The sequence below is a fragment of the Aphelocoma coerulescens genome, chromosome 3 (genome assembly GCF_041296385.1).
Source record: "Aphelocoma coerulescens isolate FSJ_1873_10779 chromosome 3, UR_Acoe_1.0, whole genome shotgun sequence".
Classification (NCBI taxonomy): Eukaryota; Metazoa; Chordata; class Aves; order Passeriformes; family Corvidae; genus Aphelocoma; species Aphelocoma coerulescens.
Genome location: NC_091016.1, coordinates 3796800 through 3918695, shown reverse-complemented (window position 1 = coordinate 3918695; position 121896 = coordinate 3796800). Strand labels below are relative to the sequence as shown.

General features: G+C 40.0%; 2 protein-coding genes and 1 long non-coding RNA gene across 9 annotated transcripts; 2 read left to right on the top strand and 1 right to left on the bottom strand.

Moving 5' to 3' along the window:
* Window positions 1–21596: 21596 nt before the first annotated feature.
* Window positions 21597–24573, top strand: LOC138107552 (uncharacterized). 2 transcript variants are annotated; one of them, XR_011149583.1, is made up of 3 exons: window positions 21616–21673; window positions 22550–22669; window positions 23839–24573. It is a non-coding gene; the product is annotated as an uncharacterized lncRNA (long non-coding RNA). The 2 variants fall into 2 exon arrangements; XR_011149582.1 differs by lacking the exon at window positions 22550–22669 and having other exon boundaries at window positions 21597–21673.
* A 7325-nt stretch (window positions 24574–31898) lies between these two features.
* Window positions 31899–52911, top strand: FANCL (FA complementation group L). Its single transcript, XM_069008893.1, has 14 exons — window positions 31899–32033; window positions 33788–33846; window positions 34841–34901; window positions 35661–35717; window positions 37307–37404; window positions 40839–40935; window positions 43546–43614; window positions 49048–49198; window positions 50930–51013; window positions 51130–51175; window positions 51265–51346; window positions 52126–52242; window positions 52536–52607; window positions 52826–52911. Exons 1-14 carry the CDS (start codon window positions 31941–31943, stop codon window positions 52859–52861), a joined length of 1122 nt encoding a protein of 373 aa, XP_068864994.1. The 5' UTR covers window positions 31899–31940; the 3' UTR covers window positions 52862–52911.
* VRK2 (VRK serine/threonine kinase 2) lies at window positions 52654–92941 on the bottom strand. 6 transcript variants are annotated; one of them, XM_069008885.1, is made up of 15 exons: window positions 92777–92941; window positions 92235–92359; window positions 89616–89756; window positions 80500–80555; window positions 79927–79996; window positions 79474–79561; window positions 79228–79336; window positions 77921–78013; window positions 71212–71344; window positions 61796–61916; window positions 59931–59989; window positions 58567–58751; window positions 55459–55632; window positions 54977–55153; window positions 52654–53161 (listed from the first exon to the last, which is right to left on the bottom strand). In XM_069008885.1, exons 3-15 carry the CDS (start codon window positions 89749–89751, stop codon window positions 52922–52924), a joined length of 1641 nt encoding a protein of 546 aa, XP_068864986.1. In that variant the 5' UTR covers window positions 89752–89756; window positions 92235–92359; window positions 92777–92941; the 3' UTR covers window positions 52654–52921. The 6 variants fall into 6 exon arrangements, with proteins under 6 accessions (XP_068864986.1, XP_068864987.1, XP_068864988.1 ...); XM_069008889.1 differs by lacking the exons at window positions 92235–92359; window positions 92777–92941 and adding exons at window positions 54208–54302; window positions 89894–90067 and having other exon boundaries at window positions 53073–53161; XM_069008890.1 differs by lacking the exons at window positions 92235–92359; window positions 92777–92941 and adding exons at window positions 54208–54299; window positions 89894–90066 and having other exon boundaries at window positions 53073–53161.
* Between the last annotated feature and the right edge of the window lie 28955 nt (window positions 92942–121896).

Sequence of the window (121896 nt, the reverse complement as noted above, 5' to 3'; positions counted from 1 at the left end):
TTAGAAAAGTATATCCAGGGAGACCAGCTGGACTGAGTTAACAAATACTTTACAAGAAACTTTCTAAGTCTCTGGGTTGAATTCAGCTGTAGTTAGCAGTGACCAAAAGGAGTTACTATCCAACAACTCTGTCTGTGGCCCAGATTAAGTGAGTTTTCTGGGTTTGATCCAATTCCTATCTCCCCAGTGTTCACACAGCAGGAATTACCACTGGAGTGGTCCTGGTTAGCATCCTTGCTGGAAGTCTCACACACGTATGGACTCACTGGGCACAGGGAATGAGCAGTGTTGGCAGCCCCATGTGGGCTCCTCTGGCTTGTGCTGGAGGCTCTGCAGAAGTGAGCAAACGGAGTTCCTGCCTATGCTTTACACTTACAGATAAATGGAGGTCATCAGCCTCCAGGATGCCAATCAGTGCCTTTTCTCAGCCTAGATTTCCCATTTATAGCTGGGATTCCTGGCTCCTAAAAGCCATGGACTGTTGGAGGGCTTCAGGTATTCATAGGAGCAAAGTTCCAGAGAAATACAGGCAGTACGGAATGAGAAAACACTTAATATCTGTTTCCTTGAAAAAGGCTTTGTGACACTGTTGAACAGCCTTTGCTGCAATTGCTGAAGTCAATACAGCCCGCATAGGGGTTTCTGCTGTGAAAGCCTCAGATCTCTGCCTGTTATGGGGCACAAATGATGCTGTATTGAAACTGTTTTTACAGCAAGGATGTAAAGTAAGTGAAGGTCGCTTTAGTATAGTTTCAGAACAGTGTTTTTAAAACTTCATCCTTCAAATGAGTCTTCAGAGAAGTTCAGGCCCTTCTTTAATACACACTCGCACCAGTCCAAGCTACTGATTCTGTGGCATTGGCAAAGATTTTTCTTGGAAGATGTTCCACCCCCTGATCACCCCTTATGCAGGCCTGAGAGCTCTCCTGTGACAGCTGAGGATCAAGGCCATTGTGTGGTGCTGGGTTTTACATTCTTCCCCAAAAAGTACAATTAAATGTATTAGAATAGATATAGAAAGAAAATCTCATATAAAGGACCTGAAAATGCACTGTATAAGATTCTATTTAAAAAGTAGTCACATAAAGACTCATTGCTACAGCATATTTTCTTCATTATTTCTGCCTCATTGTATGTGAAACTATATTAGTATAATGAAGTGAGAAATAGTAGACTATTGGATATTATATTTCCTGCCAAGCAGTTTTAGAGAATTTAGCTCAAGGCAAGAGAAAATGCAGCCTTTCTGCCCTGAAGAATAAACAAAAACCTGTTACAGAAATAAAAGTGTCAGTAAGAAATCAGGTGGTCTCTCCACATGCATCAGCACATTTCTTACCATGGCTTTAGAGAGACCTGCTTAGGGTTGGATTTGGTTTGGTTTGGTTTGGTTTGGTTTGGTTTGGTTTGGTTAGTTTAGACACACTCAGGTCTGTTACACACTTATGTGTATCTTTCTCTTCATAAAGAATGGGGACATTTAGGGTGGAATAATCAAGCTGCCATTTATCAAACTTGAATGTCAGAGTAATGTTGCAAAGCTCCCTGCTTTAGGACTTCAGATCTCCTAGATCCCAATTAAGAAAAAAATTATTTCTTTTCCTCTCTTTTAGCCCCCATTCTTTTTCTTTTTATCTACGTAAGATATCTGATATTTCAAAAATTGCTGTTTCTTTGGTGTGCCATTAGTCAGTCTTCAAACACAGAGTTCTTCCTCCACATAAATAGTAAATCCATCACAGTTTCATTTGTCAGCTATTTCATTTGCTTAAGTACACAAAGAAATCTTATGCGATCAGGGAGTGGAAGACCCCAAAACCACAGGTACCAACATTTGCATTTAACAGTAGAAAAATACAGCTATCCAAAATACACGAACCAAATCATCAAATTACTGATAATTGCATAATTCTAGAAAATTACATACAAAAAAACAAAGTTACAAAATAGCAGAGGATCAATGCTGCTGGATGAATATTAGTGGATAAAAGTCCTGCTTCTAGGAAAGATACCTTGCACTCTTTTACATAAGCTATTTTTAATGTATAGCACTGGTAGACTCTCTCTTCAGCAGACTTATTCACTTAATAGGTTTAGGTCAGAGAGTTTCAACAGCTGGTGTTCAGAGATTACATAACTTGGGAAACTTATTAATTTACCAGGTATTTGTTTAAAATGTCTCTTTTCCCTTTACCAGGCCTTAACAATAAAACAAAAATGTATTCTCAAAGCAGTGGATCTTCTACATTCCATTTCTACAGTGGACCTTTCTACATTATTAAAAAAAAGTAAAATGTCCAAAAAATGATACTCTTAAATTCTGATATTCTTAAATGTTAAATGCACTGACTTTCTGCTGAATCTTGGGCTTGGCCAAGTAAAGGCAGTGCACCTAGAAGAACACACAGACCTAAGTAGCCCTTTGGCTTGAAATCTCACAGTTTATATAAATAAGTATATGAAACAATTTATAGTATTCAGAAACCAGCAAGGCAAGTAGCCCATGTCAGAGGTTGAAGTGAGGTGATTTTATTCCACTTCCATGGTTATGTCTTTGGACCATGATGTCCACCCGAGCTGCTCTGAGAACCTGGACTCCCTTGAAATTGCTTGCTGATCTCTGGAAGCTCATCGTCTTTCCAGCCCTTTTTGCCTTTCAAAGAGAGATCCAAGAGTTACTGGACCTGGATCTCCTCTACTCTACTCTCCTACTGCTGGATATTTGCCCCCCTTACTCCAGTTCAGACTGCTGCAGTAAGACAGAAGGCCAACAAGAGCTCCCTTTGCATGAAACTGCAATCACTGGCATAGCTTTGGGCAACTTAAAATATAAAAAAATGGCTGTTCCTGCAGATGGAAACCACAAAGAATAAGGAGTGCTCTTGTGACCTTGTTTTTTTTCCCCTGCCATTTATTCTAGTGAAGCAACACCAAGATACCCTCATCCAAGGACTTTCCACTTATTGCTGCTTGAGGACATGTTTGGAGAAAAGGAAAATTACCCTAATGAAAGGCAGCTTCCAGCTCTGCCCATCAAACTTCATTAACTGACATTTAAACATTTGCCTCTTTACTACAAACTGCCATTTATTTTCATCCTGTTACAGTTTGCTCTGTATTACAGCACAGTTAGCAGTTACTTCACTGCTTGGATCTGTCACTTGCAGTTTCTTGGTGAATTCACAACACATGTTGTACCAAAATTCCTTTGTTTTACCTTACAGCCCAAACGAAACCACTTTTAACAATATTTCCCAGTACAGATGCCAGTCTATTCTATTTCTCAATTGTGACCAAAGAATAGTACTTCAGCAGTTGCCTCCAAACTCCATGCTTTGCATATATCCCAGAGAGCAAACTTATCCTAGGAGTCAGATGATTAGTTTTGCAGGAAAAACCGTTTCAGCCTTCAGCTAAGGCTTCCTTTCTATCAAGAGCTCTGCTGTGAACTGAGTTTTCTTTCTGGTAACTTTTCAAATTGTTCTATATGACATTTCTGTATTTTCTCCTAACTCAATCATCCTATCTTTGTTGCAGGGATAAGAGCTGTAATATATTCTCATATTTGCCACAGAGCAAGCACAGATTCATCTAAGATGTGACAACCAGCAGGTTTTCTTATCTATAGAGAGGGTCATCTGTTGTGGTTAAGAATATGGTGCAAATGATTGTACCAGTATATTGCTAATGCTTAAATCTACATTTCTATGTAAAATTAATTTTCTCTTTTGTCTGTAGTTGCAACTTGGAACGCCTTCCTTATATGCACTATAAAATGTTAATAGTAAAATTTAGTGTGACTTTATGACTGTGGTGTCATTTTTCTCAGCTTGATCAGCTCTTTCAAATGGCATCATTATGATCAAAGTTGTTTACAGTAATAAAACAAGAATAGTTCCAATAAAATAGTAGGTGCCTTTACAGTTAAAGAGTAGCTGGCATTTAAGAACACAGCAGCTCCTCATTCTGTGGGTGCAGAATCATACAAGTTCACAATATAGTAGAGTTAATGCATGTAATTACGAGATTGCCCCCCTCAGGATTTGAGGGCATTGAAAGAGACAACAGGAAATACATTATGAATCTGAAAGAGGGAAAAGTACCAAAATTACATATATATATTGACTGTGGAAGGAGAAACAACTGCATTGAAGCTCTGAAATCTCCAAAATTGTGGATTACTCTAATACAACATTATTGTTCACCAGTAATTTGTCACCAGTTATTGACTTCTGAGAATAAAGTGGTGACACTTAAAGGTCCATTTATAAATATTTCACTAATGTTACAAGATTAACAGAATACTTCAAAACGAAGTTATTGTAGGCATGTTTTAATGTGTGGGAACACATATGAGTGATGTTTCAAAAGATGTTTGAGGAATGATGGTGTAACTACCAGCTGTAAACATTAATGCTCTGGGACATAGGAAGTAATTTATAAAGCATGGATCTCTATAAAATCTTTAAAGAAACTTTGTAGTGGTAAGAACATAATCAGTGATGGTGCTTTACACCACTTTCCTCCTTGTCCAGAGTCAGCTTGGGTATGGTGCAGCTCTGTAATCTGCTGGAAAAAGAGCTCAGCTGGGAGAAAAAAGCAACAAGAGACCTCACAGGGGGGTTGAAAGCTGCTCAGGACAGTAATAGTGATATTTTCTTGGTTAACAGTGATAAGTGGTGAAGTTGGAATCAAGGTTAAACAAGTGAAACCTCTCTTGGAGCGTTCATATCCTTGGCAGTAATTTATTAGCAAAGGTTTTACCTGGGACAGTAACAAGTAAATCCCAGACTGATGGTTGCTCTTCTACAATTAAATCTAGTAGCAGTACTGATTCCATTTGAAGGCTGTACTTCAAGATTGCACTTCCCTGACAGAGACCTGAGGATGTGATTGATTTACATGACAGTGTTTTAACTGAGAACACCATAAAATAATTCAAAACCAGTTTGACATCTTGGAAGACAACCTTATATTAAGAAACGTCAAGATTGTAGAGCACTGAAAGAGAAGCCCATGATGTATTTTTTCAATGAATACCAGAAGTGGTAGGGATGCCTACCTATAAAACTCCTGAACAATGTGTTGCAGCACATTGTATCCTTGGAAAGGCCAATCAAGTAGCACATTATATGGTACTTGTGAAATGTTGGAAGTCTTGGAATGAGGAACAGAAATTTGAAACAGGCATATAAATCTGAGTCACGCTGTTAGGGCTGAAGAATTTTCTTTTATCTGGATTACCCTGCTGCTCTTATTTGATGTTGAAAGGTGTTTATAACTGTTAAACTGGGAATGAAAAATATAAGCCGAGAGAATGTGATGTCACATTCACCCAGGAAGAAGGCTCATTGAGGAAATCAAAGTTATCTTTGACTCACAGGATAAGAGAAGGAGATCTATGCCTGGAGAGGAGCAGATTCACATGTTTTAACCGGAAGAACAGCCTTGCTAAAATGATTGCCTCATGTTTTCTGGTGGTAAACTACATCCTTATTACATAATTGATTTTTGAAAATGTACAGTGCTGCCTTCTCTTTTAATCTTACAGATGTTGAGTGACTTTCCCTGCCTTTTAAAGCACTTTTAATCACTAGAGACTCATGTCTACAGGGTACGTAACACTGTGGTTACAACACACGGTGCCAGACAAACAGAATTATTCCTGTGCAAAGAGAGAACAAGTTCAGTTCTGAGCCTTTAGATGCTCATTATCAGATAGACTTAAACATATTATTGTCTGTACACATGGCTGGCAGTTCCACCAAAATCAAGAGAGCTGCAATGCAGGGAGGTGAATATTTGCATAAATCTTTGCAAGATTTGGGTCATAATAGCAAACTCACATTTAAGTATTGTTTTGAACAAAACAGCCTCATTTCATACAGAAGAGTTTTCTTCACATAAAAAAACCCATCCAGTCTGGTGGACTTCCCAGGTGGGACCTGATGTAGTTACACAGAGCAGTGAGAAACACGCAACTCCAAGAGCCAGTTTTCCTTCTCCTTTGCCCTGCTGTATTCTCCCTCTTTTTTTCCTTCATCCCCCTTCCCCTTCTTCTGGCTTGTGCAAGGGTGGGACAAAGGAACTTAAACTGATTAATCCTTTTCAGACTGGAAGGCTTTGCAGTTTTATTACAGGACAAAATTATTATGAACAGCTGAAACTGGAAATACTCTTTGATAGGGGGAAAAGTATTTAAAAGTTTGCCTGCCATGCCTGGTAAGGCCAGAGCTGGACTATTTAAATAAGGTCTTTGAAGCTTGCAGTTGCCTGAGTTCATTGTCATCCACAGCTACAGTCCAAGATGACTGGAGCTGCTCCAGGCTTTGCAAACTTATTACGAGCATAGGTGAGTTGCTGTCATCAAATTGGAGTGTCCATTAAAACTTCAAAGGAGAAGCTTGATCTAAGTTTTCCTTCCCATAATGTGTAATACTTATTACAGAGAGATTTATTAAGCTGCTCTCATTTTCTATGTTGAATCTAGTGTAGGGCCATGGAACATATTAAGGTTTTGACCAACAGTAAAGAGATGAAATTTTCATATTTTACTACTCATGACCTTGGGACTACCTAAAATGGCAGCCACCTTTAATTCAATGCAATCGTGCCTAAGCACATCCGTACTTTTCCTCTATTGATGTTTCAAGAGACAAAAAAACCATAAAAAGATGAATGTTGAGTGGGTTTAGAAGGCATTTTAAAAGCCAGGCACTATGCTAGGCCAAAAATGAGAGACCCTACCATGTAAAATAGTCTTACACTCATCTGGTAATGCTATAAATTGAGGAGAAAAAAATACATAATTCAGTAAATTAAGTTTGAGTGCTCTGTCCTACCCTGAACTAAGTCTGTCTCAGCGCTGCACATTAAAGACCTGTAGTGTGTGCCTGAGAAATCAATGTTAAAACAGTGAGGTTTTGTACATCCTTTAATGCTGCATTGGTATCTGCTCTAACATTACCAACCAGCTCAGCAGAGCAAATCATCTCATTTTTCCTGATGGCACTGACCAGAACTGCAGAGCAGAGGAGAGAAGTGCTTATATTGCTTACACTGGTGTAATCTATAAAAAACCAACCACCAAAACAGAATCAACCGGATTTCTTCCCTTCTTTGGTCCTTTATGGTACCTAACAAAAACTCAATAACAAGGTTGTTTCTGCTTATAAAAACTAAAACATTTGCAAGGGTTGCAAACCCCATCAAGTTTATGGGATAAACCGTCTACTTGACTTGAGCTGCTCCATTCAGAGAAGTTCTTACTTATGGTCACAGAAGATTCTACTCTCACCTCCCATATCATAGGATAATTCTTCTTTAAACTAAGGAGTTATTCTGGATTTACAGTAATGTAATACTCTATGAGCAGACTATGAGCATGTATTTGTGTCTTACTCCACTTTTTACATGCAGTTTTCAAAGTTTTGTTTTCACATGATTTGCTACATTGGGAGGGCCAGTGGTATGAATGTGGCAGGCCAACAGGGAAATACTCATCCTCCTGATATTTGGCAATAGCTGAGAATGTTGTCCCAGTGAGGAGGTCATTCTCCCAAAGCTTCCTGTAAAATCCATGTGGAAAGACAGGCTCCTCTGGAGAGTGTCAGAGAGCACCTGAATTAGGCTTCTGCTCTGAGCTGCTCAGTGAAGGGTCCTTTCACTCTGCTCATGTATAGGAAGAGTGCCTTCCCCCCTATATACATCAGGTGCCTAAATTTGCATGGAGGGAACGACCTCCCTGGAAAATCTATTTTGTGGATGGATTTTTGTGCATAGACTACATGAGTAGTGGAAGAAAGCTTTTCATTTGGGGGGGTTAATTTGGACTGCAGTACAACTGTATTTAAATCTTTTTGCAAAGAACAACCTTTTGCCTACTGTCCTAAAGAATTTATTTGTTTTCATGAGTTTGTCTCAACCTTCAAGTTATTGTAACAGTTTTGTGTATTTAATATACAGTGTGTGTTAATATCACAGACAGTTTTATAACAGCATTATAACTTACACCATTCCCTCCAGCTTTTTATGGACATCTACGCTTCTGCATTAAACTACTGTAGCTTGTGGAATTTACAGTAGAAATCAAGAATGAAGCCTGATGAAAAGCCTTTTAAATTGTGGTGTAGACATCCACTGCATCCACCTTGCAAAAGGACTAAAATGAAGAGAACTCTTATGTGATAATTTCTAGCAAGAGTACAGGATTACCATCCTACCAGACAAACCATAAAGGAAAAATGATTGTGGTACAGTAGGAAGGCTAACTTCATCTTTTTATTTGAAGTCAAGTTTAATTATTTATGTTTTCTGAGGAAAATAAAAGCAGAATGGTAACTATGCATTCTTAGTTTAATGGAGGGCTCATTTTAGATTCTGCAGCATTAAAATATAACCAGTATATCCTAGCTAGAAAAATAAAAGCAGAAGGGACCAAACAGATAGGCAGAAAAACAGACAGACAAATACCCTACTTCTGCAAAAAAATGAGCTAAACAGTGAGGAATTGTATAATTACAGAGTGGTCTAATTACTTACTGTACTTTGAAGATATATTAATTCTTAATTGAGAACTGCTATATAATTTTTAGTGTAAGCTATATGCAAGTGATGGAAGTTCTTATTATAGTACCAAGCAAAAAGAAAAGACACAAAAAAAGCTGGGATGTTTTTTAATGTTAGAAATACTCTGAATTTCTACTGAAAAATATAATGGATGACACAATTTATACTTCACATTATCAGTAGATACTACCATAACCTCACCATGAGGCAGCACAGGTTGTCATATCCAGTTACTATTTTGTTAGGAAATAAATGACTTCTGGTTATCGTGGGCCGATGTGACATGACACTGTAAAATCATATTGCAGTCTATGGTGAGCAAGATGATAACATATGTCACCACTCCACTAAACCTGTGAAAATCCCTTGGAATTTCTATTTATTAAACCTCATGTTCACCACTCTGTACAGTGTAGGGCTTCTTCCCTGGTTACAGTGCAGCACTGCTGACTCTTAATTGCTTCTGCGGATTCCATTTCAATAGCAATCAACCTTAAACAGAGCAGTGAAAACTCTCCTTAAAGAAATGCTATGAGCATTCTTCAGAAGGGCTGGCATGCTGCTGAATTACCTCAAGGACAGCTCTTTAGCCACCTGTGTTGCTGCTTGCAGGCTACGAATTCAGCTGTATTTAGCTCATAATTAAAGCACAGCTGACCCATACTAGAAGTCCATTACCTGCATTTAGACTCTATTTACCTACCAGTTCTTCTCCTTTCTATCACTCTCAGTTTAGTCTTCTCTGTCTTACTACAGATGTTCTTAATCATGAATTCCTTAATCAGGAATTATCCTGAAGAAATACTTTGAGGAAAATTATGATTAAAGAATCTCAATGTACTAGATAAAAGCAATTCCTGCAGAACTGTCTTTGCAACACAAAGCTAAGAAGCTAACTGAAAAATTTATTTCCAGAGTTTAGGACTTTTGAGTTCATATAAATGTCCAATCTCTTTTTTTACTTTTGCCAAACTAACATCCCACAGCAACAAGCTCCACATTGTTTGAGGAGTATGTCTTCTGCCTTAAATTTCCCTGAGTGTTCTTATCGTATGACAAGATCCTAACTCTCCTTATCAAGGTATTATTTCATGGCTTTTTATCATATCTACCATGAAGCCCTTCTGTGAAGCTGGTGATGCCAATTGTTCCAGTCTTTCCTCCTTATCCTTTGTATTCTTGCCAGAGAGAACTAAGCTGCTTCTATTTCTGCAAACCTTGTGTTTGCAGCTGGTGACCATGACTGTACATGATATTTGAAATGCAGAGGACAACCAATCTAATGACATTAAAAATGAGGTTTTCATACTATTCTTCCTTCCTGTACCAAAATTTTCTACTATAGCTGCGTGCCAAGTGGAGGAGTTTATTGCATTCTTGACAATGCTCTCTAGGTCCTTTTCCTTTGATACAATTAATTTAGAACTCGCTAAGGTGTAAAAATAGATTTTAAAAAACCCAACCTTGTAAATTACCTTAATTTGTAATATCAACATGGAACTTAATCTGCCATCAGATTGATCATTCACCTAACTTGTTTATTTTCTTCTGAAGTTTCTTATTACCCTCTCCAGATTTGATTAACCTGAATAATTTTGTGTCACCTGCAAATTTTATCACCTCAATGTCATCCCTTTTTCCAGTTCATTAAAAAATATATTAAACTATGCCAGTCTTGATGCAGAATAGCACGGACTTGATGTCAAATTGTACTATGGTGAAAACTGAGAATTCATTCCTTCCTCCTTTTTATAGCTCCTACTTGGATTAATCCATGACAAAAATTAAGTGAAATCATTTTTGACTGATACAGGAAGTTTGTTGGACATGAAATTTCTGGTTTTGTTTCCAGCTTTCTGACTGCTTAATTTCTTCAAATTTCCTGGGGGTTTGAAAGGTTAGACTTAAATGATTAGGCAGTTTACTTTTATCCATATTTTTATGACATTTTCAATGAGTTCTAATAGATAAACTGGTACAGGAATATCTTGGTGCATATGGAAAATCAGAAAGACAATTTTTATTTACCAGATCAGGTTCATTTAAAAGTAGAGCTCTTTGAACACCCGAGAGCTCAATATGAAGAATGGAAATATTTTTACACGAAGGAGTCCTTGTCTCTACCTCCTTGCTGGATTATCTGCTGTATATAAAATACTGTCAGAAAAATTCTTATGAAACGGTGGCACATGCCATTTTTTTTGGTTCTAAATTCCTTGAAAATGTATATTGCATTATCCAATGGTTTCACAATATGCGAAGTGATTTCTTTTTTTTTGTGATCTGATGATTTAAAATCATCCATTCATATGAGGACAGGCTGAGAGAGCTGGGGCTGCAGCCAGGAGAGAAGGCTGATGGGAGAATCTCAGTGTGCATCAATATCTCAGGAGAGGGAATGAAGAATTAAGGAGCCAGACTTCTCTTGGTAGTGCCACTGACAGCACGTAAGACAATGGTCACAAATTAAAAAGTGTAAAATAGAGTCTGAACACAAGAGAACTCCTTTACTGTGAGGATGGTGAAACACTAGAACAGGATGCCCAGAGAGGCTGTGGAGGCCCTTTGTGGAGATGAACTTGATGGGAACAGTCCAGGGGAACCAGTTCCTCCTGACTCTGCTGGAGCGAGGGGGTTGGACTAGATGATTCAAGAGGTCCCTTCCAACCAAAACAATTCTGTCTGAATGCATACAGAATATTTAATTATCATTATTTGAAATTATTTAATGTTACCCATGACTAGTAATAGTCTAAACACAGGAATTAATTAACAAGTCAAACAGAATCCAAAACCAGACAAACCAAACAACAGATGGGAGTGGCTGCATCTTTGGTGAAGCTTTGAATTTCCACATCACTGAACTAACTCCATTTGAAGAGAGTCTTTCAAAACCTCTGAGATGCTTCGATACGTTTACAAAATGTATACCGAGTGCCTCTTCTTTGTGCATAGATTTAGTCCAGTCATATATGTCCTGTGATAAATGTAAACTGTCAGAATTTCAAAACATCATGAACTGAATGCACTTCATGAAGAAGTGAGAGAAGTGATAAATCCACCCTTAACTGATTTGACCTGAAACAATTCAGTTCTTTGTCTCAGTGTAGTTAAATCCCCAAGACATGATTTTGTGGGTGAGAATGTGAGAAATGCTTTAATAGGAACTAATGCCTCATTATTTTTTCCAGTAAATTCGCAGAATGAAGTACTAATTAAATCATTAAACCCTTGTGCTCTTTTGTACAGACTACCTTTTTTCATAATACAAATGATGAAAATGTTTCAACAATGGGACTTGAAATACATTTTAAGGAATCTTTCTCCCATTGTTGCACGTTAGACATGTTTTGTGGTCTGTTAGTGTTTAGAGTATGAAGAAGAGACTTCTCACTTCTTCCAAAGCAACAGAAGGGACATCTTGAAACAGAACACAACAGAGAAAGGAAATGTTTATGACCAAGAGGAGCATGTGCTACCAGCACCAATTTTAAGATGTGTCAGATATTTCTGGTGATGAAAATCTTCTTTGTCTAAGGTGAAATAGGCTACATTCTATTTCTTTTATTCCAAAGATGAGATGGATTTGAAAAACCTACCTGGCTCCTTGATGCAAGGATTCGCCACATGAGATAATCTCCAGCACATTACTATTGGCAAGCAGATCTTTCACCCTTTTTTCTCCATGCATTACAGAAAATATTAAATCAGTTTGGTGTCCATAAAAACTTTTGATCCTAGGAACAGCCTAGGGTACTATCATTATCTTCAGGAGAACCATTTGTAGATCTTCAGTAGGTAGCACTAATTTAATTTCTTTGCTAGAGAAAAAGTGGCTGATTTTCTAGATCAATATTTGATTGAATATGTTTGAAATGTCAGCAGATAAAGGCCCCTTTTTCTGGCCCAAAGAGTTTTTGAACCACAGAGGTATACTGTTCTAGCTCCCCTGGGATCTGACTGCAAGGAGGTCTCAAAGATCTGTTAGAAACCTTCCCGCTGTTCCTTGTGTTCTTCCAGCAAGACTTTCTAAAGGTTGAGATGAGAAGAAAGAAGATCAAGAACCAGAATGTCTTTATATCCATTTTTTAATCTTTCCTGGTGCTTCTCTTAACTAAAAATAATCGTTTATAACACCAGTTTACAAAAAAACTCCTGTAATAGGATCATGTGAAAGAAAGAAAAAAACAGTGAGGGCCAGGCCTTCAGATTTGCTTTAAGAAGATGCTCCAACAACTTTTGCAAGCCATTGACATTTGAAGGGCTTTTTCTCTTTCATGACACTAATTAAAGCAGAATATCAATGTATCATCATCTTGAAAGTGATCTATTAAAGAGATTTGCTCAAGGCTGGAAAACTAGGGCAATGGACACATGTTTTAGAACTTCAGAAGAAAAGTTGCCCAGTTATGTTAAATAACTAGAGAAAAGCATGAAAGTGAAAAGATATTCTTAAACAATGATAAGAGATGCTGTTAGAAAAGTGGCATGATGTGAGAGCCTGCATCCATATATTCCATAGAAATTCATGCCAAATACATGCACACACAGAATTCCCCCCCCCGAGCCCCACACAGAACAGGGCACGTGTTCGTGCTGTGCAAATGAGGAGGTTTCTTTAAATCTTCAGGGCCTAGAGGTCCATTTCTCAGAATGAGACAATGAAATATTGTCAATGGAAACTTTTCATACAACTGAGATAAGAAATGCATCTGAAGAGTAAACCATATTGTCTATCTTGACTACATGTATAGCTTGATGTTACATGATTTACAGCATATGTGCTTCTGCATAATAAAATCCATTCATCTGAACATTAAAACACGATTTTTCCCTCATAATATATTACTTAGCGCTTTGATTTTATCTTTAAAATAAGTATGTTCAACTTGCTAATTATGTACATGCACTTTGTTAACATACAAATTAGGAAAACTGTATCGAAGATAGTGAAAGCATGTGGTACCCAATCAGTCCTGATGATAGCAGTTCTTACTCATCTGCTGCAGAGTCTAATATCAGTTTTCTGCCAGCTTTATAAATATTGTATCATCTGCAGGGATTCAAAGTCTCTGCTTTAAAAATGGCTTTTCAATTACTCACTATTTGAACAACACTGCATTCTACTTTATTTCACTGTGAAGTAAAACATATCCCTCTAAGTCAAAACTGTGTAAGGTATAGCAGTAGTTGGTTTGTCATTTCAGTGACCCTGGCAAAGACTTTCAGTCTTTTAATTTCTTTTAGAAGCCGCAAAAATGCACCAACATTTCTGTTAATCTCTTGGGAAATAAAAAAAAAAAAAATCACTACCACTCTTGTATCTACCATAATTTAGAAAGGTCCCCTAGTAACTGCAGTGCCTTGTATGTAAATAAATTGTTGGTTGCTCATTACTTCATAAAAAAAAAAAAAATTAGCAGCTTTGCCACCCACTATTTCTGCATCACACCTAAATGAATAAATTATATCAAAAACACCTCATCCAGTTGCTGTACCAGGTTCTGCTAACCGAAACCATAAGCCTCCAACAGCGAAGTCAGATACCCAATAGTCTCTGCACGGATCAAAGTAAGCCAAACAAAATCTATGTTTTGTACCTGCTCCCAATACATCTGGGAAGCACTGTTAATGAAAAATGAGGTTGATGTACCTATTGCACACTTTTGGATTATTGTTCACTACCATCAATCTGAAACCTAATGAAACAGAGACCACCTACAGTGGAGGGATATTGTGTCCATCTGACAAACTGCATCCAATTTACGAACTGATGGGATGGCATAAGCTGCCACTGATCATATGATTTTCAGCTTCTGATTGGTCATACATTAAGTATTAGTAATGGGGCAATGCCATTTCCACTATCATCCTCTGGCAAGAGTAAAAGTATTACATAGTGCACCATAATTCTGTGATAATGATAGCATGCAATGTGCTGGTTTCTTCCCACTGTGGACACAAAAATTGTAGGAGACTTGGCTTCTCCAAACTGTCTTTATGGAATTAACAAAGAAATATGCTTGCCATGACATATATTGAACCTTTTCAGTGCCTTTCTGGGTAACTTTATGGGCACATGTGTTATGTATGTCACAACCAAACTCTGCAGGAAGAGATAAAATAGTGCACACATCACACAATGGGTATAAGCAATGGGCAACCCAGGCTCCAACCTGCACAGTGCACAGAGGTTTTTTCAAAGAAAAATGCTGACTCTCTAAATGGAAGATGCTTTAGTTTCTGCACCTGTTTTGCTCAGTATCTTGTTAGGCTGCTTCTCCTTCTACTATATGTCATACTAATAGGGAGAAGCAAAACAGGGAGAAATTATGATGGATATTAGTTGATCCTCTTGTTATTGCTAGAAGTGATTATTGCTTTTTCCTGCTTGGGCTCCCTCAGTGTACTCCTAACAGAGTGCAGCTTATTAAAAAGCTCTGCTGTTTAAGTTTTACTGACATAATAACCAGCTCTCTCTTTATGGTTGTTCTGAAGTCGATTCACTAGCCACCTGTCAGTTTGTGAAACAAATGTTAGATTTTCCTAATGACTATTAAGATTTTCCATGGATTTTTCTCCCATCATATCTCTCTGAACTTGTCCAGCGCTGTGTTTGTGTTTGTGATTTATGCTTAGCAGGTGTTTGTTTGCTATGGGTTTCTAAATGTTGGCTTCCTACTGTAAGGAAAGAATGGGAAGGTGGGAATGGGTTTATAATATTCTGTGTATTGTTCTACAACTACAAAATGGATTTCCAGCTGACACCCTATGTGCTGCCACGAATTAAGCCACAAAACCCTATCTGTATCAGCAATATACCAAGTAATGCAAGTGAAATCACAGTTAAGACTGAAGCTCCATTATTAACTCACTATATTGTGCCTAGATATTGCTGTACATATTGTTTGGTACATTCCAGGATCACTGCAATAGGTAATCAAAAGCAGGTGAACTTACAATACAACTCCAGTCTTGCCTATGAGATTCTGTGCCTCATTGTTTTAACCAGACCTCCTTTTGTCTTTTGCTGAATTTTGGAAACATGAATTGTATCTTCTGCTATTTCAGTTGTTCAACTTTAAAATTTTTGTCGAGGCTATACATGACCCAGTATAAAACATCCTTAGTGATCTCCTCTGCAACTGCGTTAAATATTTTTTAAATGTTTTAAATAACATTATTCACATAATTCTTTAGATCTACAATGCTAAAAAAAAATCATTGAAATTAGCTAGATTAGAGCAACCCAACTTTAAAATGCTTATTCCTTACTTGATACACTGTCCAAGATCTTATCAGAAACATTGCAGTGTTTGCTATAAATACTTTTTGCCCCTAATTCTCACAGCTGTTATTCACTTTAGAGAGGATAACTACTGCTGTGAAGTTGTGGACTGTTCAGTGTTATTACCAGCAATGAGATTTTCAATCCTGTAGCTGTACAAACACTGGAATCCTGTAGAAATCTTACCTTTCCTTGTGCTGCAGCTGTACAAACGGTGGAATCTTGGAGAAATCTTACCTTTCCTTAGTCCACAAAAGCTTCTGAGGCTGCTCCTGTCACCTGTGGGATCATTACCCAAAGCCTCCCAAGTCGCCAGAAAAAAAATATATAGCCTTGGCAGGGCTTTGGATTATTCTACATTTTAACACACCTTTCCCAGCTGGGTTCACACATGCACAGCTCCCCTTTTTCCCCAAAGACAGCTCCTACTCAGCATAGGAGTCATCATTTACTTCTGTCCTTCAGGGACTCCATTGCATTTTGGTCACCTTTTCCTCCCAAGTTAGGTCTTGTTTTTTTCCAGGGCTGCTGTCTGAGCATGATTTGGAGTTTTCTTTTATTGTTACTTTCTCATCTTATCCCTCATGTTTACCCCAGTAGTCACTGGCATGATCTGTAGATTACTCTTTTGGTTGTATAAAATTTTGACCTTTTCCTGGTGACTTATGATGGCATTGCTATGCCATAAAGGTGAAGGAAGTTATTGCTCAGCTTTCTGGAAAAAAATTGAACTAACTCAACAAAAGATACTGCAAAAAGCTGCAAGTACTTTAGTACTGTGGGCTGGTTTTGATTCACCTTAAAATCCTGAATCTAAAGGTTTAAATCAGCATTTCACTTGAAATTAGAGCCTTCTATAAAGAATGAAATCTTAACAACAAGCCAATACACTTCTTGGTGTTTGCAGGATTCTACCGAAAATTTTCTTTTAAACCATAAAAACTTTTTATCTGTCCTTTGCATGAATTTAGTTACTGGTCTTTATTCCTCAGCTATTCAGTGCGTTCAGAAATTACAATGCACACAATTCTATTTATCATATAACTTTCCTTTGGATCATTGAGATATGCACTAGAGCCAAGATTGGCTGTCATTTACTAACAAAAGGTTGTTATTTTTGTTGTTAAGTGTCTGTGTGCTGTTTTGACAATAACTCTTCTGTTTCCTTGTCTCCTCTGCTTAAACTTCACAGCACTTACTAGATAATTTAGAAGTTCTTCTGAAGACTGCTGCTTATCAATATTTGTTAGCTCCATTTTGTAATTCTCATTTGAGGAAGGTGTCATTTGATTTATTTCTTTATTTGGATATTTACTACTCTATAATAAGAGTACCCAGACAGTGCTCTGGGCTCTACTGACAACCTTTTAAATACGCACATAAATAAATACAATTTCCAGTTGTCACAAGATCCATCAGAGCCCAACAACAAAATGTATATAACAAAAATAATTTGTCCCTACAAAGTGACTGATAGTTCTGGTGACCTCACTGGAACAGGAGCTGTACATCATTACCATAGAACCATAATGACATCACCAATCCCTTCCACCTGTATTCTTAAAGGATAGGGACTCAAAATGGGCTGAAGGTGATAAAACACAATTTTATAATGTGAGGGAACGCACCTTGTAACAGTTATAAGAGAGATGCTTCTAATATCTGTAAGACAACCTAAGAGAAAAAAATCTGACTGTAAGAGATCCTGATTACATCACTTTAATCATTAGTCTTAATCTTGTGCACCAATTCCTATGGGTTTTTCCATAATTTTATTGGTTTTAAAAGGACACAGCCAAGCTTATAATAGGCCTAGTTAGCATTTAAAGAATACTGACACAAACTATCTGCCAGACAGAATCACACATACACGTGTGGGGATGTAAAATCTGAGTTCTGGTATTGTACCAGTGGAATCCTTTTTATCTCACAAAGTCTGCAACAATGCTCTGCAGCTCTTGAGAGAGGGACTTTTTTATATAGTATTTGAATCACCTTCCTTTTAAAATGCTGCTAACTGTGAAATTAGTGTTGTCCCTCAAAGTGCAAAAGAATAATTGTCAGTAATTGAACACAGTTTGGGGGCTAATTATATAGAAATTGATATTAAAAGAATACTACAGGATTGATTGAGTTTTGCAGTTCATATTTAGTTTTCAAATTACTAGAGTTGAAAGGCTGTGGTAAGAAACAATAAAAATCCATTCAAAGCTGCTAAAGCAAATTAAGGTTTACTAGTCCTCTGAAAGACAACTGATCCAAGTGAGGTAATGTAGGGAGAACAGTAAAAGTGTTCTTGAAATTTGCCATAGATTTAAAATATCAGGTGTTTTAGGATGATGTATGTTGAACACATTAAATTTTTCCACCGAATTTCCGTTTAAATGCTTGAGGTTTCTGGTTTGGGTTGTCTCAAAAAGGGAAGAAATGCATTCTTTAGGTGTATAAGCTCCAGAATTTTGTTGAGGATCCATGTGAGTCAGAACATGCTGAGATGTGAGAGGAGCATAGGCTGTCAGGACCTTGATCTCTGCTTTTGAATGGGAGCAGGAAATTGGTTTTGGGGAGAACTTTTTCAAACCCACTTGTTCTAATCATAAAGTGTCATAAGTAAACGGGATCTTGACAAAAGTAGAGAATATGAACTTACCACTGTTCCTCATGCTGGAAATAATCTTGTAACCCCAGGAGCAGTTGAAGCACTTCCAAATTTTCCAGGAAGAAGAACTTTAAAACCATAAGAGAAAAGAAAGAGAAATCATGTACACTGTTGCATGTCAAACTCAGAGGATTTCAAATCTATTGCATATTTCACTGCAACCAGAAATTGCTGGAAATTGCTGGACACTTAGGGGAAAAAAACAGTCAAATAAATATTTATCTTCCCCCCAAATTTATTGGAGCAGTAATATTTCCTTTTTAAAGTAGTAGCATGGAAAGACCACTAAAGGATATTTTAAACATACATGTGACAATTCAGAATGTCTAAGATGTGAATATCCTACTCATGAAACATTCCAAAGGCAGGCCTAAAACAATTTAATTCAGGGTTTGTTTTTTAGTTGAAGCTTATAAGTATCGTGAGGAAGACAAAATCCTTTTCTGATTTGTCTATTTTTCTATAAAAATGTCATTCTTTCTTTATAAGAAAATCTAGAGGAGGTTTGTAAGAATAATTGCTGATATTTTTCTCTTAAAATGACTATAAAAACACTATTACAACAAAATTCAAAAAAATACAGTCTAGATAAGTATAAAACAAATATTCTCTTAAAATATTTTTTAAAAATCTGCTACATTTTGGGTTCCATATAATTGCTTGGAGGGTGATTATCTTGCTATAAATTTTAAGGATTATTGTATCAAGTAATTTGTATATTACAAAAACAGTGAATATTTGCATTGATAACAAAAATGTTTCTAAAATGAAATAGCAAGCTTTGGAAAATAACTGAAATATATCTCAGTAAAAAAAAAAACCAAAACAGTTTCCCTCAATTAAGACAAAATTTAAGGCTAAACGTTTAAAAAAAAATTCCAGAACGAAAAGCTATGGGGAAAGACTGCATAATACTTGCAATCTCTAAAAGATCATAAGTAAGGAATTCAGAAATAGTTTATGATATTGGAAGAAGCAATAGTTTTACAAGTTGTGTGAAATGTCACAGTGGTAAATATATGCAGAAAAACTAACAGCCACCCAGTGCTCAGATACCAAACATGATTCATTAGTGAGCAATTAAAATGTTATGGGGATGAAGCATAAGTGTTCTTTCTTGGAGGAGATGCCACTGGCTAAAGTTACAGGCAGTGGAAAAGGAAGCACACTTAGATATAACAGCCCACTGCAAATGCATATGATTAAACAAATTCATCTACCAAAATGGATGTACAACCTACAGTTAATGAGTCTGATGAAGGCTTTAATGGATAGGGGTGCATTAAATCTGTATCACATTGCTATAGGTCCCAATGAGCTTTCTGAAGCAGCTCTGCCACATAAAACCCAATTAACTCTCAGAGTTAAATACAAACTGAACTTCTCCAGATGGCCTGATCATTTGGAGTTAATTCAGACACTTCTGACTGGGTTAATAGTATGGTCACTGTGCTAAAATAACAAACAAACTTGGAAGAACTTTAGAGATAAGAAAGACAGGAATAAAGCAAACAAGCTACAGTGGTTCCCTAGAACAGGAGGTGAAGGGATCACGTTTAGACTCCCAAACACAAGACAGCTTTCAGTTTGGGCTATCAGCCAAGGAGCCTGGCAAGTCTAACTCTATAAAGAATTTATTCCTTCAGCTCTTTTCAGAAGAGGTTTGCAAGAATTAATATTTTTCACAATTCCATCCACATCGAATCTTTAGGAATATCTTGTTGCAGACTTTGAAGGGTATGGACAGCATGGAATCAAGTAATTACTACTCACCTGCTGGGCAGTGAGGTAGTTCAGCTCCCAAATTGGAATGTGGAATGTCTGTAAAGGAGAAAGAACATTAGACTCAACAGAAATGCACTTTTTGTTCAGCCTGGAAGAATTTGGTTATACAGAAGAAAATAGTGACAGAAAGCTAGAGTTGACCCTGTACAAATGGATCTAAGTGTGTGCATGGAATACCCCATACTTGAACATATTCATCCATGACTTCTTATGGTTCAGTGCTTCCTTCAAACAATACATAATGACAGCAGGTTGAATGGCAGAAGGAAAAATCTTTGGAATACAGAAGACACTATTCTGCAGGTACTGCAATGCTTTGAGATTAAGCATGGTCTGCAATCTGAACTGTGTTATGGACTATTTGAATATTTACTGACGTGCTTCTGACCTTAAAAATGTAACTGAATGCTCACACTTCTTTTAGTTCAGAAAGTCTCTTGCCTAATGCCTAAGAAATCAGTATTACTTTAAAATAAAAATATCCCATATACAAATGATGTTTTGATAAATCCTGCTGTCCTTGCTGAAAATTTATTGTATATTAACACTTCTGTTTTGAAAAACTGGTGAATTATTGTGCTTTTTCTCTCTATCACTATCACTGCCATTTTAAAACATGAACAGAGATTTGAATGTTACATTCCTGGCAGGAATTTTCACTGCTGGGAATGTTGCCTTTGCTTTAGCTGCCTTAGAAATACAAATCCAAGGTCAATATGAAAACAGATTTTCCTTAAAAATAATCCTTCCCTACAAACAGCTCACACATATTACTGAATAGTACAACATAACTATAATATTGCACAGTTTCACCAGAAAAATCTTTCCAGCTTTCAATAGCTTCAAGGCCATGTAGTTTGAAGAAGAAAACTTCAAAGATCAGCCCTAAATCCTAGTCCTTCTGTATGACTGCACTCTTAGCAAAGTTCCTCCCTATTTTCTTTGTAATCTTTCACGATTTAATTAGAAAAATCTTTAAAAAACCTTTTTTTTTTACTGTAGTAGTATAACATCTGCATTTTCAGCAGTATGCTGTTTAATCACATTGGGTTATAAAGTGAAATTCTTACTACTCAGTGTAATATCTTATAGAACCATGTGTTTGGTCTTTTAGTGTCCCTGACTCATCATCTTATATTCTTCCATCAACATTTTAATAGCCACTCTTAAAAATGTAATTTGATGAATAATTCTCTAAACCTGTTTCAGTTTTGTTGTTTCTTTAAAAAGTTATGTCTCTGCACATGTTTTTTTTTCTGTGATTACTGCACCTGAAACTAATTTCAAGCACTCAAACACAGACTTAAGCCCAGGGCCAGCATAAGCTCAGAAGTTGATAGAGCTATACCAGGTCTGTGTGTTCTGATTCTCAGGTAGGATCATTTTTTCAGTGTCAACTCTTTCACTTTTAGCTCTATTGTATGTGAGCTAAATGTGTATTTATAATATATATTTAATATTATATATCTAGTGTGTGGTATGTAGTGTCATTTGAGCGTAGGCAACTGAATCCTGGTTTAACCCCATGTTCAGTTCATAAGTGCTTTATCCACAGCTCTTACAGTCAAGAGTTTCTGTCTTTGTTCCTTCCTAGTCTAAGCCAGTAAGTCTAAAATTGGGAATATTTATTCTTTTATTATCAATTTATAAGTAGCTACCACAGAAACTAGGGTACCAGACTGACTGAGAAAGCCCAGAAGAATATCACTGTCATATTCTTCCTTTGACAGAGTTTGTCTTGTCTTCAAATTTTTTGGCTTTTTTTCCCCCCTAGGAAATAGGGAGTTATGAACTAATCCACTGCATAAAGCATTAAAAAAACCCAAAACTATCCCAAAATCAAAACCCTGAACAGAATAAAAAACTTTAAGTTGTCGGTGATTGTTAAGGAAATTCCAGAAAGATAAATAACTTGAAAAACCAGAGGGGAAAAAAGGTGAAGATGCTAAATATATGATGGAGAGTCTACACCTAAAACTTGAAGACATACTTTGAGTTCTGATTTGGAAAATGACTATGCAGTACTGTACATTATGGAAGCCATATGCGCCTACTTGGGTTTTAAACCACATGCTGCAGAGTGGCCAAAAAATGAGAGTATTTTTTCCTCTGTGTTTAAAAAAAACCCAGCCCAAACTGTACACAGATTTCAGCCAGATATTTAATGATGCACCAGAAAACTACTATGTTTCTATAAGGGAATGAACGGGGGGTCGGGGTGGAAATCACAATTTTATCCTTATTTTCAGGTGGTGCTGCTGAAATCCTCATGTCTTGCTATGCCCACCTTGTGCTTTCTTAAGCAAAATCTTTAAAGCACTTTGGCCCTTGAATCTGTGTTGGACTGGATGTATGCTTTTGACCCACAGGTGATAATTATGAAGCCTTGTTCCAAAAGTGGAAGGACTCTGTATTGCAACTTATATTACTAGTTAATTCTTTAAAAAGTAATAATCAGAGCCATTGTCTGAACTCAATTTCATTACACATGAGCAAATCTGGAATAAAGTTACTGCAGTCAGGTTAAAGTCAATGAACTAGATCAGATTTATATTGGCTCGACTGAGATCATAAATTGGTCTTGTAATTGGACCTTTGGTTTTAAATAAAACATTTGCAATTGGCTATTCTGCCCAGGGAACAGACAACTGTATCTTGACAGAGTTCTGAACCTATTAGAATTAGTTGGGAGAGAGTGACTAGATGATGAACATCAAATTCCATAAAAGAGAGAGAAGTAAAACTGCAAATAGGAAAGTGCTGAATTTGAAGTAGATTATCCTTAAACTTCCATCTGCATTAGCAGACCAGGAGGAATGTGAATTTAAAGTAAAATATTGGTTGTGAGGGTATGATATCCGTGGCACTTTCTTTTTTTTTTTTTTTAATTAAAAAAAAAAAAAAAAAAGCTATAGCTGGGTTTAAATGACTGAATGGGCATTTACAGCTGGAGTGCATTTCAGCATTTTCCACTTGAGTTTAATCCAAAAGGAATTCGGTTCATGTGCTTCAATACCACATCACGATGTGAATCAAAGCACAGAACATCAGGACAATCAGAGATTCACTTCAAAAGCACAAATGCTGATCTGAACTAAAATGGCACTAAAATAAGAAGTACTCCCAGGTACAGAGAGTGATTTGTAGGTTTTGCTGAAGATTGTTTATACTCTCAGTGGAAACTCTCTTACAAAAAGGCCCTGAGTGAATTCTCACTGTTCTTTAGAAGAAGAAGACACGGCAAGAAGGCCTGTGAATCAACTGCTTTAAACAAAGAGATGAAATTATCTTGTCAAGATCAAACTATCCTTGCTGGGTTTTATCCAGCTAATATAAGAATGGTATATAAGACAACTTTTAGGACTGAATTTCTCCTAAATGAAATTATTCAGCAAGGAACAAGGATGTACTGAGACAACATCAACTTTCCTGCTGACCTTTAGGAGAAAACATCAGTTGCAGGGTAGATGCTTTTAGCCCAAACCAGCTAACCTGGCAAGGCTAAGGGCTGAAATACAGCTTTTGCTCCATTTCACAGAACATCTTCCATGCTCAGTGCAGATGAAATCCCTAACGTGTTGATGGTGCCTTTATATCTTTTCCACAACAAGGTGTCTTACAAGTCAACTTGCAGAAGAATCCCACATTACTTGATAACAGAGCATCTTCAGGGCAAGGCAGGAACTGAGGAATCCTTCAAACAGATAAGGCTTGATAGTGAGGATGCTCACACAGTGATAGACTGCCTTGCTTATGCACCTGCAGCAGCCACCTCAGCTCTGGATTTGTGCTTCCAGAGCTTTTCTGGAAAAGACAATGTGATCTGCTTTCAGTGCAGCTTTTCATGAGCGGGGTGTCTGTCTGCCTGTCCGTGGCCTGAGAGAGGGGCACAAATCTGGGAGTTAACTGTGCACTGCAGAGACAGCCCAAAGGGAATTAGTTCTTTTGTTTAAGAATAAACTGACTCTGACTGCTGCTTGGGCATGTGGTTCCTTCAAGACAAAAAGGCAAATAACTGGGTTACAGTTAGAAAAATGGCTTTAATGAACAGGAAAATGGCATTTAATCTTTTGGTGCATCCTGCATTTTATGACTAAATTTCATGGGAAACTGTGTAAATGGAACATAATTATTTTTAAAATAGAATCCTTTGTTATTAGCTGCATAACTGTCGTGTGTACATAAAGCACCCTGCTGTACAGACAAAAGACTGGAAAAGTTTCCTGGAGAGTTTCTGCTATTGAAAGAATAAAAATTGAAGCAGTGGGATGAACTTTTGGTTCACAGACTCAAATACTGAATGTTAAACCTGGCTGAGAGAAAATCACTTTATTCTGATAACCGGATTAGTTAGAACAAAAATAGAGAAAATTAAGAACTGAAGAGCAGAAAATTAAGGTGGAATGCAATTTAAAGAGTAAGTAGATGATGTAGGCTTTCATTTTCATCCCCCCCAGTGTCCAGCTAATTAAAATTACAATCAAAATGAAAGTCTAAACTTGTAAATATCTTTAGCTAATGATTTTGTCTTTTTAATCATCTTCACATTCAAAGACTTTATTTTATTCATTTAGAGCTTTACAATAAAATGAAATTGTTTTCCTCTAGTAAAATCCTTTTAATTTTCGTTATCTGTTTCTTTTTACATCATACATTATGTATTTTCCTCTTTTCTTTCTAATTTCTGCACAGCATTCTCTACTCTTATAGTCTGTGCTCCTCTTAGGCATTTACTTAAAACTGTTATAAAGTTAAATGGAATAAAGTGCTATAATGTAAACTTTTTGCTTTGTGCAAAATCCCTGGAGTTGCATCTTCTGTCTTGAAAACTAATCTAGACAAACAGCAACTTTCTTCATAAGGTACATCTACAATGAATTTTTAAGCCACTGATCACATAATACTTATTGTTCTGTCTAAATTTAAAATTTTATCTCCTTTGTTTCTAAGGCAAATAATGGATTTGCCCCAATTTATCGACTGCTACTTGTGGATAATAGCTGGGTTTTTTCTGTGATTTGTTAGGTCCTTTTTGGTTTGCATGCTTATTTCACTGTGACATTTATAAAAGAACATACTTAGTTTTGCTTCAAAACTTGTTTTTATTATGCAACTTTTCTAAAGTGTGCTGAAGAAACCTTGAAACTGGTGGTTGGTGATACAGTTCTGTCTTAATGACTTCCCTCATTTTGGATAATAAGAATTTCATTTTATTTTGCTGGACAACACTGCCTTAAAATAGGCACTAGGGTTGTAACTCAGCCGTAACAATGTAACACCATACAGATACATTTATTTTGGAAACTACCTCATTTCAACCTTGGTGTTACTTGCATGATCCAGCTACACTGTAAAATCTGAGGATTCTGCACTGGATTCTGGGTGTCAGACTGGATTCTGAGCTATGCTGCAGAGATGGGTTTGCATTTGTCTTGTAGTTAGAAAATCCCACAAACAGGTGATGCCTTAGGTTTTAACTTTCATATTTTTCAAATCCTGTACTGCTTAGTATGTAACTCTGAAACTTCGTACAGCCTGTTAGCTACTGTTCTCTCATGATGGTTAGAGTAACAAACCCTCTCTGGGCCTGAACTCAAGGATACCTTGTTTCCCCAGGCCCCAAAATATGTAAACTAAAGTCTCTGATAGGAGGAGCAAACTTGGGGTGATTACATCACTACTGGAAATTATAATTGGAGAATTCACTCTGGTATGCAAGTGGACCAAACTTATAAAAGTGTGAAAAAATCTGTGACCCAGGGTCCATCTTGGGTGGAGTCCCTTAGAGGCTTTTGACTGCCCAGGGTGTACCTTTGAAGGCCCTTCAAATAAATACCTGCTTTTATTCTCTTAATCTTATCTAGCTTCTGTTTCCAGGTAGCCACTTTGAGGCATCACAGGCAGTGCCAACACCCAGGTGAAACACCAGAAGTTCAAAATACTCAGATTTGGTAGCTTCTGATGGACAAAAATGCAGTGTGAATGCATCTAAAGGTGCTCAGCCTTTAGCTTCACAGAAAGGTGTTTCTCATCTGTAGTGGCTCTTCTGGATGCTTCAAGCCACGTGTCTACAGGAGGTTCATGGGTGGGTTTGCAATTTCTAACCTACCTTTTTTGACCTACCTGAGATAATTTACACGTCATTCATCACTCTGGTATCTGAATTATCCTCAGGTAAAACCTATTAGCAGCACAAAAGACCCTAAAACCTATCATAAAGCATCTGACATGTTTTAAATGTTCTAAAACCTCTAGCTGGAAGAAAACATTTTCTTTTGTTGATCTTTGCTTTGCTTTTCTTGGACATTAAGAGGAAAGCATGTTAGCATTATACACTTTTTTGTAAGATTATGATCAGTTTTATACTGGTGGACATATACAGCTCCTGAAATAGTCCCATTTTACACTGGTAAAAGCAAGGCCAGATTTTGGCCCAGCATGTTTTGGAATCTCTAACAGCACACAGCCCCTGGTTCTGAAAGGCAACTTTCATCTGGCTGCTTGGAAGATCTCCAAGAGCTTGTGCTCTGCAAGGTTTGAAAGGGATTAACTGCATACTCTTGTGCCTTTAGAATCAATATAACATATGGATTGGCCTCATCTTCCTGAGCTGCCACTGACTGCAAAGGGAGTATTTGTACAATTGGGGAAGATGTAATTGGGCTTAAAGGCTCTGTGTTTATGTGCAGAGTTAATTTATGTGAATGCATTAATGTTCATACATCAGTCATTTTGCTGGGTCATCTGCCAAAAAGAGTGCCAAGACTTTGCCTATATATACAAAGATGAACATGAGCTTTGAGAGTCCTCTAGTCCCAAGACATTTTTAAAATAGCCCATGCTTACTTAATCATTTTATACTGTTACTAGATCAATCACTGCTCTTGGTTTGGGTATGATATTAAAGTTCTTTAAATACAGAAGAATAATTGCATTCAAAATCATCAGAACAGAGGTGTTTGCTGCTTAGACACTTGTGTGAGCAGCTGCACTGCTTTGCACTGAGGTGTTATAAGGGAGGTGTCCAGAGTCTCTGTCTGAGTTTGTGAGCTGTTAACAATGAAAAATGTTTTAATATAGCCAGAAATAAAAGTAGAGTGTAAGACAGCTCTATGCAAATAGGATCACAGAATGGCTTGGGTACAAAAGGACCTTAAATACCATCTAGTTTTAAAACCTGTCATGGCTAGGGACACCTTCTACTATCCCAGGTTGTTCCAAGCCTTGTCCAACCTGGCCTTGAACAATTCTGGGGATGGGGCAGCCACAGATTCTCTGGGTAACCTGTGTCCAGGCCTCATTACACTCACAGGGAAGCATTTCTTCCTAACACCTAATCTAAACCTCCTCTGTCCCATTTTGAAGCCATTTTCCCTTGTGCTATCACTACACTTCCTGATGAAGAGTCCTTGTAGGCCCCTTCAGATACTGGAAGGCTGCTATGGGGTCTCCACATGACCTCATCAAGAAGTATTTTGTAGCAAGAATTGCTTGGATAAACAAAGCAAGCAGTGTCTGTAAAAACTGTGCCAGTAACAGGTTGTGGCCGAGGAGGATGGTGGTAAAAGGGAAAGCCTGGTGGTTCTCACCTGTGTGCTCTTCCACTGTCTGATCTAACATCTTGCTTCCAAAAAGGGCAGTTTGGCTTGTGGATGTGCCATCCTGATGCTGTCTTCATGTCATCTCTAATGCTTCTGTCACAGCTTCAGCAAGCCAAGCCAGCTTAAAAAGAATTTTAAAAAAAAACACATTAGCTTTTGGTCAGTGAACAAACTGGCCCATTGTACAAAGGCATTGACTGGGAACCAGAGCTGGCAGAAGAGGCTGCAGGGACAGGAATGCCAGGAATATGGGGAAGGGGAGAGCACAACTGTCCTTGACAGCAGCAGGGAGCCTTTCCGGGGAGCAGCAGTCCAGTAAAAGCCTTTCCAGGTAACAACCATGGCCTCCTGCTTTAGACACAGAAAACTTCAGCTAGTCCCAAAAATGGCTATTAGTGAGTCTGAGGTGTGCTTTAAAAGAGTGGAAAACTGAAGCTCAAGAGAGGCAAACTCTGTAACTGGCTGAGGACAAGGCTGGAGTGGTTTTTGTTTGTTTGTTTGTTTTTGCCTAGGGCCTCAGTTAAGTTTCAGTGGTTTTCTATATGTACAACTTTGTAGCTTTTAGGCATGAGGAAGCAAATTTACCTTTATTAAAAAACCCTACAACTGCACAGTACTCAAAGTAGCATTTTGATATATTTAGTTATGAGTTCTTACATATTGTTTTACCTTTAAGAATTAATAAGGGCTGGAAATTTTAAACTGTGGTCTATAGTGCATTTTGGAGAGGCCTGTGAAGTTGTTCTCTGGTTTTTAGGTCTGCTTAAAAGATAAAGCCAGACTAGGAAAATAGTTGTTTGTAGGAAAAATATACTAAATACTGTTTATGACACCAGATTGTGTGACTGCTAGGTAGATGAGGAATCACCTCGGGAGAGAGGTGCTGCTCTCTGAAATAGAGATACTTTGTATCAAAAAATAATCTAAACTAGAAAAGTTTGAGAACACTTGATTGATGGCTTTTTGCTCTTAGTAACATTGACCTTCAGTGGCTTGAGATACTATTGTAATTTTTCAATTTGCTATTCTAAAATCCAGATTTCATAAACATATTATTATCTTTCCATTATGATTACTTATTGCCTCCAAGGTCTACAATACTTTCCTGTAACATCTAAATGGAAATGGGATTAGGATGAGATTCTGTCACTCAGGGGATTTGTGGAAAAAGGTGGGGATGTGCACAGAAAAGGTCATTTCTTAGGGGTGAGATGAATGAAATGACACTGAGTTATGAAAAAGGACAGCAATAACAGTATTAGCCATTTTGCATGGGTTTAAATGGATTGTTTTATGTTGGAGACACCAATGCTGGAGAACAATGCACTGTTATTTTCTTGCCTTTCATAACATCCTTAAATAAATAAAAAAAATCAGCTCTTAGAAAATCCACATTATTTCAGTTTGGTTCCATGTGCATTCTGAGTGATGAATGCACTTTCTTTCTGACTGTTTTTGGGGTTACTTAAGTAACAAAATTTAGACCAGAAATTGATGCTTTCAAGTGCTTGCTCTGTACACTGCTTGTTTTGCCACCAGAGTCATGATTTTATTGATGACTTAACTGGCTGAATATGATATTTGAATGGACAAGTAATTAATAACATACTCCATTATGATTCTTCTGGCAAACAATAATTGTAATTAAATGGGTATATGTGGCCTGTGCCTGAAAGATCAGATCAGTACTCCTTTCCCTTGAGGAGTAGCTCTGTCCAACTTCTCACTGATTTTGTTTTTTAATTTTTTTGCTTTAAAAGTGCTGGTCTGGTGCCAGATCAAAGTAACATGATGCTTCAAGTAATTGTGTTTTTTTTACAAAGTTTAAAAGTGTGCAGTATATACAGTGTAAGATAATGATTAATGTTTTCTGGGCCCCAGCAGCAGAATATTTTATGCTTCTGGTCTTACAGTATTTTTATTAGATACGTTACTTCGTAACTGCACTTGGCTAAAGTGACTTGACATTTTTTTAGTGCCAGAGACTCAGATAAACATGGCCAAAAAAAGAAGAAAAAACCGCTGCCTTCAGTTTTGCACTTGATGCAATTAAGAAATAATCAGTGGACCTGGTAAAGTACAGAGCTACTTCACAATTAAATAAGGTAATTTCTAGTGCAATACATACTGAGAGAAAACAGCTCAAGAGGAGAAATGTTTGGTCAAAATTAAATTAATAGATAACATGAGGGATACAAATTACTATGAAGCATTGGATTAACTGCTCGTGGTGAGCCATGCTGGGTAGTGAAAGGCACAGGAACAGCTTCAGGGGGGCAAGCTACAGAGGGGCTGAACATGGTGTTATTTAAAACCTGTTCCTGCATATATTTCAAAAATGTTTCTTGCATTGTTAACAATCTTGCATTGTCCAAGGTTTTCTGGAGCAGAAAAGGGTGAGTGAAGCAACATTGTTGCAGAGAACCGAATCTATCTTTCTCAGGTACACTGATAGTTTGCTGGAAGTCTGGAAATCACTAGTGACATTCCAAGGTATAAAAAAATGTTTAACAGTGGTGAGAATATATACTTAGTAGCACATATTCCTGAAAATCTTACTATGATGAGTTTACATGTCAAATCTTGGGACTCTCACCTATCTATTGCCTCCTAGTGCATTGTATATTATATTTCCAATAGCCTCTACAACAATATAAATCTGCAAAGGGTTTGACTGCTTTTGACTCTTCTATTTCCACACAATCCCCGTGTACAGCTCTCCCAAGCTAAGGGAACAGGATTTAGCTGCAGGTGTAAACATTTGTACTGTTCTCTTCGTTTCTCTTTCGACCCACCTCCTGTCTCACAGGAGTTGCTTGTGCCACACACCTCCAAGGTGACTGTGGTGAGTCACCTATCTCTTCATAAAACTATATTTTCTTCCTCAAATATATCTAATTAGGCAAAAAGCTGTGTTTTCTTTCTTAAACATGCCCATTTGGGCAGAAATTGAGTCTTACATGATGCTCAGCCTCAGTGATATGCAAAGTTTTAATGCCTTCTGAAACATATGCAAAAAGCCCCCAAGCTTGAAGTTTCTCTCCTGCTGCTTTCCCACATACTGCGGCTGTCAGGTTCTGGCAGCAACCCGCCCAGAAAAGAGAGGAATGTTTTATCCCAACACCTGTGTGAAAGGGCAGGAGGGCTTTTATGACTCTAAAAGTGTTACAGCAGGAACTTTTCTATTGACTCCTAGAAAAGAATGCATAAATCGAGTAACCCTGGGCCCGGGTGGCAAGAAAATCTCCATGACACAGTCAGCTGAGCCTTACTTAATAGTTATCCTTACTTAATAGCTAGTCCTTACTCAATTCAGTCCCCTCACGACGTGCTGAAGAGCAAGGAAACCCCGTTTCTGCTCTAGAGAAGCCGTGCTCCTTCAGCGCTCTGGAAAAGCCGCTCCCCAAAGTAGAGGGAGCCCCTCCTTGCTGTGGAGAAGCCAGGGCTGCTCCTTGGGATTCTGGAAGCTGCTCCTCGGGGTTCTATGGAAGCTGCCCCTCCGGAGCTCGGGAAGCCGCGGGGGGTCTCCCTCAGAGTTTCCCGCCTTGGAGACGCGCGCGCCTCCCCCGAGGGTGCGCATCCCTCAGCGCGGTGCGCTCCTCCCCTCAGGTGTTCTCCTCTCCGTAGGTGCGCTTCCCTCAGTGGCACGCACCTCACCCCTCAAGTGCGTTCCTCCCCTCAGGTGAGCTTCCCCCTCCTCAAGTGTACTCCCTTCAGCGACACAACCTTCCCCTCAGGTGCTCTCCCCTCCCCACAGGTATGCTCCCCCCTCACGTGTGCTCCTCTCCTTGGGTGCGCTCCCCTCAGCGACACAACCCTCCTCTCAGGTGTACTTTCCCCTCAGGTGTGCTCCTCTCCTCGAGTGCCCTTCTCTCGGGTGTGCTCCTCCCCTCAGTGACACGCTTCTCCCCTCAGGTGCGCGCGCGCCGCCCCTCACGAGCCCGCCTCTCCCGCCCTTCCCCTCAGGCGCGTGCGCCGCCCGCCGGCGGGGGTGGGGCTTCGCGTTCGAACTGCGGCGGCGGCGGCGCCGGGCGGGAACATGGCGGGAGCGCGGGGTCTGCTCCGGCACTGCCCGCTGCTGCTGCCTCAGGACCGCCACGGCACCGCCTACGAGGGCTTTGTCACCGCCCAGGTACCGCGGCCCGGGCGTCATTTGGCCGGCGGACCTTACTCCGAGGCGGAGGGGGGGGATGCTTCCCGCCCTGCAGGGTCTGGGGAGGGACCGCTTCCCGCTGTGCCGCGGCTGGGTCTGAGGGGGAAGCGCTTCCCGCCTTGCCGGGGTTCCTGACTCAGCCACCGGGAATGTGAATTAGGGAATGCCGTTTCCCTGCTCTGAGGGATCCCGCCGTCGTCCCGCGGGCTTGCCTAGGGAATGGCTTCCTGCTAACTTCTGGGCTGGGTTAGTTGTGCTGACAAAAGTGGTTTTGGGGCAAGGTTGAATGTGCCCGCGTTCATGGCCTGTGGTAAAAGTTGACATAAATGACTGATGGTGGGTGTTTCCTTCCATTTAGTTGTGAAGCTTCAGCTAAAGCGGCTGCATCGTCCCTCGGGATGAGGAAGGCGCGGTGCTGGGGGCAGAACATCGCCTGAGGCGATGCTCCCAACCCAGCTTTGCCATCGCTGACACTGTGCAGCTGTGGCTCTTTAAAATATCACATACACAGAGCTCTGAACGGGTGTATTTTAATTTAGAAATAGCGTGGGACTTTATTCTGCTAAGTAGAAGGCAAAAGACATGGGCTGTGTCCACTAGCTTTGTCAAAAATGTAGTTGACATTGAGATTGAAAGGAACCTCTGGAGGTCCTCTACTTCAAGTAGGTTGCTTTAGATCATTTGCAATCGGGTTGTGAGTATCTCCGTCCATGGAGAGTGTGCAACCTCTTAGATGGCCTGTTCCATTCTCTGAGCCCCCTTCACTATTAATGAGGGGTTTTTTCATTCCGTTTAGGTGGTATTTCCTGTATTTCTGTCAGATCTGGCTGTACTTTTTTTAGTCCTTCCCTGATCCTTTTCTGTAGACTAAACAGTCCCAGCTTCCTGAGACTCTCCTGGCATGGGAGATGCTTTGAGCTCTCGATCACCCTCAGAGCTCCTCCCTGGACTAACTCCAGTATGTCCATGCCTTGCTTGTGCTGGAGACCAGTGCTACCTACTTCAAGGTGTGCTGAGCTGGGATGGGGCCTGGAATAGAAGTTTTAAGATAAGTTATCTGCCCCCTTTGCTTCACAGCTTCACAGACTTTCTTCATATCAGTTCTATTTTGATCATCTCATAAGAAAGTAGAAGGAGGACCTCAGTAAGAACTGAAAATACAAGTAGCTGGGATTTCGAAGCTGCCCCATGTGGATTGCACTAACAGGAAAAAAAATTCAATTTATATACTTGGGACTGTTTTTGTTTACAGTTGGTAAAACTCTGCTGAAATGTGCTGTGGATCGGTGCCCAAGGTTCTTTTTAGTGTAGTTACTTTGATGATAAGCGTCTGTTTTGACTTCTACTGGAGTTAAAGACAAACTTTCATGTGCAGTAGCATGACTTGGATTAAATTATGTGTTTTAGTCTTGTCCAGATTTGGATAATGTTTATTTTTCTCCTGAAAGGTGTTATGTTTTCTTTATGAAATGTGATGTATGGAAGAGTTTTTACTGAATATTGTGAATTAAAGGTCAAGAGTATTTCAACTTCAGAATTAAGATCAACATTATTTGTACCTGTCACTCATGCTGCTTTTTATCCCTAAGGAAGGAGATTCTGAATAATATTCCTGAAAGACAGAAAAGACAAAGTTTCTTTCTTAGTAGCTGATCTGATGGGGAACCATTCCCACAAGTGTCTTAGTATTTTTATTTTCTGATTCGCCTATTAACTAAATACTTCTTTTCAAGGGTAGAGACTTCCACATCAGGATACTGCTACCAGTGGATTTTCAGCTGAAAAATGCAAGGTAAGAGAGTTTTATGACAGCAATTTCTAAGTCTGATGTAGCAAAGTTTGTTTTGATAAAAGCAATAATGGATATGAAAATGAATTTTTTTTTTTTTCCAATATCAGTGTTACTAATTAATTCTCACTGGTTTTAGCTTAACCTTGCAACAAAATTGCACAGCGTCAGTGTTAATAAATGCTGACAATAAGCATTGCCTATATCAAAATATTTTGTTGTTAATTAACTTTGAAACATGTTGTAATTAATTGGTTGTATTTATATATATGAAGCAATGTACTTGGGAAAATATTATATTTTTTATTTAATTTATATTTATAGATCATTTATATGTCACCATTTGGGAAACAGAAAATTCAGTGCAGAGTTGTAAATTTAGGCAATTAAGTACTTGATGGTTAACAGAGCTTTTTAACTTCATTTTCTGTTTGCTGTTTCTATGTAGTAATTTGTATTACCCAACTTTTCTTTGAAAGCTTTTTTCTTATTTCTGTGTTTATCCCAGCAATCTGTGGGAAGTGGGGTGAAAGGGGCTAATCCACATATGTGGATGAGCCTTTAACTTTGTGTTCCATAATTCTGCCTAGGCCAGCCCATTCCAAACTGGGAGCAGATGTGATATTCCATAGCTTTATTACATTCTGGGTTGGGTAATTAAAACTGCATTACAGGTAACTTTGACATTTTCAGGTTATCACTTTTAAATATTAGTGTATTTTATGAAGTCACACTTGCTCGCAAGAGTTATGTTGTTGTTTTCAGCACAGAACAGGCTTTTTGCAGGTAAATGCTTAATTTTTAATGGGCTTCAGCATAGTGACATTTGGAAGTTTTAAGTAACTTTGAACTTGGAATTCAAAGAAATTTTGGAGTATTGTTTCCTTCCTTTGTTTTTTTCCAAGAAAAGCTGTTGTGCTTTTGCCATAGAAGGCTTTCTGCTGTCTTTTAAAAATCATGTACTGTGCATTTAAAACTTGTACAAAACACTGTCTAGGATAGAGTGCAGCTGGCATCTGAAGAAGATCCTGCACGGATATCGGCACATTTTAAAGCAGGTATACAAGTTTAAAACCACTTGTTTTAATATTATTACTAAACATTCTTAAATCTTTCTTCATGATTCTGAAAAGCTTGTGCTCATACACCTATTCTTAAAAGGTTAAAGAACCCTCCTTTCATTGTAGCCAAGATTTATTTTTAAGTGCCTGAGGATTTACAAGTAAATATAATGAGAAATGGATAGAATTTAGTAAATAATTATTTTTATTCAGCCTTTATTCTTTTTTTGGAGATCGGGCTAGAGCAATTTTTAATAAATGACTGATGACATTTTACTGGAATTTTTCTTTACTCTCTCAATTGGAAACAGATTTTGCCTTTTCTTTTAGCGTATTTACTTTTTTAAAAGTTGTTCATAATGCAAAGAAGAGAATTCACATTAATTCTTGATAGACTTAGTTCATTCTTGGGATCTAAATTATATCTCAGTATCCAAAGGAAACTTCAGAGTGAGGCTACAGCAGCCTTAGAATACTTTGTTTCTAAGGAGGAATCTTTGCCACATGTGTTGGTTGAGACACTGTATCTCACAGACCAGATTCATAAATATATAAATGAGTGATGTCATGTGGTGTGACCGAGGGGATGGTTCCTTATCAGTAAAGTTTCCTGGGAATTCTCTTCTGTAATTGAAAAGTTTATACACTTGGTCTTTTTAATGTTTGGTTTGACAATACAATACCAGAAAAACACTTGGACTGAACCACCAGAAGTTATGAGTTACAGAAAATTAACTAATCCTCTCTTTCCTCCAGAGGCTGCACAGCTGCCCAGATCTTGTCAGCTTTATGGTGGAGCTGAAAACTGTTTTGGTGAGTGGCAGAATGTATGTGTGGGACATGGGATCCTCTTAGAGCTTTGGGTTTCACTTTCAGTTCTTTACAGGTTACTGTTCCATAGATTTATGGCTGGGGTTTTTTAAAAAAAGCTGATTTTGAATGTATGCTGTTCATGTAATAGCTGCATAAATATTCTTTAGGATTTTAAGTGACTGTTTCTCTGGAAGTTGGAGTGCTACAAGAATTTAAAATCCCAGCAAGGAATCTCAGTGTAGAGCCATCCTCTTTACAGTGATTTTCTTAGAATTCCTGTTATTGTCCAGATGCTAAAGCAGGCTTGTAATCATACAAGTGGATACAGTCAGTGGATTGCTGAAGGTGCTTTCACCTGTCTGACAATTTGACAAATAAATGCAGAAAGCTTTTTTTTTTCCTAATAGTTCAGAGGCTGCTGTTTATTCTTCTTTTAAAAGTTTTTCAAAGTCTGGGGTTGAAGAGTAGCAAACCCTTTAAAAAAACATGAAACTGGCAATTCTTATCTCTTAGTAAGACATTGTTCTATGAGCATTCTTGCTGATGAATACTTCATCCAACCTACTTAACTTTAGGAGTAAAACACAGGAAGTAGTCTTCTGAACAACAGCAGAAGTTCCTCCTGGTATTACACTGCTGCTCTGCTATGCTTGGAGCAGGCCTGAATAAGAATGTCTGTTTTGGAATATTGCACAATAGTTATTTCAATCTATTTGCCTACATACACAGGCACTCAGAAAATGAGAATGCAGTGAGTGTCTAATTCATTCAAAATAGCAAAATAGTGATCCTCAGTTAGTGCAGAGAGTGAAAACACAGAAGGTGGTGTGGGAGAGCTGGACAGAAATGATTGTTAAACTTGTCTTATTATGGATTTTATTTTCACATAAATTTATTTTATTTTAAATTATTAATACTTTTATTCTAAATGTCATAAATTTATGTGTTCTGTAAGCATAATTTTAGCTTAAATGCACTTTTAAAGAACACGTAACTGAAACACAGGGTTTGGGCTTATTTTTCACAGTAACATTAACTTCTTGATAAAAACTTCTTTTTGAGACATTACTACATGCTTGATGAGTGTCTGTACCAAAACTTGCTCTAAGGGATCATGTGATGTTACAACTGAGAAATTGATTTTGTTTTTTGATTGCTATATAAAGTTTATATATATATATAAAATATGGGAAATTTCATAGATGTGTTGTCTTTGTGGCAGTGGAGCCCAGGAGACAGCTGTGGGCTTAATAGAACCTTCTTTTGAAATGTTCTTTCAGTCAAGATGCTTGACTTCAAATTTATTAGCTGAAAAAGAGGCACATTTGATATTTGCATCTGAAGACTCCGTTGTCAACATCTGTGGGGTTTTTTTAAATTGCAGATGTTTTCATTACCAGTATCTGAAGTAATTTACCAAACAGCTTCTTTGTCTGCTTTAGCTGGAGGCTATAACAAAACAAATGCAGTGTACAGTTAATTTTACATAAGCTTAATATTTTCAAATGAATTGCAAAAATCACATGGCTAAATAGATGCAAAAATATTGAAATTGCTCTTAACGATGTTTTTAATGTTCTTTTAAACAGGAAATTGCTTTAAAGAACACACAAGACCTGCACATACCACGGCCTCCAGAATACTACTCCTGTCTTGTCAGAGATCTAGAAATACTGGGCTGGAATAAGTATGATTATTTTAGTTCTTAACAAACATCATCTTTAGAATATCTGTTCCTCTTTTGTATTTGTGAGTTGAACATATCAAATGTACTTGTTCTGTTCATTTACCCTATTCAGAAACTGATTTTGCTTTGTTTTTAAACTAAAAGAACCCAACAAACCTGTGTCAACTGAAGGGATATTTTCTGTCTCAAATAACTGAGCTGAAAGGTGATACACTACTAAGCTTTGTACAGCTGGTTGTGACTATTCCTATAGATTATGGTTGATCATTGTGTACCTTTATGCTTTCAAAAAACATTTCATACTTTTTGAATTAGAGTAATAATAAAGAACCTGCTCTTTACAGCACAAGGATCTTCTTAGAGGAGTTTAATATTTAGTCCACAGAAAAGTAAATCTACCAAAAAAAATGCTTGAGTGGAGGGGAGATTTGAAAAACTCTCAACCCAAACCTTTAGCAAATGTGTATTTTGTTAAATGAAATATAGAAGCCTTAGGTGTAAGAACAGTTTTGAGTTTTCCACCTGATTTCTATATATATGAACAACATGTGATTAACATTAAGTGGGAATTTGCTTTGAAGGCCCAATTTTATTTTAAGACTTAAAACACCCCTGTTAAACCAGCTGAAGTTTTTGTCAGTGGTTGCCATTGTTAATATGTAATTATGCCATACTCTATTTAAATTTCACAGGCTCACATCTGAGAATATTAGTTAAAATTTCTTAAACACGTGGGCAACAAATTTTCAATTATGCTTGCTCTCCCAAAATGGATAAAAAACAAAACACCAAACAAACAAAACAAACAAATAAACTCCAAACCCCCAAAATCTTGAAAAAGGTTTGGGGAAGTCAGTCATTAATCAAAGGACTATGCTGCATGTAAGGAAAATCACATCGGGTTTACTCTGACTTGGAAGGAGAATAACCTAGACAGGCAATTTGAAGTCCCTTAGCAAGTCACACCTCTGATTTTAGAGTGCTTTTAACACTAAAGGGACTCTCTAAGAAAGCCTCTTAACTGAGACTGCTTCTGAGTTGTAGGTGATGCTTCTTTACATGTCAGTTAAGAACGTCCTGCAATGATCTTTCAGCAGAACTCCCTTGGTTTGGTGCTGGCAGTGAGGAGCCATCACTGCTCACACCTTGAGCAGCCTCCAGCTTTATTTAACAGGATTTTTCTTAGGAAAACCCCTTGTTTGTTGTGTACCCCAGATTTACTCGTTTCTAGCAGGTTTGGGGTCATGCTGGAAGCTGACTGCACCCAAATCCTACTGAAAAATGGAAGGATATGGGTGGGAAAGAGAGATACTCCTGCAGGAGTCCAGTTACAGGAAAGGCTCTTCTAATACTATCCCTTAATCAAGCTGGTTAATTCAGTGACAGTGTCTTGGGAAGGTAAATTATCATCTATAAAACACATGTAGGACTCCTATCACCCTCATGAGGATTCATAAAGGCTGCCAGTACCTCTTAAGTCCGTGGTCTTTCAAATCTCAAAGATCTTCTGCTTGATATTTTCCCATTTTTTTCATAGAAAGTATCTTCTCCTCTTGCCTTCTCCATTTCCAGAGAATCCTGCCTGGGCCTGTGCTCTCAGTCATTTGTGTGTCATGCTGGATTTCAGAGATTTTCCTAAGGCTTTCCATCTTTATGCTGATTCCATTTTTTTGCTGTGGTGATAAAATGATGGAGCCTACAGAGGAATAAAAGTCTGTAGAAGTGAAATATCACCTACAATTCCTTACGTGTTTATACAAATATGTGATTTTAAACTAAAATAATCCGTACTTTTCATATAAATCAAGATTGAAGTGCTCCAAACAAGGTGAATGTCAGAACAGGTAATTTAAGATCCCAGACACCTTGGCAGCATTCCTTTAGTTTTTCTGTTCTCCTTTGGTATGGAACCTCTCAGCATAGTGCTGCAGGCACCAGTTGTGCTTTGGTGTGGACACTGCTGCATGTTTCACTGTGGTATCCATGCTGTGCCTCAGCTGCTGCTCTAGGAATCCCCCAGCCCAGGAAGCAGGAGATGGAGGGGTGGTATAGCGGTAGTTTCTCACCTTTATAAAACTCTGACACACTTTTGAGGTAAAGTTGGAGCAAAGCAGGAGTAATGATTTTTTTCCCCCAATTAGAGGAGGAATGCTCTAATTCTTTCTAAGTATATCAAGTTTAATGGACTTCAGTTGAATTATACTTTCATCAAGACTTGTCTGTCTTTCAGCTGTTGTGGAGAAATACTCCCAGAAATCTGCAGGTCTCTTTAATGTTGCATTAATCAGCATTAAACATGAAATAATCTCTCTCTCTCTCCGTTCTTACTACCCCTATCTGTATTTTTCAGTTCCCTCATATTGAGGCTATTTCATTTATGTAGGTAATTTTCTTTTTTTCACTTCCTTCCTAGGGATGTGCCACCCTTTGGTGTACATCTACTTTTTCTTCCAAAAGCCTCTACAATTCTGTTGCCACTTTTTCTAGTATGTAATGGTTTAAAAAAATAAATGTTACTTAGGCCAGCAAGCAGATGCTCTCTCTGAACTCTGTTAGGCCTTTCCATCAGTTTGGGTGATAAGTCATGCAATTATCTTGGACTGCTTTTTATCTTTACACAGGAATGACATAGTAAAAATGCCAAAATATCCACATGCCCAGTTTACTGGTAAATATATGGGGAAGTTTGAACCTTTTTGGCACTTGTTGAAGCTACTAAGCAAAATACATCTTTAGAGAACAATATATTTTACAATTGTATCCATCTTCATTGTGGTGGGAGGCATGAACCAGTGCCATCTTAAGCTAAGAGTCAGTGATTATGTCAGAAGTTTTAAAACTTATTCACATTTAGTATGTACTTTCTGCTTGCTCAGGTGCATGAATACGGTGTAAAACTGTCATGAAATGGAGGCAAATCATCATAAATAACTCATTTTGTACCTGTTTGGGTACTATTTTCTGCAGAAAATCAATTTCAGAATATGAACCAATATGCACTGAATTTCCCACAATAATAGTATTGATAATAAAAGAGAACTTCATTGAAGAGAAAAGCAAATCAAGAGCATAAAAGTCTCATAGAGTAAGAAAGTGCAGAAATGGATCAAAGATTTGACAGGAAGTTTAATGTGTACATAAGTAGAGGCTGACAGGAACATGCTGTGTGTGTCAAAGGTTCCAGTGATGGAAAACTGCAACACGGTGCTCACTGACCACAGCGTGAGCCCTGACACACGCTGTAAATAACCCAGAGATATATGACTGCATTAAGCACTAGGCTGGTGTATTAACAGCAGTAAATCTGGAGCAGCAGAAATGCTTGGCATATAGGACTTCCTCTGATTAATATTTGTAACAGACTAATCAGAGTATTGCAAACCTTTTAATCTGCACTTCTTGCAGGGCTCTAAGAGTTTTCTTTTCTCTTCCAGAGTGGCCTATGTGGACACTGGGCTGACCACAGTCAGGTTAAAAGCTGAAGACTCGTGTGGTCGACAGCATCTCATCACTCTTAAGTTAAATGCAAAGGTAAATTGATGTGGGACAAAATATCTTGAGGCTCCCTTGAAATAAATCAAATTTTCTTAATTCGTTAGGATTTTAGAGTGTTGTTTTGTTTGCTGCTATGTCTGTTCTGCAAGGTAATAGGGCAGTTAAAAATTTTTTTTGGAGAGTTTTCAGACTAACTATATTTAAAACTAATACTGGATTATGGTTATCTGTAAAATGCAACTCTGCATCACAAGAAAAACACTTTGATATTGCAGTCATTTTACTGGATTACAGACAAAGCCATCTGGGAGACTTTCCTTCATTATCACTCCGTCCAGAGACTGTGCATAGAACAAGAATTAGAGGATGTTGGGTTGGTTATTAACAAGTCTTACTGTTAAAGTCAGAGATGTAGAGATTTATGAAAAACTGAAGTCAGTCAGAAAAATTATTTCTTTTTAGTCTAAATAAATGTCTAATTTTGACGGTACTTGCAAATCAAACCCATGGCATTTGCAGAAACAGAAAAAATTTAATTCTTCCTGGATCTTATCACTGAACTCAAATTGCAATGTTTCTTCATAGAATGTCTCGTTTCAAGGCATAAATCTCTCATCAGAGCCTGTGAATATCCAGGCTATGTGGTGACAATTGCATGGCAGTAACTGTTGTCTTCAGAAAACCAGTCCAGGGAAAAAGGGATCTAAAAGTGTATGAGTGTTGTTGTTTGGGACTATCTGTGGTCCATCATTTGGAGTTATAATCTTGAAAGCATGAGGCATTGGCACAGTATTGTAAGATTAAATCCCACCTTCACAGGCATCCTATATTCCTTTAGAAACCAGGAGCTTTCCAGTCTTACATAACATGAACAAGCTTTACCTTTGAGGGGGAAAAGGACGGGAAAAATACTGTTTGGGAATGAGTGTTGCTCAAGTGGATTTTTAAAAAGAGTAAAACTGTTCTACATGCAGAGAGTAATGAGTGCATAATTAATTTGCTAGTCAGTCCATTATTAAATACATTGATGGAAAAAATCCATCAGGAAGTACAATTATGGTCTATTTAATGTGCAAGGAGAGGAACCAGGTTGTGTTGTTTATAAAGGATAAATACAATACTTTGTGTGACACCAGAAATTATGGGCAGCCTGTTGCCCTAAGGTTTTCTTGCTCTTAGGACAACAGAAGTAAAGCATTTTAACTGTTTGAAAGTATAAAAATGCAGAAAAAATTACAGTGCAATATTCATTTTTCCCAAGCAGCTGTCATGGTCAAACAATGACGCTTGTGCATTGGCTGGTTCTGTTCAGCCTTAACTTTGCATTGTCCTGAGGGAATGGAGATTCCAGTTTTCTGTCCTTGTACAAACTTGTGTGGTTTTCTTAAAGTAATAAAATAGCTGAATATTCCTCATAGCAGAAGAAAGCACCATCTAACAACAAAGGATGTACGAAATTAAAAGATGAGATTATCAGTCTTGTCTGATTTAACAAGTAATCATCTTTTTTTTTTTTTTCATTTTGTTTTCAACTGTTTGTTATGATGAAGGATCAATTGCTTGTCCTTTTTAAGCCATGTCTGGCATTTAAACTTGCCAGACAAAATTTGTGTGTGAAACAGTGTTTTGGTGACATGGGGACTTGATTTTCCTTCATACACACAGCCACTATGTTTGGAAAGACTTGGCTGAAGTATTTTTTGGGAATGGATTTCTTTTGATAACCTGCTTTAATAAAAGTGTGTTTATTTTCGTTATGCTGTTTCTTTGATTGAGATCAGTGCAGGAGCATTTCAGACCCCAAATAGGCCACTGCAAGGATTTGCCTGTTGTGTAGTAATTAAGACACTTTGGTAATTAGCAAGGGGTAATTGGCAAGGGGTATGAAAATGCTTTCTCTAGATAAAGTTAGCTGCATGCTCAGAAAACTAGTATAAATATTGTATTTAATAATTGCTTAAATTGTCCTAAAGAATAATAGGAGGATTTCTGACATACACTTTTGATTGTAACTGTAATAACTGAAGGTGTCATGGAGTTAGCAAACCTTTTATAGCTTCATTTTTTTTTTAATACAGCCCTTTTAAAAATTTTTCTTATTGATGTCTCTTAATTTGGAATGAGGGTTTGTTTTAATTTTGGGTCTATGTTCACTCATGTCTTTCTAAATAGTTTTGTACTCTAGATTACTTTCAGTTTCAAAGCACAAAATGTTGCCAATCAAAACAAATAGTTTAGCTTAAATGAAAATTAGCTCTTGACTCATGGAAGGGTTGTTTGATTTTTAAACTTTGCTATCCAGTATGTGTAATTGAGGAGAAATTTTTAAAAAATATTTCATGCTTTGTGTCTTAAGGTTTCTTTAATGTGCCTCTGTGACCACTGAACACAGAAAATTGTGATTCTCCTGCCTTTACTAAATACTGATATATAAAACATTTACATGTAGCTTTCTTCTTTAAATGATAATTAACACTCATAACTATTCCTGAAAATGCTTTACATACTGTTTCCTCTCAGAGCCAAGTTCTCAAGATGCTTGAAGGGCTCATATTTTGTTATCAAATTTGCCAGCTGAGTATCAGTCTGACTTTAAATCACTAAGGAAAAAAACCAGAAATACTGTATTTTCTTTCCCTCCCTCAGTATCCTACAGAACCACCAGATTGCCTTGTGGATTTTCCTGTTCCTTTTGCTGTTTCCTGGATGCCACAGGTAACTGCTGGACTAGGCAGCTTTTTTTAATAAAAAATACATATGCAGTGGAGGGGTGGAAACAAGGGGTTTGGTTTGCTTTTTAACTCCAGCTTTTCTCCCTGTGTGCATTTTATTTCTGTACATGCTCATGAAAATGTAATAACACTGAACTCCATATTCCTTATTATAGTACCTTAAATATCTTCCTTGCCATGAGATGTTCCTTGCATGCTGTGCTTGTACTGGTTGAGTTTTTTCTAAGTTGTTTACATGACTGAAAATTCTCTAGGAGTTATGGTGGGAAAGTGAAAATGAAACGAAATGTATAAAAAATTATTGTCTTCTAGAAAAGAAACACCCTCTCAAGTTGACAGACACTGAAAAAAGGAGTTGGTTATCCTATAGAGTTTCCCCCAGTTTCTTATCCCATAGAGTATTCATAACTTAATAAAACTTTTCCAGTTATAATCCATACAGGAAAGTATTTAACAAAATTCAGATTTCTTAGTTTAACTGATATTGCTACTATAAAGAACCACATTGTCTCTTGTTGGTCTCTCACATTATTTCATATACCTTTCTTCCTGAATACAGCGTGTGTGCTTTTTAAAATGAATTTAAATGTGACCACTTAGATACAAGGTAATTTGAAGTATATGTAGCAAATAATTGATATTTAATTTCTTTTGAATCAGGATAATAGATTTTACATAAATGATTGCATCTGGTATTTCTAACTCTCATAAAGGTTTCTACCGAGCAATAAATACTAAATTTACATAGGGAACATGGCTGGGAGGTTGCAGCAGGATGAGTTTAAGCTGGGCATATAATTTTTCTGCAGAGCTCAAGGTTCTGTGTGTCACCTCAGATACTCTAATATTGAGAGGAAATAACTGCAAGAATCAACCACTGCAAATGAAAAATGCATTTATTTATGTAACTTTTAGGTTTTGATTTGCTGGTGTGGTTTGGAACAGTTTAAATAAATGTTTTTCCCTTAAATTCTGCTGGAGTCCCTACACTCTGGCCGGGATTTCAAGTGCTGTTTCCAACCTCAAACTTAATACATACTTTCAACAGTGTTTTAATAATTTTAGAGCCTTGCAATTTTTGTTGCCTCAAATTAACAACGTTTCAAACATCCCTGACAGTGACTGCTTCTCTGTGTTTACTGATAGTAATTTTAAAGATGGACTTGTGTTTTAATAAAATGTTCTGGAAAAACAAGACATGGAGCAGCCTTCAACAAGTTAAAAATGGGGGTGGATATACTGATATTGGCACTACATCCAAGGAAAAATCCACTGTTAAAAATACAACACTCTGATGCTTAAAATCTTTTTACGGTTAGAATTACCTGGGGCCTGTTTGAAAACATGAACAAAAGGTGTTTGTGTGTAACTGAAGAGCCTCTTTTGAAATCATGAGACACTAATTCCAGCTGCAGAGAGCCTGCTCTAATCCTGAACCAAATACCAGCAGACAGAAATGCTTTAGCCATACAGTAGCTTTTGCAAATTGACCTTGTGTGTGTGGGTGACATGAACCCAACACTTGTGGGGACAAATGGCTTTGGTAATTGTGTAAATTGTGTTTATTTTCCAAATGCGTGGAAATCACTGCAGTGAGCAGCCCTCACACCGTGATAAAATATGGGTTAAACTTAAATAATGCTGCAGCACCACTGGTAGCAGAATTCAGCAGGTACTCAAGTGCATGAAAATTTTGGTCCCTAAAAGGGGAAAAAGAGCATGCTATACCTCTTCTCTAGTGAAACAACATGATGTTTTGGTACCAATTGGTCTTAAACTTTTAATATTACATCTTTAAAGTATAAATTGACAAGGCTTAACTAAATTGGTGCAATGGCGCCATTAGAATCTAAACTCCTATGAGAGAAAACATAAATAGATTGCAGGTAATTGATTTTTCTTTCCCACCCCATGTGTGCTGCTGCCTATTTCAGGCTCATGGATTTTAAACTTGAGGGGTTGTTGGGTTTTTTTTCCTCCTTCTTTTTTTTTTTTTTTCCCTTCCGTATAATAATAGACACGGCTTTATGGCATCCATATTAAAAATGGGTAATTTTCCTTATGGTCCCTGTCTTCCTGCTGGGTTGATAATGTTTTGATGTATTTTTCTTTTGCTCTGATGAGAGGTCTGCTGCTGCTGCTCTGACATATTCATTTGGATGAATAATTATAACTTGCACAATGTCAAGCTGAAGATGGTGGGGTTTTGTGCGTCATGACAAGCCCAGTAGCCAGTGCAGGTGTCTCACAGCATGAGCAGCAACAGCCAGTGGATTCTGGCTCAGAGGAGACGTTTTAGAGTAGTAAGAAATCAGCACCAAGGGCAATGCTGCTGCTGCTGCTCCTGTTCTAAGTGCCAAATAAATGCAGAGTGCTTCTCAATGACAAGTGCAAGAACATCTACTTATTTCTGTTATAGCCTTTTTCTAAAGAACCAGATAAATGTGCTGTCTCCAATTTTAGCACACGCTGTAAGTGCAGTTCTGCAGAATCAGGGTGTCTCACGTCAGGGTAAGGTTTCCATACTGACCACTGCCCACCTGGCTGGCTACATGAAGGTCATGAGAGTGGAAATTAATGACTAATGAGGTCGTGCAGCAGCCAGCAAGGAAACAGGAGTGCAAGGTGCAGAAGGTGGAGTGGTGGGAATGAGATTATTTTTCAGTTATTTAGATGAAAACACAATAAAAAGCATCGTAATTGTGCTTTTTTCTTGGCAAAGGAACGTCGCAGACACCAGCTGTAAATACAGAAAATGGAGATGGTTGGCAAGACACTTTATAAAGATTTCAGTCTTGTGTCTTGGCTTAATTTCTGTTAAGGAGAGGGGAATCGTTAAACTACTGCTGACGAGAAACTGTTTCCAAACAAATCTAAGGAATCATAAATTCTTTAGGTGACCCCTTTTCCGTTTAATGAGTGTTTGCTTTATTAAATTGTATTTTATTTATGAATTCATGAAGGGCAAGAAGGTAATGGCATCTCTAGTTTAGGCTATTTCACCTTTCCTACTGGGGGCTTTGCAGGTGTTTTAATTTTGGATAAGCAAATTTTGTATTAGGAAGAATTTTAGCCAAAATATCTCAGAATAAAGATTTTATTTTTATCTGGTTTTGAAAAATTATTTGCAATCAATTTTTCTGTATTTACCTTAATTAGAACGTTTACTGCCATTTGATTACTATTTAGTTCATCCAGGATTTGGAGCAGATGCTTGAAATTTGGCAGAACAGCCATATAGGTTACAGCACTTCTTAGAAGTTCCTGAAAGGCTTCATTGGTTTTTTGGCAGGCACAGGCTTGAGATTTTCTCTTTATTCTTCCTGGCCTCTGTGGCTCCAGAAATAAGAATCAAGAGTAGAGTGACATTTTTTCCCATTCCTCCTTTGATTGGAGGAAATGGTGTATGGGCAATAAGGCTGGACTTGGGAGAATGTTTGAATTGAAGGAAGAAAGGTATTGGCATGAGGAGGTCCTGATGATGAGGTGGAGATGAGAGTGCAGAGGATAAAAATGGAAATAAAAAGGTTGAGAAACCACATGAGACTTTCCTGGCAGAAGAGAAGGCGTGTTCCCCTTGGAGACAGGGAGGTCCAGAGTATCTGATTTTCCTGGGACAAAGTCAGTGGTGTTAAATGGATGAGGGATCCGTGGAGTCTGGTAACACAGAGTTGACATTGGGGTCACCGTTTGTGGGGACTCATCAGAGCCAGTGTGTTTATGGAGGATGGAGGAACCAGTTTGGCTTTATGAGTGCTTTTAGAGTTGGGGTGAGCAGCACTGATAGTCTGAATGATGAAATTCTTATTTTCCAAAGAATTTTGACATATTTCACACAAATTCTAACTCATTTGTGCAAGGGGGACCATGAAAAAGAGTTTGTGCTGTTTGACATAATTAACAATGGTCTTGGTCTGATTTAGACCAAAGAAAAGTGTGATCTCAGGATGTTCTAAAAGTGCTGGGCAGTGACCAAAAATAAGTTGGTCAATCTAATAAAAAGGAATCTTGAAGTTTTCATGGTTTGCATGACAAGCAGGTGATGTATTTAAATCGCTATAGATGCATTTATGTATATAGCAGGAGACAGCTGGCAACATCAGTGAAGCATGCAAATAAGATCAAATGAACAGTGTATAAAAAAAAAAAGATTTAACTACCTTTTTAAGGAACATCATTGAAAAATTACAATTAGTATTAAAATTAATTGGATTTTAAAACTTATCTGTGGGTTATAATCCCTTGATGTTTCTTTTTTCTAGTGAAACCCTTTGAATTCCCAGAAGATAAAGATAAAAATGATTATTAGAGGATTTATCTGTATGTGATACAGAAAAATGTAAAAAATCAAAATGGAAAGCAACTGTTGCAAGTACCAGAAAATTATGCTATTAATTTAAGTGTCATCAGAGCACAAAAGATCACATTTCAGGACTGTGTGAAAATTATTAAAATACTGGAAATAATAGTACTTAAGATGAAGATACTATACTCTAAGATGTGGTTAAGTGACTGACACTATTATATCACTTCAGGTATTATAAAAGTAACAAAATGCTTTTAAAGATAATAAGCGTTACATTTTGAGATTGGCAGAATTCACACTTCTCTGCTTAGGTGCTTTCCTACTTTAATATAATTTAACAACAGCAGGAAAAAATGTAGCATTTTATTTCCAAGCTATGCCGTTTCTTCCTAAAATACACATGCACAAAATATAAAAAGTTACTACATAGAAAAATTCTATTTCTTCATCTGAGAACACTCAGATAATTTGTTGCTCTTTGTCCAGGTGAGAAAGGAAGAATATAATTACTGTGGATTAAAGGAAACAAAATACAGAGGGAATAGTTTAATTCATAGAAGAATACCTGTCTGAGAACAGAACGTTTAATTTGCTTCTTCTTTTGGACCTCAGGAGCTCTGAAATCTGCCCCTCTCTGGGCATCTGTACCTGCAAAGAGTTCACTTGACCACCAAGTGTTTTCTCCTCTTGCAGAAGTCTTTTCCTGGGGAAATAGTGACTTCTTTTTGCCCACTGATGATTTCAAAAGATTTCTTTTGGATTGCTGTCCTGTATATTGTCCTGTCCAATGAAAGATATTTCTGATTCCATGTAATCCACTCTCAAATATTGAAATCCCCCACGTGTAATCCTCTGCTTATTAGATGGTTTCTCCTTCTCTTGCCTTATTTACAGGGTTTGAACGCTGATCTTAAGCACCTGCTTTTATACTGCTTAATTTTGAGATAATGATGATGATGTTAGGTGCTATTCCATGGTTTTTGCTATCCTGATACACTGGGACACACACATGGATTTTAACACTCCTTAAATGATTAATTGTTTTTTAATTATTCTCTTGGGCCATTGGTGGAAACTCTTATGAAATCTGTTTAAACTTCTTCTTTTTAGAACTCCTTAATAGACATTTACAATCAGTTCCTGGCAGCACTGGAGTCGCTGAAGGAATTCTGGGATGCCCTGGATGAAATTGATGGGAAGACATGGGTGCTTGAGCCAGAAAATCCCACACGGAGTGCTACAACCAGAAGAATTGCAATAGGTAGGAAAAGCTTTAAAGGGATACAGTGGATTTGAGAAGTAAAACTCCAGGAGCTGTTTTGTTTTCCTTGTCTCATCAGATGATGCTTCTTTGAGTTTGGGAGAGGAAGGGCAGCACTTAAAGACACAACTCTTCTTTTGTGTTGTAAAAAAATAACTTTCCACAGAATACTGATCCCGTTTGGGAAATTCATTACAACTTTCTGGTGTCAGATAAATGAAAATTTCTGCAGGAAAACCTTGTGTATTTGTAAATTATGAACGTGAAACTGTCAACAGCTGAGCACTTGCATGGTAACTGGAAAAATCAGTATTTGTAAAAAATCAGCTTAGGTGAAGCCCATACCTCAGTCACAAAATCCAGATTTTTAAACTTTAGATTCATCCTATCCTGGAGGGGAAGGAATATTACAGTGCAGTCCAAAGGGAGAAGAGGGGGTTAAAGAAGGCAAGTGGGAAGGACAAAGAAATGAAAGAGAGGAAATGAGGCCTCTCTGTTAACCACCTGAAAATGTACCTCAGTTTATATGCTCATGTCTGGCATTTTAAGGTCTTAATATACATAGGATATGGAATTTTGTAATGGCATGTATAAGATAAGAAGTTGTAATTGCCACTGTCAGAGGCTGGAAATGCTGGGGGGATGTTATCTTTGTCAGAAATGTGCTGATTTTTAGCTGAAGTCCACATCACCAATGACCAGTTGTAGAAATGTGAGAACACAGAGTGAACCCACGTTGTCCCTGACAGCTGTGGAGGGAGGGAGGGAAGGAGAAAGGGAAGAAGGAGCTGGAGGGGAGCTGCTCCATGGGAGTGGAGGGAAGGACAGGAAAAGTTCAGCAAGTGGCTGGAATGAGGTGGGTCAGCCACCACTTTGTGTGCTGTCAGGGGGGCTTTGTCCTGGTCCTGCTGCCCTTTGTCATAGGCCAAGGAAAAGGGAAGAAAAGCCTCCCAGTGAGCCTTGGCACAGCTGAGCAGAGGCAGGATAGGGCTTTGAGCCCTTTGTTGTCGGGCACAGAGGACCTTCAGCTACCACTGAACTTTGATTTCATTCATTCCCACCTCTTCCAGGAGGGAAAGCCTAACACAAGCTTTAGTTACAGAAAACATTTGGGCTTCGCCTGGGCTTGTTCAGGAGAGACTTTGCTGTGAGCTCTTGGAGCTGGATCCAGAGCACCACTGAGCTGCTTCCCCCTGAGGAACAGAGCCCTTCCAGGGATGGTGGGGTGTCTTGCAAAACCAAATATTTGCTGTTTCAAAAATACAGCATTGTTGTCTCAGGCCTGCAGTTTGCTGGGGAGGGGACTGACTTCTGCTGCTTAGTATTGGGTTTGGGCTTCTCTTTTTGACAACAGAAGATAAAGATGAATTAGTAAGTGACATGTCTACTACCTTTAAAGTTTCACCAAGATTTTGGATGGATTTTGTCATCTAGCTTGAGTTGATTAGGTTTATTTCTGAATAAGTGTTAACCTTAAGACAAGTCTAAAAGAAATGCAAGCCTGGCAGGTTTTTTTAATCAGTTGCTATTTTTAATTACAGTTTGTGGAAATGTAAATATTTAATATATACTGATATTTTGTACAATCATTTGGATACCTCTGAACTTTGTTACTATTTATCCTACTGAAACCCAGCCAGAATTAGCCAATTTAAAACTGCTTTTAAAAATGGTTCCTTTTTCAAATCCTTGACTGCAAAGCTTCCCCATGGCTCTGCTTTCTCCTTGCAGGGAACAATGTCTCAGTGAACATAGAGGTAGATCCTCGCCATCCAAACATGCTTCCAGAGTGTTATTTCCTTGGAGCAGATCACGGTAAGGCAGCAAATTCCACTCGTCTCTCCTCTGGACTCAGATCTCCAATCCAATCCCTACCTGAAACCCGGGAGGTTCACTGGGGTGATGCCATTATTCCTGTCTGTTGTTTGCAGCAGTGAACCCGCTGAGAACTAAACTCAACAACAACATGCACTTGTGGTGAGTGTCTCTAGTAAAGCAGGCTGGAAACTCAAATGGTGTTTGCCATTCCCACTGTGGACTTTTCTCTCCCTCTCTCCCATCCGCAGGGATCCGGAAATCAGTTTGTTACGAAACTTGAGAGAGCTCCTAGAAATTGATTTTCCATCTCGTGCCGTGTTGGAAAAAAGCGTAAGTTAGTTTTGGTTAATGATCAGTTGTTATTGCTGAACAAGGAACATTTAAATGGTCACTTTCTAAGAGCCAGGGACAATCAGAGACTTAGAAGAGAGGTGATTGGATTAATGCATTGTCACAAGGACTTCTGAACTTCAAGCAACAGTTGTCAGAGCTTGTTAACCTTTGCTTAGAGGTGCACACTTCCCTGTGGCCTTCATAGCAGTGAGGCCATTAATAACAGGCTCCAGTATTAAAAGGAAAAGAGGAAGTTCCAGAGTAGCTAATGAGATGTGGAAACTCCAAACATTCTGTTATGGATGTTGATGACTTCAGTTCTAATTAGGTAGAGCTGCTTGGAGGGGACAAGAGGCCATCCCAATACTGGTGCATTTCAAACAAACTGGGAATTAATTTTTGACAATGCTGTAACACTGGATTACGAGCTTTGCTTTCACTCATGAAGCTTCTAAATTAAGATCTGACTGAGGGTTTGTGTCTCATGTCAAATCATTATTAACCACTATGATTTGTCATTAACAAAAAGTTGCCGAAAGTAGGGAAATGTTTGTTGAATGAGACGTAATTCAGTGAGGGAGGGAAATATAACCCAGTCAAGTCTTGCACACCTGGAACCCAGTGTCACTCTATGCCATTATGGCCTAAACAGATACATATTAAAGGCAAAAAATAGTCATTCCAGCTAACAAAAACTGCAAAAGCAAAGACACAGGTGAACCTGTTTGTGTGTTAGCAGCCCATCCCTTCCTTTCAGCTGTGCTGTTGTGTTCCAGGACTTTGCCAAGGACTGTGGGATCTGCTACGCTTACCGGCTTGATGGCAGCGCGCCCGACCAAGTGTGTGACGATCCTCGCTGTGGGCAGCCCTTCCACCAGGCCTGTCTCTATGAGGTAAAGTGACCAGCAGGACAAACTGCTCATTAGCTGGCACATTCTGGAAAACAAGCACTGTCCACTTAAATTCTGAAAAGAGGCAAGAACCTGTAAGGAACATTATGGCAGTCACTGTGCTTCCGCTTGTCCTGACAGCCCCAATTCCTACATGCGCTCTCTGGGAAACAGATCCACCCTCTTACTTTCAGTGCACCCTGTCAGCTGTTCATCAGCTGAACTCTGATTGATAGGTGGTTCTTGAATTGGATATGAAACCAGTGTGACTTTTAACCCATTTCCTTGTGTTGCAGTGGCTACAAGGCCTTCCTACCAGCAGACAGAGTTTTAATGTCATCTTTGGTGAATGTCCCTATTGTAATAAGGTAAGGAAATCCAACGAGTAGGATTAAATTAGAGATCACACTCCACTGTATTTAACGATACTTTTTTAATGGTGCTGTAACAAAAGGTTCAGCTAAAAAAAACCCCAGCAAAAATAATCCAAATAATCCAAAAGAGAATCCGTAACTATAGAGTGCAGATGAGAACTTGTCTGTACGAGGTATGTACTGACAGGATTATTTAAAACTTCTTTTTCAAGCCCCTGACACTGAAATCTTCAATGAAGAAGCTCTAGGAAAAAACTGCATGGTGGGAACACCACTGCACTCCCACTGAAGACACAGGAGCAGCAACATCAAAGCCAATACAGGGACAGTACAATGAGCAGCAGAAGCACCAGAACAGCTGCAGTGTAGGGGTAGGTTTCATCAGCAAATGCCAGCCTAAACACAACAGTGAGAAAGGGACGAGTGGTGTCAGCACCAGCCGGGGATGCTGCTGGAGGAACTGCAGTTACAAGGTGATTGTGTTTCTTTCTGCATTCTGAGAGTATTCTGTAGGGGTCAAATGGTGGCAGCTCTCTTGCAGTGTCTTCCTGCAGGGGAAAAAAAGCTGTAATTATAAAGCTAGTATTAAGTGAGATGTGAATCAAAAAAATGAAGATGCCATTGAGGTATTTAAGTTATCCTAGAGAAAGCAATACAATTCTTATGGAGGCTTACCTCTGGAATATGCATGCATATGGCTATTGTATGGTAAGTGTGTAACATAAGACACGGTTCAACGCCTCCTAAAGAGACTTACCTATATTTACTATTGAAGTCTACAGCTAAAATTCTTCTCTTATCTTTGACTTGTTGAATATATCCAGTCTTTCTCATGTTCCTGCTAATAAAGGTTTGTCCTAGACACTCAAGACATGATTTTAAGTGTGAATTTGCTGGTTTGATTTCTGTAAGTTTTGCCTTTTATTTTCAGTGAAGCTGAACTTCTCCTGCCCATCACAGGGAACATAAACTGATAGAGTGGGGCTTGTTCTGGCTGGCCAGGGGTGCCTGGGCTGTTTTACATCTCCAGCAGCAATGCTGTCCTTGGCCAGCCTCCACCTCTGAAAGGATCCCCAAACACCACCATCCCACTTCTCACTTAGCCAAGACTTAAGAATCTTTTCCACTGTCCCTTAGAACCAGGGACAGCTTTGGTTTCCTACAGAGCTTTCCATTACCAAGCTCCTAAATTACGTGAGAGGAACTGAGAGGAATTCTGCAAAATGAAGCTAAGAGAACCCTGCCTTTTTTCCTTCTCCAGTTTCTCATTTGAATGGCTTAAATGTTTCCTGACACCCATTTAAAGTCCCTCCTATTGTGCAGAATATTCAGTGAGTACCACGGAATGGTTCTACATAGAGACAGCACGTTTAATCCTACTGGAATAGCAGCTTTTCCATTAGAAAAACTAAATCCAAACACAAATATAATCTAAACACCAGCCCAGTGATTGGTCCCTTTTCTGCAAACACTCCACATTTGAGGACTAGGAAGTAACACTGGAGTGTTTTCCTGTTCCAAAGTTGTGTTTGACTTGTCAGACTCCATCTCCCCTGCTGGCAGCCAAAACATCTCCCAGGATGGTTCTGCTCACCACTGTCCTGCCTGGTGCTCTCAGGTACAGCTGTGCTTTTGCTGCTTCCCTCTCCCAGCTTGTACCGGAGTCTCCAGGCAGTGATGATCAGACTGCTTGAAGCAAAGAATTTTGGATTAATCATAAAGCTACCTTAAAAGTTGCATTTTTGTGCTCATTAGAAACTGTCCTCATTTAACCAAGTTATTTGTTTCTATGAAAGAAAACCAGGGTGCAATCCCCTCACTAAAATACACCAAAGCTCCAGAGAACAGGAGCGCAGGGTGATGGCCAACAGGGATGTGGTGCTGCATTACTGGTACTAAAGCTGATTCATTTTTTTTTCTGTACAGTTGAAGAGTAAGACTGAAACTATTCATTCAGCCCTTTTATGCACTAAATTACCACTAATAGTCAAGGTGAGTTTGTTAACTGCTAAAATCCTCTGCTGTAAAACTCTGAAGTTTTCCACTACACAGAGAAGGGAACTCCTGAACTTAGTTTCTACCACGCAAACAACAGGGTCCACAAAGGGATACGAGTTGGGAAATTACAATCTGCATCCAAGTGCAGGGCTTTGCTCTGCAGCTGCACTGCACACTGCAATGGTAGCAGGCCAATAGTACAGGCAATTACCCACAAACCTTTAGTGTTCGTGGCAAACAGCAAGTTTGCATACACATAGTTGAGGCCTGCTTGGAGGGGTTTTTGGAACTCTTCTTCTTAGAAAAGCTGATCTTTCCTTCTCAAGGCACTTGTGACTGCTCTGTGGTAACACCAAACCCCTCACCTTTTTTGGGTGCTCAGGCTCCTGACGAGTAGTGTAAAATCTGAGTGGCTTCTCTTCCACCTGGAATTGTTGGCGTGTTTCCCGGGTGTGGGGCCTGCTCAGGCAGCTGGAGTGCTCCTCATGGCCCCTGTTTGCCTTCTGCTGCACTGGTTTTGGGGAAGGCCTGGGCAAGGGAGCCTGTTGAGGTAAGACAGTAACTATGTGCTGAAAGGAAGTCAGTAAGTTCAGACTTATTCCAGATCCTGATCTGGCACTTGGAGGCGCCAGGTTTGGGGCAGCTCAGGCCCTCCTGGCACTTATCCCCTGGGCCCTCAGGTTCCTGTTTGGAATACTGGAAGCCAGCAAGCATCTGCCAGCTCCCAGAGTTTGTGACAGGGCCCTTGGCTCTTTTCCAGCCCTATTCTTCCTTGCCCTCCCCAAAAGCTGGACACGGAGCTAATGAACAGGGAGATCTGGTGCTACTGCAGGGCCCAAATCCTCACCTGCTGCAGCTCTGCCTTGGGAGGCCTCCTGTTCAGTTTACTTGGCTTTTCTTCTCCCAGGAGCTGTGTGCCTGACACTCCCACACACACTTTGTTTTGACAGGCAGGTTCTTCACCTTCCAGCTTTTTTCCCTTCTTCTGAGCTGGTTTTGGTGGAGGCTTTGGGAGGCGAACCTGGGATGAACAACAGTGAGCATTTTGTACAGTGAAAAAAGCCCAGAATTCACACAGAAAAATAATGATCTTCACCGTACATACACACCTTAAACAACACCATCATTTTCCAAAGAGGACTTAAAGCAAAACTTTTAAGCTTTCACTTAAAAGTTCCAACAGGACTAAAAGTGAAAATAAGTGGTTTTACACCTAAAAATTACCATATTTCATCCATCCTAATGAGATTAGAGCTTGGTATTGATGCAATTATTTTTTAGTCTGATTTCTACAAGATCAAGTAAGCAGGGAGCTGGCCTCACCCCACTTTCCCTTTGCCACAACATCAGCACTTTCATTGTAGGGGGGAAAGCTGAAAATACTTATTCAGGGCCAAAAACTGTGGTAAATAAACTTGAGAATTAATGCAATTAATCTTTTATCACCTATCTCTGGTGTGCAATTGGAACCAAGAACCACCTCAAGATTAGATTATGATACTATACAGGGAGTAATAGCCTAAAATCCTTGCTCGGTAGCAATCCTCTTCACCTCATCAAGGAGCTGGTGCTACAGGATCCTCTGTTACAGGTGTCTGCTGCTCTTCAGATGGGAATTAACCCCAAATCCCCTCATTTCCTGTGTACCAAACTGGTACAGGTGCAACCAGACAGATCAGCTGGAGTCAGATCCTGCACACAAGCAACAAGTGAGGAAATAGTGGCTTGTTTGCAGTGGCTCCCACTATTCCTAGGTTGTCTCTTCCATGGGAGAAGTGTTTGAAGAAAAGGAGAGTGGGAAAGGGAACGCTGAGATGAAAAGTCAGGCCTAGGATCACTAGAGGCATTGCCATGAAGACAGGCAGTGGGAAGAGCCTACCTGTCATCCAGCACTGTCAGGGCTGCAGCACCAGGAGCACCCGGCCACTGAAACATTGCATTTTCTGAAAACAGCAATAAATTTCGAGAGAGTTCAGTTACCTGCCCTCTCTACTTGTATTTAAGTACTCCTTACATCCTTTGAATAACCCTAAAATTGCCTTTCTGCAGCTGTTTTGCAGCGAGTGTTTAGAGGAAACTGGCTCGTGTCAGCAGGAGAACTGGCTGAAGGAACAGGCTGCAGTAATACACAGGTGATCCTGGTGCTCTCACTGTTCCAAGAAGTGAGACACTCAGACTTTGCTGAAAAAGTGCTGACAGGTGCCAAGATTTAGTAACACACAGGCATTCCCTCTGATCCTGTTCCTGGCCATCAAATCCAATCCCACTGAGTCCTGCGGCACAGGAATGGTGATAACTGACACTCCTCAGCCAGGGATTTTCCAGGGGGGTGTGACTTGCAAATAGCCAGTGCTGCAGCAGCTCCTGCAGCCTGCAAGGCTGGGATCATCTTTTACGCCACAGATTGTTGAGTCTTAGGCCAGGCTTAAGAAGGAAACAGATTTACTATTTAGTGTCTGACTGAGAAATCAAAGATTCCTGTGAAACAGAGATCCAGCAAGATCAGCTGGAGATCAGTTAACAGCTACCTGATGCTCTGAGTCAGTTCACAAAACAGTGCAAACTTAAAAAAACTTCTCAAATGATTGAGAACACAGTGGTCACCATCACAGCCACAGCAGTCCTGTCACCAAAATAGCTTTTGGTTTTGTTAAAATTAGAAAAAAAAGGGGTAAAACCAGAAAAGTCAATAAAGTGCTAAACTAAGTATCTGTAATTACCAAGATCAAAACCCAGTGCCTTTTCATTAAACGTGAACTTTTGTTCTGCCTTCCACAATACGTAAATAGTGCTGACAATTGGTTTGTGAGGCACTTGCTACAATAAAATCTAATTGTATCATGAGAGAAAGGTGACAATCAGGAGATCATGAAAAAATTACATATTCTCACTGGTGGTTAATTAGCCATGCAAAACCCCCTCAAACAGATATTCTCTTCTATTAGGAATGATTACTGTGCAGGCCTACAGATGTCAATACCACAGTCATTCAAATACTTCTTTCCCTACTAATTGAAGGTTGTAAAGCTCTGGTGCCAAGGTTTTGCTTCCAAAGAGCTAATTTATGACTAGAAGGATATTTTATGTCTTCAGTTGCAGCAGCTACAAAACTCAGCAAATCAGAACCATCTGTGCACTGATACTTGAATCACCATTCATCTCGCAGCCTATCAGTCACATTAGTTTGCATCCTGCATTCTTGGCTCACGTACACTTGTGATGGTCCAAAGTTCACCAGCAATATTAAAAATGGATGGGACCCTGACCCTGCCTTATTGCACACGCCCCAGAGCACCGCACGGGGCTGGTGCACATGGGGACTTTCATAGGAACAACGGGACTGACATTTCTCAGGAAAACTGCTAATTACCTCCCTCTCTGCTTAGGGAAGCTGGGCTTGATTAACTCAGAGCACTGGAGGAAAATAGAACAGGAGAGCTGTCACTTGGAAAATCCTGTGCCAGTGCACACCAGCAGCATAGCTAAAGCCACAGGAACATCTCCTCCACACTGGGGCTGCGGGAGGATAAAGGCAAATGACAAAGAACAGCCTGAAAGCAAGAAAATGAATTAGATGCTGTCACTAATAAAGGTAACTTTGCTTTTAATCTGGGACGAAGGAAAAACCTGGCATTCAGGCTTGTCTTCAAGATGTTAGCGAACAAAGTCCTTGACTTCCCCATTATCCTGAAAGTAAATCATTCTCCACAGACCTACTGCTTTGAAGTGAGAGCCTGTAGGTCAAAAGGACTCATGGCAGTTCTTCCTCCTTGAGGGTTGACATTCCACTTTTTAGCAAGGCCAGGGGAAACAGGAATTAACAAACATGGTGTATTTAAGGCAGAAGAACTGCTGTGTCAGTCTCATCTTGAGAGCTTTAACTATTTCCTCCTGTACAAAAGGAAAGGCAACAGGCAGGAGCTATCAGAAATAATCCCAGAGCTGTCCCACTCACTTTGGGCACCTTAGCAGCGCAGTGATTCCGTGTGCACGCTGCTGCTGCGGAGAATTCCAGCGGGCCGTCGTAGCGCATCCCACTTGACTCCAGGCCATCCAGCAGGATTTTCTTCAGCACTTGATACTTCGGCTTCTCATCATAAGCTAAGCCAGAAACAGAGGCCAGAAACTTGGCTATTTCACCTGTAGAGCAGATTTGACTGTGAATTTCACTGCGTGTAACCCCAGAAGTTCAGAAAGGATTTCATTCCAACACGGATGCCAATCCTCCGCTGCCAAACGAGACAACACAATTTCAGCTGAAGACACACTCAAAACACAGAACTGACAATGTCTTGTCTTTTTGGGAGGAGAAAAGGGAAAGACCGACTTGGATAAACAAGCCAGACCTTAAGTGCTCCATCTCGTTATGCTCATGCCCTAATTCCCACAGCACTGACAGCTATCCAAGGATAAAAATTAAAATATTTTATTGACAAGTATTGATAGTTCTGTGCAAAAGAGAAAAGTCTTTGATAGATTACAATATTCCTTTAAATATTAATTACTCTGAACAGTATTATTTTAATCTGCATAAATACTATACTGGGAATGCTTTGGAAAAACACTTCATTTTTTTTTTACTTCAAATACTACTATTGTTTTTCTGATTGCATCCCAAAACAGTCCAACAGCAGCAACATTTTTCCATCAAGTGGTTCAAAAAACAGGGAAACCACTGAATGGGCAGGAATAATGCTAGTAGGAAAAACATATGGGGGGTTCAAACTTTTCTTTCAGTTGAAGACCCAAGTGTATCCTAAAACTGGAGTGCTACACCAGATATTAGCATCTGGTCAAATCCCAGCAGGAAAGATTTATTAAATATGTATACACATCATGAATAAATTTTGCCTAATACACAATGCATTCCAATAATTCCAATACAAAAGCGCTAGGAAAATAAGGGAATAAATCAAAAATAGATACTGACCTTTGGTGTTTTCCCTGGGTTACTTTTGTATTTCAGGGAAGGAAGAAACAAGACAAGACAAAGTGTCCATCCATTTGCTTTTTTAAACTCTGAGCACCGAGCAATAAACCTTTGGTAGACAGTTGCTTACTATTTCCATACTAACAGCTACTTCTGTTTCCAAGATAGTCACTGCTTCTCAACACCTTGGATTACATATGGCCAAGATCCCTTCTGTCACTCCATGGGATACATCACAGACTGAGCAAGATTCTTTTTCTTTTTGAAGACTTTGTTAAATTTGTGTTACTTCCACTTCTCTTCTGCTTCCCCCCACCACCGAGTCAGACATTGAACTGTGTTTAGGAACAGGCTGAAGAGCCATGGGGTACAAGTGCAAGTACACTTACTGCAGCTGCTTCCAGGAGAATCCCACCTCAGCACTGAATCTGGGAGCTCATCCATAAGTCTGAAACAACACCAGAGTGCAACAATTTAATGCAGCTTTGGAGCAGGTGATTCCTCATTTGGGATTTAGGAAGACAGCAAGTCTCAGTTCCAAAGGGAGCGGACCTCCAGGATAGCTAATGATTCACAGGACTGCTTTTGAACCCAGATCTCCCCTCACCATCTCCATTTTTAACTCTTTGCACACTGCTGATTTCATCAAGACCAAGCTGATACCTAAAACTGCACTTTAAGTTTTTCTTTGCAGCTATTTTAAGCTTTCTACAAGGAAAAACAAAAGCCCTTTAAGCAAAATGGTTTGTTCTGATTTCAGATTGATGATTCCCATTTCTATTTTGGAATTTAAGCAGCAGTTCTGCTCTGCCTTCCCATCATTTAGCATCAGGTCCTCTCTGCCATGGAGCACAGGGCTGTCAAAATTACACCAGGCATGGCAGGGCCACAAGGGAACAGGGAGGTCACATCAACTAGAGTCCCACACGCTTCATTAGCAGCAGGGCCACAGGTGCAATTCCTGTCCATCCAGAAACAGGAACAGCAAAGAAGCTCAGGATCAATTCCTAAAAACAAGAGAAACACCTCATCTTGGGCAGTCCAGCACCCACAGGAACCTGAAAATTAAGACAGATAAGAGGGACAACCTAGACAAGATACCTAATTCCAGGAATGTAATTTATTAGAGTAAGAGGATATTTCTGATGAGTGGAATCTGTGTAATCTTCTGTGCATTTCCTTGAAGCCTCTGTTTGCTCAGCATCCTGGGAACACGAGCCATCCAAGGGTTAATGGCAAGGGAGGAATCAGCGGAGCAGCTTGATTGATTAAATTGATTTCCCATTGAATTGTATAAGTGTTGCCTTGCAGGGGGCTGTGTAATGATCAGAACTTCTAAAGGAGAAATATTAAATGTAGCAGAGGGTGTCAATATTTCCAGCTGCACTCGGCCCCGTGCACAGGCTGCAGCCACCCTTCCCTGTGCCGGGAGCCGCTGCCCCACGGAACCTGAGCATTGATTTCCAGGGATCAGCCAGCCCCAGCAGGTACCTCTGGTGTGACTTGCCCTACTAAAAAGTTTGCTGCCTCCTGCACTTGTGAGGTTACTTCTGGGTAACTCCTCTGCTGTGCAGCCTGCTACAGGTACCACGTGCAATTAAATCCCCCAGTCTCAGCTGTGAGGGCAGAGGAAACAAACACTGATCCACTGTTGCTTTAGTGAGCTCCAAGTAAGTCATGCTGGGAAAAAGGAAAGATTTTCACCAAGCTCCTTAGTGTTTTGGTATTTAATTGTTTGTAATGGCAGTAGGCTCATGTAACATTAAGAACCTACAGAAAAATATATGAAAAATAGTATCATATAGAAAGTTAAATAAATTGAGTGCACATGTGGAAAAACCTCCACGAGATGTTTGTACTATGGTCGCTACAAAGCGCCCGTGCAGTTTAACAGAACCACACAACAACCTTCTGTATGTGCACTAAGGCCTGTGCTAATTTACAAATGTTTTCTTTGAAAAAAAAGAGTATTGGAAAAATACACAGCAGACAAAATGCCTGTGTACTGTGCACTGGAATTCATCCTCTCCACAGCAGCACAGACATAAACATGCAAAGGAGGGTAGACGTGCACATAAAGTTCCCGTTTTAACTGCTTCCAACATCTCTCTTAATTAAGGAAAATTGTTTTAGCTTTCTCCTAAGGTGCTGTTCTACAGCATGGAAAGCTGTGTTTCCCAGAGCTGGGAAATGGTGAGGATGCTGCAGGGTTCCAGGCTGGTGTGTCCATGTGGGGAGGGGGTTTTCTCCTTACTTTGTTTTCGCAGTCTGGACAGCTACAGGGTCCTTGAGGTTCTGCTCCCAGGGCAGCTTCCCACACAACCACTGCAGCATGCAGTAGCCAAGGATCTCAAGGTCACCTCGTCTGGATGGGGCTAAAATGTGGGAAAGGGGGAGGGGGAAAGAAAAAAAAAAAAAAACAATTAAGAATAGGAACCTCTTCTTAGGAAATAGAAAAGACTTTGATTGAACTGGTGCTGATGAAATATGAAGAAGCCAAATGGGCAAAGTGTTTTGTTTGTTCAGCTGTATTAGACCTGAACCGCCCCGGCATTTGGCCACAGGCCACAGACAGGCAGTGACTTGTTCCTGCTCAAGTGAGGGTCAGCTTCCTCACCTCCTCCAACTCCATCCTTCCTCAGTCTGGCCTGTCACATGGACTTGATCCCCATGGCCTCTGACATGATCCAGACAGCCCATAACTGAGTACCAACACTTTCTCAAAGAGCCAAGCAGTAAAACAAAGAAATAAATGTCTGCTGCTAAATTGCTAACACATGTTCCAGGAAGTCCATGGGGTCCACATTGGTCATGCAGGGACTCTGTGAGAGCAGACTAAACACTGATGGCCTTTCCTGTTCTCCCGCAGAGCCGTTTGAACTCGGATGCTGGGACAAAACTGCCATCTAGTGTGCACTTCCTCACCAGAGCCTGCTCCCGGCTCCAGCAGTTTCTGTGGAGCTGTGCACAGCCCAAAATACACTCACTCTTTAGCAAAGTCCCGGGTAAACTGCCCACTGCTGCTTCCGAAAAGGAAGTTATTTCAGGAACAACTTACTCTTGCTCTGCACACCGCAGGCAGAACACAAATACAGGAGACAAAATTAAAAATTAACCCCATCCCTGAACATCATCTACACAGAGAAACTGAAGTTCACCTATAGACTGGCTTTTCCTAGAGAAAGAGGGAGGGGAAAAGTGCAATACCAACGGGATTGCTATTGCTTGCTGCTACCCAGAGGAAACCACACTTGCTAAAACTGAACAAGCAGGAGCACTGCAGGATTTCTTTGACTTCCAGCCTACAAGTTTCCACGTCAAAACCACATGGAATCTTCAAAGCCAGAAACTGTTTGTTGTGATTAAAGACAGACACACGTAGAAGTTAAATTTATGCTTTTCCAAAATTAATTTTTGCTTTCCAGGAAGGAAAGAAGAGTTCAGACTTGCTTGGCACTTTTTATCCAGCATAAAGACCAGTAGCTGAGCACTGTGCTGTTAATCCCGCTGTAAACAGATATCCTATTTTATGGGCCTTCATTAAATAAATTCCAGAAAGTCACTCAGCAAACTTATCTTTTAATTTAAGAAGTCATCTGCTAAAAGCCACGGTGCCAACACATCATAACTGTTGCTTGTTCCTGTACACACATTACTGTAAAAGCAGCCGATTAGTTTTTATACATTCCCTATCTTAACTGCTCTTAGGCTCGGGATTATTAAAGGCCCCTGGATCCAACACCGCTGCGCTGTCCCTCGGGCGTCGTTTATTTTCTGCCCTGGATTCAGCAACGTCCTAATGCAAGACTTGGCTCCCATATTAAAATAAAAACACAATCTCCACCACTTGCTGTTCTGTAGTGATTTCTCTGGCCATAAATCTCCCAGTAACTGTGGAACAATTCCATTCACACACATGTGTTCACAACTCCTTTTTCCATTATGGCAATTCCAGATTAGATCCATATAAACCAGCGTTTTTGACTGCAGATCCTCCAATTTTCACAACGCCTTCCTGGCACCTGTTTGTGTGAGAGAGACTACAGAAAGTGGCCTTTTGAGGAAAATGGTCAGAATTCCAATGGACAGCTTTTTTCCAGGGGGGGATTCATTGATGTGCATCTGTAAGTAACAGCAAACCAATCCGATTTCAAAGCTACCCCAAGGTAAGTCATTTTCTGACAAAACAGTCCCAGAGATTGAAGTTTTTTCACAGTTTGGCCATGACTAATGACCTTCCCTCTCACCTGCAGCTCTTGCAGCCACTTCCTGACTAATCCTGGGACAAAGCCATGACAAACCAGGAGCCTTGGCTGACACCTGCCCAAAGCCACAGCGGGCACAGGGACAAAAAGGTACATGGAGCTAAAGCACCCCTGCCCAGCAGTAACAGGAAATGTTTCACAGGACACAGTAACTCCCCTATCCCTTCATCTCCCAGGTCACCACAAGTGCTGCTAAATACAGACTTTTACCTGGGTTTTTGTAGAACCACATGAAAATCTCAGTGTTTGATCCCTTGGCTGTACTTGCTTATTTCTCTCTGCTCCATGTAAGCTAAATCCTTCAACTTTTTAAATCCTTTAGATTCTTGTTAAAAAGTATTTGATTAATCTTTAATGAGTTAGTATTGTCCATGGACAATGGAATTATTAGATTTTCATGCCAAATAGAGCACTAATAGAAACATTTCAATGATATGTTTACTTGCAAAAATAAATCTGCTCACACAATTGAAGATTACAGGAATTCTTGATAAACATCAACAGAGAGAAATCAATCTGCTTTCACTTTAAATATGACAGCCAGGTGGAAATAAAACAATTCTGCTTGATAACTTGTCACAGTTACAAGAGTGCACACTCCAACCAGTACTTATTTAAATCAAATCCTTACTTCTCTGCTAAAAATATTTCTGGTTCTTATTTTTCTTTTTTAATAGATATTTGATTTCTGCTTTTCAACTCACAGGATTTTTTTACTATTATTTTAGTCTCATATGAAGTAGTATTTAATGGGAACACATTGGTGATATTTTATTTCACAATATCTTTAGAGTTTAATTTTTTTAATTTGGAGATTTAAGGCCTGAGTCTGTTCTCAGTCCTGCCAAGATAAATCAGGAACAACTCCACTGAAATTGATGAACTCACAAGCATATCAATGAAATCAGAGTTTTAAATATACCACAAACATACTCAACACGCAGGCACAGGGTCCAATAACTCAGAATAACCAAAGCAGTTCACCTGAGGAGAAAATAGGTGATGTATCTCCGTACACTGGATCTGGCAGCTATCTCAACTCTAATTTATATTCAGATTATTTCCAAATAGAACAGTGATATCACAACAGCCACAATATACTCTCAAAACTCCACTGCTCCCAAGAACTCCTCTGAAACTGAAGTAAAAATAGGAGTTTTCTCTACGACCTCTGTTTAGCTGATTTTCTCCAGCCTTTTGTAAAGATCTAACAAGTGACAGATTAAATATTCTCTTATTTTTAATTAGCACTGTTACATGATCATTTCACTATTGGCGATTTTTTGGATTAGAAGCTTTTCACAAACAGGAGCATTTTGGTTGCTCATATTGCATGGACATGCAGTGGCACCTCCAACTCTCACTGGCATTACAGAACACGAATTCCCAGTAACTCACAAATAGAACTCACACCACAGCAGTAATCCAAAAGCCCATAAAGGAAAGGAGGGTTAACATGACCATGGGGAAATACAATTATGATAAAAATGTATCATCACAAAGTGATATAACTTAATTCAAGGCTGAGATGATTAAAAACCAGACAAATACAAGACTTGCCAACAATCAGTGCCTCTATTAGGGGTAGGAGAAGTGAAAAGATAAAAAAAAGAAAACCCAAACCGAAACAAGCAGATAATGAAGTATTGCTTCCCTCAGGTCCCAGTCAGTCTGAGGAGCTCCCTGCAGCAGGATAACGACCAACGGAATAGAGTGAGGCTCCAGGGAAAAGGTAAGAGAAGTACATTAAATTTATGATACATTTTAGTGCTTGGAGGTCATTCCACAGAGTTATCCAGCCTCAGTCAGGGCAAATTCCAGCCAGGAACCTCCTCTCCTCACGCCCAGCCCTGCACCATCAGCTTGGCACTTTGCTCAAGTACTCCCTGACAATAACCACCAACTCGGAATGCTGGAAAGAAAAATCCATGGCACCACCACCACAGCTGGAGTACAGCTCTTCCAGAGAACTCAGTCTGTGACATGGCAGAGAGGGACACTTCCTGTGCCAGCCACGGTCTCTCTCCAAACTGGGATCCTACAGATACACACTTGATGGGTTGAACAGCTCATGGGCATGGAACACACAGCAGAGCTGCCAGGAGGGCACAATCAGGACTGGTGGAATGGCATGTGCTGAAACGAAGAGGGCTGGAGTCCTGATCTGGTGGGGACAAGTTTATGCAGTGGGAAGGTTGGAAGGTGCAAGGGAACTTCACCACAAGATGTGGGTGGGAGATAAAATGGTGGTGGCAGGAGATGCCGGTACCTGGTCGGAAGCAAAAGGTTCCAAGCTTGCAGTAAGGAGAACGTGTGGCAGGAGAGTGGGGACAGGAAGTTTTACTCTTCTTTCACATCTGTGTGGCAGAAAAAAAGAATCAAAAAGGTAAGGGCCTTTTAAGTAGGGGTGGGCAAGCAGCTGAGATTCACTGCCTTTCTGAACTCCTGGTGTAGAGAACAACAGCCAAAATTAAACATTCCCAGGCACAGTCCTCAGTTGTGACAAAGTTGTAAATGCTCCTCATCTTATTCTTGCTGCTCCTCGACATACTTGGCAGGACAGAATAAGCTTCCAGAGGTGGCTGTAGGAGCCTATCCAATCTTTTCTTTGCTAGTGACTCTTCTTTCACTTATAACCACTTCCTGCTCCCTCTTCTGCTGGGCACACATTTCTAATCCAACTCTCAGGAACTAAACCATCTTTTTATTTATTTCCCATTACAAAGTTCCACCCATTTTTTGCCACACTAGTTATATGTTCCTTTTATTATTTAGGATTTACAGTTTGTCCTGTACACAGTCTTTGGGAAACACATATCAAACTACAGCAGATCAATAATTCATTTGACCGACAAAAAAAGAGAAAAAAATCCTGCAAGCTCCCTCTGAATCCTAACTATGCATGGGCAGATGCCAAATCAACCTCTTGATCCAGAGGCACTCAGAGCTCTGTTCTCTGGAAGCAGGCTCCCAAAAGAATGTGTTTCCAGGCATAGGTGTTCGTATTCCTGCACATCCTTCCTCACAAAATGAACCCTGAACATATTTTACTCAACAGAACAGGAAAAATGGCCAAGCACTGAGCTGTGTTTTTAATACCACAGACCAGCTCTGTCAGAGCAGTGGGGAAAACCAGCACAAGGGCTGCAGGGCTTTCCCTGCCATCAGCCCAACGCTGGCGTTGCCGTGGACAAACCCAGTGTCCCAGCGTTCTGACGGAGCTCCAGGAGCACACACTTGCACTAACCCCGTGTGAGGGGCACAGAGATGCCTGTCTGAAGCCACCACTCCTGTGGAAAGCAGCATTTACTACTCCAGGTGTAGATATCAGTCCTGCACGGACTTCAGTGGGGCCTCCACTGATGCAAGAGATGGCAACACTGCTCAGAGTTACTGTGAAACACTGGGAGAAGGGAGAGGACTCACCTTGGAATCGATGGCAAACACAAATATATGCTGGAGGGAATTCAGCATAGACAGTTCATACTCTTATGTTCATCAATGATAGCAAATTAAAACTGGGCTAACGCACGCAGCGCACAGGACTGGAGTATTTAAAAGAACCTCAATATGTTAAGTGCAGTAAATCTCCAGAGAAATTAGGTATTGACTGCATGCCTCACTGAGGAGAAAATCTACAAAAATCCATAGGAGGCACTGATCCAAATATTACTTTTTAACACTAACTATGTAACAATTTTTTAAACGTACACTGAGTACAGATATAATTCTCTTTAATTATCAATCAACAAACCAAAATGCAATACTGTTTATGCAGGCTGGTCTTTAAAAATGAATACAGTGAGCGCACTCCAATGCGACACTAAAACCAATGACGCAGTTGTGCCCTGTGAAATTTGCATCAAAATAAAAAGGGTTTCAATTTCAAATACCCACATGCTGGTTGGGATGGGATCCTGCCACAAACCCAGGAATGCCAGTGGTATGGGCTAGATCCTGTGACAGAGGCCAAGCTGGGCCCTACTTGGTTCCAGGTGAACTCCAAACACAGCTCATAGGAACAGCACATCCCACTCTGCCTTACCAGAGACTGTCAGAAGAACATGGACTTATTCCACCACCCAAAAGTGTTTCCCTGCAGTGGCCACTGGTAGGAACCTTTCTGGATCTCAGCGGACTGCACAACTCTACACCTGGTGAGCTCCACAGAGAGCTTGGGGAATAAGCCAGCACGCAGCTGGGTTAAGCTCTGCATTCAACTAGGGAAACTCTGGCGTTGACTTAAATTACTGGGAAGGGAATGCATTTGACTGGCTCTGTGCAAGGAGGGTATCAGCTCCAAGCATTGCCAAGAGGCACTTTTGAAAACTACAAATTCCTAATTTTTTTAAAGCTTCAGCATGTCCCTTGAATCATTGCATGTATTCAGTAGCTGCTTCATGAGCAAGTCAAAATGTTCTCATCTGTCCAGCTCAGCACAGCCACTGATGCTGTTCAGGGGGCTGAGATATTTATGTTGCTACACACATGCAGCAAATGCCCTCTGGAAAGGATCTCATTTATATAAAATAGCATTTAAAAATTAGAATTATATTCCTAGAGCATTGAAATAACAAAATACTCCACTCTAAAAAGCTGGAATGTGACACCAGAATAAAGATTGTCTCTGCACCTTCCATTTGGCAACATTAAGACTTTTCCCAACACCCCACCTCACTTTATACATGAGACTGTGCTGAGACTCCACCGCAAGTGGGGAATCCAGGAGACTGCTGAACAAAGAAGCCTTTTGCCCCAGCTGCTGGAAGTCTTTCAGCATCCTCTGTGTGACTCAGCCTCACACCAAGAGAGCAGGGAAACCCATTGCTGTGTTCTGCCAGCTGGACCCGTCCAGTCCAGCTGCACATGCAGATTTTCCCTGGGACGTTGAGAGCTCTGCTGGCAAATGGGAAACTCTGGCAATTTGACCTTGATGGACTCAGGTTGTCTGTCGTGGTTTAACCCCAGCCAGCAAATAAAGTACCACACAGCCACTCATCCCCTGCCCCTCCCTGGAGGGACAAGAAGGAGAATCAGGGAAAAAAATTAAAACCCATGGGTTGAGATAACAACAGTTTAACGCTCTCAATAAAATTTTAAAAATACTAATAATGAAAAGGAAGGTAAAAGAAAGGAACAAATGGAACAAACCCCCTGGCACTAACAATAGAGCTGCTCAGCACCACCTGAGCAGTGATTGGCCCCTCCCAGCCAACCCCCCCAGTTTATCCACTGCCCCTGTTATCCCAGGATATGGGATATCCCTTTGGCCAGGTCAGCTGTGCTGGCCACGCTCCCTCACAGCTCCTTGTGCAGCTCCTCACTGCCAGAGCATGGGAAACTCAACAGTCCTTGACTCAAGGTAAGCACTGCTCAGCAACAACTAAAACATCCCTGTGTTATCAGTGTTATTCTCATCCTAAATCCAAACCACAGCACTGCACCAGCCACTGGGATGAAAATTAACTCTGTCCCAGCTGAAGCCAGGACATCATCACACAATGTCAGAGCTGGCATTCCATGTGAAGAGTTTGGATGCTCTGCAACATACCAGATCCCACATCATGTTCTGTAGGCTCTTCTAGAAGAAGCACCAGAAAAATCTGTGGATTTTCTGTTTGCAGCTACTAAGCAAACTTTTCAAGTGTAAAAGGGGGGATAAGCTCCCTCAAACTATCTTTCTGAATATTTTGTTTTGTGGTGTCCTCTGCTTTTAACCAATTCTGTCATGACTTTAGCTACTTGAGGAGGTTACCTAAGACACAGATTACAAAACTTACCTCACACTTCCTCTGCACACCTTTTGCCACCCAAGCCTGTAAAATTTCCCTGCACTTTCAAATAAAAGGAATTATCTGTTCTGTAATCACATACCCATCCACAAACATTACCAAACTGGCTGCTATAACTACCCAACTGCCAAATCCCAAATACTCCAGCTTCCCCCCGCCCTTCAAAGAGCATCCACATCAAATACTAGTGCACAGCCACACCGCTCACACCACCAGGCAAAGCAGGCAGAGTCAGGTCTCCAGAAAACACTCTGCATGCTTGGGAGGGCCAGAAGCATCCAAAACAGATGCTCTCCTCACCACAAAATATTTTCTAGCAGGTGAAATGGTGCAGTTGTCTTAGCAGGAAATACTTGCTGGTCTTAGTTCATTTTTCCTAATGACCAGAGTTAAACGACTGCAGGTTTTAACAGCTCCAGCAAATTATCAAGACCCTCTACATTACATGGTCAATGGTCCTTTTAATAGAAAAAGCAATAATATACAGTTGTTTGTGCCAACTAAAACTCGTTAGAAAGTATTAGTTTAAGGTAACAGTTCAGCAGCTATTAACAAGCACAAATTCCTGCAGTTATCACTCGTGACACTGATCCTCACCAAGCTGGCAGCAGCAAACCATCCCTCCTGTTTGAGATGATCTTGGGGGTGAAGGAGGGGAAAGGGGAAGGAAAAGTTAACAAAAACACTCTTTTGTAGCAAGAGTCAAAGTTTTTCAATAATCGCCATTTTTTTCACTAGCATAACATTAGAATTGACTTTTTGTCTTGCTGACATAGCAACTAAGAAAGTTGTGTTGCATTGACCATATTGATTGTGAACAATGCAGCCATCAGTGGGACTTTACACCATATATTTTCAATATTGACCTCCCAGTCCCTTTTCCATGGCTCTGTGGGTCTGCTATTGGATTTGGACTGCAGTGTAATAAACAGCTAAGGTTTAATTAATGGTAAATGAATACAAGACATAGGTTATGACTTTAACTAATTAGGGAATTGTTGAATTAAGTCTGCCTTGGAATGCAAGGCAGTACAATCAATATCCAATAAAAGGACTATGTATGTAATTTACCTGCAAATGTGTTTCCAATACCATCAAAGTGAGTTTAAATAAGTAAGATATATGAAAGGCTACTGGAAAAAGATTTCAAAAAGTTAACACTTTATGACTTCAAAAAAGGTTTTTCTCCTTGCAGAAGGAATGTCATCTTGAAATATCCTCCCAGAACACAGATGGTGACACTCAGACACAGCTCTCCCTAAAGGACAGTGCAGACTCCAAACCCTTTTCTTTGACAATGCAGCATTAGCAAATCCTGCCTCTGCAGGGTACAGCAGGCACAAACCAGTCCTCCCAACATGAACCAATTAAGTTTGATGTTGAGCTCTTCTCAGGGTGTCCTGGGCTGCTCCAGTGCTGTGTGTGCAGAGCCTCTCAGGGTTCCTCATGCTGCCCCTTCCTCCAGCCCTGGGGAAGCATTCCCAGGCACACAAGGGGGTCACCCCACGAGGGGCTGAGCAATCCCCAACACTGCTTCTCCTGTGTACAGCAGCTCTCAGAGCCTGATTACTCATTCTATAATCACTCATCTGAAATAAAAAAAAGAAACCTACCTACTCCCTTGTGGGCATCTATGCTGGTAAACTCTATTGTCCCATTATGGCCCTTCCTAGGATTTTCCTGATACTGTTTGTGGTTCCCATTGGGACAATATCTGTAGGAAAGTCCGTAATCTGCAAGATAAACCTGGAAGACATGAACAGACAAATGAATAATGCTTTTGTCCTTTGAAAGTATAACCTTTATAATTAAGTCTTAAGAAACTGATAGGTTAAGGACAGCCTTAGATCTAAATTTTATTAAACCAAATGGTGCCTCAGGATAAAATATGTACAACTGGGGGCTATAACAGCTGCCCTCCCCATTTAAATCCTTCCACTACTATACTCCTATCTTATTTCAGAGTCGAGCAGAATTTCAGTCATTTTATTTTGTTCCTGAGCTCTCTGCTCTCCAGGTGGGCATCCAGACATCATAAACTGCAATATGCAGCCCAACGTTGCTTATGGGACCCCTTCCTCCCCCAACTTAAGCAGGCACACACACATCCCCCTGTTTGGATTTTCCAGCAGCTGAGACTCTTCAAATTCAACTCTACTGTGCAGCTTCAAAACCAGAGGAAGAGGCAGCAGCTTCCCCCAGCTGGACTGGACACAGGGCTCCAGTGCCCCAGGGACAGTGGCCACAGGGCTGCTGGGCACCAGGCTGTGGAATGCCACTGTCACTAACGTCCTCTACATAAACTATTGAAAGCGTAGGATAAAAGAAAGCAAAACAAACCAGCCCTTCCCAACCCAGGAAACCATCTAGTAAACCACTCCTGAATTTATAATACATTTTAAAAAGACACAGAACCAAACTCACTCTCAGTTACTCTGAAGCAAATACATTGAGTTAAATCAACGTAAGAGAAAAAAAATTTGGCCTAAATTGCGTATACTGCAGTAGTGCCACATTCACCATTCCAGCCACAGATTTTTGGGGCAAAACCTAAATCATCTGAAGGCAGAGAGATCACTTTTACTAAACCTTATTATATGATAAAGAAAAACATCTTATTCGAACCTTAGTTTAGTTTCCTCTTTAGCTACAAAACAGTTTATACTAAAAAAGTCTAAAATAAACTTTTCTGGCACTCACTTGCAATTTAATTATGTCACTGCTGGTAAAGGCAAAAACAAACAAAAAGCCCTCAAGAAAACTAAACGCATTGCTGTGTAGCACATTCTGTGGAACTACTGATTCCTGTCTGTGCTCCAGGCAACTTCAGATCCCGGGATTGCTGGTCTCTTGGCTTTACCATTTCTGCTGCAGGATCTGAGCTTATCTGGAGCGTGTAAGCCGGGCTGCAGCGCTCGCTTCCTGCACAGGGGCGGCTGTTAACATTATCACTGATGTTTCTCACCTGACAGACCAGCCAAACTGGGACACAGGATTAAAGACCAGAGACATGGATGGCTACAAAAGCTGAGCCAGGGCATCAGCTGGCTTGGGATGACCAATTGCATTTTCTCCTGCATCTGCTCTGCAGCGTATTCCCGATGCTCTGGTGCTGCCTGAACTGAGCCCATAGTCAGTCAGAGAACTCACTCAAACTACCCTAAATACCAAGTTTTGTGAGTCTTCTGGATCCTTTGTGGGCTGGAAAGGAGAGAGGAGCCCAGAAGGTGCATTCTTCCCAGACTCAATGGTGCGCTTTGGATTTTGCTTGACTACAGGTCTCTGACATGGACAGGAAGATAAAATACCTTTAAAAATTAAGGCTATGCCTTACATTAAAATGAGGTTTTAACTGTTAGAAAAAAAAAACCTGCAGCACCTCTGGCAGCTCTCTGGTTTGGGCTGGGCATGCCAGCTTATGTGATAGAGACTCCTATGTGACAGCCCAGCCTCTTTCAAACCGCATCAACAACAGGCCACCTACAAAGTAGCCAGGAATATTTGTTAGTCAAACTTGAAATAAGTTAAAAAAACCCAAACCCACTTATCTTATCACAGTAACTAGGTTCTTTTTAAGTTTTAAGCAGCTCCATTAATGCAGTCCATTTTTAACCAATGGATTTGCTTACAATACCTCCAGCAGCAGTATCAGCAGAGCAGTTTTCAATTTATATGGAAAACCCCCTAGAAGTGAGAAGCAGCTTTAAGTTATCCTGCACTGACTGATGATGGAAAGACCTGGAAATAAAGAAGCAACTGTTTCTAAAGCCACTCACGCAGGGTGATCCTAACATCTGATCACAGCACTTTTCCTCAAAAGCTGGCCATGAGTGTCCCAGTTCAGCTTGTTTCTAGCTGGGCCATGTATCACTTCCCTAATTTTCACACCACATTTTTTCCACAAACATAGCAGCCTTTTGGCCACCAACGAAAATCAATCCCCTTCAGCTTGTACAAAACCAGCAATGCACTGTTACAACCTTGCCACAACCATTATCAGAATGACTGTGTTATTTTAAATTACCATTAATTTCATTTCATCAATTCTCATTATAACCCTTTCATCATTAAAAAGATATATAGTTCTTTATAGCTAGTTGTCACTTTTTGATAATGTAACACTGCATGCCCTTCCAAATTTGCTCAGAATATGGCAGAGGTAGCTAATTTAGAGTTTATAGTTGTTGTGGATTTTTTAAGGGTATAGGGAAGGGGAAAAGCAGATGAATATTAAAGAATACTGAGAAAAATTAAGGCAGTTTTCATCTACATGTTCTTTTCTGAGGAGCAACAAAACAAATAAGAACAAAAAAAAGAACAAAACAGAGCAGAGCAATAAAGACAAACAAGACACTGGAATAAGAAATGGTGCCATGGGTGATGAAGGAGCAGCAGGGACATAAGCCCAGAACAGCTGGGCTTGGCTGTGGTACACTGTACACTCCTTCCCACTCACCTACTTATTTTAACTCTTGTTTTTGTTCAGGTTTCTCTTCTTTACACATCCCAGTCTGCACAGACTCTCCAATGCTAGGCATGGTCTGTTTTTAATAGACTTTTGGTCTAGACCGTGAGCCAGATTTCTGAAGTCTTCACCTTTAATTTCATGCACATGTGAATGTGCCCATCTTGGCCAAGTGAATTATCACAGGCACAAATAATTACCTGTGAGCACAGGCAGCCAGCCACAGTTTCAGCCATCCTCTTTCCTTTTTGTGCATGACTCCCTCACAGTGCTTGGTATCTGAAGTGCTAAATATCTGCTAAACATGTAATTCTTACAACTTGTACACATGATGATATTTAATTGCACTGAGCTGGGCAATTATTAGCCTGGTCCTTTGGATTCTTGTGGTATTTCCTTTGTCTTGAAGGACAGAGCAGGAGATTCCTTGCTGGAAGGATGACCATACAGTGATTTTCTTTGTGTTTCCATTCCTAGGCTTATGTCATGCCTGTAAATAAATAAGTTGATACCTACTAATAAGAGGCAGATTGGTTGCCAATGGCCAGAGTGCTGCCAGGTTTGCTTGGACACTGGACTACAAAAAGGATAAGGGCAGACTGAGGTCCATTTCAGGACAGGAAGTGTGAAGTTTGACAGAGCATCTTTCACAACAAAAGCCAAGGAAGGAGGGAAGCAGGTTACCAACAGAGAGAGGGGAAGGGGCACAGGGCATCTCTGCCTACTGGAGCCTTCCTAAAAACACCTGAAGGAGAACAGAAAATATCTGAATTTTTCTCAATTCATCTGCACTTCAGCAAGTCTGTCCCAGTGGGCTAAAAGGCAGGAATCACAACAATTCATCTCACAATGAAAAACAGCTTGAAGTCAGAATTGCTTTCACACAACTTTTTCCCATAAGATCAATGCATGATTTCTGTATCTTTTGAAACAATTTTGTATTTTTCGATCTCCAATAATCAAGTCAGTGTTCTACTGTGTAACTATCTTGTCTAAGAAACACTTAAAACCAGGACTGAGGTGTAAATGCAATTAAAATTTACAGCTTTAAAACCCAAACAGACTTGAGTCTGCAACACTGCAGCAAGTCTGCCCATAGAATCCATGGGGAAAAACTACTACAAGGTGATTGTGTGGAAGAGGTGCTCCCCCAAACCTTATTTATTTAAAATGCAGATTTTAAGCTCTTGTCTTGTGACCACTTGTCCCTCTTAATAGTATCACCATTTAAATGAGATGAATAGATTTGAATTTCTTTCAGAGTCTCTATCAATGCTGCTTGTTCTGCTTCATGATACAAACAGTTAGAACCATGCACCGAATTATCTTTAACTCTCCACAGCCCCGAGACTGTGCTTCACCTGTAATTTATAGGTCTGATCACTTCAAGTTTCCTTTGAGGCCTCTGTGAGATTCATGGGCTGTGCACTCCCCTCAGTCCATCACTGCTGCTTTGTCAGTCCCTGTGCAGGTCCGTGTTCAGAAACATTGACTGCAGAATTGATCCTGTGACCTGTAACTCAGGGAATGGCCTCGCTGCCTCCCGCTGAGCACATCTGCAGCTCTTTGAGGTCACTCAATTGGGAGCTTCTCCCCATTTCTAACCATCATTTGGAGGTCACACAGCGACAGAACCTTTACTTTATTTGTTTCTCTGCTGTGCCACAGGAAGTAGGGGATAGCAGTATGGATTCCACACACCCTTTCAAAAAGGGGACTCTGTTATTTATTGGCTGTGGTATAAATTCACCAGGTTAATTTACAGGAGAGAGAGAGAGAGAGAGAGAGAGAGAGAGAGAGACCAGCAGCAGAAATTGTATTTTTTCTGTCATTTAGTAATTTTTGATGTGTATTCTTACGTGCAAATGTGTCACTAGTTTTCTGCAGTTGCAAAAACCATAAAGTTCAGTATAAAGTATACATGCTTTTCTGAACAGAGGTTTATAGCTCTTCATCACAACAGAATATGGAATTATATTTTGGGTAGAGATATATATTATTTTTAAGAGATGAGTTTTGGTTTCTTTTAAAAACAAGTTTCTTTAATTCTAGAGTGCTTACAATTTATTTTCTCTTAAAATCCTAGACCCTAAATAGAAAGAACCCACCGGCATAAAATTCTTGAAAAACTTCACCACAGAATTTGTTAGGTCAGACAGTTTTATTATGCCAACTCCCCCTGGAGCTACAGAAGCCCCTGGGCTTGTATTCCTGAGTTGGAGTTTGCAACAGGCTAGATGCTCTCACTCCCTATATATGGAATTAGGTTGATCATTTTACCTTTTTAAGAAAACAAAAACAACCAAGACCAAGACAATCAAGTTATTCAATGTGTTGGCAGAGAGAGAAAGGTGGCACAAACACTTCACACTTACAGGAATGAAAGTTTAACTCATACCGTAGAAATGCAAGCAAATATTAGAAATTCTCCCCATTAGCACTTCTGAACTAGAATGTGAACTTTTTAAAATGTTTTATAGAATAATTGCAGTGGAAGACAAGCTTTGCTGAAACAAAATTCTACAGAAAATCTCCCAGCAGTGACATACACTTTGTACTGTTGAGTTAGGAGCTACTGGACTACCTATTGATTTCTTTTATTTAATAAACCCTAAAACATCTATCCAGTAACTCACAAGTACCTTACTTCTAACCCATCAATGAGTTTGCTATCATTAAAGCAAATTACAAGTACAGCACAATCTTCATACAAATAACACAGGAAACAAATCAGAAAATCACCCAGCTATCTGCCCAATGCCAAGTCAGCTACAAGTCTGAACATTTTATGATTACTCTTAAGTGGACACTTCCAAAGCGATTGCAATGTGAAAAACTGCAGCATTTCTTGCTGTCATAAAAATACACAATAGCCAAGCCAAAAGCAAAGTCATTTGAGTTATGCTAATGGTTGCAGATTGTCTTGGCTCTAAAGAGCCTCCTCCTCTGGATTCGGCAGAACACCATAAACTGTGCAGCACTAGCTGCTACCACTGTATAAACCCAGGGTTGTCCTAAACAGCCATGCTGCTTTCAAATGATGTCTTTCAGAAAGCTGACAAGTTAAATTTGACTCAGCCATTTAACTTGAAGCTTTTAAAAAGAGCATATATACTTGAATGGTTCACCTCCAATGGCAGTAAGCTGCTTCACAAGATCTGCTTATCACTGCAGCAGAGAAACCACAATTGAAGGAAGTATTGCTTACAGCCAATTATATTTAAGTGAAATTGGAGACGTCCTTTTCTCCTAAAGGATTTTTTTCCAATTAAAAAAGCATACTTAGATTTTATTACCTGAAGAAAGAAAAAAAAGACCTCAGAAGAGCATGTGGAATGTGGCAGGACCAAAAGATTTGTTTCAAAATATTTCACCCAAGCACTTCCATTTCAAGGCTGGCTTCAGAGAACAGCAACTTTAATCCTACTTACCTGTTTTATCCACTACAATGAGCAGGACACGAGAGTAAGGGCATGGAAACAATTCAAGGCAATACTAGAAATCTAGAACTTCCAAGAATGAAAATACAATGGGGCTCATCCCTAATCTTTACTGATACCTTTTAACTGGCATAACCTAGAGCAGCAATTAGGTCCTCTTCATTAGTTTACCCATCCATACCAGTATCCCAGTCAGCAGAACACAGGGAGAGCCAGCAAAGCACAGCTTTGTCCTGCTTCTTTCTCAGCCCTTAAGCTCCACAGAGCCACTCTCAGATCGGTTGTGAGGGGATGTGAATGCTCATGCATAAACTCCTTTTAATATGTGGATTGCTGCAGCAGAACATAAGCAACTCAAAACTTTTCAATGGTTATAAACACAGTAGAGTAGAAGTGCAGATAAGCAAACACACTTACCTCGTGTGGATTGCTGTAGCCCAGAAGAAGATTTGCTGCTTTAATGTCACCATGGACATATTCATTTTCATGTATGTATTCCAAAGTATCCAACTAGGAAAGAGTTTAGAACAGAGCAGAAAACAACATCATCTTCTCCATTCTGCCCCTAACCCTGCTACCAAACATTTCTCAGTTGGACAGGGGAATCAAGGGCTACACAGACTGAGCTGACACATTTGGCTTGGACTAATGATGGCAAAGCATAAACAAGCCATACTTTGCATGAGACATCCCTGTGTAAGTGCCTATGAGTACCAGCTTCTAAATCACAGAGCAAAAACGAAACCAGTACTTTATAAACACCAGAGGAGATGATGAAAACACCAAGAAACACTTAGAAAAATCAGACTCAATCAGTTCTAAAGGTTTGGCATAAATTTAATCCAGCCAGTTATTACATGGCATGCATTTCATGTCACAACCCCCCTGCATCAACACCTCCCTCCTTACTGAGGCACAAATAGCTCTAATTATTAGTAAAAAAAACATCTGCACTTGGCAACTCATACAAACAACAACCCAATCCTGACTTTTGGAGAGCACAAAGAGCATTACAAGTTTATCAATTATGTGACTATGAAAGCCCTTCACTTTTAAAAAATATTGTTTAGGTTAAAAGGATGCTTTGGATGCATCCAGTCTAAGAGTTCCTCTTCCCTTAAAGAAGACCATTAGAACTTAAAGACCATTGCCTCACTCCATTTTCTGTGTACCTCTGCTCAGCAATAGCAGTATTTCACAACACAAAACATGTTACAAAGGAGCACATATGTAATCTTCTGTTGGAATGTGCCAGTCTACACCCATTTGAAAGCAAAACTGGTATTTGCAGACTGGCTAAATCCTGGCCTGTATGATCAGTGTGTTCAGCAAACACACTGAAAATTTGGCATTCAGGCATGCAGTTGTGAACTTTGACAAATATGGATGTCTAATACAATACCCTTCAGACACTGGAAAAAAAAAATCAATACATGTTGAAACATGAGAATAGGCTTACGCATCTCAGTCTAGACACACACGTTGAAGTGGATGGTCTGTGTTTTAACCTATTAGGAAAAGAATTGGTTTGACCAAATTTCAGTCTGTAGGGGGTCTCAGTACTTTTTTTTTCTAAAAAAACCCCAGAGAAGTAAGAAAATACATAGCATTTACACATGTTTAATTCTAAACTCAGCAGCCACCTAAAGGATGTATTAGCAAGATAATTCTCTAGGTGAACTCTGCAAATTTGAGCCACAGTAATTTCCTCTCTCTGTGCGTACCATTCGTGCCCCAAGTTGCAGAACAATCTCCTTCTTAAATCTGCTTCCACAATCTTCAAAGATTCTTTGAAGGTCTTGCCCCAGTCTCTCCATGACCATGAACCTGTAGCTATCAGGAAAGATGGAAAAGGGAGAAATCCTTTAAGACATGACTGCAAGTTTGTGTCAGATTGAAAGGACTTCATCTCCATTTTTGAAAATGGGTCATCAGTCAAACTGAGGCTTAATTACCATTCATCTTATTACCTTTTTCCCTTGTACTCAGCCAGGCCTGATCCCCAAAACACTGGAATTCCTAAACATCTTATTTTTTTGAGATTCATCCATTTTCTTACTGTAATAGTAAGAAGAACATAACATTGGGTTAAAGGCAGCTGAGAACTCCAGGTCTGGGGTGTCTTCTCTGTCCTAAGGCTGGCCTGTCTCTGGAGTCCATTCATTGCTGTGCACACAATAAATGTGGCCCTGTTCTGGCTGTTTGGCTTCTGTTCTGCCTTCTGATCAGGAAGGACAAGGACAACACCCAAGTAACAAAACCTATCCTACAGCTATCCAGAATTACCACAGCACCAACTGGGACTGGTTCAGGGTATATAAATGAGCTGGCTTTCAAGCTCTAAAGCAGCAGTTCTTAACAGAAGTAGTTAAACCCAAACTTGTCCTTATATCTACCTGAATCAGAGTTGAGACATTACTTACTATGCTCTTGTTTTGCAGCCCTCTGGTAAAACTTCAGCTCAGAAAATAAGGGGCCATTTTCAAGATATTCCTGTTGAGAAAGAAATAAAACTGGTATCATAAAAGGCATTGAAAGACAACAGTTTCTTAAGAAAAGCATGTAAGAAATACCAAGAGAATGAAACCCTTTTTTCCCCCATCTCACATATCCCATGTCACCTGAAATTTAATTTTAGTAAGTAGCTAAAAAGAAAAGTTGTTTGGCAATGCATTTTCATAAACAACACAGATTCTTTCAGATACTATTTAAGACACTATTTTCAGAAATATCATAGACCAGGTGTGTTTCAGGTCATAGTCTAATTTTCCTTACTAAACTGTTGGGGGGCTGTAATCAAGGGAAAAATCAAGTCAAGGAAATACTGTGTCATGGAAATGCCAAATATACCCCCAAGCAGGGAAAGGATATAAAAAACCCAAATAACCAAAAGCCACAAGCATGCAATAGAGACCCAATGCTGAAAATAAGGATAGATAATTTAGAGGAAGAACTGCATGCAAGTCAATAATTTAGAAATGAGATCGACACGTTACCACTTTAATGACGTGCACTGCATCATCTTCTACAGGAACCTGAGTTTGAGGGGATGCTGCAAAGGAACAAAGACATGGAGATCAAGCTGTATGCAACAAAATGTAATTGCAAATAAAGACTGTGTTAACACTGAGTCAGGCAACCAAAAAATACACAACAAAAGATAGTCTGAATTCCTGCTTTTAAAGGTCAGAGCTTCGCCAAGCTCAAAGAAATATAAAACAAAAGCAACACACAGAAGTTTTAATCAACAAGCAGAGAAGCAATTTTAAGCCACGTTTTCAGAAGCCTCCCCCTGCACGTTCATTAAGGAGTAAGCAGGATGTCCTCAGTGCACGTTTGCACCACAATGAGCTATTCCATTAGGACAGACACTGTTTAAGTCATTCCAGCCAATTGGAAAACCACTGTATTTGGTTGCTGTCAATCTACTGTCGTGACAAAGACACCACTTTAAAGTTCTGACCTACATTATGCCTCTAGACAGGATTGTCTGCTTTCCTCTATTACAATTAATTTGTCCCTAGAACTTGATTTCTATTCTGGCACTATTTAGACACGGGCCTAAGTTAGGGATAGCACAGCCACCACCTGCCTAAAGGGGAGCTGAGGGATTGTGCCTCTCAGTGCAGGTAGAGATTTCAAAACAATAATTGACCACATGTGCCAATTACAGCCCAGGAGACAGAACCTCTGTGCACAGACAATGCAATCCTATTTTCTTCTGACCCTGAGAGAACTATCAGCTCTCTCTGATACTACTGAAGCTACATGGAGCTACACTGGGATTAAAATTTAATGAGACTAAATCATCTTTCAGAATCATCACTGAAAAAAGGTAAAAAGAATACAGTTCCTAGGAAATAAGTGTCCCTTTCAAACTTCTGATAATGATCAAATACCAACAACAGTCCAGGTGTGAAACACTTCAACCATCAGCACACACAAAAATAGACCACTTTTATCCACATAATAAAAATCAAGTAAACTTGGATCTAATCAAACCATCCAAGCTTACTTTTTTTGATGGTCAGGGCATAAAAATACTTTTACAATGAACAGACTCCTTCAGCTGCCATCTTCCTTCAATTCTGTTCAGCATCTGGGTTGAATCTGGCAGTGTACATACCCCAAACACCCACAGGCTCCCCACTGACACTTCCCCATGTGAATGCTGCTGTGCCAATAACACATTAAAATAAAATTAAAATATTAAAACAGTAGCTCTGGAAGGTGTGAAGAACTATCCACACACTCACACAAGTAACAGTCACATTCAGAACACAAAACTACTAGAAGGGAAATTTTGGTACACGTTGATATTCTTACCATATTGTTGTACTGAAGTGGGAATTAAGGCACAGGCATTTATGTCTTTTATTTTTCTCTGCCACATATAGAATATGTGTTAATAGAAGACATTAGTTGAAAGGAGAACATCCCATATGTTTTCACTGCATTCAACAACATTACCCAAACAGAATTTTATGTGCTCCCTTTACTAGCAGAGATCTGAAAAGAACCTCTGGATAAGAAAATGTAATTCAATACCAAGTTACTGAATAGAGGGGCTTGATAGGTGTAGAGAAGTATCAAATTTAAATGTATTTGAAAGAGTCTGATCTAACTTCCCTGTAGACTTCTTGACATTTTATAAAGAGAGGCCTCATTCATGATAATCTGGAACACAGGAACAGCTGTCAGGGTAATGAAGAAGAGCAATAACAGGAGGTAGCCCAGCAAAAGGGCTCGCCCCTGTGGCTCTTACACTGTGCTGGCTTGGATGCTTTTGGAGTCACACTGAAAGAACATCCTGAAGGAAAATAAACCCAAACATAACTGGCAATGGTTACAAAGTGAAAAGGGAGAAAAATCAAAGCTCAACAAGATACTGAAACAGGTGCCCCACAAAACGAGTTACAATCAAGTCTACAGAAGAAGAAAAGGTATTAGTTTTATGGCACATACATGGAACAAGGCACATCAGTCCCAGTGAATAACACGAACTTCTTACACAGATAATGCTGGGACAATCAGTCTCATCCATACAGATAAGTAGAAGTTGTATGTGCACCTTTTGTTACATCACTTTAATTACCATTCAGATCTCTACCAGCAATACTCCAGTCGCAGCTCAGAAAAAAGACAGACAATTTTTTTGTCCATAAATAAACATAAATGGTTTTTTAAAAATTGTCTCATTACTATGTATAGCTACTTAACAGACTGGAAAGGCTCCCAAGGTTTAACAAACAGTCTGATTACATACCTCATAGACCACCACCACATACTCTCCTGCGAGTTTAGCTCATAGTTAATTACTGTATACTCGTAATTAGCCATGTGCTAGCCTCGTTCTGTGTGGTAGCACATGGCTATTTATAATATTACAATCAGTTAAATGCTAGACTGCAGGACAGTGAGCAGAGACTCTGCAGGAGAGCACTGCTGATAGGCAGGAGGTCTCTGATGGCAGATAAGTACTCACAGAGAGTACCAGGAGCACTATATGGCGAGATTATGTTTGCAAAAAACCTTATAATTGCATAACAAGGGTATGAGTTCCCAGGTTATGCTGCTTTTACCAACTAGAGATGCACAGCTCCTGACATTTGGGGAGGGGGGTGTTGATGCAGGCACACAACCAAAACCATTGTCTGCATAACTGGGAGCACTGGTGCAGGATGAAGCTGTGGAGCAGGCTGTGGCAGTTTTCACCTCATGCAAAGAGGAGTCTCACAGAACATTTGCAGAGGGCAAAGGGCACAGCTCTGCTTTCCCTTCCTCCCCTTCATCCCACAGTCACAGCTACCATACCAGTGAGGAGCACACAGCTTCAAACTGCCCTCTGAAAGGAAGCAGTGCAGTAAGATTCACAACCTAGGCCATAATTTCCAAGTGCGGTGCCTGCACAAGTAACTTACCTCACCACGTCCAGAATTCCCTGGTTTCACCCAGCACAGCAGTTATGGACTTATCATCCACTTTAACCATGAATTTCATCCCTTTTGTTGCTGAGTGCCACCACTTTAATTAAAGGAGCTCTCTAAACGTTAACAAGCTATGGTAACAAAAGGGTGTTTATGGCTGAACTGCCATTTCCTACAACCACACAGCACAACTGCAGCCTGACAGAGGAATGTGCCAATTCCCTTTGCCAGTTCAAACGTGCTTGTTGTAGTTTTAGCAGTTAATTTGTGGCAGCCACATTTGGAATATGGTGAAATATTTTCAATGGCTCTCACAGAACCAGTTTTGTTGACAAAGTTTACACAGTGGAAAAGAAAACAGCATTAATTTGGCAGTTTGGGAGAACATCCCTGCTCCTGTCCACAGCTGGTGTCTTTGCCACTGCTGGATATTTTGAGGATATATTTGTTTGGAAAACATGAATAAAAGTATTTTCAGAAGTTCTTTAGTTGCTACAATTTTATTTTTGCTTTGTTCCACTCATTAGCTAATCCTGAAGAGTGATATATCAACTTAGTTTTTGCAGAAATCAAAACTAATCTCAAAAATATCACATTTTTGAGGTCACAGGCTACCTATAAAAAAAGCTGGAAAAGTTCTGACCCTGTTTAAGTGAAGGCAAGACCTGTTAAATACAATGGGTAACAAATGGGAGAAATGCTGCTCAGAGCATCTAACAATAAAAAAAGGATCCAAGCTGCAGCAACAGAATTACTGAAAACAAAATGTACACAAGTAAATAAAAAGTAGCATTTGCTATTAAACACAGCTTCAGCCTGCATCAGGAAGGTGCTAAGGCAAATGTTTACAGGCAAACAAAGCACATTGCCTCCCCCTCCCACTGCAATATCCAATTATTTCCCAAAAACTGAAACATTCAGTGTTTGAAGGGTGTTCACACTCCACTTTTAATGCAGCCAAAGGACAATCTGCTTCTATTACTTTATAGATGCAGCATCATTTCCTGGACAGACTTTTCTGAGCAGTATATTTGAACAAGTTTTATTCTAGATTCTTCTTCCAAGTAGCTCTAAGAATGTATAGGGGGTTTATACAGGTAACAGGTACATAACCCTCCAAAAGGCCCATCTTCCACAAGACCAAGCCAAACTGATTTTGGGACAAAATAGTGTTCAACTGCTCCACTGTTTTGCAGGTAACTCCAAATGCCTCCAACTTAAGAGCAGGTAGGAAATTTCACTACATTTCTTACTCATGTTTTCGTGAAACCTTAATCTTGGCTCACCAGAGCCAAAGTTTTTGTATTCCACAGCAATGGAAACCAATTGTTTGACTTTCAAAGTTAATTACTCTAAGCTGGAATAAGGATGACACATCCTTTAACCTCAGGCAGAAAAGCTTTGCATGGCCTGCTCTTACAGCACTCTCAGATGGGAGCCCAGGCCTCTAATATTTAAAACTTGATGCACAAACTGTTTTCTGGCAAGATTCTGCTGCAGCCCATCTGCTGGTCTGACATGGTGCCCACTTAGAAGATACAATGCCAGTTTCAGTAGGGTACAGGTGCCAAAGACAACTGAAGGAGTGCCCTCTGCAAGGCAATAGGTACCTTAGCCGTCCTCCAAAGCTCCTCCTACATCCCCCACTGAAAATAAATAAAAAATAAATTCAATCAATCTGAACTGCTCTCCCGACCCCCAGCACTACTCAGAATATATGGAAAAAGAATCCCCAACATATGATGTGGCACAACTCTACAGTGTAACAGTAATGATCTCTGCAGGCTTTTTAACAGGCTTTAGACTACTGTGCAAAAGTGAATTACACTTTCCAAGTTAAGACTTTCAGCTTACAGAGGACCAAAAAAGAAAGGGGGAGGATTGCAGAGGAAACACTCATCAGCAAGAACTAGTAAAGGTAAGGAGTATTTTCTCTTTGACTGATGGTGCAGATCCTGTACCATGCTGTCAGCCCTAAGTAACCTCTGAGTAGCAAAATCAGGCTAAACATAAAATTTAGTTTGCCTACAAACAGGGTGCTTGCAGTATCTCTATTTGTACAGTTTAATGTCAGTGACTAGACAAAAAGACCCCTCCTGAAGCGGTGTTTGTCTACCAACAAATTTATTTTCACTCTAAGGTTCACTCACCTTCAAGTACAACGCATTTTAACATCTTGAAGTTAAGGAAAATCCATCCCTACCCTGAGTTACCTGCTAGTGCTTTTACTTATAGGGCTTCCTTAATTAAAATTCTTCTTTCCATTGAACTAATAAAAATCATGCTGTATTTATATTTCAGTATCATTTTACTGCATTTTTAATTCATTTGCTGCATTATTTTAATTTAAGCAACTCCTGGAGGACTTTGTTTCTCCAGAACCAATTGCTAAAGCAGATTCCTAAGCAAACCAAGGAATGAACAGTAGGACCAAGTGTGCTTCCATCAATGCTTCTCTTCCCTTAACACAGGTACCCCCCTGCTCACAACTACACGAATTATCTATAAAAATTAGTCTGAAACAGAAACTAACTCTTTTTCACACCTCAGCCTGATTCCCTGAATACCAACAATTAGATTGCACTATGATCCAAGCTTAAAAGAACAGGCCACACCAGACTTCGTCCTTACCTCCACCAGTAGCAGGGCTCACTGTACTGCTAGTATTAAAAGACAATATTCACCCATTTAATCACTATTTACTGCTCAGGAAGAAATTCTTTCCCTCTTCCTTGAAAATGTGAGGAAAAATTCAAAAGGATAGTGCACTGGCTATGCTGATCCCCAAGCAGGGCAGAATTCAATGACAACTTTATCAATACTTACTTTCCTGAGCTTCATAAAATTAAAACACATTTACAACGTCCTAAGTTCTATTGTAAAAGACACCATCTAACAAACATTTGTATGTAGATGTAAAAAAATTTATTTTTTTCAGAACCATCCCTTTCCATGAGAAAGAAGCCAGCAAGTAGATAGTGCTGTATGTAGCAGTTTTCACTGTGACAGAGGAATCTTAACAAAACATTGTGTGACCTTTCTGCATTTAAATTTTCAGTCCAAATTGTACATTAATAGAGTGCTTGCAGCAGGACTAGAGAATGATTTATATAAAGCTTGGTGTTAATTACTGGCTGTGATCCGAGAGAAAAATGAGAGAACGTAAGGCTCCTCAACTCTTGGTTCATTTTCCACTGTTCTCCACAGGGCTACAAACCAGTTGTGAGACCACCAATGTTACAGCCTTCCTCAGCTGCTCTTCATTCTGCTCCCCTTCTCAAAGGGATAACAGCTCTACCTGAGGTGCCTGAGAGCAAATCAGCACCAGTAACACAAAAATAAAACTTCCAATGTACAATAGCATAGTTAATTCCTATTTATGAGCCACATTGCTCTTGCTATGGCAAAAACAGTGCTTGAGAGGACATCTCTACAGGGCTTCTGTGACTTTTCTCCTTAGCTGGGAGGAATCAGTGTTTGCAAGCTTTCTGCTGCTGGATTTGCCCTGGCTGAGATCAAAGTGAAAAGGCAAAGGAAGGAACAAGTCAACAAAGAAGTAAATAAGTTGGCACAGATTGGAAAGAGTAAGAATAATCAGAAAACAAGGGAAAGCATTTGTGAGGCAGGACAGAACATGAAGATGGTGGTAACTTTCATGCACATAATTAGAAGTTCAGAAGCCCTATATTTGCATCCCAGGACTCAGGGTCAGTAAATGGCTTTCAGCAGCTTTGATTTAGTGAACAGAACCTTCTTCCACAAAATGCACCCCTAGTAAATACATTTTGCAGAGATGCCGTAAAATTTCTCAAGAACATTGTTATAGATTAATGGAGTATGGAATACCCTTAATGGGAAATTAAGCTATAACAACCACATCAAAATCTTTACACTGCTACTGTAAAAATACTTATTAAAAGATATAGCTGGCAAAGTTAACCTTTACTTTCATAAAAGGGCTGTGCTCTTCATACCTGGTAGGCAATCGAACCTGTCTCCACTCTCCTGTCTCCCACCCCTCTACAGCTCTTTCTGGGTGAGCTCCTCTCTGAAAGTCAGTGGTCCTCTCACACCTTTTTCTGGATGTTCTAAAAACAAGTCTGAACAGCTCAGAGAAAATGGGTGTCTCCAAGCACCTGTACCTTAATCACAAAAATTTGTCATCTACTTCACTCCCCTTGGTTCTCAAAGACAGCTGAATTTTGTAGCATCAAGCCCCCAAAAAACTGCTGAATATAAATACACCAGAGATCAAGAGGTGGACAAAAAAAAAGCAAGCTTCAGTGTCAATACTTAGGGATAAATGTCCCTTTTCTCTTTAATTGATGAGATACAAGGGGAATTGAGCCTTCAGTTCAGTGCTGCAGGTAGCATTCACTGTTCCTCCTGAAAGAAGGGATTAAATGAACACACAAATACCACTACAAAAGTGGCAGCTGCCTTTCCTCAGCCATGCTGTCACTTACAAAAAAACACAGAATAGCAACACCAACAGTCCCTGATTGTATTCTCATTCTAATCCACTGACTGCTCTCCACCTCAGTTCAGTGGGAGCCAAACTGCAACAAACACCTCAATATAAGAAACCACCTTGGTGGTCTCTGTGATCAGGCAGAAAACTCAAATCTGCATGGAACTGCCTGAATCCCACATACTAAACCACCCTCAAGGTCCAGTGTGATTTGGCTGCAGCAGGAAATGACAGAGCTATATTCTGAGTGATTCAGGAACACAACATTACTTGTCTTACACTTGGAGAGCTACACCCACTACAGCCTTGCTTTCTGCACTCCATTCCCAGCTCCCTCACACCCTTCTGTCTGTGGCAGACTTCTACAGGTTCCCATCTTCCTGTCCTTTGAATGGCAGTACCCAGAGACACCTTCACTTTTTAGCTCATGCTAAGGTCTACTTTCTCATGGTAACATCTCTCATGTGCCCAACACACAGCATCTCTCAAATGTAACCAACTAATGGTTCATAATAAGGTAATAAGATATATCAAAAAGATCTATCATAATACTAAGATATATCAAAAGGAAAAAGAAGGTAAATACTCCAATACATGTCCTACCCTTCCACTCCCTTGTATCTGCAGTTAGCTGAAACCCCTATCATTGCCACTGGTTCTGTCTGCAGAGCAGTGAGGAATAGCGTGAACTACTGAAATTCCAGAGAAAACCAAACCAGAAACTTCACTACAGGAAGCTCTTGGATGTACTGCTACTGGATGTATAGCTGATTTCTGCATCAAAGGAAGCTGGTCTGTGTATAGGAACAACTTGCTTATTAAGTTTTAAGCCTTAATATTCCAAACAGAGTTAATACTATTCTAACTTAAAAAGATCATGTTAGGCTCCAGAGACAATGTAGTAAACTGCTTCTAGCTAATTCTTTACTCCTCAATACAAGCTCAGTTTAGTTCCAACCAGACACTTTGTGCCATGAAAAAAAGAAAAACCAAACCACCCAAGCTCATAATATTGCCTTGAACACAGGATTTGCTCTTTCACAGAGCCCAGCAACACTAACATACATTACACCCTCTGCAGTGACCCAGAATGCTTTACAAACTGCCTTTCAGAACTATTCACTCCTCACAGAGCACAAACTGACTGAAATGCAGCAGTTTCTTTTGAAGGAAACACAGAAACTTATCTAGGCCAGAGCAAATACAGAACACCACTTCCACCTCTGCTGAAAAGATGTGAATTCAGAGGCAGCACCCAGCTAAGTATTGTTACTGTTTCATTTCCTGGATGAAAACGGATTTACTCTTGGCCAGAAAATAATACTTACAATAACCAGAAACTGAAAGAGGGCTACAGAGCATTAGGCTGGCATAAGGCCAAAACCGTGGCTAAGAAAAGCACTTTTCCTTTGAAAAGCATCACCTAGCAGTGCTCTTCGGTGGTCTTTGACACAGTGGCACCTTGGTTACCCCACTCAAGATCCACAGAAAAGTGCATTAGTATCCAGCAAAATGAGCTGGACAAGCCATGGAGAACACGCTGCATCGTGAGCAGGAATGGAACGGGAACACCAGCTCAGAAAACCACTCCTGGACAAGGATCACCACCGGCATGTAAACAAGAGCAACTTTTTTTAAAGTTACTGCCCTGTCCAGCTCAGAAAGTTACAAAGCAATTTGCAAGTCACCCTCTTAATTATCAGCGGTATTTTACCTAAATAGATCAAGCCAAATCCTCCCTGGCCGATCTGACTGCCCAGCCTCCAGGTTTTTCCTTCGGTGTCTTTCAGGATCATGTCTTTAGGGAGCGGGACTGGCAGCTTGCCTCTGCCGGGACCTTTGGGCGGCATCGTACCTTGAGCGAGCGGAAAACGAAAGAGAAAGTTTGTTGAAAAATAGTTACCGGCAGGTACAATACCCCTCTACGTGCTTTGCCCACCAGCACGGAACAGGGACGGGGCGATGCCCCTCAGGCCGCTCCCCCTCACCCACCTCCACAGAGCCCCCTCGGCCTCCCCCCGCCGCCGGCCGCAAACTTCCCAGCCGGGCACTTCCGCAGCAGCAGGAGGAGGAGGCGGAGAGCGTGGCTGGACGCCGTCTTCCCGCGGGGAAACCCGGGGCGGGAACCGGGGCAGGGCCGCCACACGGGACTCCCGCGGCCGCCGCCTCCTCACGGCCCTCAGCGCGGGGGGGGGGGGGGGGGCGGGGCGCGCGCCCTTTCCCGCCTCCCCTCAGCCCCGCCCTGAGGCGCCGCCGCCACCGCCCGCCCTCAGGGGCGCGTAGCGGGAAGATGGCACCCGGAAAGTCGCTGTGTCTCGGGCGCTCCGGCTCCTCGCTTCGGGGGCGGGGAGAGGGGAGACGGAGGAGCAGGGAGATTACGGAGAACGGAGGAGGAGGAGGGAGATGGAGCAGGGAGATCATGAGGGACGGAAGAGCAGGGGGAGATGGCGTCCGCGAAGCTGCCTCAGCCCCAGGTGTTCCCGCTCTCCCGCTTCTGAGGCTGCGCTTCGCAAGGGAGGAACTTTTAAAAATTATTTAGTGCATAGAGAAGTAGGAGACCAGACGGTCTCCTGCCTGAGGTAAAAAAGAAAATCTCAGCTGACAGGATTTGGGGCGCAGCAGGCACTTTCAGGAGGTGCAGCAAAGTCACAGAGCTGTCATGGTGCCACGCCTCAGTCAGGCCACTTCGGTTTTCCCTCAGGATCTTCCTGGCAGAAGTCAAAAGTAACAATTTCCACCAAGAAACACAGGTACTCGCCCCAAAACAGCACAGCAGAAGAGGCTATGGCCACCTCAGGCTGGTTCCAGGCAGGGACAGACGAGAGATGCAGCTGACCCAAGAGCTAATCAGCCTCATCACCTTGTAAATTGGCAGTGAAGGACGCTGTGAGGTGAGTTTTAATTTCCTAGGATCCCAGGGCACAGCTTTGATCACAAGCCACCATTTTATGCAAGCTTTGCTTTATCAATAGGGTCTGTTCACCCAGGTACAAAACACCTAGGCAGAGCTCCCTGGGGACCACAACGTCATGACTACAAGCCCTTTTCCAAAAAAGGGGGTATAAAACTTAAAAGTTTAAGCCCATTTAAAAAAAAAAAAAGTACTTACCCCTTTTTTAAAAGAAAAACAAAACCCAAAACATCAGCAACCACATAATTTGCAAGTGAACTTAACAGTAGTAACACAGATTACGACTGCAAAGCTTGTATTGCCATAAGTAAATGAAGCCTTTATGTAAGAACCCTTTCTGCTTCATCAGCCTTGCAGGCTCTGTGGTTTTATCATTACTGAAAAGACCAGCTGAAGAATTGCCAGCAGACAGCTCAGCCATAAAGGGACCAAAGTCAAAATTTCCATAAAGCATTTCGTAGAGTTTTTCCCCTTTGCAACAGTTGTCAAAACAGACTGTAGGAGGGTGGTGTTGGGGTTGTTTGGTTTATTTAAGAAGGCAGCCACAGATGCCCAGTTCAGCATCGAAGAAACCATCACCATTATCAAGTGTTATGTGTTACCTGGGTAAAGGATCTTTCCAGAAGAAAGTTACCTCTAAACTGTTGCCTGGGAATCAAAGGCAGTTTAAGGAGAAAACTTTTTTGCTCAGCTGTTGCAAAGAGGTATCCACATGATTAAACTGAAATGAAAGCATGATCAAAGGGCTTCCTGCTTCCAAGCTCTTTCCCTGCCCACAAAGTTTCACCAGAATAAGAAAGTGAAACAAATCAGATGATTTGGGGAGGAAAAAAGAAACCAAACAGGTTAAGTATGAATAAATAGTAAAAGACATGATCCTAAAGGAACAAAACAGATTACATATTCATATTTTTGTTTTGTTTTCAATTATGTAAGAACTGGAGCCCCTTTTTGTCCCCACAAAACCACTGAGAATACTTTAACATCAGGAAGTTAGTGGGATACACTGATCTCATTAAAGGCTGGGGTTCAATGCAAAACTTTGCAGCTCATAAATATGAGTTGTTTTGACCTCATTTCACACATTTTATTCATGAGCAAAGACAAGATCACAAAAAAGAGAACAAGTTCATGGAGTTCTGAGGAATAATAAAGTAATCAGGAAAATGCTATTTCAAAAATAGCCATTACAATCTAATAGCCAAACTAAAAGTAAAAATAGATGCACAAGCACCTTTTAATGAATACAGCCACAAAATGCAATCGGTTACTGGTTTTGAAAATAAATCGGGCTACATTACATATCCCTTTGACTCCTGCAACACAGACACCTGCAGAGGGAACCGGGGTTTAAGATCCTCGGTTTTTAAATGAAAGTTTCCTTGTGCTAATAAAAAAAAAAACAAAAAAAAGCAACTTTACCATTTCAACTTCATTCAGGTCCAAGAGTATCCCAAGTCTGAGCCATCCTTAATATCTTGCCACTCTATCCCAACTTGGGCAATTTAACATTATTCTGTGTTATGGGAGGGTTTAAGGCTTATCTCCTACAAGTCATGGAAAATACCTGTGGGTTTGTGTGGTTGTTTTGTTTGGATTTTTTTTTTTTATGAGAGAATAGATGCAAAGTTAAAGATTTTCAAGCTTTTGGCAATCATTTAAAGAGTTAAAACCCTGAAAGACAACCACTCAGGAAGGTAAGAGAAACTAGTCATATGACTCATACAAAAAAAACCCCTACTAAAAAGAGGAGTTCTTGCACACACCAGGCCACTCCTGAAGAATGAGTTTATACTTTAAATCCAGATGTTAATAAATATTAATAAACAACCATAAATAGTAGGCCCCCAAAAGAAGTGTGTAAATGTCACCAGCAATTTTTTTATCACTTGGTTTCAGACACTTTAAAGGACAAAATTCACACACACATATTTTTAAAAATTAATGAAGACCAAAAGCTTTACCTAAGAAAAACTCTAAGCAGATTAGAACTTAATTCTAGAACCTTTGGCCCTATAAATAGCACATCCACGTGTTTTGTGGGTGGGACTAAGAAATGCTCTTTTCCTGTTGGGCTGAACTGGAGCTGGGGCTTTTTTTCTTTTTCCCTGCTTATCATCAGCCAATTAGCAACCCTCCCAAAAAACTGAGTTTCATTTAGACAGGTAAAATAAAGCCTAGTGGCCTCTTCACAGTTCTACAGATTAGCAGTTTGGGGAGGGGATAAAGGGATGAATGGCCAAAATAACTACACATGTGAGGGTGGTTTTGTGATTTGGGTTTGGGTTTTTCCAGGACAGCCTAATTATGACAAGCAATTTCCCTTCACGGTAATACAGCTACTGCCAAATTAAAAAATCCTAATAGGAGAATGGTGAGTATGCTCTTAAGAGTAAAAATGTACAAATCCTACCATTATCACCCTCTTTCTAGAATATGTTCTGTAGAGTAACAGTCAGCTGTGCTGGTTTACCATGGGCTGCATTTAAAGAGTGTGGTGAGATTCTCATGGAGTCAGTGCTTTCTTTAAGTGTTTAATAAGACAGCAAACCTGTCCTGAAGCTGTATTTATTTGTGTCTTTGTCTTAAAGCACTGTACATTAAACATTTGGTCCGTCTTCCATTTATTTTAATTTTTTTCTTCTCCTTGCTCAAACCTAAGCTTGAATATAAAAGATTGCAGTCAATTATATGAAATCTTGCAGTGTCACATGCACAAAGCCCCTTAAATTTGCTACAGTAGGTGAGCACTTGTAGCTTCTCTCACCACTGCATTGTGATGCTTTTGTGGTATTTAACGCTGACATTTTAGCACTTCCACATTCAATTCTCGTGCTTTGCTCCAGATCTCACTGATACTTAAAATATCATGGCTAAATTTACTCCAGAGATGTAACATCTCTGTATTAAGAGCATTGACAACAAGGCATCAAGTTTCAGACTGCTTCCCAGTTTGTGCTGAGAAATCTATTTGTGTCCCTGCATCTGTGCAGCTCCTGTGCTCCTGCTGTGCTCATTCCATTGTCGCCGTGCTCACTGCTGGTTCCTCAGAACTTTGGGAGTAATTACTTCTTGCAGTATCCGGGGAGCTCCAACATCCAGGGGCCATGTTGCTCAGCTCAGTCATTGTCTGGGTGCCCTGACACCCATTTCAGAGCCTCCTGACTATTTTGTGTGACTGGCCCTGTGATTGAGATCACGTAATTACAATAATTAGGAAGCTCACCTCAGGATATTATCAGAGCAACCCACCCAAACCTAAGTCCATATGGTTTGAAATAGCTAATGAGTCAGTTAATGTGCTATGTCCAGGAGTAATGGACACTCAATATGGATGGCATGGAGACATCATTTACCAAATTCATGACTGATTAAGGTTTTTCATATAGGCAGTTCTTGTATTTTGCATCTCACAGTGAGTTCAACCTATTAAAGGTGTTTACATGTTAAACAGAACAGAGGAAAGCAGCTGAGACTTGTAAAAGGCAGGCAAGAAATTAGTCCTCTCTTTAAAGGAAATACAAAAGATTGGAGATCTGGGAACTTCCATTTGAAATAGATTATTTGAAAAGTGCTGTTAAGGTATAGGAGATGACAGTGGCAATAGGTGACATTTGCTTTAGTGTAAAATACCCTGAATGAATGGCTCACACTTCCAGAGGGGCTGCTTTAGCCTCTGGAACTTTTAACACTCACCTTGCTACTGATCCCATGGAATTGTGCAGCCAGTTCTACACCCTGAACTCACCAGAATAGGAAATTAATACAAGGAAGGCAAACTTCCTGGCAGCAAAAGCACCAAAAGCCCTGAAAAAGGTAAGAAGGGATGTCTGGCTTTTGAATGAGCTACAGAATCTGCCCAGTCAGGGTCAGGATTCTTCTCACTGAGGAATTATTGTAATTTTAAAATGCTGCTCTCTCATCATTTTCATGGCTGTTGGGATGAGATGCTACTCCCTGGTCCTAGTGCTGTAACTGCAAAGATGGTCAGACCCTGGGTGTGTTCCTCATCTCTTGGATGTCAGAGGTTTTATTGCTCATGCCTTTAGAAAGCAATTATTGCTGAGCACTGAAGAAAAAGTGTTTTCTTATCCATTTTTATTTCCTTTCAGAAATGTGTGAAGAGGTAATGTAAGTTTATTGCTGTTGTGGGAATGGATTGTATTTGCAGGGAGAGCAGCATGTCTGGTGCTCAGAGCAGAGAAGGGGATCAGGAAGATTCCCTTTATGGGAGTAATTCCTGGAATCCTAATCCCAGTTCTGCTACTGCCTGACCTTGTAGGAATAATTTCATATTTGCTTCATTTTATCCATGTGGAGCAGTCTGGGTGGCTTGGTTTGAGGCACTGACATGCTCAGGTGTGTGTATTTCTGCAATGGCTGTTACTTGATGAGAAGGTGCATATACATCGCTCCAGTCTTTCCGTTTCTGAGATTGTCCACATGAAGTTGTTCAAGAAGGGAAGCTCGTCTGTCATGGCATTCATTATTCACATATCAATGATACTTTTTATGTATAAACTTAATTATGTTGATAGGATATATTAAATATGACTCGTTTTACTGCAAGATTGATTTTTTTTTCCCTGACCTCAGAATAAATATTGATTTTCATGATCTTTAAATGTAGTGCAAAGGTTGTTATATTAATGGCATATGAACAGAAAGTAGCCCTGACCATGCAATATTAATATATTTGCATTGTTATTTCTCAGATCCCATCCAGAAAAAAAGAGGCAGGATGCCAATGCCTTCTTTCCCAGGAGAAATCAGGGAGCCATTGACTTTCCTGATTGTTGAGACTCATTTCTATTTGTTGTTGTGTTTTGGTTTTTTTGGTTTGAGGTGTGTTTCGGGAGATTTTAATTAAAAAATTAAAACCAGTGATGAAGTGGCAAATAGTTTGTATAATAAATATAATAAAATAGGGATGGGATGTGTTTGCAGCATGCCCAGGAAAGCGAGGCACTGTCCTAACCTGACAGTGCTCCACTTTCCACTGCCATGCAGTCAATTCCTAGTGCAGAACTGCAGTTCTGGGAGGAGAAATGGGATAGCTTGGTGCTTTGGGGCTCTGATTTCAATAATCAGGCCAGTAATTTTCTTAACAGCTCGTTTTTAAAAGCTATTGTCTTATTCAAGTGAGGTTTTGCCCTGCTTGTGTGACTTTTTATTTTTCCCCCCCCCTTCTCTTCTGTATTTGTAGTGACTCTTGTAAATCCAGGCTTGAAACTGCTGTTCTAATGGATGGCTGAACCAAGACAGTCTGTTGGTTTTTAATACTCCTCACAGAGTAATTGTTTGTGAATTTTCCATACATTTTGATTTATAAGGACAGGGATAAAAGGTTACACATTGAAATAACCTTTAAATAATACTGTATAGTTTCTATAGGTCCTGAGAAAACAGTGTCCTGTTTAATTCATTACTAATTTCATGAGCAACAAAACCAAAATAGAAGTGCCCTTAAACAATTTGCTGAAGAATATAAAGTTGTGAGGCACTAAAGTATGGTTGTAAGAGAAAAAAACCCAGAATTTCATGATTCAAAATATAAGTCTGTGCTTTTGGAAACTGCTGGTTTGAAGGAAAAAGAGGAGAAGCACAGAAGGACCATAGGCTGGTAATGTGACTTTAGAAGTGAGGAAAAGTCAGGTTTGATTCTAGGTTGTATCACATCAAGTGGTTTTATTATGAAATTCAGAATACTTGTTTGGTAGTCTTTCATTGACAATTCATCTTTACAGTGCTTGAGTGTTAATCATGGAAGTTACCTCAAACAATGCAGAAGGCAATGCTCATATCCAGTTTTTCTGTGGGAAGCAGAGCTAGATTATAACTGAATTGAGTGGAAGAGGAACCCATCTGCTGAGAAGCAGTTCTTTTAAGAAACAGATTTGATAGGAAGTTGTGAAGAAATTTCTTGCCAGAGGCAGAGTAAGCAAAATTATGTGTTTTCAGATGTTAGGTGTGCCGAGGGATAGGAACATACTCCTTTGCATAAACAGTAAATAGTAGGGAATTCATTAACTTGATAGTTGAATTAAGAGCTGAGCAGAGGACAGAAACAGGATATTTGTTTTGTACCTTCAGAAATACCATGAAAGGTAACCACGAGGCTGAATTTATTGTAATGCGAATTATTTTATGATATGCAGGGCTACATTTTGCAATCAACCTATCTCTCTGCTTCGTGTTTTGAAGACCTATTGCTTCCATATATTTTCATCCCTTGCACAGGAAAAAATGGAGGCAAGAACTGATGCATTTGGAGATAATTTTGTCTTTTCCCCATAGGATTTTCTAGAAAACATCTAGAGATTTCAGCTCATTTAAACACTCTTATTAGTTTGGTGCTTCCAAAGCATAGAGATGCAATAATGGTTTTGTACTATTCAAGTAAATTAAGACAATGGCATTTAACAAGTGTTTCAGGAGCATCCTGGGCTGTTTGTCCCAGAAGTTTTCAAGGGAAAATCGAATTTGTTTACTTGTTGACTTAATCTGTTGGATGAAAATGCATCTTTCTGCACTTTTCTGTGACTTCAGAAATTAGTAACTACATTTATCTATTAGGGATATCAAAAGAAACAGTTAATGTCTGTTCCTGCATATGGTACTGTTAATTTGCTTGTTTGTGTGTCTGTCTGCTCTTTGCTTGTCTGCTTCTGTATGTGATATTTTATTGGAGCACATGATTTGAAGAAGCTGACTGCCTGCTGTGGTGTTTATCCGATATAAATTCTACATTAAATGGCAAATTTTAGACCTATCAGAGACAGAAGACTAAGTCCATCCTTTGAAATCCTATTTGTATTATTACTTTCTAATGAATTCTGTATTACAGCAGGTGTCAAATCATATCTGTTGTTTTGCAATCGAGTATGAATAGAAGATGTGTTGCTATTGCAAATGAATCTAATATGAATCTAATGAGCAGTAATGAGCAACTGTTTTGTCATTATTGAGGCAACCACTGTGATGCTAATAAACTCTCATTTCTGCTCCTTAGAAAAAAAGCACTGACCAGGATTTATAACATGGCCTTAATGTCCCAAAAGCCTGAGGCAAAAGAGAAGAGTGGAACCCCTAAACTGAGCATAATTTAGTAATTTTCTGTGTGGCAGGCTTCTTATTTTCTCTTATTAAATGAAACCTGGTTTAAGTCTTTCAAGCTTTCTTACATTTGAAAGGAAAAAGATGAAGAATGAGTGTCTATTAAAGAAACATAAAGTTAAGAAGATGGGCGTTCTGCCTTAATTTTCTTTAACATAAGTAGTCTAATTCCATACTTCTGTACTTGGCAGTGCTTTTGTAATGATAAAGGCAACTGTGTGCAACAGTTCTAAAAGAAGTCACTTTAAAAGTAACAGGCCATTAAATCGATATTGAACTATAGTATATTTTGGGGGAACTATCACAACTCTATTTTAATTGGAACTTCATTTTTTATATTTTTTAAAATTTATTTTCACTGTGTGGGGATCATAGGACTGCTGAATAAACAGAAATACTTTTGATGCAATAGAGTCAATAGCTTACTCCATAACTGAAATGTAACCGAGCTCTGACTCCTTCCAGAGTGTGGCTCTGCCTTTTCCAAGAATAAATAATACATAGAACGATACATAAAGCTGTGTAAGAGGGACAGCTGGGTCCATGGTGCTTACAAGTGGAGCCCAGGAAAACCAGTCAGCACTGCTTTTCTAAAAGCTGAGTACTATCCTTCCATCAAAAAGTAATGCTTCTGTGTATAGAGTCTTCCTGGAGCCATCTCCCTGTGCAATAAAGATGCACTGTGGAGATTCATTTCAGTGCTTCATTTGGAGGCCTGAACTGTTCTGTGTAGGGTGCAGCTGTTTGGTTTACTACAGTACACTCCAGACTTGCTTTAACTGCTGGATGGAGACTGGATTGCCAATATTTAAGGTATTATATAGACCCAGCAGTGAAACTGTGAATTCCTGAGCAAGCCAGGGGGTGGGCATTAGGACAAGTTACAGCAGTCATCTCTCAAAGTTGCAAATAGGGTGTCAGAGGTTGTAGGAAAGCCATAAACTGTTCCTTCCGTGCTGGGGCATTCAAAGGACTTGTGGTCCCCTGAGCAGGAGCTCGCAATAGTTCTCATTTACTGACATTCCAGTTCCATGTCGATGCCTAAGGAGGGAGGGGAGAAGGGAGTTGGGCTATCAGCTGCTCTGCCAATGCTCTGCTGTTATCTGGGTGGGCCATCACATTCAGCTTCTCTTCCTATAATTGGCAATATATGGATCAGAGTTACTCATCTGTAGGTAAATCACAGGATTATTTTTCAGTAATGCTTGATGTGCAGAGTTGAAAAAGGCAACTCAGCTTTACAGCATCAGTGTTGTAGAACTCACCAGGAAATACCTTTCTAGATACATTCACTCCAAAATTCACGTGGCTTCATTCACTCCAAGTGGCATTACATCTACTACTCCACAACTTGTTTGTACCACAAACCAAGGCATGATAAGGGGAGACAATCAGGAGCTTTGCTTTGAAAGTAGAACCCAAATACTGCTGGAGATGCATCTCTAGTTTAGAAGGAAAGAGGAAGCAAGAACAAGTCCAGACACAAGAATTACTATTAAACCGCCATCTCCAGACAGTAGAGTCTGTGAGTTGCACATGATGGTAAAAGGACTGTGGTTATAAAGATTTTGGATGAACTATCTGATTTCTTTGTGCATTAGGGTGTAATGTTCTATGTTAGTGTCTTTATAGGGGATTTGATTCTGTGGATGATGCATAAATTTTTGTGACACAGCACATCTAATGAAGGCTTTTACATCGCTCATGGAATTAATTGTATCATACATACAAGTAACAGTTCTAAGGAGTAAATTAATATTGCATTAAAGTTCAAGACTATTTATATTTCATTTTGGCAACATTTGGTACAATTTCACAAAATCATAAAAGTTAAGCCAAAACAAATCTCTTGAGGTCATCTGATCCAACACCAGTACACAAAGCAGGACCAGTTCTGAAGCGTTATTAGTCTTCAAAGCTAAATCAGATTGCTCAAGGTCAGAGCTTTCCTGTCATTTGAAAGCTGTAACAGTTTGTTATTGAATGTCTGGCAGTTTTATAACAATTTACATTTTTCCTGATTGCTTTCATCTGCACTAACAACAGACATATGTTACAGTGGCATCCACAGGTCTTTGCTAGGGCTGGATGTTTCCTAGAGCAAACATGGCAGAAACAGGGAGGTTGAAGCATCAGCTTTTGGAAATGTATTTTATGACCACTCGGTAGGGATGTTTCGTGGTAGTAGAAGCCATCCTTCTGATACTTTTTTGGTGTAGTGCCTCATAGACAATCTCTGCATTCTGGATTCATGACTCATCTGTATGTGCTAATGAATCGGCTACAAAATTTAGTGCCAGAGGCAGTAAGTATTGAGGGGCTGTTTGTCTGACAGTCTTTTTTTTGTGCTAATAAATTTTGCTCCCACAGAAAAGCAAAGCAGTTATTAACTGTGAAGCCAGCTTGTCATGGAATTGCTGAGTAGGAGAAAGTTGGGCTGCATGTTTCCTTAGACACTGCCACATGCTTGAGGGTCAGTAAGGAGCTGTGCAGAGGCCATTCTCATGCGCTCTGGCCATAATTCTGGCAGCTCTGGACATTTCTTTGAGGTCTTCCTTACCTTCTGAAGTGCTGGAATAAAGTAGAGATGTGTGAGGCCAAAGGGGGCTTGAGCAGTCAGATACTCAGAAGAGAGTCCATGTGGCAGCAACATTCCCAGAGATGAGATTAGATGAGAATGGAGAGAGTTGGCAGCAAGGGAGCAAAGGAGAGCTTGTCATTTGTACAGACTACGCACAAATCACAAGAGGCATCGTCATGAGTGTGTGGATTACACAACTCTCTCCTGGCCAGGGGCTGAGAGAGAGAGCAGATGTTCAAGGCTTTGTGTTGTTCACCTTGCAGCCAGGGTCACAGAGTGGCCTCTGGGGGGTACCCAGAGTGGGTTGGGTAGGAAGGGGCTTGCTGTTGACAACGGGGACAGCTTTGGGAAGCAGATGTTGTTTAGATGATCTTGGAATTCTTTAGCAATGCAGGGAACTTTCCTGCAGCACTACCAGTGGTGCACAGACCATGGTGCTAACTGCACTGTTTGCAACAGTGTCATGCTCCACCTAGAAAATTTCACAGAGAAGATAAAAGCAACTCCAAAATAAAGCCCTGTAACTGAAATAACTAGAAATTCAGCTGAGATGACTATGATTTTTCTACTTGCCTGAGATGAAACTGCCTCATGTAAGTGTCTGTCCCTGACATTGTCATTACATCACTACAATGACCTACTGTAATTGAGTGGTTCATCAGATCGAGCCTTTATGGAAAGTAGATTGCCATGGGAAGGCATTTGAGGAAATCCCTTAAGGATATAAATATCACTTGCAGGAATCCAGAGGCATGTCTTTAGGAAAAGAAAAAAGATTTCCTTCCAAGAATCCGAGTCGTCATATGCTACTACTTTTTACATAAATAATGAAACAGCTGTTTAGCGCAACCATTGAAAGCTTGTACTAGCTTTGTTTATGCACACCAAACCCCAGAGAGTCTCCAGAGACATCCTTCCCCTTGATTATGGCTCTCTTCTCTGTTCTGCTACTTCCTCTGAGTAAATGTCAACAACAAATTAATCAAAGGGTCATTAAGCTCTAATAATCTATCCCAGTCCATTCCCTTGTTCACAAAGAATAGAATCACAGAATCGTTTAGGTTGGAAAAGACCCCGAAGATCATGAAGTCCAACCATTCCCCCAGTACTGCCATGTCCACCACTAAACCACGTCTCTGAGCTCCACATTTACAGGGTCTTTCAAATTCCTCCAGGGATGGTGAATCCACCTCTTCCCTGGGCAGCCTGTTCAGTGCTTGACAATCCTTTCAGTGATGAAATTTTTCCTAATATCCAATTGAAATCTCTCCTGGTGCAGCCTAGATCTTATCCAGTCTGGATTGAGAAGTAGAGTCTTGCACTTTTTCTGTGTTAAAGAGATGACCCTACTGTTTCAGAGTGAAGGGCACCTGAATCCAAATGAGAGAGACAATATGCATAAAGAAAAGGGAGTTACATTCCCTATTCTAATAGGTGGCAGAAAATCTATAAAGGAGCTCTTTGTAAATGTGTTCCCCAAGCAAGTAGAGGAGCAATAATGCAGCCAAGGTAAATGTTACCCACACAGCAGAGGAGCCTGCAGTGTACTAACATTAGGGAAGGGCTATGTGTACTGTGCAGCATGCTAAGAACATACGGATACAGAGCACCACAACCAAAAGCAGGCCATTCCAGATGAATTGCAAGTCCCAGGATAGGGAGAGAGGAAGCAAATCTATACCTCAGCATTCCAAAACTGGGGTGACTTTAAAATGTCTAGAAACCATTTTGGTTTGCTTTGTGTACTGACTGTAAAATATGAATTATAGAAGATTTGCAGGGGTCTTGTGAAAGGAATGTCTTTCTTAGGGGCTATAAAAGTAATCTTTGTTTCAAGTCAATTCCTATCAGCTCTTCCATCCTACCAAGTTTTGACAGGCCACAAATTTGGCCCCCTTAAGTAGGTTGGGTGTGGAAATTAGAGGGTTTTGTAGCTTGTGATTATTAGAATGGATGATCACAGTGGCTGTCACAACCTTCACACATCTCTCTGGAATTTCTAGACCTTTCAACTGTACACACTGTATTGTTAATCAGAAATATGCATTGGTTTTGGTTTCGCAGCAGTTCTGCTCAGTCGTTTAACATAGTTTTGTAATCCAAAAGGAAATGGTTCAGTCTGTATTGCTGCCCTGCAGAAGGTACTTGTTCCATACGATTAGATGAATTGGAATTGCTTAATTTTCACAGCACTTTCTTTCTGTTTCTAAGTTTTCAAGGTTTCCCTCAAGCTATCAATGATCTTGTCATTCTCTAGCTCTCATGTGCTTTGTTCCTTGACTCTGTGGTGGAGTTTCACTGTGGCTTTTAAATCTCTTTTTTAATAGCTAAATGCACAAGGGAATGAGGTTCATTCCTAGTTCTTGCGAGGTATTTATTGTCCCCAGTTATCCTGTACTAGTACTGGCTTATTTTTTTGGCAAAAGGAGGAGTAAGATAGTTCCGAGCACCCTCTCTGAGCACTCCTGTATTTGTTGATGCCTCAATACTGTGATGCTTTTGTATTTGTCTAATGCAAGGCTTTAATTTCATCAGTGCTCCTGTGCATCCTTCCTGATGAAATACGAGTGAGTGCTTGGTAAGTGCCCAGATCACCTTTGATCTTTTTTGAGAACGGCCTCTCTGGAGGGTCTTGGCAGCGCTGAGCAAAAACGTGGTGTCAGCCTGTGGCAGAAAAGTTGCCTTGACCTGTGGAAACCCTCCTGCTCCCGTGGCTGTGCTCATCTCCTTTAGCAAGCAGTTGCTGTCAGTGCAGAGAGCCTTAATGGAGCTGTGCCTGGGATTCCTGATGAGCCTCACCAGGGACTGCACTGCAGCTCTCCAAGGAATTGGCTTCCTCAGCTGAGCTCTGTCCTTCTGGAGCCACACTGCCCTCCATGAGACAGCGGGTGTGTGGCGCTGTAATGCAGCTCTCCGAGGCAGAATGGTGGGAAAGTCATTATCATTTCCAGTTGGGAAAGGCACAACTCAAGTGTCTGAGTGTTAAAAGATTTATGTTCTTTTCATCAGCCAGCCCGGGATGTTTTGTACAAGGCCATTTGGGAAAGTTCAAGGGTAACTCAATTTTTAAAGTTTTGTTGTTATAGCAAGGAGAGATCTTTTTCCTGATGGAAAAAGAAAAATTACTGGCATAATAATAGCCTTAAAAAAAAAAAAAGAACTTTTAAGGGAAGGAGGAGTTTTATGGATTAGACAAGAGGTCATTTCTAAAGAGAGAAAGCATAAAAGCCACCTTCCAACTGAACTCTGTAGTTGGGGACAAAACAGCTTAATGAGACTATTACAAGCAATAATCATGGGGATAAAGACACAGGCTGAGCCTCTGGAGAAGGTTCTGGTGACAATCATCTACTTCCTGATTCCTGCAGTGAAATCCAGGGAACAAAAGGCAAAGGACATCCGAGTGTAGTAAGTGGGAAAAGGGTAATAGATATTTTATATCCCAGGTTTAGAGAGATTGTAAAAAGAGAAATAAAAGAGAATCAGGAAAGAACCTACCTGCTTATATGTTTTGGGGCAGGAATGTTTGAGAGTTCTGTAACTTCAAGGAGCTTTATTTTCAATGTCTTGGGATGATTTTTCATTTATTTTCCTGAGGGCTCCCCAAGATGTGTTTTTAAGGTGTGATGGATAAACAAAATCTTACTTGCAGTTTCTCTTTCCAGCTTTAAAGTGAAAACATTGTCATAAATGCAGAATGCATGCAAAACATCTGTCAGAAACTGGCATTATTTCCTCTTTATAGCTCAGAGTGGGCTTTCATTAATTGGTTGTAAAATGAAAATATCAAAAGCTTGTTCAAAATGCACAGTAAAACCCATAAATGCTTAAAGAAAAGGCTGTGTTTAAAAGTGTGGTTTTCATGCTGATATTTGAATGAGTCAAGGAGCACAAGCAGATGAAACAGAAATGCAGGCAAAGTATTGAAAAGTCCAAGCTCAGTGCATTATTCTTCTGCTGCTCTTCAGAGTTTTATTCTTCTGTTAAAATGCACAACAAGACTTTCAAGTTTGGGGGTTTTTATTTTTAAAAAACAACTCCTGTGTTACAATGTGCTATGAACTGGCATGGGATGGACTGTCCCAAGTGACACACGAGGCTCATATATGAAGTCATTTGAAGGTTTTGCAGCTCCACAAAAGCTTTGTAGTTTATGCATCAAACTACTGAGGTGCAAGTCTTTGTCTGCAGCAGGCTGAAGATTATGGATTATCATAAAAAGGAGGGGAAAAAGCCTGGTAAAGGACTTTTGCAAGGGGAAGCAGTTAAAAGGAGAGTACAAGCATGTGCTTTTCCTGGTGTGATCACAGTCTTGAAGTTACTCCCAGGGTTTAAGCGTAATTCAAACAAATCTCAGGTCTCTGCTTTGTTGAGGTACCAGAGACAATTACTCTCATGACATAATTAATTAATGTTTGGCAGTGTGAGGTAGCAAAGGGAACCAAACAAACTCACCTTTACTAGTATTTCGATTTCCATCTGTTTCACAGATGCCTGTCCAAGATATATAATAACCATTCCTAAGAATGTGGGTTTTTTTCACAGGACATCTGTATGTGTGGGGTTTTGTTGTTGTAGTTGCATTTTTGTTTTGTTTTGTTTAAATTAAACCATTGATCTTCAAGAAAGGCAGCAAACCAGAAGCCTGTCTTAAAGCGCATTTGCTTTGTGTTTTTGAAATAGTGCTGTCGGTAGCTCAAGAAAGTAGTGACAAATCACATGATTTCTAGATAAGAAAGAAAGTGTTTAAAACATATTTAAATATTATATTTTTATATCTTAATTCGTGGAAGTGTATCTTCTGTGACAGATATGTAATATTCCAATCCACTACAAAAACAGCTTTTCACAGATAGAGTTGTTTTTTTGTTTTTTTGTTTTTTTTAAATCAAGTGAAGGTTCTTTCAACTATTTTGCTTTCTCCTCTGGTTTTTACCCCTTGTTAAATTGTCGTGTAAGGATTATAATTATTAACGATTTGTCATTTCTCTATAATTCTGAACAAACCCACTGAGTAAATTGTAACATATAGAACAGAACATCTAGAATAATTTGAGTTTAGTTAAGGTTTGTGTAACAGCTAAAGAATCTGTTCATTCTAGTATTATGAAAGCTTAGTTTATTAAACAAAGGGAATCTTTCCTGCACAACTTACTCTTGTGAAAGATTTCAAAGATTCTTCCAAGCATTTATGCCAACAAGACCTTTTTATTATACATTCACATGATAGGCAGTTACCCACAACTGCGCGTTTGAAAATTAGAATTTGCAAATTCTAATCCTAACAGAAGCATAGGCTGAAGGTATCCACAGCTTCTTGCTATGTTCAAATGTCTTATTATATTTGTTAGTCTAAAGATCTTCTGTGACCATGTCATAAAACTTACTGCCTATTTTATGGACTTATGGAATTTGAGGAAAAATGGTGCTTCATGTTGAGTCCTGCCATCTTCATGGACATGGAGCATCCTGTGCTCTTTGCAGATGAACAGAATTTCTTGGAGAGGGAACACAGCTCCACTGCCAGTTCTGCCTTCTAACCAGAATAAACTCTTAAGACTCTTGAGCTTTTGGGTAACTGCTCAGAGAAGAAAAGACAGGATTTTGTGTATTTTTCCTCAGCCTGGCTTGCCACAATTACCTATTTAAACTTTTGCATTGATTACTTTCACTACCTGCTTTTAGCACAGAAACATTGGGGTTTGTGCCCACGCAAGCAGCCATGTTTCTGTCAAAGGAGATGAAATTCCTGCCAGTGCCTTGTGGGGCAGAAGTATCTCTGTCTTCACTTTCCATGTGCACATGGAGTCCTGTTCTTCCACAGTCCCACAGGAAACCAGTATCAAAGACTGGAACAGATGTGTATGGACAGTCATAAATGTATGGACCTTCCCTTCCCTTTGTGTTTTTCTGCCAGTATTTTCACCCTCTGCTTCCCTTGCTTTTCCCTTCCCATTGCACTCCCCTCTTCTTGGAAAAGTCCCACCTTGCCCCTCAGTTATTCATTTTTAGACCACCCCACACTCTTCATTTCTTTGCAGGAAAGCTCTGCAGTTCCATCTCGTGCTGAGCATTAGTTCTTCTGTAAGTTGCAGTGCTGCTTTGTTGTGCTGTGAGATCCAGCTGAGGACAGCTGTGCTGCTTCTCCTCTGCCTCCAAATGCAGAGCAATGTCCCCTGTGGCTGGAGTAGAGCTGCAGGGAAATAGGATTCAGGGTTAGGAGTGTTGGAGCAGCAGCAGGAGCAGAGTGACAGCACTGGCACATGTTGGCTCTCGCCAGGCGTAACACTGCAGCATGAAGGCTTTACATGGTGTAAAGACACCAATAATATGCTGAAGTTTAGGGCTTTTCTGAACTTAGAAAGCAAAACACAAATAAAAATTCAGCTGAACAAAAGCTCAGTGTATTAAAGAAGTGTGTTAGTTACAGGTTCTGTAAAAAAGAAGCTGCTTTGGAATAAATCTGACCTGACAGTGACCTTCAGAATAGACTGATCTTCCCAAAGGAGCTTCCTAATTTGTACCTGTAATGAACACATCATCTATATAACCCATTCCTGTATTTGAACTACGCCATGTTTGTTCCATTATATGATGAAATACAGATGTTTTTCCAGACACACCAGGAAGCTATTTCTAAATCATCTTTTGCCCCACTGCTGACTAAATAAAGTGATTCCAGGCTTTCAAGATTTAAAACAGGTTCCTCTCTAAACAGTTGTTGAGGGTTGCTTTATAGTCCCTGTAACCGCAGAGAGAGTCCTGCTATTTCACAGGATCCTTGCCCAGCACATGTAGAAAATTACAGAGTTAATAGCTAACAGTAACCATTTTCTCCCACAGCTTTCAGAAGCTTTATTCTGTACTGGAGTGTGCACAGTCCTCATGCTGACAAAGAATCTGAAGCCTGTCCCTTTCTAACCATATGGTCCTTATGTTCTTTCTAGCAAGGCAAAAAACCCCTCTTACGTACGCTTGTTTCCCAGGATGGCTTTCACAGGGGCAGCCTTGAAAAATCTCAAGAGAACAGAGCCACAACACCTCTAAAGAGAAAACTGGGACTAACTTCACCTGTGGGTGGTTACCTAGAGCAACAAATTTCTGTGGTTAGCAGAGACTCCTGGCTTTGTGAGCTGTTCTGTCCGCACAGAAATGCGTTGGTGGCTTCTCCAGCTGAGTGTTGGTAATCTAATTCTCATTATTTTTTCTTCCTTCACTCTTCTGTCGGAGACTGCCTGAGCCAGGCAGTTGCAATGAAGGGATGCCTAAAGACAACTTTATGTTATGCCATTCCACTTCTCAAGAATATCTTGGTATACCTTGGTGAAATTTGAAAAGGAAATTAGTTCTCCTGGGTTGTTTAGGCCAGATCTCCTAAACTGCTACAAAGGGCAGTTGTTCCTTTCAAAAGTACCAAAACTCTCCTCTCTCTCTCTCTCTCTGGCAGCAAAAGGAGCAGTAGGGTGAATTTTCCTGACCTGAATTTGTGCTAATTCTGTACCATTCCTCTATGTCTCCCCATTTTGGGATAGAGCAATGGCTCTATCAGTTTCCATGGCTCTGGTGATCTTCCTTTTGGCATTCCAAAATCATTTGGCCTTATGTGGATGGTAGTGGTGAGAGGTGAGAAGAGTTAAATCACTAAACCTAAAAAAGACGAAACTTAAAGGGAATGAATTTGTGACTAGATAAGCTTGTATTTTGCATGATTTTTATGTGATACATCAGGGAAATAAATTAATGAAATACTAAAAATCTAATTAGATCAAATCCAAAAGGTTATACAAAGATTTTCAAAGTTTGTTCCCTAAAATGGTGTCTGAAAAAGTCACACTTAAAATAAGTGATATCCCTATCAACAGTTTCTTAGACTTAAGTTTTGTGCAAGCACATCCTCAAATGACCCATTTTTGGTGCTAGCCAAGTTTCCTCTTGGAAAGTATCGCAGTAGGAATTTTCTCTTCAAGTACTCTTTTCATCTGAACTTCTAAGTTATTTCACCCTGACTACACTGACAGGTTGGAGATCTTATAAACCACATTTATTATTGAGACAATTACTGTTCAGAACATTTTACTGATTAATACACAATGAATAGATGTCCTGTTCTACATAGATAAGACTGTACAAGGTCTTTATTTTTAAAGAGGTTTTTTTTGTGGTAGCATTGCCCCCCCAGAAATTACAGGCATGTTAAAGTGGAAAAAGAGGAGCCGAGGTACTGGACTGTAAATGACTCTTTCAAACTGCCAATTCCAAAGCTCTCAGTAAAAACAAACGGATCCCAGTGCATGGAGCATGAAAAAAGCCTGCCTTTTATATATAATCTAACACTTTTTGAGCCTAAATAGCATTAAGGCTCAAGTTTGCTGTCTCCTGATAAGGCTGACACCACATGCCCTGAGCTGAGACAACCCCTCACCAAATTGTTGCGGGGAATAACGAAGCGTATGGTCATCAGCTCCTACCATATTTTCCTCACAACACCATCAGCAAGCAGATGCTTTATGTAATCAGAAATTCTGCTTACTAACAGAGAAATCACAAATATGACACATTGCCCAACATTTGGGCTTTTTTTTTTGCTTTTTTTTTTTTATTATGGGATGGCTGCAGGAATTTTAAATGTGTCGTATAAAACTAATGAGTGAGTCTGTCTTCTGTAACTTTCCTAAGAACACTGAGTCTCCCCAGTCACCATTTCCAGGCCTTTTCTCCTGTCTCATTAAGCCAAGAATTCATATATGTAACTTGCTTTTTAAAAATATTTTAATTGTATTTACCCTGCATGATAAAATATGTCTTTGCAGAGGTTTTTCCATCACTAATAATATCAACTCATTGGTTTCCAGAATTCCTTTGGAGGACCAAATGCAAACTGCCACCAGGCACAGAGTAGGTTAATATCAGACATCATCTTGTACTCTCCAGCTTATTTTAGAGTTGGCCAGTGAGGTGGGAGCCATTGATTTCAGAATCCTGATGTTCTACAGTCTCTTAGGATCAAGAAGTTAGATACTTCCCTGTTCAGGGTGACAAATGTTGAATGTTAAGAGCATTTAAACATTGTATAGAACTGTGGTTTGATCCACTAAGGATATGCAAGAATAGAAAAAAAACAGTTTATCAGAATTTTATCACTTAGAAAAAGCTGCTTTTTCAAGCATATCTTGAAAATCCCAGGCAAACGTGACCCTCAGCATATGACTCTCACCTTCCCTTGAGTCCCCATGAGACACACCAAATTTCAAGGCAATTTGAGCAAGTATGTGGATTTTAGAGCACTTAAAGTGTCGACCTTTAAACAGAAATAGGTACTCAACCTTGGAGAGCCTGCACTCCCTGATAATTAACAGGAGGATTTAGTTTTTAAATTGTATTGTGGGAATGTAAAAGCTCTTTGTTGATATTATTAAAATTGAATTCTTGAGTTATGTGAGATTTAAATTTTGCTCTTACAGATCCTAATGAGTAACACTGCTTAGAATATATCAGAGCAGAGCTCTCCTTAAGGATCTTTACCTCCTATATTCTGGAACTGTCAGAAATTGCTAAGATGCACTTCATGGTGTTTCCTCAGAAGTCATTTGTATTTCCTGAAGAAAGTGTTTCCAACATGTTGGTTTTGTTGCTTTGTTCTCCCACACACCCCATCTGGTCAGATGTTGCTGTGTGTTATGGTGGCACCAAGGAGTTCCAGTAGATGTCAGGTCCTTACAGTGGTAATATTGCAAAAAAAAACCTCAACCCCAAACCAGTGAGAACAAAAGTATAAGTGCAGATAAAAATAAAAATATATAGTGACAGGAAAAACAGAAACAGCAAGAGAATTGGTGACAGCGGTAGAAGAATTCAGCTCTGGTTTTCATACCTGTGTACCTCAACATATTTCCATGGATATGCACAAGTGCTCTGGAGTCAGAAAGGTTGACTTACTTAACTGATATTCTAGCAGTAATCACAACTCCTTCCCTTATTACCATCTAGTATCTTGAACATTTTTAGTCCAGTTTCAAGCCTTCCTGAGAATTGGGACAAGGTATTTAGCAATGCTTCTTTTATCCTGCTCGATCTCACAAATCAGGGATAGCCAGCTGGATTCTGTGGTCTTTTCAAGAATGTGCTGGTTGTAGTCCAAACTGTAAGACTTTTAAACAGGAGGTTGTTTTTTCCAGTTCTGGAGACAGACTCACAGTTGGTGTAAGCGACCATGGAACTTCTTCTCCGTCACCTACTTCTGTCTTTTTTCGTTGCCAATTCATCTGCAAAGCCCTCTTCTTATGGAGAATTCAATGTGCCTGTATTTAAGATGCTCATGTGAAACTACCCTTTTGCATGAGTGAGCACAAGTCCTTCCCCTGCAATGGATCTCCTGCTTTTGTGCCCTTATGTTGAACGCAGCCCAGCCCTTTCTCACTCCTGCATTTGTCATTCCAGCACTGGTTTATTTTTTCTTGTCTGTCATTAATACAAACGTGGATGAGTGTGGGCCCACCTCAGAACCTTCTGGCTCCCCAGAAGGTAGCAATATGCCAGGTTGAAGTGTGTCAAGTAGCTGTCATTCCCCTTTGCTTGCAGACCTCTGGCAGAGTGTTTCCTACAAGCTATCCTGAAAAATTAATATCTGGTTTCTTGGACAGGGGGACTGTGACATAGATATATTAAATAATTCTATCAAGTGCTTTTCCATCAGTGTGCCATTTTTGTGGGTGTGTTAATACAACCATCACAGATACAGTCTGGGTTGCTTTTGCTTGTTTTAGAATCCTTGTTGCTTGTTGTTCATCATTTTTTTGTTTCATCATAAATTCCCATGTCTTTAATGGTTATTGAAGATGAAAATATGGATTCAAAATTGCATAGTTAATGCCACAAGTCTCTGTGTGAGTGTGTGTGATGATCCGTGTGCACTCATGTAAAAAACTCAAATTTCTAATTTGATTTTATCTCCTTCATCCTACTCAATTCAGGTAGTGTTTTACCATCAGAAACAGGAACAAACCAGTAGAAAGAAAGTGATGTCTACCTTGTTTTCTCCAGTAAGAGTTCACTGTTCCAGAACAAAAGCAGCAGGTTTTCATTCATTAAAGGAAGTAAATATAAACTGAACAAGATACATTTACATTATTTAATTGAAATTATACACATTAAACCCACAAATAATCAAAGCATAGTTCATGTTTTAAAGTAGTTAATATTATAAGTAATTTAACTGAATTCACAAGGCAGATTTCTGTGTTAAACTTGCCCAGCTTCAGTAACTTGAGTATTTTTTCATAGTTGTTCTAAGCATGTCTTAGAAGATTTCCTTAGCGTGAAAAGAGCTGTGGAAGGAAAAACCCTTCAGCTTTTGGCTTGACATTGGAGACACAAATTTGAATATCACATCAGACAAGCTAACTTCTTACTGGTCTGTCACCCCTGGCAAGTTCTTTGTCTTCTAAAATGTAGGTGTTTTGGGATGTGGAAAATTGCCTTGTCTGTACTTTTCATGGCCATGTGGTATTAAAAGACAGTAAAAGTAGACAACTAACAAGGGAACATCTTTACAAGAGGGCAGAGAAGCATTTAGACCTGTGGGAGATGACTCTTTCCCCCTCTCTCTTTTTTTCTTGCACACACACACGGCCACACACAACCCAAGACGTGAGTGATCAATGCTCCTGCTGGGCCAGGCTCCTGCTGCAATCACAAGCGAGTTCTAACAAAGCAGCTGCTTCCGTGGCCTCCTGCAGCAGCTCCTCAGGACAGGGCGACACTTCCTCCTCAAACCATGCCTTGTTTGCATTCTAACTGAACAGCATTAAAGGGGGAAATGGGAATTCAGAGCTGCCAGCTATGGTATCTCCGCTAGCAGCTCACCAATAAGGCCCAGTACAGGCCCGCAGAGCCTCTGGATAAATTGTATTTTCCAAGGGTTAATTAAGCTGTCTTGAGCTTCTGCATGAAGGGGAACAAACTGGCACTTGCAGCGTTTTCTGAAACCTGCTGTCGACATTACAGTCCCTGCTGCTTTTAGCTGTATCGATCCGATGCCTGACCTGTGAAATCCTTGATGGCTGCTAACACTGGAAGCTTACTGGAGCTTTCCAAGGGAGCTTCAGGACAGCTTGTGTAGTCAAGTACAATTACCTGTCCCTCCAGGAGAGCCAATTAGTTCACAAAGAGCTGGAGCAGAACAAATGTTTTGTGTGTGATTTAGAATCTTTTTTTTTTAAAAAAAAAAAAAGCTTTGTTCTGTCTCATTCTTTTGTTTCTAATTTTATGATTATTGCTCCGTTCATGACAATCCACACTGCGTTTCCTCACATGTCTCATCAAGGACTACTTGGGCATGAGAAAACAGATTTATAGCTATTATTTTTTTAACAGAAAAAAGCCTTATGTGCAGTGCAAAAAGCAGCCTTGGCCATTTTATATACCACAAACCTAAAAGTAGAATGCTCACATACTGGATATTTTCAGAGCCTCAGATTAATGTGTTTAAAACACACAGCATATGTAGATATTTGTGCTGTAATTTTTATAGCACATCTATACATATATGTATATATAGTTATACACACATCTCACTTTAAATTCTGGGGCTTGATTTTCTGAAAGTGACAAGGCAGCAAGTGTTGTACCAAAAAACCAACCAAAACCAGACCATAAGGAATGGAAATGAAAGAGATCACTATCTGTATTATAACCCAGTTAATGCTACATTTATAGCTTTTAAAAGAAAAAATAAAAGACATTAAAAAAAACCAAACTAAAATGTCATCTCTGCGATTCCAAACAACCTTACCACTTGACTCAAGTTGTACGGGGCTAACAGAGCAGCATTGGCTCAGGAACAAACCTTTTCAATTAATTTGAACTAATAATTCAAATAAATAAGGACCCAATAATTTAGGTGGTCAGTTACAGTGGACCAATTCCAAAATCTGCAATGTTCTACATATAAATCAGAATGTAGCAAAGGTGGTTGCCATAGGAAAATGTTGGATGTTATCAGCTGGTGGTGAGAGATGTCCTGAGGTCAGTGATGCTGAATTTCATAGGTATTGCTCAGCTCCTGACCTGTTGCTGAAAATGAAATCCTTGGAGTTTTGATTTTTTGGGAGGGTTGGTTGTTTTTAATCTTCCTTTAGAAGAGTGGTAGGGAATAGTTCTCATTGGCTTCCTGTTTAGAGCTCAAGGTTCAATGACATACCCATTACAACTGGATTCCTTCCAATCCTAAGAACTCTTGTTGCTGTTCTGCTTGAGAAATGGAAGGAAGGGGAGTGAGATGAGACCTTTTCATTTCAAGGTCACTGCTTTGATGGGGTCTGGGTCAGCAGTGACCAGAAGTTATTACTGCATGATGAGTGTTTTGGTTTGCAGTGTGAAATGAGAGGATGGGTTTGCAGTCCAATTCCCGGTTGAAGAATGTTCGGAGTGCAGAATCCACCATTACAACTGACACTAATGGACACTGCTTAGCAGTGAGAGCCATAGACCAGGCATGGAATGGGCATTGCAGGGGATTTATATCCTAGTTCTTTGTGCTTGTCCTTCCAAAGGAGCCTTGAAACACTGTGCTTCAGCAGTGGGGAGACATAACTTGCTGTTCCATTTACTGTACAAGTGTGTCTTGTATGGGATTCAGACTTCCATGCTGTCAGCTTGGCAGTTTTCATGGGTAGGAGACAAACCCCAAGTTGATCCACTGGGCTGGTAACTGTAACTATTTTTTTTTTTTTTTTTTTTTTTTTTTAACCAGAGTAAACAGCAAAAAATCCTTCCCTTTTTTAACCATAGTAAATTCTCATGTTGGTTGAGATGGAGCATCTTAAAAAATAAATCCACGAGTGTTTCATGTTGAGGAACATTGTTCTTCCAATATGAAAACAGAAATTCATGGGTTGGATTCACCATGTGACATTGGATAGAATCAAGGTGAGACAAGGTGTTCATCATTTGAAGGGACATTCACTGAGTTCAAAAGATTTCCAAGGTGGGTTTTGATTGAGCTGGAAGTTCCCACAACCACATTGAGCCTGTGCTCTGAACAAATGGTTGTTTGGGAAAGGAACCACGTGAACAAATTTCGTCTGGCTTCCACTGGATTTCCAGCAAACTGCACTTAAGTGCCAACAAATGCCAGTTCCTCTCTGTGTTAGGGCTTGTACAGTAACTGTGCTGAGCTATGAAATGATCAATTATTTATTTTGGAAGCTTAGCAAGTCTGAGTGGCATTTCTGTAACCTGGAGCTTCACAATTAAGAAATAAAACAATTTCTTCTACTGTCAGTGGCCTGTAGCCTTGCTTGCTGAGCTGCATGCTGGGCAGCCAGAAGAGGAATTATAAGGGCACAATGCCATACATTTTCTTTGTTGGTGTAATTACTTGGCAACACTGTCAATATTATCTGCCTCAGATGAAAAAGGATATTACTGTGAAAATCTCGACAATAACATTTAATGAAGCCTTACTCAGTTATTTGCTAAGGAGGCATCATAAATTCTATTGCAGCAAACCTTCAGAACAATTCCTTTACTTGGGTTTCTCCCTCTCTTCCTTGGTACTTCACAGAAAAGCTCCATGATGTGGTAGGCAGAAGTAAGGAATAAGGAGGAAGTGAGCACAAGTGCTGCAGCTTTCTTGCAGTTCAGTGATTTTTGTCCTTTAGGTCAGGGTTAAGCACAGGACAGCAGCACTCTCAAACTGACTTGTGAGTAGGAGAAGCTGCAAAGAAGATGATCTTGTGAAGGGTTAGCAAAAGTAAAGTGTTACTATTATCTGTGTGTGGGAGGGAAATGTTTCATGTGTTGCTGGTACCAAGGGAAATATGCTGCAGAGGAACATTCAGGGCCCAGTCCTGGGGAGGTTCATTTGTGCCTCTTTAAGTTTCTGATTCACATCTGCCTTAGAAAAGGACAACTTGTTAAGGAACAATAAGAAGCAATTGATACCATCAAAAGTTTGCACATTTTCTCTGGTTAGGTTTTGCTCCCTGATGCCTTTCTGCAGGGCAGTCTCAGATGTCTGGCCCATGAAAATTGAGGCATCCTACCCAGCCTGGCTGTATGCAGGGAGGAAGAAGAGCTGGCATTGTGCCTGGAGAAGGAGGAAGGAGCAGAAGCATGTGCAGAAATGATCTCTGTAGCTCCCAGGTGGAAAAGGCTGCCTGTGCCCCACTGTGCTCCTGGACAGTGGCTAAACCAGACTGGTTTTATTCAGGAGCACAGAGTGCTGAGCCTGTGTCCTTTTCCCCTGTATTGGAAGAGTCACTCAAGAAGACCCTGCATTCCTATGAAATTGAGCACTTGCTTGTCTACAGCGTGGAACTGAAGGATTCTGGCACTGAGAGGTGCAGAAAGTCAAATTTGGGTTGGTTGTCTGATAGACAACCAACCAAATTGTTGTGTGCTTATTCCCACACCAAGTCATGGGAAATCAGCAGGCAGCCTAGCCTGGAGGCTGAGCACTTCATCTTTTGGACTTGTTCTTTTCTTTCTCTTTTCCCCAGACTGGGTTTCTACCTGCAGGTCATACTTTCTTTTTCTAACATTTAAGCACTTAAGTCATCTTTTTATTCTTTTTACTACAAGAACGACACAAAAACCCCCCAACCAACTCCAAACTCCTGTTTTTCTCTAATTACAGCAGCAGCTTTCATTTTAATATTTCAACTGTCTGAGGAAATTTATCATGGCGCTGAATTGCTCTTATGGAAGAAAAGTGTCTGTGAGCTACTGTCCAGTGAGCCACTAGAAGGGGTATTTGGGGGATGTACACTTGGTACAGGCTTGCATTAAATTTGTAAAGCCTGTGCTAATTTAGAAAGAAAAACCCCACTTAAGGTATAAATGTAATATAAGCCAAAATACTTACTAATTAAAAATTTTTGTTCATCCTTCTGCATTAAAATACTTTGGGCTTTTGAAGTGCTGAGAATACTTCATTCCACCTATCCACAACAATCACGTGCTTCATGGCCAGAGAGGTAGTCACATTAAACAAAATAAAAATTCCTGTTGTGTAGCTTACAGTGTTCCTACCCATTATTGCAACTATCCAGTGGTCTTCATAAAAAAATGGATTTGGGCAGATTATAACCATTCTTCAGACATTTCTGAAATATCACTATTCACAAAACACTTGGGCTTTGTTTGCAATGCCTGTCATGAAATGAACCTTCTAAAAATGAGTTTGGATTTCCCTTTTTGATGCAAGCAACATTTTTATGTTCTAAAAATAATTAAAAAAAAAAGCTGCAGCTTTGTCAGAAGTACTGTGTTCCACTTTATGAACCCTGAAGTAATGGCTCTGCACAAGTGTGTGCAGAAGTCTGTTAGTGACTGTGAAGACATTTGGTACCAATTGACTGGGAACTAAAGCATCATTTTCCCTCTCATACCAGCATAAAGATAATATTCTATTTGAACCTCTGATTTGATTGATACATCTCAGCAGCAGGACACTTAGACTTTTATGTCAGAAAATGAAAATGAAATATTTTATGTCACTGAGCACAACAGCCTGGTATGCAGTAGTTAAAATCCAATGAAGTTCCAATCAGTTCTGTAGTTACTAAAATACCTAGAATGTTGCATTTTTGTTCTGAGAGGGCTTCCAGGAAAATGTCATAAAGTTAAAATGGTGACTAGTCAGTATTTGTTCTTTTAAAGCTCTAAAATTTCCCAGCCTGCAAAGCTGCTAAATATAGACAAGCAGTTGCATAAAAAGCAGCTTGCAATACAGGATATCCAACTCACTCACTCTTCAGACTAAAAACTCTGTATTTTGCAAATACATTTGACCTACTGATATTCAGGCAGAAACATTTTGCCCCTTGCTCAATCAGGGCATCTAGTTTTAAAAAGTCTTTCCTAAAAATTCTATTAATCCATAAAATATTTAACTTGAATAAATCCTCTCAGTGTTGGGGTAATCTTGGATTTTTTTTTAAGAAAAAAAATGTAAAGGTTGTTTCAACTTTTTATATGAGCTGCCTGTCTTGACAAGTTCTTAACTTCATTATATTGTGCCTCATTAGTACTTTAAAACCTGCTGAAGCTAAACTGCATCTTACTTGCCTATTAGTTCAACCTTAGGCCCATCAGTAGAGCATTACCCAATGTCTTGGGAACAATTAAGGCATGCCTTCCCTACCAAACAGTTTCTAAGTGGACAAAACATATTTAACTGTAGAGTTTGTGGCACACAGAATGGAAATGCAGTGAAAACTACTGGGAATATGCATTAATCCTAATGCTGAACAAGTTCCTAATAACTCACTTGAAACTCTTGGGGATATAGTATCAAGTATGTACTCTCTAAATGCTACTAATGAAACATTTACAGTCTACAGTGATAAAAAGGAAATAGAGGAGTCTGTGGCCAGTTAAAGGGCTTCTTGAACAACACCCAGAATGCAAACGTAAGATGTATGTGATTATTGATCTTTTCAGCAAAAAGACTTTATGAATAATATTCATACCATACCATTAGAAGCTAAAGTAGCCTGGGAATGAAGCATCAGCAGGAGAGCAATTGATGGATTTAGACAGGTCAGACAATGTCATTCTAAAAGCAGCTAATCAATATGGACAAATGTGTCAGAAAGGTGATTTGAAAAATGACTTTATAATAAGGGAAGGAAAAAAAGCCAGGTTCCTTAGGTCCCAATTTTTCCTCCCTCAGAATTGCATATTATTGAAACAAGGTTGTTAACTGTTTCATATTTCCACAAGCAGCAGAAAGAAATGAAACTAAAAACCCACAAGGACAAAGCTACAGCTTCACCCACTGACAAGGAGTAAATAGGCTGACACCGGAGGGATTTTGCTCAATGTAGCTACTGGGGAGTCCCTGCTGCCCAATTTCACAGCTGGGCCATGCACAGTCCCACCTCATCTTGAATCCTCTTTGATTGGGTAAACTGAGCACCAGGATCTGTGTAGCATTTTGTGGAAAACAGGTATTCCAGCACTCCTGAGGAGGCAGAACCTTTCTGAGCTGGATTCTTTTTGGTCTGATGGCTTTGCCTTGTTGGCTTGGGTAGCTTTGTTCTTGTTCAAGTGGTGGAAAGTGGTCAGAGAGATGTCACTCATTTTCCAGTTGGACCTGAGGAGTTGACTGCCATCCACTGGATGTTGTGAAGCTTTTGTCTGCCAGATTAAAAAAAGTGCACATCCCATTGAAGTGTGATGATGATGCTCCTGTGGTTCACCATGGCCTATCAGCATGTGCTTATCAGGACTTGTTTAATTCCAGACTCCCTTGGCTAAACTTCTACTGGCATCTGTTCTCTTCTAACCACAGACAACGTTTGTGGCTAATGCAGAGGGCTCCAGGTTAATGTTAAGTAACTGTTTCTTCTTTTGACACAAACTTCCTGAGTGACCTATTGGACACATAGCCAAACCTGTCCTTTGCTGCAATTTCCCCACCAGTAAAATCAGCTGAATTGTACTTCAGCACTTGAGAAGTTCATACTTACGAAATCCCCTGAGATGTTCCAATGGAAGGAATAAAATAAAAGGTTTATAAGTGCTTAGAGGATTGTTATTATTTCTGCTTTTATCAAAAGTATGGCTGCCTTCAATTTATTCGAATCTCAAAATGTAGGAAAAATAGATCATTGAAAAGCAATGGATGTGAAAATTTGGAACACTTTCTTGTTCCTTTTATTCTCTGCTGTCTCAGAAAGCACTGTTAACTGCATCAGGCCCTCTGAAATTCTTCTTTATCATCTTTCCCTGTGTTACTCCCCTCCCTTTGATCCGGTATTTAAATGTGTCAGCTGAGAGATGATGTTTTCCTCCCCAGAATGGCTTTTCTTTTTGAGGCCCATCTGTGACATGTCTCCTGAGCAGGAATTTTGGTTTCAACATCCTGAAAGTATTGTTCCACATCTGAGCTGACTCTCACCATGTCCCTGAAAGAGGAAATACTAACTTGGGTGTCATCAGTAACTTCTTGACAGAGTTTTTTATTACCCTTTGAAAACATTCTCACGTCAGGACCGTGGATGAATGTGATCAGGATGAATGTGGTCCCTTCCATGCCTGCAGAAAGGAGGGCTCTTGGGAAAGGTTGTCCATTGCCACCCTCTGGGCCTTCCAGGGAGGAATGAATGGAGCCATTGTAGCACGGGACCATCTGGAAGCAATCGCAGGCAGGGGAAATAATGAGGAGCAATGCAGTCAGATGCGGTGTGCTCTGGCTTGTGTAGGTACCAGGTCAAGAGATAGCAAATACATTGAAGTGTGAAAAATAGCGCAGGGCTGAGAAGTCCAGTAGGGGATTATTGACTAACCAGGACTTTTGTAGAGCGCGCTGATGAGGAAAAGGATTTTGAGGCTTGCAGTGGGGCAGTAAATAAAACTCAGTCAAGACCTAATGTGTGTGGATGCTAGTGCCATTGGACTTAAAGGAGTGGAGATTTGCTCAAAGCTTTCTTTTTCTTTTTCTTTTTGCTGCTAGTTACATGTTTTTTATTGCTGCTAGTTACCTGTTTACTTGGTTTAAGAACTGAAAAGATTCACCTGTGGTGAGATGCAGCTTATGCATGGCCTTGATTTTACCCTGGAGACCAGACCTTCAGCCTGGATCTGGGCTGGAGCTAAACCTCGGGGACAGTCCCACAGTTCATAACTGAAACCTGATCCTTCCTGTCCTCTTCTCCTTCCTCCTGATGACAGAGTTCAAGAGGTTTGGCATCAAGGTTCCCATTTCTCCTGTTACTCTTGGTAATTATTTAAATAACACAAAATCGCCTGAATGTGAATTATGAGATTGTCTGTTGTTGGTTGCATTAGGTCTGTGATCAAGTTCAGAGGAAAAGCCTTTAGGAATATCAGTTTTTCCTTCCCTCTGTAGTCCTGCCTCTTTGGCATGGGTGCTCGCAGCAATTCCCACTAGGAGCAGTAGGTATTGAGTGGGGTTTTTTTCGTCCCTTAACGCCAATTCAGCAGCACAGGGTCAGTGCTGCTTTCCCTCTGGTTTTCCCACCTCAGGAGAATCACATCACTGAACACCAGTCCCCAGTGTTTAGAGCTACCAAGTCCCCAGTCCTGAAGCTCATCTTTGCTACTGAGAACAAAACCATATTCTCCCCATAACCCACTGACCTCCTGTCACCATCTGCAAAACCAGACCTGGAGTCTGTTTACAAATCGTAGTGGTATTCCCAGGAACACTGTGTTGTAAAACAACAGTTTGTCTTGAATGCATTTTGATTTCCAAACCAGTTTTATCTTGAAAGCAATCCTGTAAGCCTTATCAAGCAAAGCCCTGGTTCCACTATAGCCGTTTGCTGAATTAAACAGCGCTAAACATTTAACATTCTAAATGAATTAGGCTGGGAGATGTGAAGAAAGCTGAGCTTTAAGATGAAATGTAGGACAAACTCAAAAGGATGTTTTGCCTGTTTCATTCAGCATTAGTATCTTGCCTATAGGCCTTCCTTTGAAATAATCTGTGAACATGGCTCCCATATAATTAGCTGAGCTGTAAGTTAGGTGTTTAAAAATATTTTTTCAGGTGCTTTTTTGTATTCATGATAGCTTCTCAACACCAAAAATCAATCTCAATCAAAGCTGCTACTGAGTTTATCATAAATTATCATGAAAAGGTTTTCTACTGAGTAGATGGTTAATTACTATCTAATTTGAATAATTTTGCATATTAATGAGACATGAATGAAAATCATTTTTAGATTTTTAACTTCAGCTGAGAAACCCATGGAGATAATGGCCCCCTTTTAAGATGCATGTGATCCTCTTACTAAAGGAGACGGAGATTTTTTTTCATTTACCAACTTGTTTTAAATTGATTAATGGATTAGTGTTTTTGTCATTAATAAACTATATCCAAATGAAAGACAAGTTCATTATTTGACTGTGTGGCCTTATATCTGCTGCCAGGAGGAAAAAAAGTGACTGACTGAAAACAGATTAAGGCTTTGCTTAGCGAGGATGTAGCCTCACACAATCCTTTGTAAATGCCAGAAGGCCAGAAAACGGTGGAGTTATGCAGAGCCAGGTGGAGGTAGGTAGCAGTTCCTGTGCTTTGCTATTTAAAACGTGGAAAGGTATCCCAAACAAAACCCCCTTTCTTCTCCTCAGCCCCTACACCTGACTGAATGGGTGAGAGCCCTGCCCGTGGAAAATGAGGGTGAAGCCTCAGCTTTTGTGCTCCCAGTGGGCTCCTGCGAAAACGGGAAGGACCAGAGGAGCTTTGCTGGAAGCTCATCCTGCACTCCTCTGCTTTCAGGCTTCCTTGCACACCAGTGCAAGCCAAATTTAGCCAAGTAACAGCTGCCTTGTTGCCTCACTGAATCAAAGCAGTTCAGCATCTGCAGGGAGAGGAGTGAGACTCAGGATATAAATTCACACACCAGCGGAAGC

What these genes read in the sequence shown, in the direction of transcription:
- FANCL (XM_069008893.1), top strand. Translation starts at nt 31,941, where the DNA reads ATGGCGGGAGCGCGGGGTCTGCTCCGGCACTGCCCGCTGCTGCTGCCT. An exon ending in AGGGCTTTGTCACCGCCCAG is followed by an intron (nt 32,034 to 33,787) that starts GTACCGCGGCCC and finishes CTTCTTTTCAAG; the next exon opens with GGTAGAGACTTCCACATCAG. An exon ending in TGGAGCTGAAAACTGTTTTG is followed by an intron (nt 35,718 to 37,306) that starts GTGAGTGGCAGA and finishes TCTTTTAAACAG; the next exon opens with GAAATTGCTTTAAAGAACAC.
- VRK2 (XM_069008885.1), bottom strand. Translation starts at nt 89,751, where the DNA reads ATGCCGCCCAAAGGTCCCGGCAGAGGCAAGCTGCCAGTCCCGCTCCCT. An exon ending in AGATGCCCACAAGGGAGTAG is followed by an intron (nt 61,917 to 71,211) that starts GTAGGTTTCTTT and finishes CCCACATTTTAG; the next exon opens with CCCCATCCAGACGAGGTGAC. An exon ending in GCGCTGCTAAGGTGCCCAAA is followed by an intron (nt 55,633 to 58,566) that starts GTGAGTGGGACA and finishes TGTTCATCCCAG; the next exon opens with GTTCGCCTCCCAAAGCCTCC.